Source organism: Rhipicephalus microplus, chromosome 1 (assembly GCF_043290135.1).
Source record: "Rhipicephalus microplus isolate Deutch F79 chromosome 1, USDA_Rmic, whole genome shotgun sequence".
NCBI classification, from domain to species: Eukaryota; Metazoa; Arthropoda; class Arachnida; order Ixodida; family Ixodidae; genus Rhipicephalus; species Rhipicephalus microplus.
This window is the reverse complement of record NC_134700.1, coordinates 198,179,891-198,324,069: the sequence shown is the minus strand read 5'-3', so window position 1 is coordinate 198,324,069 and position 144,179 is coordinate 198,179,891. Positions and strand designations below refer to the sequence as shown.

Genomic DNA, 144,179 nt, shown 5'->3' with positions numbered 1-144,179 from the left:
TGCCGCTCGTCAGTTGGGTTGGGGGGCCAGTAGGTGTAGTCAGGCCGTTGGCTTCGTTGTGCAAACGTCGCGGATCTCTGAGGGAATGTCGAACGTGGATTACGTCGCATTGGGCAAAATCGGGCGATATGTCCACGAACACCGCACTGGTAGCAGACGGGCCGTTCACGGGGCATAGGGAACGTCGCTGGATGTTGAGGGTACGCGGCGCTCTGTTCCCACTGAGACGCAAAAGGAGGTGGATGGCTGTTGTAGCCGTAACGACTGTGGGGAGCATGAGGCGGCTCTACATAAGAAGACGCCGGTGGTGGAGCCCTTAGCTGAGGGCCGCGGTTGGAATAGCTGCGCTCCTCGAAACTCGTAGCATTGATACTTGTGGACGGTGTATCGCACGGTGGTTCTCGGGCGTTCAAGGGCGCGTAAAGGTGACGACGAAGTTCCTCACGTACAATGAGGCGAATCGTTGACGAAAGGTCGGTAGGCACGGAGTCTTGGCACACATCGACAGTGGCGACGGTCGTAACATTGGCAAGGCGTCCGAACTTCGTAGTGATGCGGCGAGTCTTCAGGGCCTCAAACGTTCGGCAGTGCCCAATCACATCGGCCACAGACTCAAGACTCTCCTTGCCGATAAGGAAGTGGTAGACGTCTTCCGCAATTCCTTTGAGAATGTGGCCCACCTTGTCCTCTTCCGTCATGTTGGTGTCCACACATTTGCACAGTTTCAGTACCTCCTCAATGTAGGTTCTGCATGTCTCACCACAAGCTTGAGCTCTCTGCGACAACATTTGCTCTGCACGTTTCTTCTTCGTCGCAGGGTCGCCAAAGCACTTCTTGATCTCCTCCATAAACTGGTCCCATGTTGTCAAGGTGTCTTCGTGATTCTCGAACCACACTAAAGCACTGCCATCGAGAAATAGACCCACGTGGGACAACTAGCTGGCCGCATTCCACCCATTGGCTCGGCTCACCCGTTGATAGTGGCTGAGCCATTCTTCAACGTCATCGCCAGGTTTTCCTGTAAATGTGCGTGGCTCTCGGTAGTGGAAAGACGGCGCCCTCGCGACCGGCTGCTGGATGTCTCCGTCCAAGTTCATATCTTGAGGTAGTGGTGGCAAGCCCGCTAGTCGACGGCTGCGGCGAAGCTCGTGCTCTTGCGGTTCCGTCGTTAGTAGACGGCTGCTCTCCGGTCTCGCTTGACAGTAGCTGGCTTACCCAGCACCTTCCACCACAACTGTGACGAAGGAACGCGTTTATTTACAGGAAAATGGTTGAGATCGGTACAGCTCAGAGCCAGAAACCGGCGACCGAGCTGCTCGTGAGCCAGACAGCTTCTACCTCTTCCTCTTCATGCGCCCATCGAGGTGTGTCAATATATATAATGCATACGCTCACACATATATATACACATATATACACACACAGATAAAAGCAGGCGAAAAAAAAAAAGATGAAGCGTAGATCGCTAGAGAGATGAAACGAAAGTGTAGGCAACTTTAATGTGTGCTCAGGCTACGATAAAATATGATGTTCCAGCGCAGTAGCGAATGTTTTCCTGGACGCGGCTACAATTTCATGAGGTAGTTTGTTTCATTGCTTAATTGATCGCGGAAAAAATGAATATTTAAAAAGGTTAATTCCGGTAGCAAACTCGTTCACATTAAGGGGGTGATCAGTACGAGCAGATATATACGTAGGCTCCGATATGTAGTTTTCTTTGTGAATACCCGTTAAACCATGGAATATTTTGTGAAACAGAGATAAACGTAAGAATTTGCGCCTGTATTCAAGAAGAGGCCATCCTAAAGTACTCCTGATTTCGAAAGATCTTTTAGAAAAGTTGTAATCACCCGTGACGAAACGGGCCGCTCTCAGCTGCACACGTTCTAGAGCGTCGATGTTCACCGTAGTAAAAGGGTCCCACGCGCTGCACGCGTATTCCAAAAGTGGGCGTACATTCGACATATACAGGATTTCTTTCAGGCTGGCCGGTGCTTGTTTAAAGTTACGTCTTAAGAAGTTTAATGTGTTGCTGGCCTTTGTTACGATGTAATTTATGTGGGCATTCCAAGTCAAATTGCTGGAAAAAAATGACTCCTAAGTACTTATATTCTGTTACAAGGGACAGTTGTGTTGCACTCATGACATAGTTTGCCATCAGCGGGTGTCTTTTGTTTGTGAATCTTAAGAGGTTGCATTTGGACAGGCTGAGTGTCATGTTCCAAGTCGCACACCAAGACATGATTTTGTTCAGATCATTCTGTACCAGTTGACTATCTGATTCACTTGACATTTCACGGTAAATACAGTAATCATCTGCATATAACTTCACACGGCAAGACAAGTGTTCAGTAAGGTCATTGATAAATATAAGAAAAAGCAGAGGCCCTAAGACGGACCCCTGCGGCACTCCAGATAATACAGAGACATCAGAAGAGCGGACACCATGAAGTATCACGCGTTGGTTTCTATCTAACAGGTACGCTTCCAACCACTTCAGGAGGGTGTTCGGCAAGTTGAGGTAGGACAACTTTAGTAGTAACAGGGTGTGAGATACGGTATCGAAAGTTTTCCGAAAGTCTAAAAAGATGCAGTCAACTTGCAAACCTGAGTTAATAAATGCTGCGATGTCATAGCAAAATTCTACAAGCTGAGTGTCGCAAGAAAAGCCAGCCCTGAAGCCATGTTGCGTTGGAATAATGAAGCTATTTTCTTGAAGGCGTGCCAATAAATTTGTATAAATAACATGTTCTTATGTTTTACAAGCAACGCTTGTGAGTGAAATTGACCTGTAGTTGCACGCTCTTGTTTTTGAACCACTTTTGTGAATTGGAATAACATTTGCAGTTTTCCAGTCCGAAGGTAGAGCACCAACTTGAAGAGGTATCTTAAGTAACAGTATTAAAAAAGGGGTGACAAACAATGCACAGTTTTTTAGAACAAAATTTGAAATAAAGTCAGGACCGGTAGCCGAGTGGATGTTTATCTTTCGTAGTAATAATGCGATACCATCTTCAGACAGCTCAATTTCCCTCATCTGAGTAAGCTCTCTGACGTCATGTGATTTCATAAGTGCGGCTTTCGAGCATGAAAACACGGAGTAAAAATAAGCATTGAAGGCCTCTGCTTTTGCCAAAATATCTGCGCCGTAGGCTTTTTCATCTATGACGTCAGGGATAGCGTCACCAGAGTTCTTTTTGCTCTTGACATATTTCCACATTTCTTTTGGATTAGTTTTCACTTTGTGTCCTAGAGTGAAAAGAAACTTTTTATGTGCATTGCGCATTAATATCGCTATCGTTTTGCTCATTACCTTCATCTTTGCGAACAATGTAGGATTCGGCGAGTGGCAGTGCTTACGAAAGGCTCTATTTTTCCTGTTTAACATCGTTCAAATCTCTTTAGTAGTCCATGGTTTATCGTTTCGACGCTGGAAAGTAATGACATGCGAGGGAATGAAGGTTTGTGTCAAGGGCAGTATTTTAGTCTTAAAAAGATCCCACAATGCATTTATGTCTAGACACGAACATTAAGCCCTAAACTCTGGGAAAAAATTGTCTAGTTCACATGATATTGCTGCGTAATCGCCTCTTTCATAAAAATAGACCTTGCGAGGCTGCGCCGAACGACAATTCTTGGTGGCACAGGACATCTTAGCGACGACAACATCATGATCACTAATACCAGGAATCAAGGTAATCGAAGACACGAGATCAAGCACATTGCAAAAAAATAAATCAAGTACATTTGCACTACTCGCCATAATTCGCGTTGGTTTTTGCACAAACTGTAGTAACGAATGGGCATTTATCATTTCGCGGAAGGTCGTGTACAGGAGGGATGAATTGACTAACACTGGTGTAAGCTGCTGCCATATCACATCTGGTAAATTAAAATCACCTGCCAAAACAATATATGTAGTTTGTAGTGTCAGCAGCACATTGCTTAAATTGAAAAGGGGCTGAGGGGCTCTCGTGCTGGGTGACCTGTAGAAGGAAACGGATGCCACAGACGAGCCGTTGTTCAAGAGTAATTTGCAGCAAACAATTTCGGTTGAGCCAGCTTCAACATCAACGAGGAAGCTAGATATAGCATTGTGAATCAAAATGAAAACACCTCCCCCATGCGCGTTTCTGTCCTTCCTGTAGACTGTGTAGCAGGTTGGAAAGATTTCATTGTCATTTATTGTGTCGTATAACCAAGATTCAGAACCAAGTACTACATGTGGCTTTGTCGTTTCAATGAGGGCGGCGAGTTCTATAATTTTATTTTTTACGCTACGACAATTTACCACAATACACACGATGTCATCCGGGCTGGATGGTTGTCTAGAAGTTACGAGGGCCTTTTTTAGTTGCTATGTCTTGGTTTTAGTCACGCTATCTGTTTCAGCATTATAGACAAATGTTTCCTTGCCAATCTTTAGTTTGTTGTACGATAGTCTGAAGTCCCCTCCCTTACTCTTCGCAAATTGGATTAATTTCCGCCTCTCTTGTCGAACTTTGTTGCTATAGTCTTCGCTAATAGCAAAGCTTGTACCTTTCAACCTCGAAGTAGCTGATAAAACACGCTGCTTTTCCTTAAACGACAGAAACCGAACTATAATAGGCCTGTTTTTAGTTGCCGTGAAGCGACCTAACCTGTGGGCCCTCTCAACCGCATCAGCCGAAATAGCGACATTTAACTTTTCCTCGCAAAAGGTGATCACCTTAGTCTCCGAATCTTGCCAGATTTCACCAGCTACCTCCTGAAAGCCAAAAAAGATAAGGTTGTTTCTTTGAGATCTACTTTCCATATCATCTTCCAATTCTTGCAGCTTCGAAAACGTTGCAGCAAGATTGTCGGTCTCCGCAGTTAACTGCATCACCTTGTCTTTTAATGGAAGCACCGATAGCAATTTGTCCTCAAAGACGTTCAATTTGTCCTCTATCTGCGAAAACCTTTAATATGCTGTAATATTAGTTATATGATGTCACGTAAAACATGACCACATGCTACACTCATAGAGTTTTGCCAGCTCCACATATACGAAATTCGGTATTACGTTACGTGAACATGTGACGAAGGTAAATGACAATCTAGATCATCATATTTAGAACTTAATCGAGCTCACATACCGAATGTAGACTGATTGTAGCGGTGTGCCCCCCTCCTCCCCCCACCCCCTTTACAAAAAAAAAAGCTCATAAGCCACTGCTTGCGGCATTGTACTGAGTTGTATATTTGTACATACCCTCCCTGAACCCATGAGAAAAAGGCTCGATCAATGTCGGAAAGTCACTTGAAATGCCTTGCACGTTATTTGTACTGCATGCGCTAAAGGCGAAATCGGTTTCGGTAACTGAATGAAATTCTATGAGGAAAAACCAAAGAAAAAAATTGGCCTGCAGATCTCACGTACTGGGGGAATCGGTGATATCCGAAGCACGAATGAGGAAGGTCAATATTTTACTTAAAAACGAGCACAACGTTACGAGATTAACGTAAATTATGCCGTACATGACTTCCATATGCCATGATTAGAGACGTAAAAAGATAAGAGGTTGGCAGTGAGAGTCGCTGGGCATCGCTGAAGGCCCACCCTCCGTCGAATCTGATCTGTGCCAACATTGCAGGGATTGCAAGTGTTACCCATTACTTCGCGAAACAAGGGTGTTGTCCCGGCACAGAGATATTACCGCGAGAGAAGTTGCTTAGGCTTTCGATATACACAAGTACGGCGACACGTGTGTTGCAATGCCTTCGGTCACATTGCATCAACTAGAGATAGATTATCTCACTGTCAACTACTAATCTTTTACGTCATATTTTTTGCTATTTATATATGTGTATCCTTCACTAAACTTTCAGTTGCTAGTGTGCGCTTGTGTTCGTGCCTTCTTTGTTTTTGTCGCTTTTTTGTGCAGTTTTGTAGTTATGAATAACCTACTCGCCCAGTGTTCAGTATACTCTTAAGTGTATTTTGTCTGCAAATAACAAGAAAAATGGATACTTAATGTGCCATAACAGTATTCCAAAAGTGGCCAGAAACTATCCGCGCAGCCCAACTGAAGTCTCTAAACTTTTAGTTGCCAGAGGAGGTTGTAATGTAGCCAGTTTGGCGCAGGGAGTAAATCAACGGTAACCCTGTTTGTAATAGTGTAAGCAACAGTATAAGCAATGCATTTCTTTATATAACCAATGTATTTGTTGCCTCTGTGTGTATTCGTGATGGTTCGTTTTGTCCCTTACATTCGTACCCTGATATATTCTACCACCCTGCTAGAATTCCTTCGGATATTGCAGCACCTGCAAATAAATGAAACAAAGTAAAACAAATAAAACAAAGAACGCTTGATACTCATCGTTTCTATAGTCATTGTTTTAATTACAAAGATAGAAATATTATACATTGCCGAACTCGCGATAGCCAGTGTATTGTTCACTCTTTCGATGGTCTCGAATATCCTCGAGCACAGCGGCAAAATCAGACGAGCTCATAAAATCTAGAAGCGGCATCATCTTTCGATTATTTGATGTCCTGCTATTGTTTATGATTTCTCGTCCGTGACAATACCACTTTGCAACGCGCACTCTCGGATTTCCGGTACGCGGACGTGACGTTTGAAGCGCGCCCTCTCGCGGGCCTCTTCGTTGGGGAAATACGCTCACTTGTAAGTGGTGCTCAAACAAGTCGTTTCCTGTACATACATGCGGGGGGCATGAGATTCGTTGGTTTTTCCGTATGTGCAGTTATATGTGCGTACGGTGGTATGCCGTGATGACTTTGGCGCACCTCGGGCAAACCTATTTCAGATAGCGGCTCGATGTAAAAGGATGTTCTCGCCTTCCGACGTCCACGGCGCGCACACCTTGTGGCATTTCGCACAGCTATGGATTTTCGTCACCATCCGCTTCCTACCGTGTGGGCGATGACAGGGATCGTGCGTGACTTTTTTTTCTTCCGATGAATTACATTTCGCGAAACATCAAGACTGAAACAAAAGTCGAGCTATGCTTGTAACAGGACACGTACGTGAGCATGTGACTCAGTTCCGCGAGCCTTCATTTACTGGGCATACACAGGTTTCTTTCTTTCTTTCTTTCTTTCTTTCTTTCTTTCTTTCTTTCTTTCTTTCTTTCTTTCTTTCTTTCTTTCTTTCTTTCTTTCTTTCTTTCTTTCTTTCTTTCTTTCTTTCTTTCTTTCTTTCTTTCTTTCTTTCTTTTTTTCTTTGGCTATGCCCTATGGACAAAGACGGGTAGACCTCCGTGTTGAGGTTAGTGACTTTAAACACGTGCTCAGGGAGTGCCCCTCTTTACAGCACCACAAGGCGGTGGAGCAAGCATGTCACTCATTCCTCAAGAGCCACGACTGCCTCTATCAACCACGGGATGTCCAGAAGGTCCATGCATGAAGCGGCGTTTAGGCATGGTCATCCTGTCCCAATGTGAGAGCGGGCTGCTGTTTTGCCCCAATGAAATGGAGCGAAAATTTTCGCGATCCCCAATAGAGATTTATGCCTACCTATATCTACGCTACTTCGTCTATGCCAAAGCTCCTGAGGTGCTGCTAAGGTGGTCTAAAGGCGCCTAACTCATAGTAACCTCGAAGTACACAAAGGGTACCTCGAGGATACCCCAGAACGCATCGTGAAGTGATAATGAATGACAGTTTTGAATCTATGCATCAAAAGAAAAAGTGGTGTACTTCCATAATCGACACACGTGAATTCTTGCTGCACGCCGATACGACGTATAATGCGGACTTGCTATATGTATATTACAAAACATTCATCTGTAAAGATGTTCCAGGTGGCAATATGGAACTTCTAAAGCGAGGAGGGCGAATTTATACTTGCTCTTGTTCATTGTATGACTATCAAAGCCTCATTGAGACCGGGACGAACACCTCTATTCCGCATTATATCTGAGGCACTTTTCAATAAATAAAGGCTTAATCTCTAGCTCTATCCTGTAGTACATTAAAGTGAAGCATACGAAGGAACAAGCAGCGAGTCGACAGAAAACAGTACTGGTCTAAATGTTCTGTCTGGATATAGGTTCGCACTTGTATATCAATGTGCATTTGCTTTTCTCACATGTTTTTTTTTGTTTTTGTATCATCAGGTCTACGACTAGAGTGTGAAACTCAAATGTCTATTCGAGAAGGCGGCAACAGAACTTGACTGCAATAACGAGCCAATGTACGGTTTGGCTGTTGCAGTTTGTTTTATGTACGCTGGGCATCCACGAATTGTTTCACGCACATCATTTCATCGCTTCATATCCATTCGAAGCAACGTAACATGCACTTTGGCCTACAGTTTGGCCAATTCCTCCAGGAGTAATTAAAAAGCTCCTTCTCTAAAACAGTCTTGTCTTTCTATATTTATATACATTTAAACGTAGTAAGTCGTACCTAGGCCTGAACGTTTCTTGCTTTGAAAACAATTTTTTATGCAATACACGTAGCTCATCACTGCTAAACACGTTCGGATTGACGCAGTGATAACATTCGGAAATGAATTGAATTATTGGCTACATCAGGGGTTTCAAACTCGTGGCCCATGGACCTTTCTAAAGTGGGTTGGCCCACATTTGGCTGTTTTCGTCCTATACTAATTTTTCTAGTGTACAAGTCGCCTCTCCAGTCGACGATGACTGATGAGCACCTGCGATCAACCATGAGAACCGTTTAAGCACCAAAAGTTAATGCAGTCGTTTCTCCTCTTGTCGCAGCTAAACGTTTTCAGGGGCCAATTCAGCGTGGTTATAACTTTAGCAGCTATTTTGTGCTGCACAAGAAATTAGGTCTTGAGAGCCTGCCAAATTGTGCCCACATTATTTCATCCTTCCTTGCGATAGATGACGTTTCCTCAAGATATACAGCATATGTGTGACCATCTCTAACAACATTTTTTGTGAGAAATCCTACCCTGTCACCATACGTTGTAGCGTAACCATGAAACAAGTGCACAAGGTCGAGACCCTAACACGAAATCCATCGACTTTTTTTTTCACTGGATGTGTTGATTTTTATTTGTCACCCAATGAAAGCCTCCTACAACTAAGGTGGATTGCTATGCCTCCAAAATGGGAGGTATCTCACCTAATTTTGCATTGCCGTCCGTTATAGAACTACCTTTTACCAAGCTATGGTGCCATGTAATGACGTCATGACGTGACGCGATGTCACAAAACATTGTGATAACGTCATTATGACGCCACAAATTTCGACAATCTTTGACAAAATTATGACGTGCTATATATGGCGATGTCATGACACGATGATGAGTTCTTGCATCACTGCTCTCTGACGCCGCGGGATACCAACAGCCTCATTTTACATTTGATGACACTTGTAAGGCTTTCGCCTTAAAGCCATATTATCTGAATCTGTGTTCAAGGCGTTTGTAATTCAGGAGATGTGAGCGTGTTGATATATTTCTGTAATCCCAACGTGAAATAACCTTCCGAAGTGACCCATATATATGAGATATTAGAAATGCAGTCTTTCAATGGCAACATTACTTGATATCTTGCTCAAAACCTCATCCTCCCTTATCCCACGTCTGCACTCCACTGTCCCGGCCAATGCAGGAATAAATTTCTCGACTCACAAGCTATACTAATATCTGTGTAGGTTTTGTCAACATAGGGTGGTCCTAAGTTATACGCAAATTTGCGACAGAGCAAAAGGGCAAACGAGAAAATACATTAATGGAAACTGTGGGAGACCGCGTAATGCTAAGTTCGAACCCTGAATCGCAAGTCCAAGTCTTTTGGCAAGCCGAGGACGCCACCAGAGCACAAGGACTCATGGTTGCCACCTATATGGAAGGGAGTATATCCTTGCCAACCTTGCCGTTTTCAATAAAAGCTGTTTACTGATCCCAAGCTCGATCAGAGAAAATTCCCAAAGAGCTAGTCAACTTCAGAACATGCATCCCGAGCCATGTCCTTACTACAAGCCTTCTGTAGGAACAAGGAGGCGCTCAGCATAATACGTGGATTAACGTGGCAAAAGCAAAGAGGTAGCTGAAGAAGTGCCGATAGTCCGAGTCATTGTTTGCCACGTTTGAAGATATAATAAGTATTTATTTTTACTTTAATCGCACAACATATGAAGTGTGAATTTGTGGTGTTTTTTTTTTCTCTTTCGTCCGGTACATGCGTTAATATAAAATAATTTTCTATGTCGCTCATTGTGTTCACTATGAGTGTATGAAACACTCACACCAAACAATTTTTATGCCACTTATTGTTTCAACTATGTCCTCTTGTAACTTCCCACCTGCTTGGACCAAAGGGTCTGCAGTATGTAATAAATAAAAAACAATACACTAAGTGACTCGTAGGCGGTGATCGGAAATTATACACAAGGCAGCATTTCACCAGAAGCCACGTCTATTTCCTAAGTAAATACAGACTATCGAAGACACAGAACAACAAAACAATATGCATGACATTTTGCACAATATACTCGTAATACACGACAATACACATGACCTGATAAGCATATGCAATGACACATTATAAAAAGTAGCAGCATGGTCATTAAGAAACGGCATGAAAGTTAGTGAAACTAAAACAAAGGCTATTGTTCTAAATAATAAAGAATTACCCCCCCCCCCCCATGCAGATATAATTTTAAATGATCGCAGCATCGAAATCATTGATACTTCTAAGAGTATAGGAGTAATATTTCATTCAAGTATGTCCTGGGGTAATCATGCCATTGCAGTAATCAAAAGGTATGCTGGCGTAGCGGGAACAGTTGGTCCCCTGAAACACCTTCTATCTACGCGGGTGAAATTAATTATTTACAATTCACTTTCTTGCTCTCATTTGAACTACTGTTTACTTGCCTGGGGCACAACTACATTTTCTAACCTGGAAAAAAATAAATAAACTACAAAAAGTTCATTCAGTTTGCATATAATGTACCTGTTGTGTCAGCAACTTCTGACTTGTTTATTGACGCAAACATTATTGTAATTCATCATCTGTATCGTTATAGACTTACTATCCGTCTTCAATTTCAAATTAAAGAAAACTTAGAGTGCTTAAAAGAAATTGCTCGCTTGGAAAACAAAAAAAAATAAAGAAAATTATGCAACACAGAAAGGGGAGACATGGGTGGTACCGGCCGTGCGTTTAAACTCTTCAATGCAATGTTCGTGCCTTACCTTGCTTTCCCTTCCCTTCTCAATTATTACACATGACGTCGTTAGGGATTCTCACGGGATGGCTTTATGCTCTCCCATAGTAGAGGAGGAAGTACTCCAAATCGTTACCCCATTTTTCTAAACACAAACACAATTGCGGTCTGCGTTGCTGTCCTTCTGGAATGTTACGTTTGAAATTTTAAACGCTATTGGGTCTTAATAAGTATATATTTGTTCCTTTTATTTCGATTATTTTATTACCATTTTTCTTGTGCATGTTGCTTTTCGCTTGTTCAAGCCTTTGTTTCCAAATTATGTACTGTTTTTTGTACAATTACGTAACTAGTAATTCAGATTTTTTTTCAAAATTTATGTAAATGAAACTTTCGCTGTGCTGCTGTGAGCCTTCGTAAATGGGAGTGGCGGGCTCGTCAAGCTTTCTGATGAGAGATTTCATTCACCGCTCCTCTCTCTGTTTGTGAAATGGACACAAATAAAGTTGATTATTTGATTGATTGATTGATTGATTTATTATATGGTTCTAGGCTCACACGTAACCCTCAACACCCCCTACCCAAACACATTGCGGAGCTACAGCGCGTAGCGCAAGGTCTCAGTTCCAAACCAGAGTTGAAAGGTCCTCTTCAGAAGATGGAAATCCAGTGGAGAGGTGGGCAGAGAGGGACAGTATGACCAGACACTGTGACACTGCAAGTTTCTATAAAAAACAACAACGAAAGCGTATTTATTCATTCCCCAACCCCAAGCTCGATGGAGCGCAAGCGGTAGATCGGAGGCAGTTACAAACCCACACATTTTCCAATTGTAATAAAATGTGGCTTTTATTTTTTCATGCACTTACTTACCCGTTATGAGGTACCCTTTCAACGGGGTCCTTATTAAATAAAAGTGAAATGAATAAAGATAACTCCATTCATCTCAAGAGGATATACGTTGACGTCTATCGAGGAAACAACTGCAAGATATACGGCTGGACTCTCGCATTTCCTAAGCATATTCTCTGGGAGTGTGCGGTTAGAGCGAATAAAATTCCGCCTCCACAGATGAAGCTCAAACCTCCACAGTCAACTGTGCGTCATATCTAGCAAGACCTTAAGCCGACGAGAAGGGTACAGGGTCTCCAGTACACCTCGGGGCTGGCATAGGCTCCGGCCATGAATTTGCCGAAGTTCCTAATGAAGCTGTCCCCACGACAACTGCAGTCCACTAGTTACATTAAATTTGAGACCACCTGTAAATCTAATCCCAAATACTTCTTGTGGCTCTGATAAACAGCTTGCCATTTTTCTTGCTCCTACGTTACTAGCGCAAGCAAGGGGGACAACAGTTCCCACCGAAGTGAAATCTCTTTATCTTCACTTCTCAAGGCACTGCGAAATTAAGTGACCAGTGGAAAAGAACCATACTTTACTTGCTGGGAAATAACGCTTTCGATGTGACTCTCTCTGTTTGCACTGTTTCTCCAGCTCTCATCGACGACGTTGAGTGTCATGGCTAACACTTGAAGCTGCTGATGCTTCTTTGTCTCGCTTCTGACGGCGCCTCGATTGCCCATGCTGTGCGGTTATGCAAAACGATAAGGTGTCGATATGATAGGCGTGGTTTCTGGCGGATGCCAGTGCCCCGAATGATACAACCGAGGAGAATCGGTGTACCAGTGGCGTTTCTGAAGATAAAAGGCTCCATTTATTTCGCAACACCTATTCATCGTTCTCGTAACTCGGGATAAAGAGATATCCTGGTGCTACGTGTACAGTGCATTGTTAGCGATGGCGAGTCGCGAACAGGGATATCAGTGTGAAAACCGAGATATCTATAGATACACATTTTCTACTATGTAAAAAACAGAAAGAGTGCAGCAGCTTGCCGTTTCTTGCCATGCTTTTTGAAAAGCACGGAAATACTCCACACCCTTCGCGCAGACACTATCTGGCAAACCGATAACGTGACATGACAACCTGCGAAGCTAAGCCTCCGCTGTTAACTATCTTCGTATCCGCAGCTTGAGGTGAAGATTTGCCACATTTCTTTTTCTGAAAACATCTTTGTGTATATGTAAATAAAATGAAATAGTATAGAGAGTCCCAATCCCTTGAAAAGTGAAATGTGCTCGTTTTATCCGGACCAACGTGTAAACGCAATCATCTTCTCAATCATCACATGGAAAGCCTTGGTAGAAAAATAAAAAAAATAACTGCAGATTCACGAAATTAATGCTGTGGTGGAGCGAAGCTTCGTGGATGAATGGAATGGAATGAAAAAAAAAAACATTATTTCAGTCCTGCAGGACGCGCTTAGCGTGTAGCGGGCGTCTCCCGCGTAGGGACCGACAGGGAGTACCTGGCGGCCGCTTCGTGGGCCTGCTGGACGGCCCATTGCTGGTCGGCGAGAAGTGAGCTCCTGAGGGACCTCTCCCACTTGCTTGAGGTAGAGTTGGGAGGAGTTGTTCTACACTCCCGGAGCGTGTGTGCGAGTGTCGCTGTGTGTCCACATGATGGACGAAATTAAAAATAGATAAAAAAGGCTTATCTTTAAACAATATGGGCGCAATTCACGCTCTGTAGACGGTATTTCACTCTGTCTCGCACCTGCGCTTCGAGTATCGATGGTGAAGCTCGACGACAATGGTCGGAAACCGTGAGGACATCAGGAACTGCCTCTAAAATGAGGATGTAGTGTGCCAAAACTGTTATATGCTCAAGAGTCACAGTGTAGTGAAGGCCGGCCATTTTGCCTATCTGGTGTTCTTTACCGTTCACTTACATCGCACGGAATAGGAGCATCTCGCCGACCGCTTCGGCTGGTATCAAACCCACGACCTTCGGTTTTCCAGCCGAGCATCGCAATCATGACTTCCACTGGCAGACAGGCTACGACTGACCTCTGCGGCATTGAGCCTTTGAATATCGATGCTACAGAGAAGGGAAAGCGATTCTAAGAATATCCATCAGTCGCGACAAGGATGACGATGACGATGATGTTCCTCTTGCATTGGTGCCACTCGCTCACAGAGGGAGATCGGCTAAGAACCGGGCGGCAGGATCTTTGGGTTCGTTGGTTTTGTGTTTCAAAGCATCCAATGAAGTTTCAGTAAGACACAAAACAAGTCGTGAATCTTGTATGAAAATGTTGTATGAACACGAGCTAGCGGCCAGGTAATCCGATAGTCTCCGAACAAGAACTAATAGTATCAATAAACTAACAAGGTAATCTTTTTGTTTCTATTATGTACACACAAACAACAGAGGAACCTGCCTGTGGCTAAAACCTGAGGTAATCTCTCCAAAAGATAACATTACTGCCACCTTTATTTCGAATCTTAGTGTTACGGGGATTACAAATTGTCACAAAACGAGCTCGCGCGCCGCCAATATCTCGCGACGAAGCGCCGAGAGGTCAACGCTAAAAAAAGAAAACAAGCATCCAAAGACTCCCCGGGCGCGCCTCCCTCTCCCTCGGAAGCGTAGGTTCGCCGACGAAACCTCCTCGCATCAGCGGCCGAGTAAGCCCTAGAGAGTTCTCGATGGAAAGGGGCGTGGTGATGCAGGGTTGCGTCATCTTTAGCGGACGGCCCTCGTACCGTCTCACCCTTTCCCCAGCCTTCGCTGCGTATCGCGCCGACGAAATGATGAGAACTTTCTGTAATCTCACGCGGAAGGTATTTAATCGAGCAGCCGAGATGGGAGATGAGGAGAAGAAGGAAGTTAGCGCCAGAGTGCGTAGGGTATCCCGCCGCGTCTGTCGGTGAAGGTTTTGTCCATAGTGACAAAGCAGGAGAAAAAGTGTGCGCCAGAGTGCGTAGGGTGTTCCGCCTTGAGGGCGAAGCCTTTTGTCTTCCGTGACAAAGGAGGAGAAGAAGAGGATTTCCACCTGAGGGGTGAAGACTCGAGCTACAGGCAAGAGTGTGTGCCTACCGCTATCGAGCGAAGACGCGTGGCCACAGCTGCGTGTGTGAAGCCGACGTGTTTCCGGCGAAGAAGTTTGGAGCCTGGAGAGCGGCCAAGTGAAGACGCGAGGTTTCTTGGAAGAGAAACTTCGGGGGCAGCGGAACGACAACAACGCTGGACTTTGAGTGAGGGTATCATTCAGTCTTTTGTTCCAAGGATTTTGGACTCAATAAGTTTTCGAACTCTTTCGTCTTTAAGTGCCTTGGTTGTTCGATGCGTGTGACTGCATTGTAGAGTGGATTGTTGTTTGTGTCCGTTGTTTCGAGTGTGGCTGATTGTACTGTGTAGTAGGTTGTTTGATTGGTATCATATCATATTCAACGATTGTCGAGTGTGCATAATTGTGTATCGTTTTTATCTGCCATTATTGAGAATATAATTTTGTTTTGTTTATCAACTCTCGGCTCTGACTTGTTTTTTGGACCACAGCCGGCGTCCGCTGGCGCGCCAAATAGGACCACTTCTAAATTGTCCACGCTTTCGTGGTGCGGTTCGAAGGGGGCGATACTCGGGCCCTTGGAATTAGCCCGGCGATCGCCTCCCTAATTAACGGGGCCTGTGACAATTAATCTGGCGTCCGCGACAAGAACCTTTTGGTGCTCTGTGTGTCCGAAGTAGTGAGAAAGAGCCTCGAGTTGTTGATAGTGCTATCGGAACGATTTTGTGTGTTTTTCAGTGTTCTCGTCAACGAGTACAGGGGGGTGTTCCGATAGACTGATTTAGGCAGATACTTTTTACACGCGGCTAGACTTCATTTGCGAGACACAATGGATCTCGAAAAGTTAGTAGCTCTTGGTGAGAAAAAGGGTCTTTCTGGCGCCGAACTACGGAAGTGGGTAAGCCAGAAGGAGAAAGAGGCGGTGGAGAGAGAGAGGTTGGCAGCTGAGAGAGCGAAAGAAGAAAGAGAGCAGCAATTGAAGTTGGAGCTGGAGAGAGAAAAGTTGGCAGCTGAAAGGGCGAGAGAAGAAAGAGAAGCAAAGGAGCGACAGCTGAAAGAAGAAAGAGAAGCGGAGATGGTTGAATGGGAACGGCAGCGGCAGCACGAGATGGAACTCGAGTGGCTCCGTTTGCAACAGCGTAGTGAAACTCCCGTCCAAGCTAGAGTTGAAAGCAGCGAACGGGAAGATCATGGCTTCCGCTTGAACCTAAGCAAGCTGCTCGTAGCGTTTGATGAAAGGAAGGACGACCTTGACGCGTACCTTCACAGATTTGAGACGATTGCAAGGAGCCAGAATTGGCCGGAACATCACTGGGCAACTGCTTTGAGTACTTGCTTGTGTGGTGAAGCGCTTGGTGTGTACGGCAGGCTAACGCCGACCGATGCAGCCAACTATGCAAAGGTGAAAGCTGCTTTGCTGAAGCGATTTAGATTTACTGCGGAAGGATTCCAGGACAGATTTCGGACAAGAAAGCCAGCTGATGGTGAGACGGCTACGCAGTACGCCACCCGACTTAGCCATTATTTCGACAGATTGATTGAACTTTCAGGGACAGCGCAGGAGTAAGATGAGCTTAGAGAGCTCCTTATTAGAGAGCAATTTCTTACTAGTTGCCACCCAAGCCTGTCGCTGTACTTGAAGGAGAGGAAGGCTGAGTCACTTGAAGGCGTGCTTGAATTGGCCGACCAATTCTTGGAAGCGCAAGGTGGCACAAATTTGGCCAAAGTCAAGAAGGAGTGTCCCGAAGACTAAAAAAATTCGGCACCCGAACAAAAGAAGCGTGCACCGGAGAGTGTTCCGCGATGTTTTCTGTGTAACCGAGCGGGTCACCGCGCTAACAACTGTCGAACTAACTTCACGAGCCCTACGGTTGTAAAATGTTTCAAATGTGGTCAGACTGGGCACAAAGCAGACGCATGTCGTAACGGAGCGAGTCAAACTCACCAGGTGTTCTGTGTGCTAGCAGAACCGAAATGCGATGGTGATGCCGTCACCGACGGATTCGTAGAGTTGAAAAATGGGGAGAAACTTCCTATTGTGGGTGCTGTAATGTCAAAACAGACAACGGGTGTTACGAAGGGAATGCCAATGCTGCCTGGAAAAGTTGCGGGCAAGAAGATCACGGTTCTAAGAGCTACCGGCAGCTCCACTGTTATCGTGCGGAGAAATTTGGTACGGGAAAGTGAGTTGATAGGCAAAACGAAACCGGTTTGCCTAATTGACAGTATGGTTCGGATGCTCCCCGAAGCAGAGATTGAGGTTGAAACCCCGTACTTCAGCGGGAAGATTACTGCTCTATGCATGACGACCCCCCTGTACGACCTCGTCATCGGAAACATCGATGGGGCGCGAGGGCCGAATGATCCAGAACGATTTGGAGATGACCCTAAGATAGAGCCCTCGCCAACCCAGCGACCGCGAGATACAGTGGAGGAGCATCCCGTGACGGATCTCACTCGAGCCCAAGGTGAAGCCGCGATGCAAGAGACAGTGAATGATGAGATGATCGTATTGAATGAGTTCACGTGCTGGGCAGCTGGACTTACGTCGGCACGACCTCAACCGACCGACAGTCTAAAGGTGACGGAGTCGGCCAGCCAGGCCAAATGTCGTGACATGAACAAGCGGGTGAATAACCGGGCAATATCGGTTGAGCGTCATGACCCGTTAACAATGTCGGAAGTGACAACGATGGCTGAGACGCCGCCTGAGATACCGTCGTTGGAAGGGGCTCGCCGGAACAAAACGAGGAAAAACAATAAGAAGAGATCGAGAGAGCACCGCAAAAAAGGGCGTATGCGCCGCTCAAGGTACACAGGATAGGTACTGAGGTGGAATCGGAATGTGTTTGGCAGGGCTGAGTGCCATATGTTGTGTTAATGTTCTTGTTATCCTGTGTCACAAGTGTATGTCGAGTGAGTCAAAATTTTTGTTACGGTGATGTGATGTATAGTATTGTACGATTGTTGTAATGAGAGAACCTTGTGCATTTGTATTGTTTGGAATATGTGATGGAGTGTTGTACTCATGTACCTGTGGTTATATTTCATGTGTTGGAGAGATTGAATTGCAATGTACATTTGTATTGAGTGACCTATTGTGAATGTGACGTGCCATGAGCAACGGACTATGTTACAGTCTTTAAGTGTGTAATGACTGTTCGCGCTCGTTTGTGTGGTTTTGAATATTATGAGATAATATTCTTAAAGTGGGGGGCAGTGTCACAAAACGAGCGCTCAAAAATGGGCGCGCTGCCAAATTCTCGCGACGAAGTGCCGAGAGGTCAACGATAAAAAAAAAACAAGCATCCAAAGACTCCCCGGGCGCGCGTTCCTCTCCCTCCGAAGCGTAGGTTCACCGACGAAACCTCCTCGCATCGGCGGCCGAGCAAGCCCTAGAGAGTTCTCGATGGAAAGGGGCGTGGTGATGCAGGGCTGCGTCATCTTTAGCGGACAGCCCTCGTACCGTCTCACCCTTTCCCCAGCCTTCCCTGCGTATCGCGCCGACGAAATGATGAGAACTTTCTGGAATCTCGCGCGGAAGGTATTTAATCGAGCAGCCGATATGGGAGACTAGGAGAAGAAGGAAGTTAGCGCCAGAATGCGTAGGGTATCCCGCCGCGTCTGTCGGTGAAGGTTCTGTCCGTAGTGACAAAGCAGGAGAAGAAAGTATGCGCCAGAGTGCGTAGGGTGTTCCGCCCTGAGGGCGAAGCCTTTTGTCTTCCGTGACAAAGGATGAGAGGAAGAAGATTTCCACCTGTGGGGTGAAGACTCGAGCTACAGGCAAGAGTGTGTGTATACCGCTATCGAGCGAAGACGCGTGGCAACAGCTGCGTGTGTGAAGCCGACGTGTTTCCAGTAAAGAAGTTTGGAGCCTGGAGAGCGGCCAAGTGAAGACGCGAGGTTTCCTGGAAGAGAAACTTCGGGGGCAGCGGAACGACAACAATGCTGGACTTTGAGTGAGAGTATCATTCAGTCTTTTGTTCGAAGGACTTTGGACTCAATAAGTTTTCGAACTCTTTCGTCTTTGAGTGCCTTGGTTGTTCGATGCATGTGACCGCATTGTAGAGCGGATTGTTGTTTGTGTCCGTTGTTTCGAGTGTGGCTGATTGTGCTGTGTAGTAGGTTGTTTGATTGGTATCATATCATATTCAACGATTGTCGAGTGTGCATATTTGTGTATCGTTTTTATCTGCCATTATTGAGAATATAATTTTGTTTTGTTTATCAACTTTCGGCTCTGACTTGTTCTTTGGACCACAGCCGGCGTCCGCTGGCGCGCCAAATAGGACCACTTCTAAATTGTCCACGCTTTCGTGGTGCGGTTCGGGGGTGGGGCGATACTTCGGCCCTTGGAATTAGCCTGGCGATCGCCTCCCTAATTAACGGGAACTGTGATACAAATACACGGAAGAGAGAAACGAGTGCATTTGCAGTATTTACAGGTAGGTGTGACAGCACAGGGCTGCTAGGATCTCACGCACCGAATTCGCTTCTCTTCATCGATTGCGTCTACGACGGGGCGGAGCCATGCCCACTGCCTCGTAATATCACCCTGGCAGACGAAGCGCCATCACGGCGCCGCTAAGTCAATCAGGACTGGCAGTGTAGTAGCATTTTAGTCGCGACACATGAACAATATCAGTAGGTGGTGTGGCAGAAGATGAAGGTGGTTCAACGGGAGTGATGAGGTAGTCGACGTCGGTGACCTTGCAGAGAACTTTGTAGGGCCCGGTGTATCGTGGAAGGAGCTTCTCGCACAAGCCTTCACGCCGATGCGGCGTCCAAAGTAGGGCGAGAGAGTCAGCAGGGTATGTCAACGTCGCAGTGCCAGTCATCGTAGCGGACTTTTTGTGAGGCCCGAGAAGCAGCGAGCCTAGTGCACGCGATTTGGTGAGCGACGCGGGCTCGAGAAGCAACGTCGTGAGCATACACTGTTGGTTTGGCAGTATTATAAGGAAAGAGTGGGTCGAATGGTAACGCTGGGTTGCGGCCGTACAGAAGGTAGAACGGAGAATAGCCGACGGTGTCATGCCTTGATGAATTGTACGCAAACGTAACGTAGGGGAGCATTGCGTCCCAGTCACGGTGATCAGTAGAAACGTACATGGACAACTGTAAGAGTTCGGTTGAGGCGCTCTGTGAGACCGTTGATCTGGGGATGGTTGGCAGTAGTAAGGTGATGTACGGTAGGGCCGCTACGGAGGATTTCGTCGATAACTTTTGCGAGGAAGCAGCGGCCACGATCCGTCAGAACCTGGCGTGGAGCCCCATGCCCACTGCCTCGTAACACTAGATTCTCGATTGGGTCGACAAGGTATCTTTTCCTTTGATAAGAATATCGTTGACAGAACAGAAAGAAATGATCTATTGTTTCTATTTCCTAGCAAGAGAGACATAATAGAGATGCTGTGAGTGCATCTTCACATAAGTAATAATTTAGGGGGGAGGGGGATTCTACAGCGTAATCGGGTGATTGCAATTTCTAACTGCCTAGATACGCACCACTGTTTATTCCAGCAAAATCTTAGGTGTACGAAGTCTTTGACTTTATCGAATGATAATTTGTCTATTTCCTTGTGCATACAAGCATTACCGACATTATGGAATTGCACTTGCTTTCGTCTTCCCCTTCTTTCTTTTCATCGTCTTCGGCTTCGCTCCCAGAACACGAGCGTCGCTTTGTTAACGTGAGATGCATTAACTCTGATGGGCCATAGAACATTCACATAGGGAGAAGGGAAAGAGAAATAAATGCTGGCGAGAATAATAGCGTAGCTTGCACAGCGGGCGTGATTCTTGCGAGACAATGGAGCTGACAGACACCCAGGCAGCCCTGGCTGTTGCTGTTTTTCTCATTTCTGCAGTTTTTTTTTCTTCTCATGTTCCTTTCTTTTCCTCTCTTCTGTCGGTCTTTTATTGTTTGTCTAATTCTTTTCTTTCTGTCTCTCTCCATTTATTTATTTCTCTCGACCTTTCTTTCTTCCGTTCTCGTTCTTTCCTTTCTTTCTTTCTCTCTCTATTTTACGGCTTCCTCCTTATTTCTAGCTCATTCTCTCGCTCTATATGTGTTGCTTTCTCTTTTATTCTCTCTATTTTTTCTCTTTCTGCCTTTCGTTCTCTCAATTTCTAGCTTTCTCTTTTATTTTATCCTATGCACTACTTTCCCCCCAACTCCATTCCTTCCTCCTCTGCAATCTCACTTCCCTTCCTCAAACCTTTGCTATACTATACGATAGAAGGCTTTGCTATGCTCTGCCAGCGTGCCTGGTTTGGAAACTCGAACAGTGAAGAAATTTACTCCCGCTAAAAGTTCGGTCTTTCCCTATCTTTGTTTTTGTTTTTTCCTCCATCTCTCTCTTTCTCTCTGCCTGTATTTCTTGTCTCGTCCATGCAGATCATTGCGTGCTGCTCGGTAGACGTAGGCGCATGTGATCCGGGAGTGTCCCAAAAGACGAAGAGCAGGACGTGAAGAGTGCGCAAAACTTCACGATGACGTTCACTTTTTCTTCGCTGCTCAAGGACGCCGCCGCTAAAAAGAAAAAAATTCTTGGCCATGGGGGATTCGGACTCGCATACCCACGATGCGAAAGCGAGCGTCGCAACCACTGGGCTATCCGCGGGCACGCTAACAGAACATGTAGAATAGTCTTTATTAGTATAAGAGTGCATCATTAAGGACAACATAGTCGAAATCAAGAAGAAGAAGTAGTCATGGATAGGGCACGTAGGACGAAGGCTAGATAACCGCTGTTAAGGATGACAGACTGGAATCCAAGATAAGGTGAGGGGGAGACGGAAAGTTAGGTGGGCAGACGAGATTAGGAAGTTTGCGGGTATAAAGTGGCAGCAGCAAGCACAGGACCGAGTTGACTGGCGGATCATGAAAGAGGCCTTTGTCCCGATGTGGACGTAGTCAAGATGATGGTGATAGAAAAGGCATAAAAAAAGAATTGAGGTTGAGGAAGAGATACAATTTACAAAAAAAAAACAATATTTGTGCTGTACTCAACGAGAAGTTATTCTTTTCGCTTTTCGCTAATAAATATATGTATACACCTATTTATTTTTTCGTTAAGCTACCCGATTCTCGACCAATCCCACCACCTTGGGTGTGAGCCAAAAATTTAGGATCTACATCTACATCTACATATGTAAGAGTGAAGAGGAATGAAAAAAAATGAATTGAGGGAGCAAAGCATATAGTATTGCCATATATACTGTAGTATAGTACGTGGTAAGTAAAGAAACCGAGGAAAACGAAAAGAGAAAGAAGGATGGTGATGTCAACAGCTCCTCCGCTTTCTCCATCTTTGCCCGACTATAATGCGTAGCTGCCCCCCCCCCCCCCTTTTTTTTAGCCCTGTATTGACACTTTTGCCCCAAAGCTGTGAAAACTGGAAATCATGGTGGTTGCTCTCGTATCTCTTGCGTGCACTCACTTGAAAAAGCTGGTCTTGGCATCGATTTGCGTTTATTTATTTGTACGACACTGGTAGCCTTCAGAGAGGCTTTAAATGTAAAGTACGCCGATGCCCCAAGATACACACAAAAAAGTGAATTGAGGCGCCTAAGTAAAATATATATATATATATATATATATATATATATATATATATATATATATATATATATATATATATATATATATATATATATATATATATATATATATATATATATATATATATATATATATATACTGTATACCTAAAGGCTCGTTTTTACGTGTTTTGACACAATATTAATGATATATATGTGCGGGGAGGGCGTTAATTGCCTAGTTTTGCTAGGGCGAGAAAAAAGGTGGGATGCAGCAGCCGTTAGGGGGGGCGGCCTGCCCCCCCCCCCCCCCCCCCCCCCCAGTTCTAGATCTCCTGTTGTTGATGGTTCAGGAAAAAATATATTGGACTGGACGTTTTGGTTGCTTCCATGCACCAATGTTTTTAGCGTTTTTAATTCCTTTTTTTTCGTAAGTTTAGCCACCTTTTCAGGTGATATTAGTACCAGTAGGATCGCATAGGCATTCATACTTTTCTGACAAGTTGGTTAATGATCCAAAAATAATAGAACGCGTGACGTGAGTATAATTTTGATATGCCCGTGTGCTCAGATTTGGGTGCACGTTAAAGAACCCCAGGTGGTCTAAATTTCCGGAGCCCTCCACTACGGCGTCTCTCATAATCATATAGTGGTTTTGGGACGTTAAACCCCACATATCAATCAAATCGTAATTTTGATATGCTAAAAAAAGCGAGCGTCCTACAACGGGCAGTTGTAAGGATGCACGTGTCAACCATTGGTACGCCCGAATAAAAGGTGTCAATTTTTTTTTTAACGAGACGTTTCATAGAATGCCTGCGGATAAGTGGGCAAGATGAGAAGATGAAATAGTTTACTTTTGATTGTTCTTACTACGTGCAATTCACTAAATTTTCTAAACCATATTTACTGTTTATTTCAAACATTTTGTTTTCTTTTTCTTTAAATTTGTGACTGGTTGCGAAAGAAGACTTGAAACCCACAGAACCACTGGAGCTCGTACTTGTAACGTCACACCGATCGGAGAGACTGGAAAGCATTAATGCGCGCAGTAAAAAGCCGGAAACCTCCAGGGCAAGTAAACATAGAGTGGGTGAGATCACGTATTGACAAGGATACTACATCGGTACTTGCCCTTCTATCATTCACATGTTATGACGTCACTCGTGGGCGTCTGCAGAGGGAGTGGTAGTCGCGCTCCACGTCACTTCTGCTACAGCCTTACGTGTTAAACTAGTCATAACTGGTTACGCTGAAAATATTAGAGCCGTCAAATTCATCTGGTTGAAAAAAAAAGATTTGGAGCTCTGTGGATGACGCACTTTCAAAATATTAAAATCTTACACCGAACTGAATGGTACAGCTCTTTTTCTAATTATTTGCTCCACTTTCCATCATAATGTGTCTTATTATCGTATGACATTATTTCTACGTGTGTGACTGGGAGGAAACTAAACCTAGAGAAAATGTGTTTTACATTTTTTGTATATTGCAGGAATTAAACAAAATGTTCTTTATATATCTGGTCTGTTCAATTGTGTGAACTAAAACACGTGGAAATATTGTCCTACACGTGTTTTTTAAATGGTTTAACAAGGCTCCACCACCACCCTCTAGTTACATATTACCTATAAAAAATTTACAGTTAAATCCGAATTCGAGCAATCCATTTTTTTTTCTGTGTGACAACACAAGGGCGTTTCAAAGTTACAGGAAACTATCAAAGCAAAACTGGAGGCTTTCTAACCGTCGTTTGACTTTGAATGACCGAATGTACGAGTATTGTATTATAGCCAGTAGCAAAACTAGTTAACTTACCAGCATGTACATACCGAACGTGCACATCGCCTGGCTCTAAAACTGCGAAGAGCGTTGGGTATTACAGACTGACGATGTGATATAAAGCAAAAAGAGAAACGTGTCTCTGAACCACTATATAATTGCACTGTACCGTGCATTTCATTAAGCTTACAGTTTGCTTTGTCAAGGAACTTTTAAGAGAGAGGCTTGAGAACTTCGAGCACACTTTGAAAAGTGGAACAACAAAACAACTAAATATGTTTTCAACACTAAGCATTTCTTTGTAGTCCACACTCGGCAATGACTAAATCATGCCTGCTCGGTGAAATAAAAAAAGACATTTAAAAATGATACTTCAATCCTTCCTTTTGCTTACTTTGGCTTTACGATATGAGCCTTTGGTGTAATGTGCGTCGCGACCTGCGAATCCCTGTCTTTCTCCATCTTTGAAACTCTCCCGCCCTTTTCGCTTGTGTAGGGTAGCATATATATATACCAGTCTTCTTAAGACTGGCTGACGTCCTTGCCTCTCCTTTCCTTCCTGTTACTTCTTTCCTCTACGCCTTGCGTGTGGTCTTACGTCCCGAAACCGAGGATTTAAACGGCCCATTCGTGCGCTCAGTTAACGGACACGCAGACGTTAAGGGCCTGCCGAGTATCAGGTCACGTGTGGGGATCGTCACGGAAGCGTCTAGATCCGCCTGTGTGGCACGTACTATCAGCGCTGTTCCAAGTTGTGAGTATACTTGGTGCAATAATCTGCCATGTCAATTGGAAGCAATGTTCGGCACAGCCTTTGAGACTGCAATCAGAAAGCAAATGCGCCAATCACGATTTCATCGTTTCGCATATACACAGCACACACAGCACATTGCAACTCGTTTTCTGTTCGAGAAGGCCTTCCCCCTCCTTGCACATTAGGCACGGCTTGTAAGGACGAAGGCTTTAGGTTTAACGAACGAACGTGCTCATCTGATGCCTGATCCCCTTCTTGTATCGCCTTTTCATTCTTAGTTTATTAACATTGGGTCCAGAGTAAAATGTCATTATTTTAAGGGGAAGCATATGTTATGAGCCCTGCTCACTGTAAATTACGAGGAATCATTCCACGTCATTAAGAAAGTGATCACGCAGTGTGATTTTAAAATTTTAAAGCAAGCATTAACCAGAACCACTGCGCTGGCCTAGCGGCTACGGGGCTCGGCTTCTCGGAAGAACAGCGCTGCATATAAAAATTCGGTCGCGCCCGCCAAATGTAAAGCTGTGTGCTTGCGGGTTCAACTGCACGTTGAAAAATCCAGGAGGTCGAAATTTTCGCAGCCCTCCACTCTTAATGATATCGTGGTGGCGGGACAAAGACCGACAATTATGACTGAACTTTAACCATCTCCATGTACGTTAACCCATCCGTTTCCTTGGCTTCTCAGCCACGTTTCCGAGTGCCAGGTCAAGTGCTTCTCACCTTTCCACAAAGCACACACGCACGCCCCTGCCTGATAGCGACTGGGTGAGCTGTCAACGGCGACACTTATGAAGTCGACGTCACTTCGCACATCGCGGGCCACGTTTAAACGTTTCCGATTTCTTCCCGTCCGTGCTCTCATCTGTTACTTCTCTGATGTTTTATCAGCCGCGATCACCGTCCCCGGGACAACGAAACCGCTACAGTGTAAACGAGATAACCACGCGACCAGCTTGAGCGTCGAGCGTATTTAAGTGATAAAACGAAAAGAAAGACAGAAAGCCACTATCCGGTACTTGTCGGGCCGTCGCCGGCAGACAGCGTCCACTCGGTGCCGCGTGCGTCGTCTGCTCCGCGGGTCGTCTGCTCCGCGCTTCGAGCGCTTCTTCTTGGCGCCTTGCTGTGTGTGTTAACACCTGGGAAATTCGGTGCAAATCGCAGTAACGAAACGATGCGTTCAATCACCTCCAGGAACCAACTCGCGCGTGAAAGCGGCCTACTGTCGCTCCTTTTTTGCCTCCTGCTATCTGACACGGTGCATCGGTGCGACGCTCAGCAGTCGCAGACCCAGCAGGTCACCACGAACTTCGGTATCGTCACTGGAACTCTGATGCAGGCCCCTGCGCCGGGCTTGGTTACTCAAGTGCCGGTGTACGCGTTTCAGGGGATACGCTACGCAAAGCCTCCCGTCGGCTGGAGAAGGTTTGAGGTATGTATTGGGCTCACCCGACTGGCTTTCACGGGGACTTGCAAAAACCTTGAAGTGTACTACCACGCGCCGCATTAAAGCTATATAAAGCGCGAGGCAATACTTGCAGAGGCGTGGATGCTCTTCATTTGATGCAACTTACATAGTTTTCCAGTACGTTTATGAGATTTCTGTACAAAATGAGAGAACAGGGCCATCTTATGGAATGCATGCCTATTACCTGGTCGCAGTTGATATCTGTAAGGATAATTTGATTAAAGTGAAAAATTGCTATGTAGTTGACCCTTGGGCTGTCACATAGAGAATGCTTTTGGATCGCTACGATGCATCAAAGATATCAATCTAGCCTGCAAGAGTTAGGGTGCTCACTGGCACATCGAAGCTTTGAAGGTAATTTGACTAATTATCAGCTCATGTAAGATCACTTGAACGATCATATTTGTTAGTAGTTTTGTGATATTCCTTCCCAAACAAAAATGTTGCGGCTTTACACAACAAGACGCAGCCGAAACTACCAAAGGTTTCTTGTAGATTCGAGATGGACGATGGTCACCTTGGTTTTCAAAGTGTAAAGACTATATACATCTTAGTAATCAGTCAGCCAGACGTTACTGCGCAACACAGTTTCTTTCTCTCGTAGGCAATTCATATTTTCGTAAATTTGGCGAAAGGAAACAGAATGAGTATAAATATTCCCGATGAACTGTCGGGTTCTTTTACATGCAAGGTGTGACGTCTTTTATTTCACCGAATTACTAAGCCTGAGTTCGAATCGAATTACAACAGTCTTCTTGCGGTTAAAGTAAATCGATTTTCTTCATTTTAGTATAAACCTGACGCAGATAACGTTGGTCTTTTAGAAAACTGTTAGACGCAAACTTCAGGATAGGAATCTTTGTAACGTGCACGGTTCACTTCTGACGTACGGAAAGCTTAAATTCGTTGCTTGAATTGGCAGCGTGTAGCATCGTAACCTGTATGATTGGTCGTACCTCGAGGACCGGTATTCTTAGAAAAATATAAGGAAGTTGCATGACGGGACTGACTCAGCATGCGGTTGTATTTGCGATTGTTAAGTCAGCACGAATAACGCGGAATGTTAAATCGATACCAACAAGGCTTCAATTTATATATTAAGAAAAGAGAAGTCAGGTAGTGAGACTGACAATAAGGCAGTCAAAATTGTACCGGGTGTTTCAAGAAATATGTCCGGAATTCTCCAAAATCATTGAAAAGCGGTATTTGTTGAATGCCTTCACAATTAATTCTTCTGTAGCCACTCGCATCTTAAGCTGGCTGAAGACATAAGTTCGGACAGTGATTAAGAAGTCGGAGTTAATAATTTTTATTAGTGTAGTTATGCCGTTAGGCTAATAAAATAAAATTAAACTCCTCCATGTGGAGAGCACCTAGCAGCTTTCATATTTCAACAAGGTAGCCTTTCGGAATAATTGCGAACCAAATAAATTCAACCACATTCAGCGGCAAAACCGAAACGCGGAAAAGCGCTATCGCCATATTCTTTTGAGACGTCCAGATTGAGTGAGCGTCGTTAGACCAACCGACTTAGTCGTGCGAGTGTGTGGGCTTGGCTTTCAGTAATAGCTCTCATGATGCACATACGTTAACAAACACGAAATAAGTCGACCTCTTCAATCGTGGTCTTGATCAGTGACGTTATTCTGATAGCGCTCACCGGTGATTTCATTTCAGTTGCGAGTTGAATTAGGTCGAATTTCAAGGCGCCACAATAATTACTAGAGGCCGCATCTTCGACACCGCAAAGCTGCGATTGGTCATTCGCAAGAAAAACGTCCGTTCTCCTATTTGAAGTAATCACCTCTAGTCTCCTATTTCACATAAGCGCAGACAAACCTCTAGCATTTTCGCATCGATTGAAAATGTGACCACCGCGGCCGGGACTCGAATCCATGACCTTTAGGTCAGCAGTAGAGCATTGTAACCACTAGACCACTTTGGCGGGTCTTTCTCGGATACCCACCATTCCTTTGCGAAGCGCTGCAATCTGCAGACAATACACTATTCGAAACTCTTTTGCAAGTAAGTGCTGTACTTTCCAGCCTCCGTTCATGCTCCGTTTGTGACTCAGCAGACTTTGTAGTGTCCTCGATACGATAGTTTGCGTCATGTTCAACTATCATGCAGCCCCAGCGTGTTACTATGTAGCCTTGAAGTCGGGCTTGAATTGCGAACGCGAGTTTCTGGATTTCTGCCAATGCCACCAGCTGTTCACGTGCTGCTCTGCCAAAGATAGAGATGGTCCAAATCTGCTTTGTGATAGACTAATGTTGTGGAAAGAGACGCAACCTCCTACTCGCGCTAAGTGATGCTTGCTAAACTTTGCGGAAGTATAGTCTCTCCACCTGCACGCTTCATTTGCCAATCATACGTAATATATGAGCACACTAGGTATCACGTCGCGGTGTGTGCTCTGAGCATTCTAAGGAGTGAAGGATACCGTGGTTCTCGAGCATACAATAATGGGCGCTCGTTGGTTTATCAAAAAAGCAAGGAAAGAACGGTGAAAATGAGTGATTTTTTTCTCCAAAAATGTCTGGTATTTGTGACTTCGTAAGCCCGCTGCATCAGTTTTTATTTTTAGGGGGACTAAAGTTTACCACCGAATACGGAATACTATTCCGTTTGATCCGCATCGACGCTTAAATACCCTTGCAGATCAATTGAACTTTAGGGCTAGTAGTGCAGCTTTCAAGAAACAAATAGGGAACATATTCATAACCACTGGTCTACACTATCGAAACTACGTAATGGAGTCTCATGCCTCTGCAAATGCTTAAATTGTTCATAAATTTCTATGTCAATTATATGAGTGTATACAGCGCAATTTATTGTATCCGCATGCATTTTGTGTCTGTTTTTGAGTTGTTTCATTGATATGGTTTAGTTGTGAATTTTTACGAGAGTGACCTCTAATTTTTAAAATGTGTTATGTAAACTTCTTATGCTATTTATGTTTGAATTTTGTGTGTACAATTGCAGGTTGCTTGAAACCAATGTATTGAATATATATATTGTTTGTCAGTGCTGATGTCTAAGCTTTGCACTGTCACGGACTGCGGAGGGACAAGGGCCTTTGTCAGACTGTTCGCCTTTAGCCCTTTGCCCCTGCAGTGAGCTCTGTATCCGGCTTACTGTAAATAAAAGTACTACTACTACTACTACTCTTCGAGCGGCTTACGCTGGGGCCCGGACGTGTTTTAGAATTGCCAATAAAAAAAAACGCTTGTAACTGCATACATACGGTGGCGCTCACTGAAATGTCTGAAAGGCGGAATGGACAAGTCAAGAAAGACCCTAACAGACTGGTATCCTGTATATATACTATGGTATGGTACATGCCCATAGGACTGTCCTGGTTTTTGTCTCCTACTGGCAATAGAGTGGACTCCGGATTCCTCGACCTACACTTGCTATTTAGCGGCTCCACCCTATTGTTATAGTCAGTCTGACTGAACGGCCGAGTGGGAAAAAAAGATTCACATGAGGAACATAGCTGCTACAAAAGGCTTTGTTAGGATGAAATGATCATGATGACAACCGGGAACGCATGATGCCATTTTTTTTAGGATTCTGCTCGGTTGCTACGAGCTGTTATTTACTGTAGGTGCTCGTCTGACAGCTCAATGTTACCCCTGCCGTAACATGCACATTTCACAAGGCCTATACGCTCGCGACATCGACAATTTCCAGCTCCATTTAGTCAGATTACTATGATTTTTTTGGTCAATTTTTTCTTCAGGCTAATTGTAAATTTTTGCTCAGATTAGCGGTTAGTGCTTCCATTGTGGTCTTTAGGGATTGCACAATGTACGACTAATGTACAATAGGTATTCTACAAATGCAAAATCCGTCTTGAAAGCATGCTTACCCTCATTGACACAGATGCTGTGAAGAAGCCAGTTTTGACGAGCGCTTCAGCATTAAGCCGACTTTCTCATTCTGTTGAAGTCTTCAGCTTTGGTCTGGTGATGCCTTGAATTATACAGTAAACTCTAATTTTTTTCTTTTCGTGGGCTTTCATTGCAGTGCGGCTCCTCTTGGGGCCATTGAAAGGTGGTAATTGCCACTCTCAGCCTCTCCTGCCGAACGAAGGCTCTCAAAATTATCTCAATTTTACCGTATCTTGTGTGGGCTGATTGAATTTTATTTTCAAATTACTCATTTTTTTGTCACTTCATTGAATTCCCTACCTTTCTAAACTTAATTTCTAATCTCTTGGTGACCATTCTGAGGCTCTTAATGTACCACCGGTTGCGTGTACTACGCACTAGCGGCCAGTTGAAGTTCATTTTTTTGTGCTTGATGTCAAATAACATATAAGCAATCTCCGTTTATTACCCGACCCCTTCTGTTGTCATCCTACCTTTACTCTCACCATTTGCCGTACCATTTCACGCTGTGGGGTCCCCAACGTATTCTCTCATTGCTCATTTATCATCTATGTTTCAGCCCTGTGTAAAAACTGGCCATATATAGTGGTTGTATACATTTCGACAGTGGAAGATGTCCTGACACTATTTGGGAGTATCCGCCTGAATGCACTCCCGATGTTTAGAGGCTGTTTTCTCCGCACTTTGAGCTGCTGCTTCCCCGAAACGGGGTCCCTCGTAATCGGTGTAGTCCTCCAGTGCGCCGGCAGACAGGAATGACAACTTCTCTTTATTGACCAATACGTGACTGTATGATGTGTAACTGAAACAAAACGATTAGCTTGAAAGATGTTGCTTTTAGCCTCATCTTACTTGGATAGCGGTTACCGCAACCCACTCATCGAATCCAAGTGTAAGGGAGCAGAAACGGCACTCCTTGGATCGTAATCGCCTGTGATTTCGTGTGACTTGTTGATGATCCACAAGAATGTGACTGTTCTTGTTTCAAGCAACAAACTATTTTGTGCCTGCTTCTCGCCTCGGTAATACAGCCTTTGTAGCCGGCAGAGAACGCCAAGACCACTCGGCGCGTGTTTGCCATATTGTTGCACCGTGCTATAGTTTTTTCTTTCTCTGTGTTCAGCTTCGCCTAAATATTTCACTGCAGCACATGCTGCGTATGACACCGGTTAATAAGAAACGCGACCTTGAGAACTCACTAGTTCTTGCACTGCATGCGACTACACACAAACGCATTTGTCATAATGGTTAAAATGTAACCTCGGGCCCTGTAGCCTCCGCTGTTGTGCCAGCTGACTGTGGAGCACACTGGATGTCGGTCGGTTTCGAATTAGTGGCGAAGCACGATGAGAGATCCCATCAGCATCCTCTCGCATGAGGATTGCGCAGGCCACTTCACCCTGCCGTTGGGCTCAGCCACGGCTGATGGAGGCCGCATATCGGGCTGCGTCTGCGATACGCGCACACAAGCCGAGGTCAATGCTTGCGTAATAGACGACTTGCTCCATACGCAAGAACTCTTTGGAGACTGCGCGAGGAGCGGACGGACACTTTCACTTGGTTCCGTGCTTGTGCGCTCGGGGGGGGGGGGGGGGGTGCTACACCGAGATAAGCCCTGCAACTGCGGTTTGTTCTTTCTTGTTGCTGGATGATAAAATAGGGCATACCTTATCATCACTTTTTTCTGCTTACCTATTCTTAGTCTTCGTCGTCCCGCGGCTCTTATCGCGTGTGGAGACAGCGCTGCCCTGACTCCGCCAGTCCATGTCGCGTGCCAGAATGGCTCGTGCGTGGAAGCATACAACAGGTGCACGCGCGTGTGCCTTATCTCCTTCTTTGCGGAGGGGTTGTTCCCCGACACTCATCTTCACGCACCTTCGTGAGTGAGTCGGAACTAAGACTGAATAGCAAAGAACACTGCTTCGGCTTTGGTGAAAGAACACCATTTCTTCTTGCTATAATGCATAAAACAGTCTTGTAATTTCATGAACTCGTGGTTAATTTTGACACTTGCGCTTGTCAAGAACTGAAATAAATTAACTGAAGTGCGTTTACGGGTGTATGTAGTTCACCGCTTACATGTATCACTCGCATTACATGAAGCATGCATCTTTGAGGGAGGTCAGCTTAGCCATGTCCAGGAGTGACAATAAGAACGCTCGCTCGCTCGATCACTCACTCACTCCCTCATCACTCACTCACTCCTTGTTCAAGGCTCATTCTACATTTACACAGGTCAAGAACAAAATGGCGCCCTAAATGAGGGCTACTAAGGTATGCTACCCGAGACCGGGAGGTGGAAGAAGTGGGCACACTCCTCCGCCTCCGTTCCTCCACTTATATAACTGATGCCCCTCTATGAAAACGTTTGTCTAGACTCACAGGGGCAGACAGTAGTCCAGATAGAAGGTGCGTCTGTTCAGTTTCAACGTTGTTCTCAATCTCCTGTGCATGCTGCATGGTATACAATCGCGTCAGCATCATGACGCAGTGCTCAGAACTCCACTGCATCTACCAAATGACCCACTTGAGTAAGCGGCGGAATATAGCGAGCGATTTCATTGATACAAAGGGGCTATGATTTTTGTACGCTCGCAGTCTTGTGGCCAATGTTGTATACCTACACGTTGCTGTTGTTATGCATTGCAGAGAGTCCGATAGCCAGTTGCCTGACTCGTCCTTCGTTATCGTTACACTCTAACTGACCCGTACAGAGCTTGTAAAACAAGTTGCTTTGCCCCTTTTACGACAACACAAGGTCTAATGAAAGACACTCGCGGTTAGCTTCCCAAAGGCGCTGCGTCAAACGGTGGCAATTAAGGAGCAGCAAGAATGACCTCGGTGATTTGGACGGACGTCGTTGCGCAGTTTTTATTAGCACGAATAGACGCTGCTACGAACGTGCACGAAATGCCGCAAGACTCTTTGTATTTTCGACATGTTGTCGCGCCGTGGCTCTGCCATCATTCAACGACGCTGCACGCATGTGTTTTTTTTTTCTTCGCAGTATTTATTGGTGCTTGACAATTGCACCTGTAAAGGACTCAAAGAAATAAACTGAAGTGTGTTTACGGGTGTATGTAGTTCACCGCCTACATGTATAACTACCATAACATGAAGCATGCCCCGCTGAGGTGGTCTAGTGGCTAAGGTACACGGCTGCTGACCCGCAGGTCTCGGGATCGAATTCCGGCTGGGGCGGCTGCATTTTCGATGGGGGCGAAAATGCTGTAGGCCCGTGTGCTCAGATTTGGGTGCACGTTAAGGAACCCCAGGTGGTCGAAATTTCCGGGGCCCTCCACTACGGCGTCTCTCATGGCCATGTGGTGGTTTTGATACGTTCAACCCGACATATCAATCAATCATTAACACGAATCGTACCCGTTTCACGATAGCCCTAGCTTTCCTAGCCAGAGATATGATCATGAGTCGAAACGAATTTACCCGCATGCTGCGTCCGCTCACCAATACCTCAATTTCCGCTGTGCTGACCAAGTACAGAAGCTTTGCATGCCTGTACGCACGAGTGAGACAAAGATGAATTTCAGCTACAGGATAGAGAGTCTGTTAACAGGTTGCCTCTACTTGCACTGAGTAAACTGAACCATTTCGCGAGTGTCAAACATTTTGTTTTTTGTGCTTCTCGCTGTAAAATTCAATATTACGCAGGATGAACTAGCACAACCTCTACGTTGAAGTCTTTATATATAGGCAATACCCGTATGGTCAAAACTTTTAGATTCGTCCTCTCCAACAATTCTTCACATTTTTTTTCTGCTCTGCAGCGCCCCGAGCCATTGGACCAGCGATCCTCGTTCAGTGACAACCTACGAGCCAGCCCGCGTTGTCTTCAATGGACGACATTCCCGTCAGAGCGTATTGTCGGCGAGGAGGACTGCCTCTTCCTGGACATCTACGTCCCCGCCACGTATTTCGCGGCACCTGTAAGTATAGCGAGCGGTTCCCCGACTGGAACTGTCAAGATGGATAAATAATTGTTTCTGAGATTTGGTGTCACACAGTCGCTTGACGAAATAGGTGATATACTAAAGCGATGCTTTTTTTGTTTGTCTGCTTCCTCAAGTGTGTGTGAACGGGTTGATGAGCAATGCACGGGATCATTCAGTAAGCATTGAACTTGTTGACTAGACGGGCTGGTTCTGATTTTAGCCGTGGCCTCCGCGATCGGCTGCCGGCAGCAAATCGCGGAGGCCACGTTTTAGCGCTATTAGTTCCGAGAACGAACACTGGTGGTGCGGCAGTCGGGGTGAGGTGACGTCACGGCAAGGACTTACCTGCTCCGCGGCCGAGTATCGCCTTTTTCTGCGCCCGACGTGTGCCCACTCTTACGCGATGCAGTAGTGATAACTGCTGATTGTTGCGTTGCGAATCTACCAAGGTGGAAGGCGGCTGTTTGCACTGCTATCGAAAGTTGAGTGCACTGCAGAAAGCTGCGATAATCTAAAGGGCAAACTCCCGTCTGAACGAGATATTCACTGTGAAAATGGCGGGGCGTTACAGCAAGGCATTCGTCGTTGTCACTGCTTAAGCTGAAAAATTGGGGCTAAAAGTCTTTACGCTAATCATTCGAACTTCATTACAGCTTGACGTGCACTCCGGGGCTAGAAAATGTGTCCAAAGAAATTACCAATAAGCTTAAAATGTTTTCGAATTCATTCATGTATCGTGGTTTTTATGCACGTTATTGGAGTGATTTGACAAAGTTGCGCTTTTTGCTAAAAGAGACGTTAAATGATATACCATGAAATATCTTTTAATGTATCGAGAATGTATACGGTCTCACACAATACGTTCAGGGAAATGCTGAAATGTTAGTGTACTTAAATTCCGCTGTTGATATTTCTTCTAAGAATAAGTCACCGGGAATGTTGAGGCCATATATTTCTATTTGAATAAACTGCTGGTCCGATCAAACACTTCGTTACAAGCGGTAACGTTTAGTTCACGTGGAAGCACCATTGATAACAATAGTTTGCAAATCGAAGAACTGAACGTCGAAATGAGCATTGTGAGTCGTTTTGATGTTGCTATCAGCGACTTAGCCCACGCAATAATTAAACGGCCTTCGCCTCGAGGAGACGTTGTGAGGTATCCAAAGTCATATTCACATACAAGTTAATGAAGCTCGGGTGTAACAGTGCCATTGCTACCATGCTGCATGAAGTTTCCGCAATTAACCTGAACTCATTTTTTAGTAAAACAAAGCCCCGATATTACTGCGAGGAAACCGTGAAACTACATTAGGAGTGAGCGAGTAGATGAGAAAACAAATACAACCGCTGTGGGAGTATTCCCGGCTGAGTGCTTTGGAGATACTTTGCGAGCCGCCATAATGCATTGCGTTTTTGCCGCAGGGCGTAGATACTTTACGTGAAAAAAAAAAAAAAAAGCAAACGCCAGGCCTGCGCGGAAGGCGCAGCACAGTCACAGCAAAAGCTATAAAAGCGGTTTTTCAGAGCCCTTTTTAAACACTAATCGGGTAACCGGTGCAAGCACACTTGCTGAGTATCCACTACGGCATTAATAATAATAATTTCTGGGTAGTAGGCCGGCATACGCTACGCTATCCTTCGTTATTCTTTTGAGAAGCGTGGTATCCGCTAAACATCTGCAAAGGAATTACATGCCAAACGTCCATGCAGTGTCTCATGACGATGACAAGTTATGTCTGAAGTGGGTATGCGCCACAGTTAATAGGTGATCAAAAACAAAATTTTGTAATGGGTTGGAATGTTGGACGACCCACTCAATATGCTCGTCGCATTGTGTGACGCCTTGTTGTTCTTTTGCTGTTCGAAAACGCTTTGTTACTCATACTGACGCGATTCCTTTCCCGACATGAAGCCTCTATAAGGCAAGTTCGTGAACAAGTCCCAAGCACCGGCGTGGCTGAGTGGTAGAATACTGGGCTGGCACGCAGCGGACCCAAGGTCCTTGGTAGCAGGATTTCTTTTCTTATTTTGTGCGATAGCGGTTACGGACCCCGGTGACAGCGGTGGCGAAGAAATACGACACCGTGATCACAGGTTTCACTGTAAGAAAAAAATATATGAAAAAATTCGCGGCCAGACAGTCGCATGTGTCCGATACAAATAAAGCTTTCGGAAGTGAGAGCATGATTTCCTGAGAAGAACCGCTGGTAAAGAAGGCAACGTAATAATGTAAATATGCTGTCTCATGTGTAAAAACCAGGACTTGAATAAGGGACGTGCTGTATAGAATAACTTTATATCCAAGCAAAAACATTTTCCTGCTTTTCACTCACGTCGGAATTCGGCAGCCGCGACCGACAATCAAACCCATCCTCGAGTTTAACAGTGCGACAACACAAACCTGATCAATGTGTACGGTAGAGCGCGGTAACCGTTCGTGATTGTACTAAACAAATGTTTTTAGTTGTTTTACTAGGAGCATTATTTATGTTAGCTTCGTTATTAATCTGAACCTTGAGTCGAGAAAAAAGCTATCGCAAACAGCGGAACAGCGTACGATGCGAGCGCATGTTCTGTACGCGCCACGGCAGGTGTCAAAGCGTCTTTGCCGTGACGTCATCCAGGCAGCCCACAGGTGGCGCCACCTCAGCTTCTCTGTGAGAATAATACTGCTATGTTTCTGAGAAAGCCGTCGTGCAAGGCACGTGGATGGGCCATCGTGTCTATGGAAAAGCACTTCTCCCGTCAGGACAGCTGTCTTGAGTCGTCGTGTGGTGATGAGGGCACGTGCAATTATCTAAACCTTGGTTCCAGTGAAATTACCGGATCAATGGTTTCTTATCCCTCTAGGAGTCCCGTTTAGGCTCACGTGTTTTTTTTATGTTGTCTTCTTTCTAAATCTCTCTTTTCATCCTGAATCCCCTTCCCCTGTGTAGGATAGCAAACCGGACGCTCGCCTGGTTGACCTTGCTGCCTTTGCTTCCTCTACCTCTTCCTTCCAAGCATCCATGTTCCCCTTAACACTGCCTTGGAACCTTATTTGTCACCGAACGTAGCAAAACGTCACAGGAGGTTTACAGGAGACAAACTATCGCTTCTTCTTAATATAAACGTTTTAGACTAGTACCGCTGAATTAGTTGTATACACACAATTAGCAATCGTCGTTGGGCTACAGATAAAATGATTGTACACGAAGCGTTGTGAACAAATACACGTGCAAATCATAAGCAGACCTCCGAGAGCAGCTTTCCCGCAAAGGTGCTCTTTCCGTTATCATCGACGGCTCGAACTCTTTATTCGTTGTCCTTCTAGAAGATAATGCGTTCTCCATTACAGCTTTTTTCTTTCTATCTGAATATATCTGTTTACTGAGAACATCTTCTGCGGTAGTTTGCATTTCCCCAGCTTTTACTTTTGATTTTCAGACCCTCTCATGCGCAGTCCAGAAGAAAATCTTTATGCAAATATTGCTCGAACTCAAGTATGTCAGCTACGAGAGACGATCGAGTGGAACAGTGAGAGCTCTCCAAGCTTCATCTGAAGAACTTCCAGGCTCGGATCTTCACAGCCTAGGTGGCTGTCCAGAACAGTGACCGATAGGCTTAGACGAGGACGTTTCCAGCCGAGCTCAGCTTGTTGTCATATGAACGTACCAAGACTTGCGGAAAGTCACGTGCGGTCTTCTTTACAAAGGCGCGTTATGGGGTCACTAAAGAAAGTTCTATTTTACTAGCGAGCTACAGTTTCATGATATCGAAAGCGTCAACGTTACCGCAAGATGGCGATTGGTAAGCGGGAAAATGCGCAAAAAAGCCATGCAGGTGGGGACGCCACCATAGTGGTCATGTACTATAGTTTTCGTGACGTCATAGATTATGACGGTGGCTGCTATAGTGCGTACAAACGTAATCGATTATTGGTGAAGATTGTTTTCACTGTGTTCTGAGATACCCAAAGTTTTAGCATATAGTGAGTTTCTGAAAATGATATTTAAAATTTTGGATGAAATACAAAAAAAACAACTTTAATGAATATGCACTTTGGGGGAAATGGAAGCTTGAAAAAATTCACGAACACAGGGTCTCGTGGAAGCCAACAATTCGACAAGTGAATTTGTTGCAGCTTTGAAAAAAAAAGTCTGTTGAAACGTGGGCTCTAGCGACAACTTGTGTTTCAACAATTTTTGTTCGCAAAAAGAACGAAATCTGTGATGATACAGACTCTGAATTTTGTTATTCTCTTCTAACAATTATGCTATGATTGTGAGAATAAACACAACAGAGTTCTGATAGCATATTTGATATGATAATGATAAACTGATATATATTTCCACATTATTGTCTCTTTGAAGGCGTTCCGACGAATTGCGGCCGTTATGAGAATGCCTTCTGTGGTTTTAGCTGGTGGAAACCGGGGAGCAAATCAAAATTCTTGATTCATGCCACGGCACCGTGAAATTTAGCGAAGACCTTTTGACCCACAGACTACATGCTTCGAAAGGAGAGATGATAACTAAAGGCTTTTGTTTCTCGTAAAACGTGTATTTATAAAGGTACTGTTGTTAGCTCTTTGAACAAAATTTAAAGCAATAGCTAGAACAAATTTCGGATGTTGAAGCTAAAATTATTTCAGGTGTTAACCTGCTGCGATAGCTGTCACAGTTTTTATTAGAAGAAAAAAAGATATAAAGGACGTATTACTCTGTCCTCTATATACAGGACATTTAACCCTTCTTTTGACTCTTTCTAGAAGTGAAAGCTATACACTCGAGAAAGCCGCCGACCTTTGGAAGAATCATGCAGTTATAGCTGTTTACCCATGGACGATAAGGTCACTAAGTAATTTACACCGCACTTTGCGCACAATGTGGGCTTTCGTGCGATTACGGAGAGCGATTTTTAGATGTCCTCCGATATATTCAGGGACGTGTAGAGATGCAAAACGTGATAGTAGCTGAGATGGAAATTGTGCACAGTGCCGTATACATCGATATGGTACGCCATGTACCATAGCAACAAAATGGTAAATGATACACTGTCCATGCAGTGTACTGAAAAACATTTCATACTCTTCACTGAGTCCAGTTTGATGCATTAGCGGGTCAATGAATCTTTAAAAGCGGGCTCAGAGTCGAAGGAGCTCTAAACTTCCACTTACTGTAGTGCAGGTTTTTCTGTGCAGCAAGTCTTGTCGTCATGAGAAAACTCAGGACGGGAAAAGAAACGAGTTAGAGGCAGTCTTTGTTTTTTGTTGAAATCAAAGAAGCTTTAATGCGGACACAGCTCTGAAGGTAGTGCATTGCAAGTCGTTTCGGTTGATGCAAATCAACGATATTCTGAGGACGCCCATCAGCAGCTACCTGTATGGTTTGCCGTTTTCGGTTGTCTGATGTAGCCCTAAGTTTAGTCTTTACTCGGCGTTGATAGCCGCAACGCTCCTGATCACTTGCGTGCGACATGAAGAAATATAAGAAGGCCCACTTGAATGTTGCATCAAACATTCTTGAGCATATCGGCGAGTTCTAACTTTGCATGAGTTAGGTATAATCTGGTACCTCCACTTGGAACAGTACTGCACAAAATGCATCAATTGTAATCACAATTTTATGGAAATTCAATTTAAAAAACTTTCTATCGTATAAGAGAATTTTGTTGTTGCGATAGTTTACCTTGATATTCGAGAACCAATGACAAGTGTAAAACTCAAGTTTTATGATTATTAATAATCTTGTTTTTGATGGTACGAGCAGGATAAGGCGAGATTTCGCATTGTTCATGTGACCGTTATTGCCAATGATTCCTTTTACTACCAAATTTTACTAAACGTCTTTTTTGAATTTTTTCGTCGTAGTTCCTTGTCAGACAGTAAACTTCGTACCAAGTACGGTGCGCATTTTAGATCTGCCCCTAAGCTCACGCCAATTTCTTTGTGAGACAGTAAACTTCGTACCACGAGGTTGGACAGCAAGGTGCTGAAGAAAACCCGTATTTGCATTGATTTGATTGATTGATACGTGGGGTTTACCATCCCAATACCACCATATAATTATGAGAGACGCCGTAGTGGAGGGCTCCGCAAATTTCGACCGCCTGGGGTTCTTTAACGTGCACCCAAATCTGAGCACACGGGCCTACAACATTTCCGCCTCACGGAAAAGCAGCCGCCTAAGAAGGGATTCGAACCCGAGACCTGCTGGTCAGCAGCCGAGTGCCTTAGCCACTAGACCACCACGGCGCGGCAAATCTGTATTTGAAGGACCTTTAACAATCCAGTAACCTACACATGATCAAAGCGACTTTGCCAGCGGTAGACAACAAAGCAATTTTGTATCTCTCTCGGCTTTGTGAATTTCAGGCCACAAAGCTTCCGGTTGTAGTCTTTATTCCGGGGGCCGACTTCAAAAGTGGCGGCAAAGATGAAATCAAACCAGGATACGACTTTGGATCGAGAAACATCTTCGTGGTTGTCAACTACAGGCTCGGCGTTCTCGGTAAGTTCGCAAATGGCAGCACAGTGTTTCCGCTTGCAGAATATGCCATGATTGCTTTAACATTGTCAAGCCTTTGCTGCTTTAATTAGTGTGTGCTTTCTAATCGCTTTTTTTTCGCTGTCGTCACCGGGCTGTTTGAACACGCAATTCTTTATGCTGGGGTTCATCAAGACTTCAGTGAAGCATTTCCGTCATCGAAATGACGTCGGAATAATACGCATGATCAGAAGACAAAAAACGTTCCATGAGCGGAAGTCCAACCTATGACCTCTGGGTGCATGACAACAGATCCCAAGCATAGTATACACTGCGCCACGGTCGCATAAAATGTTTTATGGCCTGGAACGTCATGGTCACATATTTTGTACGCTTTAAAAAGTGCTCATTTCAGATATACTCCTAACCTCGCCCCGATTTTTTGGTAAAATGCAGTAATACATCATAACCATGACATCAGCAATTAGTTACTTCAACGCGTCATTTCTAAGCGTCCGTGCTATTCGGTGTGTTTCCAATAGAAGTGCAATTTATTCCACGCCTTCAACATCCCCAAGCGGCTTCTAACCCCATGCGTCGCCACCACTCATATAGCATTCATTTATGTAAAAAAAAAAAAGTTCTCAGCATATCTACTTAGTGAATGATGAGGAGTACAGCGAAGCTTCCTTCCATCCATGCATCAATACGTGCATTCATCTGTGCATGCGTCCGTCTATGCGTTCATCCGTGCATCTATCCGTCCGTGCGTCCACCCACGTGTCCTTGCTTCCGTCCGTCCGTCCGTCTGTCTGTCTGTCTGTCTGTCTGTCTGTCTGTCTGTCTGTCTGTCTGTCTGTCTGTCTGTCTGTCTGTCTGTCTGTCTGTCTGTCTGTCTGTCTGTCTGTCTGTCCGTCCTTCCTTCAGCGCCTGCCACTCCGATTTGTCCATGCCCCACCAACGATCCGACACGTACGGCGACGATCCAGGAGGCTGAGAAAGGCACTCATTCCTCGCGCACCCAGGCTGCCGGCGAAAGGGAAGACACGATGCGTGTTGCATTTTCCTCTTGTCGGCCAGTGGTGTTCAATATCCTTGCATGCTGCGAGATCTTAGTCCAAGTTCAGTGTCGAGTCAGTCACACCCTCTGGCTGTCACATCGCTTTCTCTGGTTCCGCCCTCACCGTTGACTACTACGGCTACCGCAAGCCTCTTGACAACAAGGGTTTGTTTAATGAACAATGATGGACGTCAGTCGCCGGGATGGAGACGTATGAATAATCGTCAACAGTTATGAATTCACGCAAAGTTGTGTTGTAGCTGTGAAACACCAACAGACATTGCGCATGCTCTTATATCAAGAGGCCGGGCCGTAAACAGTCAACTACTTCTGTAAGGACACGTTTTATTTTCATGTTCTACCAATTCCTATGACCGATGGATCAACCATGTCCCCCCTCTCTTTCCCAACAACTGCACGATAACATTCGCAATTGCTGTATAAGAGGGAGGAAGCTTATTTACGAAGGCAAACCCGAGGAACACTTTTAAACCGTACCATTTTGCGGCAAGGGAAATTGAGGGTTAACAATAGTTTCTACCTTTTTGTACTGCTCTTACATATGTGTTATGTGGGTTACTTGGCAAGGACTGTCAACAAGGTGGGGAGTTGGAGCTATCAACAGCCGTCGAGTACGGTATGTTTCTTCTTCGAATGACATCCCATGCTAGGCCGCTGTTAATCGATTATTAGCTTTACAATAGAATGCTGGTAACTCATGCTGCATTATTGGTCGAAGATTAGTTCCGTAAACCTGCCCACCATTATTTGCCACTCCGCAAGGTTTTCTGAGCACGGAAGACGAGAACGGCAAGGGCAACATGGGACTCTGGGATCAACAGATGGCGCTTCGTTTCGTCAAGTCAAACATCGCGGCCTTCGGAGGGATCCCGGAGAAAATCACTCTCATGGGCTTTGGAGCCGGAGCGATGTCCGTGTCGTTCCACATACTCAATGCTGCATCTTCCGGTAAGTTGTCAGCGTGAGAAACACACAGAATAGAACATGATGAGCCAGTTAACGAGTGACATCTGAGAGCTCGGAGACATTTCAGTGCAGCGAAGATATCAAGTATGCAAATGACCAGATCCAAATTAATACTGTAGGAGTAATATAGCATAACTCAGGAAATAGGTTTAAGACGCGGCAATCAGGCGTGAGCTGGCAGAATGTGTAATGTCTGTCATCCATTCAATGTGACATCTTTATCTGGAGCTGATAATGAGGTGGCATTCAAACTGGCAAGCATTTACGAAGTACGCAGGAATGGAGAACAAGGTGGCAACTTTAACAATATGGTATGTCCAATTTTGCCTTCCATGTTGATTTTCAAGCGAGTGACACATTAGAAGCTTGGGATTGTCCTCATTCTGTGAGGGGGAGAAGAAAGGAAAAAAGGGGGAAGGGGGGAGGGCATCACTGCATCGCAAATGCTTTCCTTTCCCGCGATGCAGACCGAGCTGGTTGCATGTTTGGAACACCAGCGTTGCTGAAGGGCAGGCGAACCACTGCTCTGCACTTGCTAGAGCGTTGACGTTGAGTACAAGGGCATACTTTTGTTTACGATGGCAGTGACAAAATTTACTAAAGAAAATGGGTCATATTCACAGTCATTATTTTTAACACGAAACGAAACCACAAGAAATATGACAGTGTGAAGCGCCACTCTCAACTGACATCGTTTATGGCGTGATTTTTAAATATACGAATCAGAACCAGGGCGACATGCGTGGTGTATGCCCAGCGCTGCAACCATCCGTAACTTGGAACATCGTAGTGCACTCATGAGAGTGCTGGGATGACCAAGTTGCGGTTGTTGCTGCGCGTGGTGTACACTACGCACGTCTTCCTGGTTCTGGTCCGTAGAAATTTATTACAACCTGTGAGGTTTAACGTCTCAAAACTACTACATGATTATGCGGGACTTCACAGTGGAGGGTTTCGGAAATATCGACCATCTGGTGTTCGTCAACGTGCCCTGACATTGTACAGCACACGGGCCTCTACGATTACACCGCCTGATTGAAATACGATCGCTGTGCCTGAGATCAAACCCACGAACTTCGCACGACCTTCGAGTCTGCGACCAAGCACCTTAGCCTGTACAACACCATGGCGTGATGCGGTAAATTATATCAGTGAAGAGTGTGCTATTGCACTTTGTCCTGTCATCGTTGGTTTGTTTTTAGTTTCGCGCTAAAAGAAATAATCACTATGGATATTCCCCTTAACGCTTTATGTTGAACAAATCGTATATATAGGCTGTCACGTGGACCATAGAATATAGTTAGGTGTTCGACCGCATTTAAACACATTTTGAAGATAACTTTGAAGAACGCCTTTTGAAGACAGCATGCAGGCTGCTTTCGAAATGTGCTTTACTTAGTTCTCGACTTCTTTAATGATTACACACCGAAGCATTAAACTTACGGGAAAAGATACATTGAGTAGTATATTGAGTTCTTGCTAATTTTTTTTTTTGAAATTTTAAACGACGTTCTTTTTCTCGGCGTCTTACTTTTACAGCACTTTTTTCTCGAGCCATAATGTCGGGCGGTTCGGCTACCAGTCCCGAGGCCACGATAACCAATGCCTGGCGGAACGCTCGCCAACTGGGACGAGCCGTCGGCTGTGGCCAGGAGGACGGGGCGTCGCTCATGGCCTGCCTCCGCACCATCGACGGCGTGAAACTCACAGAGAAGGCGCATTACAATAAGGTGCACATCACTGTATGCCGAGCCTTCTTTGTTTATACCTATTTCACCTGTAATCGTACAGTAATTGAGAATATTAGACAGAGCCCAGAGAGGCCTGCTCTTGGTACACAGGACAAGAAAGGAGCACGCGTGACTTACGATCACAATTGCAGACTTGCTTGCCAAGGTTGAGGAGGTGATGAAATTTTTTTTCAAAGCAGGAATTGTAATAGCCGTGCTGCATTTCAACTCGGTGCACAGATAAATGACCATATTCTGGTGACAAGGACAGCAGAAGATAACAATATATATCACGGTGTTACTCACTGCGTCTAAGCGAAAGAAGTGAAGACTGTACTTGTATTCTATAGGTCGGAATTGTGGATGCTTGAACTGTGGTCAATATTTTTCAGCTCTAAAAATAATTTTTATCTTCAGTCTCAGCATAAAACGGAAAGATTTCTGGGATGGCGTTGTTGCATGGTTTCTCTATGTTTTTTACTGCTTGTTTAATTTTCATGAAGCTGACCTGAAGTGGTTTGTTATAAGGAACTATTTGTAATATATAAGTCTACTATGTGTTCTGTCATGAGGCGAGAAAGAAACAAAGATGTACAAGTGAGACCCATCGCATTCGCGCGGAAAGCTCTCTCCACGACTACTAAAACTTGAAATTTGTTCACCACATCAAATCACCCTTTTTCAATTTTTTTCTTTTCAGATAAGATTTTTACCTATTGTGGACGCTAACATTACCACGAATGCGTTTCTGACAAATTACCCGAGGCTGATGTTTTGCCAAGGTCGATTCACACCGAAGCCAACGATATACGGATACACCAAGAACGCTGGATCCCTTCGCTACTTTGGTGAGATAAACGTTCGCATTGCTTGGCTCAGGCCCTAATTGAAATTGTACGTTAAACCATATTTACGCTTATGATATGCATAATTTTAGTGTTCGTGTTTTCACGGGACTGCGGACCCCTATCACATCCAGTTTATTATTAGCTGTGCCTGCGTCTGTAATGAGGTCGTAATTCACACGTTATGTTACAGAGAGGATAAACCAGTTGGAGAACCCCAAAAGCGTCGACAGTATAGTGCAGACTTATCTGAACGAGTTCTTTGAGGACGAAGACTCACGTGTTGGTGTCACGGCGGCCGTGAGATTCCAGTATTACAGGCCACGGAGCAGTCTTTCGAACGCCACAAGGAATGCAGTCAACACGATAAACGTGCGTACGGTTTTGTCCTGTTTTGTCATGGCAAAGGTTAGACGGCAGTTCGGGGGAGGGGACATTTGCAGGAAAAGAGATGAAGTTAGGCGGATTGGCAATATACAAAACTGGCTATGTTTAGGCTAAATTCTGGCTGAGCGTGAAAATAAGGGACAATGTTAATGGCAGGCGATCTTTCTTTGCTCCTGCTTAACCCAATATGGATTCGAAACTGCCTCACGGACCTTCAGACAGGAAGTGACTAGGAGAGAAAGAAGTAGTTCTGACATTGTGGCGGGGACCTGCGCAGGTTCCCGATGGGCTCTAGTCATAGACCATCACATTAAGTTAAGACATATACACTCAAATTTATTGTGTGAGCACGAACGTAATTGCATTAGATCTAAAAGCCATTATTCGGACTTTTTCGTTGCTTGAACCAAAAAGCATGCAAGATCTCTAGCTCAGACTGTACAGACGAGTCCACAGTTAAAAGGAACACTTACGGGCAGACCACGTCGCTCTCTTGCAAAAGCACGGGGGCTTAGATTTTCATAACACTTCTGTTGATTGACAGTTCAGTCCATTTTTGAGAGGCTTCCTCGAGCGATGTTTCTACATTCAGTTGCAGCAACGGGGCCAGCGTTGGGAAAGCTCATTAGAGTGTTCCGTATAACAATGGACCGTACTGTACATAGAATAAGTGATACCTGCGTGTACATAAGAAAGATTTCCCGCATACGCGATTTTTCTCGTGTGTCCTGCCTGTTTTGACAAGTTTGCTCTGATGACTTGAAAAATATTACCATAAGACAAACTTCCGTGCCTTTTGGAAGCTGTGAACTCGCCTTGCTGTGCTCGTTATTATTTAACGCTGTTCTGGCAATTTGTTCGGGCAGCTTATCTACCTGAACAAAGGCTCGAGCGCTTGTTCTGATCTCTTTCTGCCCCGTGTTTTGTGAAGAGTTCATCTAATTCATACTAGAAAATTATTGCTCCTTTTGCAACAGTACTACTCCACTAATGATTCCTTGCACCACCCCTTGTTCTCTCGACAGATGTTAACGGACTTTCTTGTGGGCGCTCCCGTTGAAATGGCTCTGTCTGGCCACCTGCGGCTTCTACAAAGTACCTCGTATACGACTCCCAACCCGGCTTTTTTCTACATATTCGGAATACCTAATGCCCCAAGGACTTTTGCAGACCTTCAGAAGGGCTCTAGGGAGCTTTACGGTGAGGCCCAACACACGCATATATCCCCCAGTTTCTTTCTCACGCTTGTACTACTCTGCATTACTGGCGGACAGTGCAGCTAGTGCTTGTGAATGACATTGGGTACGTGCGGGTTATTTTATCCAGGAGCTACGTACATGGACGACATGCTCTATTCAGTCAACACTGAAGGTCTGGTGCAGACGACTGACCCAGTTCGGGACCCTCTCATAGTTGGCTACATGACCACTTTCTTCACGGCCTTCATCAACGGACTGTGAGTCGTTTCATTGGCATTTTTGGTGTATATAGGAATATGGGATGATGCGTGTCATTTCATTTCATAAATACAAGTTGAGCAGAGCAGCGTTGCGCGTAAGACGGAATGCGTGAAATGATATGATGTCACACACATTAAGCAATGATTCGTTTTTAACGCATTATTCGAGATGTGACCATAGCTATATTTTTACGAGCAAAGAAATACTACTTCACTGCTTGGTTCTTTCTCGTTACGGTAGTTTTACTTCTGAAGTAATGTATCTTTAGCACTAGTATTTAGATGATGCATTAAACACGTCAGTTAATGTATGATTACACTTGCATTATTAATTAATAGTAAAGTGATAGTTTGGCCAGGGCAAAGATAAAAACCATTATTGGTCACACGTCATAATCGGATAAAAATAAAACTCTTTCATGTTAAAGGCCTTACCGGTCCTCTTGAGCTTCTCGCATATACAGGGTGTGCCACATGAATTTAGCCCGAGTTTTGAAATATGCTGGAACACGTAATTACGACGCGACCAGATGCATGTTGTTCACCGTTGCCTGGAGTCAGTCAGACTATTTTTTGTGTTTGCAAATATTGTTTAGTTAGATATGTTTAATTAACCAACTTTTCAAGAAACGAATATAGATAAAAAAATTTCAATGAGAATGTTGTAGATTGGTTTGCAAAACGTCCCAATAGATAGTCTTAAACTTTATATCTGTTAAATATTAGTGTTTTCTGCCAATCACAAATGCCCACGAAATATAAAAAATGCCACGTGACAAACACGCTCGCACGTCAGTGCGCACGACGACTCTAGGGCTCCCTAACGTTCGGCGTACGAACGACACACTTCCATCGCACCGGTTCATGACAGCGATAAGCAGTCACAGTGGTTATCTTTTTTGTGGCCGATAGCAAAACGTGTTGATCGTAAAGCCACCACCACCGTTGCGGCCCTACCGAGACAGCACAATGAGGCAAAGGCTATGGTCCTTCGTACGCGGAACGTTAGAGAGCACTAGAATCATTGCGCGCCCTGGCGCTCGAGTAGGTTTATCACGTGGTATCTTTTGGTATTTTGCCGGCCTTTGTAATTAGCAGAAAAACACTAATACCTAACAGGTGTATAAAGTTTAAAACTTTCTAATCGGACGTTTTGCTAACCGAACTACAACATTCTCAATGAATTTTTTTATCTATCTTCGTTTCTTGAAAAGTTGGTTATTTAAGCATATCTGACTAAAAAATATTTGCAAACACAAAAAAATAGCCTGACTAACACCAGGCAACGGTGAGCAACATGCATCTGGTCGCGTCGCAATGACGTGTTCTAGCATACCTTTGAACTCTGGCTTAAGTTACGTGGGACATCCTGTATAGTCGCGCAAACTTTACAATAGTCACGAGACAGCTCGTAATACCAAACTTGTGTACCTCAATGTGATGCAAACGCAACGTGGTGATGCTTCCAACTAGGCACGCTCGCTGAAAATGGCCTTGTTTTCGTCGTATGTGGTAGCGAACGAAAGTTGTACGTTTCTACATTTCATTTGAAAACTTTGTAGACAGTTGAATGCACTTGCTCAGATGTCTTGTTTCGTTGGTTTTCATTGCATATAAGACGAGGCAGCGCTCGCTTTGCCAAGTAAAGACCCATATTTCTAAGGCTCAACTTCAAGTACAATGTCAATGGGCTGTCTCGGCTCCAGCCTTTCGCTAAAGCTATGGTCATGAATTGCACGCATTATGCCGGCGTCTACATGATGAGCTATCGTGAAATGGGCAGCTAGCATTGAGAGTTAGGAGGTCAATGAGTCAGAGAAAACTTTTTCCCATCTATTTCAAATTATTTTGCTGGCCAGCACCGTGCATCTTATGAGCACGTTTGAGAACAGAACGTAAATCTTCAATCAGCACTTGCCTACTGAAGAAGCGGGAAGATTCAAGTTTTTCTCATCTCATGGTGCATAAACTTTTGTCGCTGACTGTGCACTTTGAAGACTTCACATGCGCATCGTTAACGAGTCATGAACGCAACACGTGCAGGAATCCCGGAGGCATTCTGCAGCCCATCAACCCAGCGCTGCGTCAGTACACCAACATGTCCCTGACGTATCCGGCCGGCGTGTCCGACAGCGTGCCGTACCGTCCTCAGGAGATGGACTTCTGGAACTACTTCGTACCCGACCTGCACCTGGAGCTGAACCGCACCAGTTGGGCGTCGTACCACAACGCGCGAGAGGCGACCCACTTCAAGGCGGCCACATGGGGAACCACGACGCTCGTCGTCTTGCTGGTCCTCATCATCGTGGGGCTGCTGGCAGCCTTCTTCGTCTACCGCAGACAGAAGCAACGGTCGCGAAAGCTTAGTTCTCGAGAAGGCGTCGAGTTCCGACCGGTCAATCAGGATGTCAAGTTGTAGAGCTGCGTTAACCACTCTTCTCCGGCAGGGCTACTTAAAAGCCCCATGAAGCATTCGGCGGGAGGGCTACGTGCGTAAGGTCTGCCTCGGTAGATCAAGGGCTAGGTTGCTCCGCTGCTGACCCCAAGTTGGCGGGTTCAATCTTGACAGTGGCAATCGCATTTAAATTAAGGCAAAATGGTAGAGGCCCGTGTTCTGTGTGATGTCTGTGCACGTTAAAGAACGCCGGATGGTCAAAATTTCAGGGGCCCTTCACCACGTCAATTGTCATAGTCATAATATAGTTTTGGGACGTAAGACTTCACATAATAATATTATTATATTGTCATTATATTATTACATGTGAAATGAAACATTGCTAAGGAGAAACAGTGTGCTAACTTATTCACCCAACTGCCTCGATGAGCATGATGTGTCAATACCGGACTATAATATGCTCTCACCGTCGCACTAATCTCTTCGCTTCTCCACCTACGTTGAAGTTGTTTGTATTTCATGATTCATTTTGTGCAGAAGTTTTCCTTTAACGGTAACATCGTCACCTTGGCTGATCAGTAGCCGACGCATTTACCGGCTTAGGTTTTTTTTTCTATTTTCATCGTTGTACTTTATGCTCTATTATCCTACCGTTGAGATGTAATAATCAGACAAATATTCTACATTTGTAGGGCTTTTTCCGCTGCCAACAGGTTCATTTGCTCTTTGCCATCTTCTAACAGTATATATCAGGCTTGCGCACTACTTCGGTGCATGGTGTGACCAACTGAATGAGCTTAACTCACATGATCAATCGACAGAGCGTTAAGCGGGTTGGTATGCATCTATGGCCGCAAAGTATTGACGACCGGACAAAAAAGGGATACCTTAGCGCAAGAAAACCACAGCTGGTCACCTGTACAGTGCTGGCTCCGATATTCATGTTGTCGGATGATGCACGCTGCTTATTTGCATTTTGCTAAGTTGTAATGCGTCCGCACAGCGCATGCTTCTCAGAGGGATACTTTAGTTCCATAATCTGTGCCATGGTGAAGATCGTTCGAATGACGAACGAAATGGAGAAGATGACACAAAAGAAAAAAAGATATTTTGATTTTCAGATCATCATTCTCCTCATGCTGCCGGTTCAGGCTAGTTTGAGAGTATAGCATCAAAATAAAAGTCGCGAAGAAAGAACGATTGACCACGCTGTTACTTGCTCAGTCTTGATTTGTACAGCGACGAGATCCGTTTTTCTTGAAGATTGTCTCGGCAAAACAACAGTGTTTCGTTGTCAAGCTCGTAAAATATTCTGGTCTAAATCTATGGCACTCGGCCTGCCAGATTTTTTTTGAAAGCCTGCCGTTACGCACAGTACTACACGGTGTCATAAATATACACACAGATATGTTTCATGTACGAAGTCTAATAGTGTGCTGTGAAACATTACGCTTATCCTGCGGTCAAGGTGGGTTGCTTGGTCAGGGCTGAGTTCTGTGCTATAGAGGGGTGAAATACTACTTAATTGTAAGCCTGTTACAAGCTTATAGCAAGTCTGTAGCAGTCACTCAGTGGATCGGGGTGTTACAGAATGGTCGCGATGTACAGTCGAGCAGGGCTTGAAGGTTATCTCTAAAGCGTTGACCAAGTACTGCTGCAGTGCCTCGTCCCAGACAACTTTTTCGAGGAGAGGCTGATATCAGGCATGCTTCACTCACTCTTTTTGCGGTTCCTTAAGCTGCGATCTCTCCCGTCTGAGGAATCTGTTTAAACGAAACAGCGTCAAGCAGCTGCTTTAGCACACTTTTCTCAGCAATCTTGTAATCGCCCGTGGTGATAAGAGCACATGAAAACTGAATACACTTGACCGCAGCAAATGGAAAGCTCAAAGTATAGAGTAAGGTTATTGAGTTCGTCCTATAGGGGCGATTTCTGTTGCGTGGAACAGCCAACAAGGGAGGAGAAAATGAGCAATCTCGATTCCTACTGTTACAAAACGTGCCGCTAGGCTTCTGGGAGGTAAGGCTGGTGAACGCCCACGCGATAACCCCAATATCGCACGTGTCTGTACCATATGAGCCACGATAATATTGCGCCCTGAATGTGGTCACAGACGACCGCCAGAATCGGAATGTACATGCGCGAGTCTCTGGGCGATTGCCGTTCTTGAATATCGTGAAATAGGGTGTGTCATTAGCAGTAAGTTGCACCTAAATATGTTAGACTGAGTATGATATATATAAAATCAAAATGCATTTGTTCTTTTACGCAAATGCGTCAGCTTTGCTAGCGAACCTTTAACATTTATGAAATAAGTCGGTGAGTGCCATCTACGTCGGTGTATTTTTTGTAGCTATTCAATGTTTTAGTTGATCACCGAATCGAGAAGACCAATATGAACTCATACGAGAGGTCGTGATTTGTCGGTAGGTTGTGTTGGTGTTTTGAGGCGAACAGCAGTATTTTTCGCCTGGTCACGATTATATGGAATGATAAAGTTCTCTAGATGGGATGCTGGAGGCTATCGCTGTTTTTGCTGCAAATACCGAAGTACATTGATGAGGCTTAAATTTCAAGTTGATTTTCATAGTCTATGACGATGACTTTGGATGCGATCGCAAATGCAGCTGCCTGAAAGCGCAACTATCAACCTATTGCTGACAAATTGCAGTGTGGTTAAAGTATGCCATCATATTTTTGTTTTTTTTCTCTGCATCATGTGTGTTTCTTTCAAAAATTACATTTCTTTTTTTTACCATTAAGGATAAAAGGTTTGTTCAAGTGTTATAAATATGCTTAGTCGTGGTGATTATTATACTGTTCTCTTCACATTAAAAGTTTCGATGTACGCAGTGTTTATACATTGTAACCTGCATATAAAATGTCGCACCGACAATTGCGGTACCAAAACAACCACTAAATAGACTTTACACTTGCTCTAAAAGGAACCTGCCACACATAGCATCCTTTCAGTAAAAGTGCAAGTAAATAAGTCACTTCGCCTACATTATGCTCCCTGATGACGCTTCACAAGTTCTATATTGTAGGAGCAAATGCCTTCATTATGCCTTAGTAATTTTGCTCATTGTCACAGAGAGGCCCGGAATACACATGGTGATTAATTTTTCATGCTGCAATATCTAACATTTATTATGTTGTTAAAATCATGGTCAAGTTCGCTCATTTTGTTATGACCATTACCGTAGCGATTCTTACTGTCTCATCTGTGCTGGTGTACGTGCTCATATACAGCGATTTCTAACCATCGCAAATGTTTTGTCACCTTCTGTATATTTTTATGTTTGGGGGATGTTCACCAATGTTTCCATTCGTGTCTCTTTTGCTCCACAATGATGCGTCTGCTTCAATTCCCGTTGAAAGGAAACGGGACAAAGGCGGCTGGACCGCACGCATCGTCTCGGAAATCACGTGTACTTCTTTAAGAAGACGTTTTTTTTTCCTTCATTGAAAAATAAAGCTGTGTCAAAAACGCCGCGTCAGACCACCATTGTTCTTCAAAGGGGCCCTGAAATGGTTATGACGATTTCTTACAAACACATTGGACCGGTAGAAAAAGTCCCAAGGGTCATTTACAAACCGATTTGAGCTCTCTGCACAAACTGTGATTTATTACAACACTTTAAAGCTCCGAACCCCAGCGGATCGCTGCAGATCGTTGCGGCTCGGCCAAATGCGTTTTCAACCACCGATTCACAGAGCGACATGCTCCACCCACTTGACGTCACCATGGCGGCTGCTTCGATTGGCTGTGGAACACGCGGCACGGGCCCCGTGAAGGCAGAGATAAGCCCCAAGCGCTTGAAGGAAAAGTTAGAGGTAGTTGACAATGCAATACGGAGCCATGGAGAAGGGTAGAAGGGTACCCATTTATTACTCGTAGCTCCGTTAATAAGAAGAGTTTCGATAGAATTACGGTGCCGATGATTTGCTCCAGTAGTAGCCTAATCAAAAAGGAATCGTGAGAGAACCATTTCAAGGACCCCTTAATTGCACTGCTCTTACAGACAACTATTTAAACTGCCTAAAATGTATTGTAAAAGGAAGAGCATGTAAGTATGCACACAAAAAGAGTCAAGACACCACAAATGCCAACTAACCTCTGGTGCGAGTGTCGCTGCTTTTGCAGCACGTGACGATTGCACTTGCAGCATATCATACGCTTGCGGCGCACGATTGACTTGTTTAAGCAGCCAGAGTCCGAGCCGAACGATTTTGATGTAGTTGCCAATTTGCCGACGTGTGGCTTTATGAGAAAAAGCTTTTCGCTCTTTATGGAGCCCGCGCATGCTTTCAAATGTGCCAATCGTTTCAAAAGCTTGTTTAGCTCTAACTCAAGGCTAATGAAAGAACACTTTATTAACAAATTCAGTTAGCGAAACTAAAACGTGTTCTTCGGCTAGTTGGAACATGCTTACTAAAATACAGAAAATCTGATTCTATCAAGGAAGGATTGAAGACAGAGCGTAAAAAGGGTGCCCTTTGCTGTTTTATTTTGCATGCTTCTTTGATAGTATGATCTTGTATTTCAGTAGGGAAAAATGCTTCAGGGGTTTCTTGAAACTCAAAGTGAGGTGCACTGTGGACAATTTGCAAACATTGCAGAGCCATTGTTTATAACCATGAATGAACCGGTTGCCATGAATTAATTGGAACATGCTAGATGGGGCTACTAAAAATTATTTTGGTGCAGGAGCTGTCAGGATGATCGGCGTGCTCAGATAGTCTCTTCTTACAAGGTATAAACTGAGACAAAATGCGTATTACCTGTAAGTCAACGCACCTTCCTGTCTGTTGTTCCTCCCTGTTGCTTTGGGCTCTCTGCTATATTCAGCGTCAATCAACTTGCCCAAATTAAGTTGTTGTTGGAAGTTTTGTTATCGCAAACGTCTCTATAAGTTGTTAAGCTTCAAGCTCAGATCATTTTGACTGGCTTAGCCAACGCCCCCTCAATTCTCTCAGATAGGAGAAAAATAACGATTCATGGCTAAGTCACTGGTCCCTGTAGCACACTTTTTAAAGTGCGATTATCACGACAGACGTTGAAGCTTATATTGTTCTTGTTCTTGTTGCCCTTTACTTGTGGCTCATCCTACTTCAATCCTACAAAAGCCCCCTCGTTTTCGTTCAACATTCGATCGCCTTTATATTCTATTTTCGTGCATATTTGGTTATTGCTGAAATGAATAAAATATCAGAAAGATGTAAACATAACAAACATGACATGTTATTTTTTTAAATCAAACTACTACCTATGTTAACCACTTTATTCCTTACCCGCCAGACATTTCAGGGTATGATAATCCCAAATATCATCATAATCTTTGTCACCATCGCCGCTATAAGATTAGAATGAAGAAGAAGAAGAAAAAGAAGAAGAAGAAGAACACGAGCGTCGGTGGTATCTCGGAGTGCTCTATCTGTGGTCTTCATTGGTTTTAAAGTGCCAGAAGCAAGTCCACTGTCAAGAGCAACAATGCCCTGGAAAGCTCTCTTCATGCCGGCGAGGCACATGTCGAGGGACATGTTTACCTGTGAGTACTTCGACTGCAATGATGCCTTCGGACATGGTGCCTTCCAGAAGCGGCTGATGATGCTGTGTGCCCTCAGTGCCTTCTTGGCGAACATCCACGCCTTGGCTTTCCCGCTGATCTCAAAAAGCGTGCAATACAGGTGCAAGCAGCCGTACGCCAACGATTCGAAAGCCTTCGGGAAGAACGGGGCAGCTCGCGACGATAGCAGACAGATCGGAGAGTGCCTTGTCTACGAGGACCCCGCCGACCCTAACGACACGCAGACCGTGCCGTGTGTCGAGTGGGAGTACGACGAAGACCGGGCGAAGAGTACGGCCGTGAGTACCTGGAACATGGTATGCGGAAGAAAGCCACTCATCGTCGTCATGTACGCAATTCAAAACACCGGTCCCGCCGTGTTCGTCTTGACAGCCGGGTATTTCGCGGACAACTACGGCCGAGTGCCTGTGCTGTTGACAGCGATTGCGGTGCTAACAATCTCGACGGTAGCGGTTTGCGTGTTTCGTGACTACGCAGTGCACGCGGTGTTCAAGTTCTTCAGCTCGGGCAGCTCCATACTGACCATGACCTCCTCCGCCATCTCTCTCTTCGAGGTGACTACCCACGACAACAGGCCGCTCAGCATAGCTGTGAGCATCACCATTGGCCTGTTGGTCGCCGATTCATGGTTCTTCCTCCTGGTGCCTTGGAGTCTGTGCTGGGAACGAAAGTTAAGCGTTTTCCTTCTGCCAGCCCTGGTCCTGCTGCCAACATTCCTGTTGGTCCACGAGTCACCACGCTGGCTTATTGCTACCGGGAGGTTCAACCGAGCAGAGGAGGTCGTAATTGCAGCCGCCGACAAGAACCACTTCCCGCTGGCTAACGCGGCGTGCCTCATCGATTCACTGAAAGAGGACACGACCAACAGGTTGAACAGGCGAAAGTCCACGTGCGCCGAAGAACTGCTCAGTCTGTTCTCCATGCGGCGTCGCGCCCTGGTCTTGTGCGGCTGCTTCTTTTCAAACTCGTTTGCCCTGTACGCCATCACCTTCTCCAAGGGTCAGCTCTACACGCCGTGGCTCCCGTTCATCGCGTTCTTCTTCAACTCCTCGGTCTACGGGCTGGCGCACTGGCTCATGAGAAGGTTTGCCATGCTCACGGTGATCACCATACTGTTCGCGGCGCTGTGCAGCGTGCAGTGCTTTCTCTGCCTCACCGTGTTCGGCGAGTACGACGTCGCCACGGAGGCCCTGTTGCAGGCGGACATAGCGCTGTACTACTCTGGCGCCGTCGTGTGCTTCGTCTACGTCCTGGAACTGTTCCCGACAGCGTTGCGCGCGACCGCCGTAGGTTGGACTGTCGCTTGTGGTCGTCTCGGAGTAGGATGCGCCCTGTTCTTGTCCATGCTCATAAACAGTGGACTCGAGTACGTGCCACCGGCTGTCGCCGGCCTCCTGCTTTTTCTGTCACTGCTTACGCTGCGCATATTGCCACCCGCCACGACAATCGAGTGCACCAAGATCGCGTGCCAAGAAACAACGTACAGGGACACGCAGAACATCGAGCTCATGAAGGCCACGCTCGATACCCGGCTGAGCGAGCGCAAGAAGGCGAAGACCCCTTCTGAGAGCACGAACAGGTCCACTACAAGCCGCAGCCGCCGTTTCAAGGGAAAGGAATGACGTGCAAAACTGTGGGCAAAGGATGCCCCTTTCCCGCAGACAGTATTTCAATGCACTACGCGAGGCCACATAGTTTTCGTCCCCTAATATTTGATATAGCACTATATAGCACTTTTTTAATTTTTCGTGTCTTAGCCATTTCTAAAGTATTTAGTTATCACCAATATATTACTTTTCTATAAAGGCACATGCCATTGCATTATTGTATTTGAAAGACGCAATCTGAGAATATAACCAATAGGTTGATGTTATCACTCATATTGTTGTTTTATTTCAACCTAATTCGCTGCTCCGGACCGCTCGTTTGCTTGGCGCTCCTGTGTAACCATGTTGGCCGTGTTGCACAGTTTAAACAATATATAATTATAGTGGAAGAATTCCAGGTATACATTTATTTCTCTACAGTGAAATCACCTACACTATACAATTTTGCATTCTTGCAGTTTCAATGCTTCATTTTATTTTACTGTAGCAACTTCTTTCTTGTGTCGGGTCGCCCCTTTTAAGGAAGATATCTGGTTAGTATTCATAAGGTCGTGGCCATCCATGTTTTGTATAAAATTAGAAAAACAAAATTGGGAATAGGAATGCCGTAGTTACAGTGAAACAAACCATGAGCCATTTTCCCCCAATATAAATTACCACCTGCATACACGCAAACTAAAGAATATCTTGCAATTGACTGAGTGAATGACTCGAGGAGCTGGGCCACAGTTTGAAAAGTTTCTGAGATTGCCGTCCGCACTGTCAATTTTTCTGTACCAATTAAATTTGTATATTTCTTTAAATAAGCATCAAAATAGGTTCGGTAGTGTGTCCGACTTCCTGCAGCAATTGTAGGAGAAAATCTCTAACACGCTTGGCAGAGCATTGCGTCATAAAATCTTTATACATACCTGTTTAAATACGTGATGTGCCCGACTGTGAAAGACGCCCTTTAAATTACCTTCACGTTATTATTCGGCTGTCCCCAAAATATCGACCAAAAGCGAAAGGCTAACGACAATAGAAACTATGAAAGTCCATGTCAGGGCTAAACGTGTCACTGGTCGTTCATTCTGATGTTGGTCCCAATGGCATTTTTTAGGGGGCGAAGCTCCTTATGGCATGAGTCTGTCACTCCTCCTCCTCCTCCTCCTCCTCCTATGTATGTATGTATGTATGTATGTATGTATGTATGTATGTATGTATGTATGTATGTATGTATGTATGTATGTATGTATGTATGTATGTATGTATGTATGTATGTAGGTAGGTAGGTAGGTAGGTAGGTAGGTAGGTAGGTAGGTAGGTAGGTAGGTAGGTAGGTAGGTAGGTGGGTGGGTAGGTGGGTAGGTGGGTAGGTAGGTAGGTAGGTAGGTAGGTAGGCAGGTAGCGGTGGGACATACCCGCTATAGAGTGCGTATGTGCCGCTGGGGTTGCGAAATGGGAGATGGCGGTACTTGAATAGTGTTGACTAGATGGACGCACGAACGGACGCATAGACGTACGAACAGACAGACTAGCAGACGTACGGACGGATAGACAGATGGATGAGCGGACTCACGGACGGACGCACGGACAGACGGACGGACGCATTGATAGACGCTCGGATGGTCGCGCAGACGGATGGAAGCAAGAACGAACGGAAGCATGGACGGGCTGACGCACGCTTCGTCCCACTCATCAGCCTTCACTCCATGGATGTGCTGTGATTTTTTTCATTCAACAGAAGTGACTGTGGATGTCATTTCAACTACAGTGTGCCCATGGCGACGGCTATTCTGTTACACCTGTATTTTTGCACCTGTGGCGTACCCTTTGATCCGCAGTTACGCAACCACTTTCTCTCTGACCAGTCCACGCTTCACGCTGACGGCTACGTTAAGGAAAAGAACGTTCACTCAGAAAGAATCACAAAACGCTTTATTTGGTAGCTTATATGCCTCAGTCGGTTGCGGACAACGCCCGACTTCGTGCATTGCAGAAGCCGTGCTCGCATTTCAACCTCAGCCGGCTGTCCCGCCTCGTACATGAAATAAAACCAGTTAGTGGTAAAAATTGTTATGGCAGAGCCAGATCACAGCTAAGCACACCTCGGGATCTGAAAGAAGCAAGCCGCTCTTTTCAAATCTGATCATCATCAGCTAACCGCAACTGCGTAAACTTCGTGAAAACACCTGCTTAGACCTGCTCCGACTTCAAAAAAAAAAAAAATAACATGGCTTTGCGCTTGAGCAGACAAGTATTTTGAATTGTAAGAAGACAACACAAGTAGAGGCATACCCTTGAGAAAAAAAACTGCGAGGTTAATAAAAGACTAGCAATACACATGAAAATAAAACAGAACTCTCGCTTCACAGTTCGGAGCTTCATCACTCTTTGCTACGACGGCGACGTGAGCCTGCAGGCACACGATTCAGAAGATAAAAATATTGCCTTGTCACATGTTTACGTAATGTTTGTTTTAAACTTTGGCGCGTCACTAAGTTGGTCAGTCTTCACTCTATAAATTTTGGTCATGCTCTCTGGTGCATCCTTAAAAAAGCTTAATTTTCTAATAATATATATCTTACCTTTTCACCCTGAAAGTCTGACTGAAGCTTGTCTCGAAAAAGTCCATTTTCACATGACTTTTTTTTTTTTGGACTGCACAATCGAATCCACAAAATTCAAGTCTGGATTGAAAATGAGTATCAAAACGAGGTTACGTGCCGCGAAATGTAGATGGCTATAGTTTTTTAGATTGACCTTCTCAAAACAAAAAAGACGAACAAAACTATGCATAACACAACCATTACATTCCCGTAACAAACATTCATGATGACACCGTTTCCAGTAGCATCTTGTGCGCATCTAGTTTGGCTATTACGTTACATTTTATGAAGGAGCAGAATGACACTGTCTTTGAAAAGGAACTGCCAGACAATCCTACAAAATTTTCGAACTGCACTCTGACAAAAGCAAAGTTATCGTAACATATTTCAAGGCGATGTTTGTGTTTTATATATCAGTTACTGTAATGTAGCTAAGTTACTGTGAAGTTCGCGCTTCAGCTAAGTTACTGGGACACAGTACTAACTTACTGTGAAGTGCTTATAATGCTTGACCACAAGAATAAGCAGAATTGAAGAGTTGCCTAAATATTTTCCTCAACATTTACCGCTCTCTCCACCGTAAAATCAACACAAAAACTCTTGCACGTGTACCTTGCCAGCCTAAAAGACTTGATATTCCTCATGCATAGTCGACTTGCAAGGCGCCTTTAGAGCCCTCTCAAGTGACGGCAAACCACCGGCAATAATGGCAATTCCAGTTTCAGCCGACATTTTCGAGCAAGTTACAGTGTGCCGCCCTGGGAATATGTGTCTCAGGCTGCCTTCGGCAGGTCTGTGGTGGCAATGGCTCGCCCTAAGAGTGGTGCGTACTCTTCGTGCAAGAGCGCATCCAGTTCTCTGGCAACGTTGGTGCGCACGTGGTACTTGAAACCCCTGTCGCGGTCCTCGTTCAGGCTCAGGTTGGCTCCGTGTGCGACGTCCAGGTTGACGTAGTCGATGAGGAAGGTGCGCAGAATGGCCTCCTTGCCCGGCGCAGCCGTGGCCTCGATTCGGGCTGCTCCGGTACGCACCACAACATTCACGGGGACGGCCTTGATGGTGCCAGCTAGGTCGTCTCCTTTGGTCTGGAAAGGCCACGGCGACAATCAGACGTGGTCAAAATAAAATTACTTTCCAGATCTAACAATGCATACCGGAAGGACGGATGAATGGACGGATGGATGGATGAACAGACGGACGGACGGACAGACAGACAGACAGACAGACAGACAGACAGACAGACAGACAGACAGACAGAGAGACAGATAGATAGATAGATAGATAGATAGATAGATAGATAGATAGATAGATAGATAGATAGATAGATAGATAGATAGATAGATAGATTAGAATAGTGAAAAAAGGCAAGAAAACTTGCTCACACAGCTTTCTGTGTGAGGTAAGGAGTGTTAGCGAAATGCTTGAAACGCTAAACTCTCGCATGCTTAACGACTCCTGCCGCAGAATTAAATATATTTCAAAAAGATAATTTGTCTCGCAAGACACATTAGTGCCTTGAAAGAATTGTGAGCCGACTGGTGGGGAGGGTCGTTTTAACAAGAGTGTTCGCAAAAAAAAAAAAAAAAAACCTTAAGCAAATGATAATTGATCGCTACTCTAGACTAAGCATAATCATTAACTAGTTTCAGTTTAGATATATATTGAAGTTAGGGCCAATCCTGTAATGGGGTGCTAAATTATTGTTCCATTTACTGATCGTTAAAAGCTTAGCGACATCATCTGATTGACCTATAAACACCCACCGATTTTCCTTCACTCAGATGACTATACTTCTGTCGTGCAAGTACGGGGCTATACTGCTTCCTCACCACAGCGACGAAGCTGGCCGTGATGCCGCTGAAGTCCAGTGTGCAGCTGACGCTAGTGTTGCGGCCCACGTGCGATGGTTTGTCGCAGTCCCCAAGACGGCGGATTCCCGTGTCGAAACCGCGGAATATGCCCGCTGTCATGTTTACCTTCAAGTCCCGGTTCGTGAAGCCCGTCTTCAACACCTGGAATCCGGAACGTATAGGTGAGACGCCAGGCGACGTTTGCAGTTAGGCTCGTATAACGCGCTTTTGCGTTTCTATAGTGACTGCTGGGCTTTCACGCCCCAAAAACAGGATACGATTATGAGGGGCGCTATAGTACAGGGCTCCGGAAACTTGAACCACCCGGAGTGCTATAACGTGCACCTAAATCTAAGTTCACGGGCCTCTATTACTTGGCCCCTTGTGGAATGCGGCAGCCACGGCCAGGATTTCATCCCGCCACTTCACGGTAAACAACTGAGCATCATAACCACATGACTACAGCGAAAGGGTGACTTTTACACTCAACATCATTGACTCTTGTTATGCCCATTTTCACAAAAAAGCTTGTTACATTATATCGGCATCAGTTAGATATTAGTCTCCATGGTTATAGCTGCTTACCTGATCCATTACCGGGGCTCGAAGACGTATGAAAGCATGTAAGTTGGTTTACCGACCTTGCGAACGTAATCAGTTAATCTAATCTCCATTGCCGTGGCTTCGTCTGTAGCAGTTTGTTCGCGTGTACCTATTCATACCTTGATAAGAGAAGCGATGGGCATTGCAGCTTTCGATTGCGCTTGTGGTCATGCCTTTACATTAGGTAGGACAACGTGTTTTTAATTGCAATCATCCTTTTCTTCAGAGGTCACATTATTGTCAGAGACACTAATTTAAAGAACCATGAAAATAATTCGGGTATTCAAGTTTTTTTTTATTTCGCGTTACATAAATATTAGCAGTCGGTTCTAGTTTTCAATTAAAGCGCCTTTATTGATATTTTCGGCTTAATCAGTGATCTTCACAATTCATTCGATAGATCATTGTCCGTATTTCTGTAGTGCTAGAAATGAATATACGTCATAGTCTCAACAAAATATTGTCAAGGAAGTTGCTCTTTCACTTTTTTTGTGAGTGTGTATTTAGCTACTACTTTGAAGGAGACATATTCCGAGCCTTTAAACCCAAACAATTATTATTATAATTATTATTGAAAGAGAAATATGTAGTGGGAGTCATCAGAAAAAGACTAAAATTGTCGTAAAAGCACGCAATGAGAAGCAATCAAAGGCAGTGACTATTTCTGTCGAGAAGCGGCACTGCCACTTACTCGGTGGAAGAAATTGACACCGAGAAGTGAACGCGTTATGAGCGCCCAACCTAATTGTACCTTAAACTTGAAGAATGGAATCACTGCAGATGGGTACAGCCTCGGAGATGCTTTCAGAAGGCGCGGCATCTTCTGCTGAATTATGCTGTCCATATATGCGTTGGCATCCCTAATGGTGCCCCCTGGTAACGCCGGTGATGATACTGCGGAGAAAACAAAATGTAAATGTGAGTTTCGTGCGAAAGACTTCTGCAGTTCAAGGGTTATCAGCATGCAGACGAAATGTATATGACGTTCAGAGACAGTCACTGGCATACGTTCTAGAGTACCGTGACAACAGACCAATGTCTGTTGAATCTATTCTTGAATGTCATCCTCAGAAGGCATGGCAGCTGAATGCGACCAGGTAATTCCTGAAGTTTCTAAGAAAAGCTAACTTGCACGAGCGGCTGGGACTGCGATATCTCGTACCATGCGAGCGTGATGAACGTGTAAGATGTTTGAGCACGCAAGTGAGATGGACATGTAAACTTGAAAGAATGTTTGTGTGTGTGCTGTTATGTGCTTTTTCTCATCGTATCACTCTTTCCTCTCGCTCTTTCAATCTGCCTTTTTCCGTCCCCACGTGTAGTGTAGGAAACTGGCTTTTCTAGACTGGTTAACTTCGCTGCCTTTAATGGTCTACCAATTCTTCTTAAAAGTAGAAAATCATTACAATGATGTGTGCGGGTGTGGGAGAAGGGGGAAGGAGGGATTCCGAGTCGTTCTTCATGGTGCGCTGCACGCTAAGTATAGGTTATGTTTAGCAGAGTTAATGATTATACGTATAGTTGCTATGTAAGTAATTATCACTAGGAATAAGTAAACAGTTTGTTAGCTCTAAGTAGAGCGTCAGGAAGTATTAAGCGAAAGGTCATCACGCGCTACCTGCACAGCTTCCTGTGACCGTCTTCATCGACATGACCGGACCTTGGCAGCTAATGCTATGCTTAAATACTCCGAAATCTACTGAATGTATTTGCTCGCTTTCGTTTGCTTTGTCAATCCTACCAGCGTTGTGAAAGGCAGCGGTCGGTCTCACCGAGTGAGGTTTGTTTGTATTTGCATGTGCGAGAAATGACTTATGTGCTAATAAATAAATTGAAAAAGATTGAGGGACCCTTAAGCTTCACCTTTAAGAGGTGAACGTGATAGCGATAACCTGTTCCTAGTGCGTACTTTATTCCTTTAGCATATACTTTTTTATTGTATGACGTAACTAAAGAAGTTTAAATAGTGAATTACTACAATGCAATCAATAAAGTAGAAAGTGACCTGTGTCAGTAAAGCTTTCGCATAGGGCTGAGTTATGTGTACTGAGTAGCATGCTCTAAAACACGAAAGCATTTTCAACTTGGTAGATGAATTGCTGTCGATATTGGTGTCTTTCGGACAAAACTGTCACGTATGGTAATCTGTTTAGTTCTGCGGGTATGTAGGATATTTGTGTCTCTCAGTAAAAAAAAAAGTGAATTAGCGCTCTTTTCACACCTGTTATCTGCTTCGTCCTATAGTTAATCAGCTGAGGCTGGAATATCCGTGCCGGGAATGAGTTTCAACTATAGCCGAGCTTTCATTTTTTTTGCCAGTTGTCAAAGCTTGTGACGGTTAATAGATAAGGATAAAAGGGCTTACCGCTTAAAATTGGCCTGATTGGCCTGACTGGCCTAAAAATGCGTCGTGGCGGAACTGGAGGCGGCACTCGAGGCACTGCGAAAAAGAGTAACCGGACAAATGCGCAAGAATAAAGGTGGCTGGTTTGATAACAATAAGAAAACAAACAAACTACCAAATAATGAAGATAAGACAGCATACAACTACTCTTAAGTCTCGAGCAATGTTTTGTTATCATGATTGTTGGGGAGCATCCGAAAGTCACCATATGATTATAAGAGACGGCGTAGTGGAGCACTCCGGAGATTTCGACCACCTGGGGTTCTTCAACATGCACCTGAATCTAAGCACATGTGCTTCAACTATTTTTGGCTTTATCGAAAATGCGGGCGCCATGGCCGGGATTCGATCCCGCAACCTGCGGGTCAGAAGACGGGTGTCTTAGGCACTACACCACCGTGGCAGGCAGCAATGTGTTATTGAATCTGCATGCCGCTTCGATTACGGGAAAGAAAATAAGGCATGTACAACGGCAAATCTTGCATGGAGTCTTCATGTAGCGCCACTCTCCTGCCGGTGGTTTTTTACACTGATTCAACCTGCACGTCTACACTTCATAGTAAAATTCACGCGTAGTCTTAACCCTATCTTTACCGTTAATTGACGAGCATACTTATCATGAGATTCTGTACCAAAATGACTGACTGGTCCCCACGAAATAAATGGCGATTCGACTCGTCATAACAAAGTGTTTCTTGACTCTAGATGGCCACACTTGTCTGTCTTGAGTCATTTGTGTCTCGGTATTGGTTTTATAGCCACATTTTATTGTATTGCCGTACGCTGATGCTATCTTTGAGTTTTCATTTGTTACGCAGTTAGTGAAATAAAGGAACTCATTTATATTGGAACAATGATGGAGTTCTAATGAAAACAAACAAACAAAAGACACTGAAGATTGAGCGAAAATATCTTTCGTTAAATTTTGTATAATATTCTTTTATTTTATGATACGAAAAGTTTTAAATGATTGCACAAGATATTCTGCAATACTATGCAAATATTGGCATCACTTGATTCAGCAACAACTACTTGCCCCATGTTTATGAATTATTACCTGTACTGAATATACTGAGGATTGAGTAGTGAGGCGTTATTTTATGTAAAACGTCTGCTTTAGAGCATATTTTTGCCCATACGATGAGGAGACTCACCACTAGGCCTGTAGGTGCTTCTTGGTCCTGTGAACACGGGCGCCCCTGGCACACCTGCATAACGGATGTTGCATGTTGACTCAAGTGTACTCTAAAGCAATGAAGTAACGATAAGACACCCTGAATTAAAATTGTGACTGTAAGAGCACAATCAGTACGAACGTGATGGGTCGTCATCTTCGAGAAGGTCAAGGAACTTGTAGAGAGTGTCCTCGTAGCGCTCTGTGGTAGTTTGTGATCCTGGTAGAGTGATGCGTAGGGCGAGGGGGAAAAATAAAGGTAAAAGAAAAAAAAAGAAAGTATTATAGATCATATAACAAGCGCCATAAATTGAACCAAGGTTATCTCATTTGTTTCGATGTCATCATAACGTTACATCTTTAGCGTAATCTTCAATGCCGTTCATCACAAACAGCATTAATAGATAAAGGTAAACTAAAGTGAAATAAGTTTAAACTGATAATCGACCCCTTGTGAGCCCTGCTGTTTCACCATCACGTGTTTTCTAATAGAAGAGAAAAGGCAGGCTAAAATTTCCTTTTTAAATTTCGCGCCATTACTTCCGCAGACGACGTCATGAACCACAACCTTTTTTTTTATTTTGGCGACATTATCCCCAATATGTTTGATAAAACTTGGTGTGGTAATTGTATGGTGGCGTCTGACAACAATGTACAGTTATTTTTGCTGATAGGGAACCGTATGGGCACCTTCGACAAGTTATCGGTGCAGGAACTTGAAGGTAGCGCCATCTCCCACATTTTTTTGCGCGTTCTCCCGTTTACCGAACTGCATCTAGGAAGCGGGTTGACATTGGTATTTTATTGAGCAATTCACTAATGTTGGCATATTGTTTGTCTAGTTAGTTATCTTTTAGAACACCCTTCACTTTCTGGCTGGTCCAGATTGCACGTCGACACACGGGGAGGCGATCTTACGAAATCTGCACTACTGAAAACAAGTACGTTCGATGACATTGACTTAGCTACATGCAACCGGACACCGTCCCTATGAAACGGTGTCACTAATTTTTTAATCATTTCCAATGGCCTTAAAACGTATTTGATGGTAAGGAATTATGAGGGTCCCAATGGTAGTCTTCAGGTGTTGGTACGGCATAGTTGAAAAAAACAAACAGCGCGAAAAACGAGAAACCAGACGAAGAAGTACACATACAGATAGCTGTATGTGTAGAAGTACATACAAAACTTTAGATTATTCCGCATTTCACTGCTTTCGCACGTGGAAATTGGCAGCATGTTAGACTATCTGTAACACTTGAAGGCGAAAGCCTGCTGCAAACTACCTATTGCGTTAAGTTATCAAATATGGGACAAGACTTCTTGTAAAACGTAACGAGCCACAATGCGGATGACACGCATCAAGTTATCTTGACGTTTTCAGTCGATCCCAAAGCTTTCATGTTGCGTGGTGTTGCACGTGATGCTGTGTGATGACGACATAGCGTAACAGGACGATGAAACCGAGATGATGTGACCAGTTTCTGTGAACAGTCATTTTATGACGTCAAATTGTGACCTCACAATATGACGTCGTCAATGAAGTAGGTCACGTGCGTTTTTGTACTTCATCGCCTGCTGTGTTTCGCTCAAAGGGCTGCTGATAACGAGACACTTAAGGTTTTCTTATTAATATATGAATGAATGAAATATGTCTCGACCATGCTAATGTGCAGCCTCTTCACACAAAGGCCAGAGCTTATAAGCGCACTGAGGAAATCATTGACGTTGACTTCCACTACAGGAAGCCACTAATACTAATGGCTCTTGAGTAGAAAATCCGTCTTGCCCTTGTAACGGTTTCCTTGCAACTAAGTGAAGGTTACTACGGACAACAGAGGGTGTAGAGATCAGGAGATAGTGAGAGCTCTTCAATAGCTTATTGTTACAGGAATCCAGGAACACCTGTTACGATTTCCTTGTCGGCATCACGAAACGGCCGTCGAGTTTGTGTACACGAATGCCGATTGGAATGAGTAAACGTCAGGGTAAGTTTGCTCAACTGAGCCGAAGCAAGGATGAGGTGACCCAATCATCCCAAGAGGTAGAAACAAAAACACGCATAAATACGTCCATGTCTTGTGTCCAGTCAACCTCTTAACGATCCGCTTCCGCGTTGCGTTCATGTGAACGAAACAAATAAAATGACAGAATATCGCTTGTAATAGATGGCTATTCTGGAACACGGGGTTTTTCTGAAGCCAACATTTCTACAAGTGGCATTATCTCCTTCAAGACAACAACGAAGTTGCTATCCTTAGAAAGACGAAGTGACTTGTCGAAAGGTTGGCTCCAAGAACACACCGTGTTCAAGAATTTCCCATCTCTTCAAGCCTTCATCTTCTTCTGAACTTCTGCCTTGTTTGGAGTATCAATTAAGAACACGCTTGCGTCTGACCTACGCCACGGTGTTAGAATCTGAGAAAAGGTTTGAAATGTAGCTTGAATGTGTTAAAATGTTTTCAGTTTCAGTTTTCAGGTTATTCGCTTTCATATAAAACATACATGCTTACATCAGCACACAGAAGGAGGCCTCAGAGAATTTGGCCGAAGGGGGACCTACTGGCAGAAAATGAGTTAAATATGTACAAGTAAAATGCAACTCTGTCAACAACGTGAAATAAATTATACACTTAAATAAATACAAACTAAACGCAGTCAAAGTTTACCAGCTATAACTAAAGCAGAAATGTTGCTTATTATATTTAAAGATAGAGAAAAAACACGAAAAATATGACTAATTGATTGGATGAACGAAGTAACGATCAAAGCTAGAGGTTGAATCATGCTCTATTTTGAATGCACGCCTTGCATAATAGTATTTTATATTAACATTATCATACTTGTTTAGCAGCGGGTGCAACTCTCTCATTGAAATTTTATAGTAATAGAATTGTTTTATATAAAACCATTGGTGCTTGAGGGCTTGAACTACGTTGTTGATCCGAGTCCGAAGAGAGAAAGATTTCACTTTCAACTGTCCTTCTAGGCACATTTTGTTTACGCGTTTAAAAACGTGGCGCATCATATACTTTGCTTTGAATGAATTGTAAGAATGAGTTGAGAAACAAAAGTATGCGTTAGTCGAGAAAATTAAATGTGTGCAGGTTACGACTTGACTAATTCGAAAAAGGTGGGTTTTGCAGCATATTTTATAATTTACCAATAGAAATGTGATCGTGACACACAAGTGAGCTACTCCATGATCACAGGGAAGATGGCAAATTTCTTCGCTGAAAGGAGAGAAAATTAATTAAAGAAGAATTAAAAGAGTGCTTACTTTGGCTGCTGGCGGTGACCACTGCGAGGCCGATGATTAATAACCGAAGCATCGTGGGATTGTTTATGCTCTGAAAGAAGAACGGTAAGACAACAGATTAAACTTGTAATCTTTATATAATACAAGGAGAATAGAATATTTAAAAAGCAAATAAATACCAATAAACGTTCGTTCATGTAGGTTCTGTATGCCATTTGGTGTAAAATGCGGTAGCGTAAACATTGATACTGCTATAGAAACGCATCCCACAACGGTGCATGAGATTTGTTTCACATATTTGATAACTTGATAAGATAGGCATGCTTGAAGTTTACGTATTGCACGACAAATTTTGGGAAAGTGCTCCCAGAGATAGCTGCCCTCGACAATCGCTCAAGGTTGGTTCACGGTAGCGGCATGGCAGCTCGCCGTTCACCGTTCTCGGGCTGCCATGAGCGGGTGGTTTCGTTCGCGCGTCTGCTGCTATTTGCCGTTCGGAGAAGAGGTCCGAGACCCATTTTCGTGCCGTTTTCCGTTCGCTAAGTAGAAACATAGCTAATCAGCGTTAGTTGAGCTACATTGGTGAGCCACGTCGTCTGCTTTCGGCTTTCCGCGTCGCCTACGTTTGCCGCGAGGCGCTTCGAGTTGCTTGCTTCTTCCTCCACGAATTTCTGTGGATGTCGTCCATGTTGTTGCCAGGCTTGGTTCCAGCAGTTAATAGAGTGTTTTGTCTGTCCGATATCCAAAAATACGCAGCATGAATCCAAATAAAGTGTACCAAAGCTGGCACCCGCACAAGTGGCTCTAGCTCTTAGGGATTAGAAACAACTAGCAAACGTGTGATGTATACGGCCACGCCCCACCGCGGTGGTCTAGTGGCTAAGGTACTCGGCTGCTGACCCGCAGGACGCGGGATCGAATCCCGGCTGCGGCAGCTGCATTTCCGATGGAGGCGGAAATGTTGTAGGCCCGTGTGCTCAGATATGGGTGCACGTTAAGGAAGCCCAGGTGGTCGAAATTTCCGGAGCCCTCCACTACGGCGTCTCTCATAATCATATAGTGGTTTTGGGACGTTAAACCCCACAAATCAATTATACGGCCTCCGAGATTTCGTAAGTGCCCATCACCATTCGCTGAGCTTACAAAATTTGAGTACGGCTCTCAAAAAGAGCGACAAATCGATTAGATTACTGTATTGTCGAAGCATAGGCTCATGGGTCTAAAGCGTCTGTTAGGAGCATACAGGCTACAGAGCGCACGGTGGCGGCATGATAAATTTGAGGTAGTCGACAACTGCATCCGAAAAACCAGCCATGTTTTTCGAAGGCTGAAATGCTCGGCTGGTCAAATGCCGTGCATTTTGAGCAGCTCTTTTGAGGACAGCGGTGGGCGACAGTCTACGGCACCACGCCGTTACGATAAACTTGCCGCTAGCATGAGCGATCCATAACTCTTTTTTCCATAATAAATGTGCCTTTATGCCGGAGCATGTTGAGGGTTCGCGGCTTTATGTGGCGAGGCGAATGCTGGTTTCAACTTCTGAGCGATGACCTAAGAAAATAATGTGTTCTAGAAAATAATCTTGCTGATAAGGGACGGTGACTTTGCAGTGTGGCTCAAGTCTCGTTTCACCCGTTATCTTTCGAGAACAGAGCGGAGCCTGAGCCCTACCGCTCGCTTCGTGGCTTGTCCAGTTTCCACGGAAAGGCCACCTCCGTAAACCAAGTCTTCCCTCAAGGGCCGCCATTTCCCTTGTGTTTCCAGTGAATGCACATAACGTTACTGAGGCTCGACAACAGACACCCATTTTCATGGATATCTTCGACAGTGACTGTGTAGTTGACGTGACACATTGGTTCGTTGCTCCAGATAAAATGTAAGTACTTTCGAAGGTCATTAGGCCTCGTGCAAATAATGCTAGAAGCGCACACCTTCACGCTGTGTTAAACCAGAGGATGGCCGGGCTGTTTACTGCTTGAGAGTTTACTACTACTGAATGAAATCAGAACTAGTGCATTCTTCTCGTTTGCCAGTCAATTTGAAACAGCGGCTTGTCTTGTTTATGGTTAAGTAACGTAGCTCAGCATGGTCACTATTTCAGTGCATATGCTTTATCTTATCGCCTGCGGGTGCTCTTGATTTCTAACTTTCCTTAAATATCCTCCTGCCGCGCCGGAGTTGGAACATACACACGTCATCTGTACTTTCTGATAGTCTGTAACAAAAAAACTGTTATTGTTATCGTCACTACTTTTATCTGTCATTCACCGCGAGCCGTTCAGCTTCATGGTGGCCCCATTTTCTGCCTTAGAATCGATAGTGTGCAATTCGTGTGTGTGAATTCACATGACACTGCCCTGCTCTGTTGGATTGCTTACCCAACGGCGTAAGTGTTGGACGTATGGTACTCGGCATGTAAATCGAGCATCCTTTCTTTTACTCTGCTTCGAATCATGTATACGTCATCGCGCTTGCGGTGAGGGCAGAAAAGAGACTCCAGTTTCACTAATTGGCGGTAGTACACCAAGCTCACCCTAACAGAAGTACAGACTGATCTATTGTTAAAAGGAACACTGGAACACGTGACTTCTACTCGGCGCCAACACCTGCCAGCAGATGCAACCATGCAGTTTTGCGAAGGCGCGGTGAGCATTCTGGTTTGCGCTGTAGTGGTTTGGCCCAGCTGCTTTCGCGCGCTTGGAATCTAGGAGAAGCGGGGTATTCACGCGAAAAAGGCATAGTTTTCTACAACGTTTACTAGATTATGTGGTGACACTGCAATCGTTGAGACATCATCATCATCATCATCATGACTACGTGCACTGCAGGACAAAGGCCTCTCCCAAGTTCCGCCAGTCAACTTGGTCCTGTGCTTGCTTCTGCCATATTACACCCGCAAACTTCTTAATCTCATCTGCCCACCTAACCTTCTGTCTCCCCCTAACCCGCTTCCCTTCTCTGGGAATCCAGTTAGTTACCCTTAATGACCAGCGGTTATCCTGTCTACGCGCTACACGCCGACAACATGGGAATGTTTAAACGTGAATTTGTCAGCGGCGGCTGCGTTTACGATGGAGGCGGAAGGGCTGTAGGCCCGTGTGCTCAGATTTGGGTGCACGTGAAAGAACCCCGGGTGGTCGAAATTTCCGGAGCCCTCCACTACGGCGTTTCTCATAATCATATGGTGGTATCGGGACGTTAAACCCCACACATCAATCAATCAAACGTGAATTTGTCTAATATTTATGATTGAGGCTTCGAACCCTTTTGCGGCTTTTATTGTCGTGTTTTGGTTTTTGTTTCGAAAAATAAATAATTGCTCACTGCGACCCTTGTGAGCAGATTTGAATCAGCGAGCTTAAAAGGCTCAACGTGGGGAAGTTGTACTGCCGAACGTTTGCTGAACTTCGTAAACCTCATCCTTTGACAAAGCGTTTGCAGGCAACAGTGAGTCGGAATAATGAAGCCTAGTCAATCCGTGAACTCCACCCATCATTTCCATGTTGGTTGAAGTGAGATGAGTTACAGATCCCATAGACATGATACTCGGTGACAACTTTCTGTGGCAATGAAGGGAAAGATATATACGAGGGCGGAGTGACTGCACATGTGCTCCTCCGCAAAGTAGTCCGGCTAGACCCGCTTTTCGTAGGATGGTCGTGTTCGAATAATACCACAGCCCAGAACATGCTACGTCTTATTACGCAACCATTTCTAAATGAAATTCGCCACAAGCTCCTCGGGCGAGTCGGTTGAATAGCTGGTGGGCAACGCACGCTCACCTACAGGCGAAGACGCCATTTTGACTGTGAGGTGAACCTAAACCCTAATGTTTTCAGGCGTGCAAAACGTAAAATCACGCTTCATAGAGTCAAAACAAATGTTTATATCTCATTGGTTCGTTCAGTGCCTCTTTATAGAGCGTTCCATCGGGCCAGGGGGACCGACCTGGCAACCAGCGCTTTCTTCCTTTCGGGAGCGAGCCGAGGGCGCGGAGTGTATGAGCTGGTGCTTGTATAATTGGCTTTGTCGAACAGTTTAGCATGTTTAATTCGAACTGCAGCTTTTCTTCTCTTGTATGGCGATATGTCTGTCAGAGGAAGGCCAACGGGAAGCCCCTGTGCTATGTTTGGTTGTTCTAAAAGCTACAATTAAAAAAAAAGAGCCATCTGATTAGGTATGTGGCAAGCACCACCAAACGCGCAGCATTTGGGGATGATTCATAATACATTGTTTGTATTACGTGTGACACGCTCTATATTGGCAAGTACAATAATTCCCGGAATACCCAGTGTTCAATTTGCTCAAATAACAGTCAGTTATGATTAGATTGACGAACAAATATAAGGAGTCAAGTGCGGCCCTGTTCATTAAAGTAGAAAATATCTGAGCACCACTCGAGTAGCCTCCTGTGTCGTTTTAACTTTGTTTTATTATTATATTTTAATATCATGACTTTGGTCAAAACACTTAGCTTCATAACTCGGCTCAACACGGGGATCTATATAGTTGATGTGGCTGTATCAACACAGACGGGAAACCCCTCACTTCGTAGCGGGGAAACCGGAATGATTCATTTATTTTTGGGCTGCGCACCGGTCATGTGAACCCCGAATATTCACTGAGTTCTACATGAAAATGACGTGGCGGAATCTTTGTCCTGATTGTGCAACTTTCGTAAAACGGTGGAGTGTATCACGCCCGATGTGCGATGTGAAAGCCGAATAGTGAAAAAAAAAAAAAAAGAGAAGAGAGTTTTCTAACTTCGTATTAGGAATGACTATCTCAGGAAGATCTCATACGGGGGCATTAAATGTCGAGCAAAAGAAAGGCAGCAATTCATGGACAACAAATGCCGTCATCACCAAGATATCGCAAACTGCGTGTTGCCGCACGATCACATGTACGGGTTAGTCGCTCTTTGTGACAGTATATACGAACCACGAGCGAGAAAAGAAACTCCACTATTACTGCCCAGCAAAAAAATATATATATATATATATACTATATCCTCGATGCCAGCAATTGCTAGCCCTGCTGAAGCGTGTTGAAATATTCTTACGTTTTTCCAACAGAAAGGGTGCCGAAAACGTACGTCACCGACCACTTGCGACAGGTTCGTGCCGTCACATATCCTATTTGACACCCGAAGGAATGAGAACGTTTCAGAACGTCTCACAGACTCAATTCCTACCTATGCTGCATCATTTGACAAAAATTCAGTGTGCCAGAGCGAAAAAAAAAAAAAAACTAGCTGTACCTGTAACCGTACGAATACTTTCCATATAGAAACGTGGAGCTTATTATTTATTTATTTATTTATTTATTTATTTATTTAAGACATACTGCAGTCCGAAGACCAAGCAGGTGGGCAGGGATTAGAAAACACAATTCTGAAAACAGTGCAACAAGTGTGAAGAAACAAAAAAAGAAAAAAAAGATAGCAGTACACAAAAAAACATAGCGGTACAGTAAATGTTCAAAATATTGCAGAAAGTACACGCTTTTCAAAATCCGACACATCACGCGCCGAAAACACATCAACCGGCAATCTATTCCACTGCTCGATTGTGCGGGGAAAGAAGGAGTGCTTAAAAAGATTAGTGCGTGCAAAAATTGGAGTTAGATTGTGCTCATGGGTGCTTCGAGTTGAACGAGATAAGCGGGACTGAATATAAAGTCCTGGATTAATATTGAATTGTTGGGAATTAAGCAAAAACAGAAATCTTAGACGCGCAACCTGCCTCCTGTGTTCCAGGGTCATTATATTGTTGTTTTACATGAGAAGCGATGGAGAAGCTCGGCTATGATAGCTGTTAAAGATGAACCGGACTGCCTTCCTTTGCACCATTTCTAATTTGTGAATGTCTTTTTTAAGGAATGGGTCCCATGCTGCGCTTGCGTACTCAAGTTGCGGCCTAACAACGGAATTATAAGCTAGCAATTTAACATGTGGAGGAGCGGCTTTTAGTTTGTGTCTGAGGAACCCGAGTTTTCTGGAGGCCGATGTGCAAATTTTGTTAATGTGACTGGACCAAGTTAGTTGGCTTGTTATAATAACTCCTAAATATTTATATTCGTCTACTTGTTTCAGCGTGTGGTTATTGAGCCTGTAGGAGGACGTGAATGCATTTTTTTTGTTAGTTACCTGGAGCAATACAGATTTGTCACAGTTCAGTTCCGTGGACCATTTTTCACACCATTCAGAGACAGCATCAAGGTTACATTGCAAGTTACTTTGGTCACTTGAGGATGAAATTCGTTTAAAGAGTACACAGTCGTCCGCAAACAACTTTAAACCAATCGACGATGCGTCGATAACGTCAGACATATCATTGATATAAATTAAAAATTCATTGATATATCCCCTAGGCAATCTGGCGGAACCCACGTTAAAGAGCTCTATAAACAGCATCCTGTAGAAAATAAAGCAATGTTTTGTTTTTCAAGCGGAAGACATATATACGCATTTGTGGGACTCCATTCTTCAGCCGTGGCACACGCCTGCTTTTGTTCCGTAGTCTTCTCTTCGTTGCCACCAAAAGTTGTCCCCGAGTATCGCGCCAAATTTTCCTCGATTGTGTATTATTACGAAACTGCGGAGGAAAAATCACCATGCACGGCGCTTACTGCGGCTGCGCGAAACCCACCGGCGGTTGCGCGGAAATAATCCGCCGTGGTTCGGGAAAACGGCGTCATAGTGAGTCAGCATTTATGTGACATACGGCGTCGTTTCTAATAAGCGATAAGTTGATGGTCCACGCTCATAATTATTTAGCTGGAATCACTGTTGGTACAGCTGCACTACGGCAGCGCATGAGCACAGTCGCGTGGTTTTATTTCATATGCGTTTTAGTTACAGCGCGAAATCGACTAAGATTGCGAATAACTAGGGAAGTGATAGAGGCTTTCCATGTTAAAAGAATGGATGAAGCATGCGTAAGTGAGGCATCGACACATCCTACGGAAGGAGAGTTTGCATGTCTCAGCACATGTGCTGCCAAGTGATATACGCTATGCAAATTTTTATATTCCCTTTTTAATACGTATTCGCAGTGCCGATGCGCTTTTTTTTCAATTTTTTTTCACGTTTTTGTGTTCTTCAAATAAAAGTTACAGTTTTGAGTCAGTGCTCATCTGTGTCCCTTCCGTCTTGTCGATTTAACGATGTAAGGAAAAATACATCCGTACCAACTATCCGAACTTTCTGTACTATTGCAATTTATGTCATATTTCCCGGGAGTTTAGAGGCGAGGTTCCTTAGAGCATCACCTGGTCGGTCGTCGATCGGCGTCGCTCAATCTGGCGTACCACCCCACAGTGTCTCCCTTAATATTCAGTAGATGGGTCTTTCCCGTAGAGATGCATGAAAACTGCTGTTGGGTGACGATATACTAGATGGCGCTTTACGCATCATATGTCGTCATCGCCATTTATTCGCTTGCTACCTAGATGGTGCTGTCCCATAAAGAAACATGCAATATGGCGGTTGGGTGAATGTACATTAGGTGGCGTTGGAGGTGCAGCTGCTCTCCGATTGGCTGCTGCGTGGGGTGCGAGCGTCATAAAAGGGCGCATCACCAGTTATCCCCGATTCTCCTGTATCGTCACCGTGCGTAGAGGAGTGCGCTTGCAGGATCATGCTTGGTTGAACGCATGGATGGACGCACGAATAGAAGCACGTATGGACGGACGAACACACGGACGAACGGATGGACGGTCAGAAGCACGGACGTTACGGACGCTTCCCCACACTCATCGTGATTTACTCCGTGGATATCCTGTGATTTTTTTCTTAACGGCGTGAAAAGATCACTACCCAGTACGTGCGCTTCCTCCAGAAATCATATCTGTCATTTTGGAATGCCCTTTTCAAATTAACGAAAATCATGTCGCACAAACGTTTATAATGAACATTTTGCGCAACCAAACCTGGATAACTAACTAATTACGTCCAATATAAAGATACCATATAGTGAGCGCCACACGACGGGAAATCATGACGTTGGTTCCATTGAGTTGCGGTTAACTGCGTTTTCAAACTGTTTATTCCTAGCTGCCGGAAACACCCTGAACAAAGCAAACACATGCATGTGGATGCACTTTTCAGTGTCGTGTAAACAACACGGCAACAGCAGGTCGATAATTGATAGTGAGGAAGGCGCTGCTTGATAGGCCTTGCTGGTGACTACGAGCAAAACAGCTTCGAATTCTCTCTGTACACTCGTATAACGAATAGTGTATCAATATGTAGCATTCGCGTGAAATGAACTATTTTTGTCAATTACTGTTTTACAGTGGTAGTGTGCTATCCCTTTCGGCTAATTTGCTTGAGCTTGCTAAGATAAGGTGGCCGACCAGTTATTACGATAGGAGTTTGCAATCTTGCGAGGACCACTGCATTCTCAATGACACATCGTCAATGCTTAAAAATTTGCTTCAAAATTTGCTAGTTTCGCCTATGCGTAAACATGAATTCAAGTTCACAGTAACGACAACATATCTTATGCAACTTTCGCTTCAGCAGACGCGTCCTGGATATGCGAGTCAACAGTTTTCGATTTGTTTCAGGTTACGTTACAATGAAGGGCGTGTCTGGCGTCATAAGCGTGTTTCCGCATACTATGGTTGGTGTGATGAAATAAAAAAACAACGATCGTTCAAGTGCTACGTTGCCGCACTATAGAATAATTAAGAAGGGATCCGGTTTCCTCATCTCCCTTCTATGACATAATCGAATAACATTACCAACGATAGGAGACTGGCCCGAACGCCTGTATATGTGGTATTAGCAATATCCATACAAAACGCATACTTGTGGTTTGAAAAATGTACGTCTCTTCCAAGAAACGCTGGCAATGCGCTACCTTTGAAAACCTTGGAACGCAGGCGTGACATGGGTAGACAAAATGGGCTTTTATCTTTCTTGCCACCGACGTGGGCAATTCCCCTCTGTAGCGTACGGGCAAAACGAGAACTCGTGCAACCTATAGATATTCATGAACTTACAGTATCGCTTCGAGGCATCGACGGGCGAAGCAGGGTTCCCTTTTCGCTCGCTGTGTTTACTCCTCGCTGGAGAGTCCTTGGCACTGCGGCTCACGTGTCGATCGGATGCCGGCTGCGGATGTTGGCTGCCATTCGGGCCAGCGCTACACGGCGACGGTTCTGCCCGCTCGGTGGCGGTGTCGACAGCGTTCAGGACGTCGGCGCACTTGTCGCCGTACGGAGGCGGCCTCAAGAAAAACCGGTTGCGTCGCAGAAATACGCCTCCCCCGCGCAGAACGAGCGCCAAAAATCATCCGCCCTCCTCCGATGTCCTTGGCTGCGCGACGAAACGAAAGCGACCGACGCGATGAGTCGCGCGCACGTGGTTTCGCGTGCCGCACGCGGACATGTTATCGCTCACGATCGGCAGTATTGGGTCGCCCTTCTGGGTCTATTGGATATGCGACTGGAGCAATGGTTCGTGTGAAAACAGCGGACGTGTTTTTGCGTATGTCGAAGGCTCTCGGCTTGGCTGTTCCCGCTACACTTCGAGTTCGATACCATCGATGTGGGAGGTGGACGTTGAGCAACGCCATCGCTACACCCTTACATTTTCAGTAAATTTCTAGCGTCTTACTTCCAAACGTCTTCACTGTACCTCTTTATTATATTATTGAGTGGTGCTTTAAGGGTCTTCAGTGTTAAAGACACTTTATGAAACTGAAGAGTGGTCGCGCACGCTTGAGTTTTCGAGCAGTGTTTTTCCCAGCAGTGTAAATGAGCAGATTGTGTCAAAATGATATGTGATTACAGTAGGGCAGAGATCATTCATTGTGCATCGGGTACAGGGTCGTTTACATCTATGGCGAACACCTCTTTCGTATTCACGACCTCACAGGAGCTGATGTTTAACACATAATTCAGAAATATGTTATCGAGTTTATCGAAACCGCAAATAGACGTCACAAAAAGGACAATTCCTTCCATGAATGTAATATAAGCGTTCAAGCTTGACTGGATGGAATGCTTATGAGATTTCGAGTGTAAATATGGTCGCCGCTGTACATCGTTTCCTATGGGACCAATAACGCAGGTGGGTCGTTTTCAAATTTTCTCAAACAGACTATGGTTATTAATCGTGGGCTCTCGCTTTTTTTTCACCTGAGCATTCTGTTCAGATCAGTGGGAAAGCGTCAGTCAATCATAGCGTGGCAGCCGATCATATCTCTTCCAAGGCTTTTTTTTTTCCTCTCAAGGAAGTTATGTGCACTAGTAACACGTGTGGAGTGGCGCGGTACTGGTGAATTTTCTGATACTCTTTAAAATGTTTTGTAATTGAGATCACGAATTGCACGAACAGACGCTAACTAACACCACAAGCATACATCGCAAATAATAAGCGGGTAGAGCAACAGCATGGCGTTGCTATTAAAAGGCAAAACGTAAGACACCCTGCAAATGACGCGGAATGGTAAAAACTGCAAATTATGCGATTTAATAAAAACACGTTTCTTTTTATGTGGGTCAGTCAAGGCAGTAAATTGGGCTAGTTGGTTGTGGTATCTAGCATTCATTTCTTGTAGCGCAAAAAAGAATCGCACCGACGCAAGGGAGGAGACGGAAACAGGACGAGAGCTAGATATCACATAAACTGGGTTAATGTCTGGTGCCCATCCTGCCTTCCTATATCCTCTCTCGTGTTTGAGTTTTTACCTTTTTCGCTAAGGAAGTGCATGGTAGCTTTCACATGAATGCTTAGGTTAATTCATGGCCTCTTCTATATGGGTGAAAAAAATTGCGATAAGGACTTCAGGAAACAACCCTAAAGGGGCCATTATTCCATTTTCGCAACGTTCAACTTACAGTTTCGCTTGCTTTGCTGTCATTTAGACGAAGGACAAAATAGCTAGATGGCGTGGAATCTGACAAAAGACCACACGTCTGTTTACTTTCGGCGCGAATGTACGCGTGCACCTCAATTATACGTGGATGTGTTCATAACTGTTACATGTTTAGACGCCTATTTTACGGTATACGTTTTAAATACTCATCGCCATCATAATTCACACTGAGGAGTACGTGCCTATGCTGAGCTTCAAGGGCAACTTGTACGTCGGCTTAAAACGGGGTTTGAGTGTTGTATTCTTTTATTTAAATGTCATGAGAGGAATATAGTCTATCGTGCTTTATTTATGACAAACATGTTCACATTTCATGCTTGCTAGGGTTGTAGTTTCGGTGAGGTGGTTCGTGCTCATAAGAGAGAAAACCACGCAAAGTTAATACAGACACAAGATGAAGAAGGCACGACAACAGCCCTGATTCACAAATTATTTTTTTGACGCTGGGCACATATGTACTTGAAGATAAAAATAATAGGAAGAACAAACATGATATTGCCGCGTGCATAGCTGCATTTAGCGGCGAGATAGCGACGACAACGAAGAACGCGGTTTTGCTCGAGAGGTGCAGCGCGTGTGTATCTCGCCAGTTAGAGGTCACTTATACCAGATTGCGCTGTGCAGTTCCACAACTAAATTATTACCTTAATAAAGCTCAGCTCAAGGCGTCACCGCTATGCATTTGGTGCAACGAAATTGAAACAATTGAACATTTCTTTTTATTCTGTCATCGTTATTCTTATCAGAGAAAAAAGATTTTTAGTAACCCCATTACAAAAGCTCGGAATACAAGTAAATTTACCAGTAATTTTATCATTTGGCGGAACTTCATTTGGTTACTGCCACAGGGATGTATGCTCCGCTGTGTTTGATTACATCAACGCAACTAAACGATTACCATGCTAGTGAACCACTACCTTTTCAGATCTTTAGTTTATGATTCGTAGTTATGTCTTTCAAAAACAAAAGATGGTTTGACCGCTTGCTCAGCACACATTTTTGTTTTTTGGTAGTATTATTTTAAGCTACTTTTTCAGATTGGCTTCATTTTCAGTTTAGTTTCATTTAAGTATCCTGCCGCCCGGTTCTTGGCCCATCCCCCTTTGTGGGTAAGCGCCATCCATCCAAGGTCATCAGCATCAGCATCAGGTGCAGCGCAGCAGAGTGAAGAAGACCATAATCTTAGCGGCCTTCTCTGAGAGCGTCTCTACAAGTCCCACTTTCCTTGTTTTTAAATAACCCCTTTGTAATATATAACCCGCGACACTGGTGGAGGAGCTGGGTACTACCACCTCATGATCAGCACCCCTGTGAGAAGCTTCGAGTCCAGCCCTACGAGACAGCCACGCGTGGAGACGCCTGTGCACCGCTCAAGCCGTCGCCTTCAAGGTCTTGAACCAGAATTTGGCCTTTTAAAGGGAGCAACACTTCCGACAACCACCCCTACTCAAGAAATGGCAAGGAGTCCTGCACAGGTGACGGTCCAGAATATGCGCATTCCTGAACCATTTCATAACCGGCCGAACGAAGATGCGCAAGACTGGCTTGAGCAGTTCGAACGGGTAGCTAAATCGAACTACTGGAGTCTCGATGGAAAGCTCTTCCACGTATACTTCGCCTTTGAAGACGGCGCGAAGACGTGGTTTATAAACCGGGAGGCAACCTTGACGACATGGGAGGAGTTTTGTCGTCGGTTTCTCGACACCTTCGGTAACGCGGACCGACGCGAAAACGCACAACGCCTTCTTGAAGGACGCACCCAACAGCTGCATGAAAGCGTCGCCATGTTTGCTGAGGATATAGCGCGCTTGTGCCACCGCACGGACCCCAACATGCCCGAGGCTCGAAAGCTAAGCCATCTCATGAGGGGCGTCAAAGAGCAGCTATTTGTTGGTCTTGTGCGCAATCCGCCGACAACAGTGGACGAGTTCACCAGGGAGGCCACCGCAATAGAGCGTGCGGTACAGCAACGGTACCGACAGTCTGATCGCCCGGCCACCGGCGCAGCTGCAGGCGCCACCGCACTTACCGAAAACGACGAGTTTCTTCTACGCCACCTGATTGGACAGATCGTGCGTGAGGAGATCGCGAAGGAGAACGCAAAATATACATTGCAGTCACAGGCGCCCCACAGCAGGAGTCCACGGTAGCCTCCGTCGCTGAAATCGTTCGCCATGAACTTCGACAAGCGTTTGCCTCTCCTCAGCAATATTCCACTCCACCGCACCGTCCAAACTCGTGTACCTATGCAGACGCTGTGCGTCGTCCATTGGCTTCAGAAGTATCGTACCAGCCGAACGGATACAGCTATGCAGACGCTGTTTGTCGACCCACGCCCATGCCAGCGCCGCAGTACCTCGAACCGTATCCTGTGGCAGCCTGGGCTCAGCAGAATTCTGTCAGGCGACCCTTTATGCGGAAGACCGACATATGGCGCACTGCGGATCGTCGCCCACTCTGCTACAACTGTGGAGAGCCAGGGCACATTTGCCGTTTTTGCCCACATCGCCGAGCTGAATACCGCGGTAGTGCACCTACAGCTACGCGCCGACAGTTCGACGAAAGCCGTGCCCCCATCGACGACGACCAGGCTGGCAGGCGGGAAGGCTCTTCTACCTTCCGGACGTGGTCACCATGACCGGCTCGCTTTGGTTCACCAAGCCGCCGTAGTTTTGCTGACGCCGTCAGAGGTCGGTCTCCCAGCCCACGGCAGGGAAAATGAAAGCAGCGACCTCTGGGGGGATGGTTGCAAGCCGTCGAATTGCCGAAAAATCCCCACTGCTGCCGAAACACGTGAGAGACGACGATGAAGACTTCGCCGAGAAAACTGTGACTGCCGACCTCGCTGTGACGATTGACGGCGTTGAAGTGACGGCCTTAGTCGATACGGGTGCAGACTTCTACATAATGTGTGAACGATTGGCAGACTAACTCAAGAAAGTCAGGATGGAATGGACGGGCCCTTATATCCGAAGTGCTGGAGGCCAGATAATGACTCCCACGGGAAAATGTACAGCAAGACTCACTATTGAGAATGTGGCTTTTGTAGCCACCTTTCTGATCCTACCGGAGTGCTGCAAACCTATGATTCTGGGAATGGACTTCTTAAGAGAGTACGGTGCTGTGGTCAACATACGCGACGGTGTGATCACATTCGCCGCTGACAAGTCTGTGACCACTGATCCAGACCAAGAACCCAGAGTGTTACGTGTAATCGACGACGACGTCTGCGTGCCACCACTGTCATGTAGTCTTGTTTCCGTGTGTTGCGCCGTGCACTGTAATGAAGACGCCATAGCCGAACGCATCACTGACCTTCTTTTTCACCAAGGCATCGCCATCGCTCGCGGTGTCGTCAGCTTAGTGGATGGGCGCGCAGACGTGCTTCTGACCAACTTCACGAATGAGCGCCGGCACATCGGTAAAGGCACAGCTGTGGCGTACCTCGAAGAGCTCGACTACTCTCACGACTGTCTTCTAATGCAAGGGGAAGCCACAGCTCAATCACCTCCACATACACCACCAGTTGATATCGGTCCGAGTCTAACACCGACTGAAAGATGCCGTCTTATGGAGCTGCTCGACAAGTTCAAGGACTGCTTCTCATCGACATCATGAGTGGGTCTAACGCCTCTGACTAAGCATCGCATAATTACGGAAGACACAGCAAGACCGATCCGACAGAACCCATATCGCGTCGCTCAGAAAGAACGTGAGGTAATCCAGCAGCAAGTCAAGAAGATGCTAGAGGATGACGTTATCCAACCATCAAAGAGTCCTTGGGCATCGCTAGTGGTACTCGTGAAAAAGAAAGACGGCAGCTTGCGTTTCTGCATCGATTATCGTAAGCTAAACCATGTTACAAAAAGACGTTTATCCATTACCACGGATCGATGACTCTTTGGACAGGCTACGGCATGCGCGCTACTTGTCGTCAATGGACCTTAAAAGTGGATACTGGCAAATAGCAGTAGATGAGCGCGACCGAGAAAAGACCGCCTTCGTGACGCCAGACGGGCTTTATGAATTCAAAGTCCTCCCTTTCGGTCTATGCTCAGCCCCAGCCCCGTTTCAGAGACTAATGGATACCATTCTGTCCAGCCTGAAATGGAAAACATGCCTTGTGTACCTCGACGACGTGATCGTTTTTTCGGCCACGTTTGAAGAAAATCTAAAGCGGCTACTGTCAGTCCTTCAAGCCATACGGTCCGCTGGACTCACACTCAAACCGGAAAAATACCACTTCGGCTTCGAAGAACTCCAGTTCCTGGGACACGTGATCAGTCGCGAAGGTGTGAAGCCTGACCCAGATAAAACAGCAGCCGTCGCAAAGTTCGCAAGGCCTGTTGATAAGAAAGCAGTCAGGCGTTTTTTGGGTCTCTGCGCCTACTACCGGCGATTTATAGCAGGCTTTGCACACATCGCCTCTCCACTCACCCGCCTTACAAGGGAAGACATCGCATTTGTATGGGGTGAAGAGCAAAAAGCTTCATTCAACGAGCAGCGACAGCGTCTACAAACTCCATCTGTCCTCGCTCACTTCGACGAGAATGCACCAACAGCCATCCATACAGACGCCAGCAATGTGGGCCTAGGTGCTGTTCTTGTCCAATGCCTAGATGGTGTGGAGAGAGTGGTTGCCTACGCTTGCAGAACGTTGACACGCGCCGAGTCCAACTACTCAACAACGGAGAAGGAGTGTCTGGCCGTCGTTTAGGCAGTTGCGAAGTTCCGCCCATACTTATATGGCCGCGCTTTCTAAGTCGTAAGCGACCATCACTCTCTTTGTTGGTTGACGAACATGAAATACCCATCTGGACGTTTAGCACGATGGAGCTTACGGCTCCAAGAGTACGACATGACCATAGTTTACAAGTCCGGAAGGCAACACTTAGACGCCGACTGTTTGTAAAGGTCACCGATTGAATCACCGGCTATAGAGGATGATGATTTCCCAGGTTTTTTAGGAGTTGTTGATGCAGCTATCATTTCTCGGCAACAACAAGATGATCCGGAGCTCAACTCGCTTATAGAATTCTTGAACGGACGAGCCGCCAATGCACCAAGAGTGTTTTCGAAGAACTTATTGTCATTCTGTTTACGGGACGAAATTCTGTACAAAAAGAACTTTCCATCAACAGGTAGAAGCTATCTGCTGGTAGTTCCTGGAGCTCTCCGCAGCGAAATTTCACAAGCCTGCCATGACGAAGCTACTGCGGGCCACCTCGGTTTCACAAGAACACTGACACGCATCAAAGAAAAATATTACTGGCCAAGAATCGCAGCAGAGGTTAAACATTACGTCCGAACATGCATTGTCTGTCAGCGGCGCAAGGTACCACCTGTCAAACCCGCTGGACTATTACATCCTGTGCCCGTGCCAGAAACCCCGTTTTCTCAAATCGGAATGGATCTGCTGGGGCCATTCCCAACATCGGACAGTGGCAACAAATGGGTTATAGTGGCGACGGACTACCTCACCCGATACGCGGAGACCAAGGCAATCGCGAGTGGCACTGCAGCTGAAGCGGCCCAGTTCTTCATTGAGAACATTGTTCTGAGACATGGTGCTCCAGCTGTCGTCATAACAGACAAAGGTACCGCGTTTACAGCCGAGCTTTTGCGCACTGTGCTTACGCTCAGTGGCACAGCGCATAGGAAGACGACAGCTTACCACCCACAAACGAATGAGCTTACAGAAAGACTTAACAAGACAATCGCTGACATGCTTTGCATGTACGTCGACGTAGAACACAAGAATTGGGACCGAATATTGCCGTACATCACATTCGCGTATAATACGGCGCGCCAGGAAACAACAAAAATGACGTCGTTCACACTAATTCATGGCAGAGAAGTTACGACAATGCTTGATGCCATGCTGCCTTACGATTGCAATGATTCAGAGACAGACGCCGCAGACTTCACTGAGCGCGCCGAAGAAGCAAGGCAGTTTGCCCGCGTCAGAATAATGAAGCAGCAGCAACTTGACGCCCAACGGTACACACTTCGCCATCGATTCGTCATTTATCAACCAGGAGATAGAGTCTGGGTTTGGTTTCCTGTACGACGACGAGGTCTCTCAGAGAAACTTCTACGCCGATACTTCGGACCCTACAAGGTTCTGTGCCGTCTTAGCGAAGTGACGTACGAAGTCGTGCCCGACGCCTCCTCCTGTTCGAAACGTCGCCAGCATCTGCCTGAGACAGTGCACGTGGTCCGCATGAAACTTTACCACTATCAGTGATGTAAACACTAGATGGCCGCATCTCTACCTGTTGAGCGTCGGGACGACGCTCACTCTGGCGGGAGGGTAATGACACGTGCATAGCTGCATTTAGCGGCGAGATAGCGACGACAACGAAGAACGCGGATTTGCTCGAGAGGCGCAGCGCAGCAGAGTGAAGAAGACGATAATCTTAGCGGCCTTCTCTGAGAGCGTCTCTACAAGCCCCACTGTCCGTGTTTTTAAATAAACCCCCTGTAATTTATAACCCGTGACAATATGATGGTGCTACCTCTCGTCTATATTCATCACTGCCAGGAGAGACCCTGACGTCGCACCCTGACGTCACAACGAGTGACGTCAGGGCCTCTCCTAAGTTGTTTTCTTCCTCCATGCATTCGAGCAGCTAGCTCGCTGAGCCACCATCTTGTTTGGACAGCAAAGTAGCCTGCATCGTTTTAAAGACGATAGTCTTTCTTTGGGACCTTCGACGCAAAAATTTTGGTCTGTTTGTCTGTCTGTACATTTGTCTGTTTGTCCACTCTTACCCGCATCGGGTACTTGAAACGGTCGACCCCATCTGCAGCGACCACCAATGTTGCTCAAGGTTGAGCGTTCATGCTTGTGCAATTGTTAATTAAAAAACAAATATTGCACATGTTTGGGGCACCATAATAACACGCATATTTTCTGCATATGCATCTCTTACTAGAAAACGCATACATAAGTAATTTTAAGGACCGTAGCGCTTATCACGCTGCGCTTACCATGCAACGCTTGCACGAAACAGGGCGTGTTTCCAACGCATTGCTAAGACGAGATGGTGGTGGCACGTACCCGTCACCTCGCGTTCTACAGCTTATCACCTCTGAGACGGGCGCGCATTGCCACACGCTTTGTGTTTCAAAAGAAACTGCCAGATGAGGCTCATGTCTCATGTGTGACGTGACTTGATGCGCTCGTTCGCCTCCGCTGCACGCTCGAGGCAATCTAGCAGCGCCTCCGGAATACCACTCACCGATTTTCTTGCGCAGAACATCAAATAATTGTTTTGTTCACTCTCTCCACACGCAAGCCTATCGTCTTTCGACGACATTTGCTGATTACATGCAGATACGGGGCCAATTTTTGTTGATGCTGCTTTGTCTAGGCTGTCTAATTTGTCGGCTACGTGAGAATTGAAATGGGACTTAAAATGGCCGCCGTCCACTTAGTTGTCTATTTAGCCATCTACGGTGAGTATTGGAGCATACCATAGAGTTTCATATAATAAAACCTAGAGGGGAATCTCGCGCTATTGTGTCTACGAGGGCTCTTTCACTAGCGTGTGTACCCCCACGGGAATTATGGGAAGTACAGGCTTTGGAACGGCTTTGAATGGATTGCGTTTTTGAGATTCACGATGCTTCTTTGCCGAATGTAAAACAAAGTGCTTTGGAGTTATATTTAATAAAAAATCGCTTCACTCTTTTGTATGTACATCTTGTTGTTAAACGTTTTTGTGACCAGGAGGCAGAAGGGAAACCTGGGCAAGTTTAATCACCAGGGTATGCATTGCTTTACCATTGCGTTCCAGATTTAGCCTCAAGGTATAATGAATTATTTTTTACAACACTTAAAAAACAAACATACTTGTCTTTCCCTCGAAAGAACAATTATCTATTTATAGAAGTAACAGTACAGTATTAAGTGACAAACACTTAACGTTTCGTCTGCTGCCATACCAGGTGCGTCTGTCCAAGGGGTCGGCACCAAAACTCGGCCCCAAATGTACCTCTCGTTTTGTTGTGAAGTCAATTCAAAGGAGCGTAACGGTGCGTCTACTTTGTTTCACCGTCGTTTTCAGTCGTTTCCAATGAGTTTAGGCACGACGCGCTCGCGAAAAAAAAAACACGAACTCGATGAAATATCCTGCACTGGCATGAGACTCTACATCTATGCATGTGGGGAGTGGACGACACTTCGTTTAAACTGTCAAATACGAATAGTAAAACTCTAACGTCACAAAAAATCAGGAGATCTAGTGGTCTTCAGCCTCTTCAAACAACAAAGGCACTGCTTCAGGCCTTCTCAGCGCACCCCACTACCAGCGCTGCATGAAGAACGAAATTGAAACTGTAGAAAAAGATCTGTAAGCAGTTCGCTAACTAACAATAATTCCAATCCGAAGCATGTACTTCCCATAATTACCATGGGGGTACACGCTCGCAGCGCCAGATTCCTCTCTAGGTCTTATTGTATAAAACTCTATGGAACATACCCTTTGTGTGTCTTCACGCTGCCGAAGCGGATCTCAGAGGCAACGTAAACAGAAGCGCGTGGTTGACGTATGCTCCGCCAGGTGCTACAGTCTTTCGCAAGCTGCTCACAATCTCTCAGTGAACTTGATGAGCATTCCCACTCAGATTTGGAACCAGTAATGTTTATCCTGCCTACCTCTCTTTTCGACGAACTGAATAAGTAAATTTTTATTTCTAATGAAGGCAGTTCTATGGTATTTATCTGAAGTTATGCTTCAATATGACGTGCATGCAATAGCATTCTTGGTGTAGAACCGACGATTTACCTTTTAAATGCGAAGCATTTCTTACGAACTTCGGCGAATTGAAGCGTATCTATCTATCTATCTATCTATCTATCTATCTATCTATCTATCTATCTATCTATCTATCTATCTATCTATCTATCTATCTATCTATCTATCTATCTATCTATCTATCTATCTATCTATCTATCTATCTATCTATCTATCTATCTATCTATCTATCTATCTATCTATCTATCTATCTATCTATCTATCTATCTATCTATCTATCTATCTATCTATCTATCTATCTATCTATCTATCTATCTATCTATCTATCCGCCTACGACATTCAGCTCTCCTGGCCGTTTCGATAATGGTATCGATACCAAAATTGGTATGGTATTTCATGTTTTTTTACGAGCATAAGTAACATTTATAACACGAAAATCTTGGCATGTATTTCATGAATGTGATGATTTAGATTTCATGGTCTTGCTGCTCTTGCGGTGGTTTCGTTCACATGACATGTTGCAAAACTGGTAAATGGTATGACATGTTTGCATGGCGAATACACTTGGCAGACCATAATATGAAAATAATCACATGCGTGTCATGAAACAAAACATGATTACATGCAGCCTCTTGATCGATGTGCTCGCAGCCCTTTCGCTAGCTTCGCATATATCAAATTTGGTATTACAGGACGTGAATGAATGACGAAGGTATGCGACGGGTGCAAACATGATAATCATGAGATGCATGTCGTGTAAGAACATGACTACATGCTACGCTCATGACGCACTCACGGCCATTTTGATAGCTTCATCATCATCATCATCATAATCATCATCATCATCATCATCATCATCATCATAAGCCTGACTACGTCCACTGCAGGACAAATGCCTCTCCCATGTTCCGCTGGTCAACTCGATCTTGTGCTTGCTGCTGCCAATATATACCCGCAAACTTCTTAATCTCATCTGCCCACTTAACCTTCCGTCTCCTCCTAACCCGCTTGCCTCCTCTCAGAATCCAGTTAGTACCCTTAATGACCAGTGGTTATCCTTTCTACGTGCTACATGCCCGGCCCATGTCTATTTCCTCTTCTTGATTTTGACTATGATATCTTTGACCCCGGTTTGTTCCCTAATCCACACTGCTGTATTCTTGTCTCTTAAGGTTACACCTACCATTTCCTTTCCGTGCCTCGCGGCGTCGTCCACAATTTAAGCTGGACCCTCTTTGTAAGTCTCCAGGTTTTTGCTCCGTAGCTAAGTGCCAGCAAGATGCAGCTGTTATGTACTTTCTTCTTGAGGGAAAGTGGTAATGTACCTGTCATGATTTGAGAGTGATTGCCAAATGTACTCCACCCCATTCTAATTCCTATAGTTACTTCCATCTCGTGGTACGGCTCCGCGGTTATTACCTGCCCTAAGTAAGCCTATTCTTTTACAACTCTAAGTGCACTATTACCTATCTCGAACCACCGCTCTCTTCCGAGGTTGTACATTACTTTTGTTTTCTACTGATTAATTTCAAGACTTACCTTTCTGCTCTCATTGTCTAACTCCGTAATCATAAGTTGCAATTCATCCCGTAAGTTACTCAGCAATGCAATGTCATCGGCGAAGCGCAGGTTACTAAGGTACTCTCCATTGACTCTTATGCCTAACTGTTCCCATTCCAGGCCTCTGAAGACCTCCTGTAAGCAAGCGGGTAATAGCATTGGGGAGATTGTGTCCCTCTGCCTTACAACCTTCTTGATTGGTATTCTATTGCTTTCTTTATGAAGCACTAAATAGCAGTTGACCCCTGTAGATTTATTCCAGGATGTCTACATATGCTTCGTCGACGCCCTAATTCCACAGTGCCTGCATGACTGCTGATATTTCTACCTAATCAAACGCCTTCTCGTAATATATGAAGACTATGTATAGTGGTTAGCTATATTCTGAGCATTTCTCTTTTACCTGATTGATAGTATAAATGCGGTCGATAATTGTGTAGCATGTGCGAAATCCTGCTTGTTCCTTTGGTTCATTGAATTCTAATGTTGTCCTAATTCGGTTAGCAATTACCTTTGTAAATAGCTTGTATACTATGAAGAGCAAGCTGGTCGTCCTCAATTCTTCAAGTCCTTGTCATCTCCTTTCTTATCTATTAAGATGATGTTAGCATTCTTCTAAGATTCTGGTACTCTTCCCGCCAGGAGACACCTCGTAAAGAGGGTCACTAGTTTTTCTAACACAATCTGTTCTCCATCTTTCAGCAGATCTGATGTTACCCGATCCTCACCAGCAGCTTTGCTTCTTTGCATGCTCTCCAAGGCTTGTCTGACTCCTTCTATCATTACTGGTGGGGTGTCATCTGGATTACTGCTAGTTCTTATATTAAGGTCTTGGTTGTGCTGGCTACTGTACAGATATCTGTAAAACTCCTCCGGTAATATTACTATTCTATCCATATAGGTGGTTACTTTGCCTTCCTTGTCACTTAGTGCATAGATCTTGCTTTTGCCTATCCCAAGTTTTCTCTTCACTTCTTTCACGCTTCCTCCTTTATTCAGAGCATATTCAATTCTCTCTATGTAATACCTTCTGATATAGGATACCTTATGCTTATTAATCAGCTTCGAAAGCTCTACCAACTCCATTTTGTCTGTTGTATTTGAGGCTTCAATGCTTTGACGCTTTTGAATGAGATTCTTTGTTTCCTGGGGCACCTTGCCAGATTCTTGTCACACTACAGTACCTCCAACTTCCTCTGCACAATCCGTAATGATACTCGTCAGATTATCATTCATTGTATCTACGCTAAGGCTGTTTTCCTCGATAAGAGCTGAGTACCTGTTCTAAAGCGAGACTCTGAATTCCTGTACTTTTCCTCTCAGTGCTAGCTTATTTATTGGCTTCTTGCGTATCAGTTTCTGTCATTCCTTCTTCAAGTCTAGGCGAATTCGAGACCGTACCATTCTATGGTCACTGCATCGTACCTTGCCAAGCACTTCCACATCCTGCACGATGCTTGGGTGGGCACTCAGTATAAAGTCCGTTTCGTTCTTAGTTTCGCCATTAGTGCTCTTCCATGTCACATTACGGTTCCGTCGCTTGCAGTAGAAGGTATTCAAAATCCGTAAATTATTGCGTTCTGCGAGTTCTATTAGTAACTACCCTATGGTATTTCTACTACCGATGCCACAATCTCCTACTGGCTGGTCTTCAGCCTGCTTCTTCCCTACGTTGGAATTGAAGTCTCCTATCAGTATAGTATACTGTGTTTTACCTTACTAATTCCACGTCTTCATAGAAGCTTTCAACTGACGCGTCATCATAGCTGGACGTAGGCGCATAAGCCTGTGCCATCTTCATCTTGTATCTCCTAATGAGTTTAATTACGATAACTACCACTCTTTCATTCTTACTACAGTATTCCTTTATGTTGCCAGCTATGTTTCTGTGGATAAGGAGTCCCACTCCCAGTTCTGATCTGTCAGCCAAGCCCCGATAGCAAAAGACGTGCCCGTTCTGTAGCACTGTATAGGCCTCATCTGTCCTTCTCACCTCACTGAGCCCTATTACACCCCATTTAAGGCCCTCTAGCTGCTCGAACAGTACAGCTAGACTTGCCTCACTAGATAAGGTTCTAGCGTTAAACGTTGCCAAGTTCAGGTTCCCATGGTGGCCTGTCCGGATTCAGAGATTATTAGCACCCTCTGCTGCGTTGCAGATCTGACATCTGCCATGGTCAGTTGCTTCGCAGCCGCTGGGGACTGAGGACCGTGAGTTAATTGACGTATGCATATGGGAGGTACTGGCCAGATACTGCACCAGGGCGGCCAATTGTTCTCTCGCTAGCTTCACCTGTACCGTGTTCAGTATTACGTGACACGAACGGACGCTTAGGTAAATGACACGTCCAAACATGATAATCATGTCATGCGCGTCATGTAACAACATGACTATATGCCACACTCGTGATGCGCTTGCGGCCGTTTCCGTAGCTTCACATAAGCAGGTGAACAGATGAGGAAGGTATGTGACTGGCGCAAACATGATAATCATGAGATGCGTGTCATGTAAGAAGTTGACCACATGCCACATTCAAGGCGCCAATTCACGTCGGCGTGACCCGGCACGCGTGCGCGCCGGCGTTCGTTTTGTGGCGTCACGCCGGCGATGCTATACGCCAGGTGCCGATCTGCCTGCCATATACTTGCAGGCACGCGCCGCGCTGCGTTGCTTTGACGCATGCGCGTTTGAGCACGCCCTGCGTCAGTGCGTCATGAAAAGAGGCAGATGCAGTGCTGTCTGGCTAACGTCGTCGGCGTGAAATGCGGCATGTCATATTTCGCGCCGGTTGCCACTGGGCCGCGCCGACGCACGCTGGTCGCGCTGGTCGCGCCTGGTGTCAGACTGTATAGAGTGCTCACGTTTTGCTAGCGTAACGTCGCTGCGCCCTGCGTGCGCATGCGTCAATGTTACGGCGGAGTATATTGGGCCCTTCATGATGCGCTCACCGCAATTTCGCTAGCTTCACACATATTAAAGTTCGCAATACGGGATGTGAATGGATGACGAAGGTATGTGGCTCGTGCAAAAATGATAATCATGAGATGCGTGTCATGTCACAACAAGACTACATGCCACGCTCATGGTGCGCTCACGGCCGTTTCGCTATCTCCACAAGCACCAAATTTGCTATCAAGTCACGTTAATAGACGACGAAGGTAAATGACACGTCCAAACATGATATAATATGCGTTTCATGTAAAGCATGACTACGTGCTACGCTCATAACGTGCTCGTGGCTTTTTCACTAGTTCAGCGTAAAGCAGATTTGGTATTACGTTACGTGAATGGACTATGAAAGTAAATGACAGGTATAAACATGGTAATCATGATATACGTGTCATGTAAAACATGACTACAAGCAACACTCATAGCGCGCTCGCGGCCGTTTTGCTAACTCTACATGTACCAAATTCGGTATCACGTGATGCGAATAGATGACGAAGGCGGATTAAACGTACAAACATGATAATAATGACATGGAAGTCATGTACGGCATAACTTACCTCCGCCTCGTAACGTTGCGCTGGTTTTAAAGTGACATATCAACCTTCTTCATTCGTGCTTCACATATCATTAATTCCCATTGTGCGTGGGATCTGCCAATTTTTAAGAAGACTATTGTAATGATTATTCCCTAAAGCGAAATTACGTGACTGACCAGATGCGCTTGGAATTGAAACAAGGGTGCCACTCGGTGGTCGTGCCACTGAGAAGTCGACACTGCTTTAGACGAAGCGTACTTGTGCTGTCCTTGCGGCCTCACGCCTCCCTTGAGTGAGTCAGCGACACGTCCTCGAATGCACAAAAACAAATCAAAACAAAACAAGTTGACGTTCGCGTACCGTCCTTGCGTCTCTTCGCTTCTTGTGTCCTCGTGAACCGTTTATAACAGTGGTGCTTCACGAAGAGCCCACGTTCACCCTCCTCACCCTATAAAAGCGGCGGGGTGGTCCGGCAATTAGTTGTGAACATGTGTCACTCGGCGAGTCAACGCCTTGAGTCGGACCTGCAGACAAAGAGTGGCGGTGCGTGAATATAATACAAAGATACGATGGCGAAATCGGCAGCTGTTGGATCGGTGAGTCTACAAACGTGTTTGTCGGGCGTGAGCAAGAAGGCAATAAATAAGTAGGGTGGCGTTGCACTCGTAATGTGTTGGATGACACGAGTAAACGCAAGCACCGTCGACGACATTCTTCAACACCATTTCTGAAGAAATAAATTCGGCATATTCAACCTACCATGGGAATCGATGTCACGTGGAGCATGCGGTGGGAAGGTGACCATGGTAGCATAGCATAGTACTGGATAGTATAGTTTCGCAAGCAAGTAGTCGATTAAATTGAAGATGAATATGAGAGGAAGGATGAGGAGGGAGTTTAAATCATACCGTATCAAAACTAGAAAAAGAAATAGAGATAGAAATGCTTAAGAAGACAGAGACAGTCGGAGAAAGTTGAAAATGAAATAGAGGGAGAGAAGGATAGAAAAAATGAAGAAGCAAGCCAGAAGTAGAGAGAGAGTGAGACAAAAGTAGACTAGTAAGAGATATAGAAAGAAGACAGAAAAAAAGAAGTAAAGAGAAAAAAAACTACGATAAATAACAGCCAACAGAGAAAAAACGCAAAGAGCGCAAAAGAGAAAACTAAAGAGGAACAAAAAAGAAGGCAGCTCCACTTTATGAATAAATATAGAGAACTGGAGAAATAGGTTGCACAGTGAGAGGTGATAAGACCACGCTTCGCTTTCCAATGGGCTTTGCACGACACCCAATTTTTTTTTTTTCCGAGTACTAACGTTTACGCCATTGTAGAACTCTTTTGTCATATCGAGCTGAAATGTCAGATTCTGATAAGTTAGTGTGGTGCCACAAATTTCTCCGTATATATAGCCTTACTTGTGCACTCACCACTAAATGAACAATTTGAAAAATTTTCAAGTTCACTTTTAGTTCACATAAAGAAAAAAGAAAGCAAAATCAATTATTAGAGTAGCAGATACTGCGTCATCACACGTTACTGAACTTTATGAGCTTAGCTTAATATCTATAAATTTGGATGCAATGTAGTCCTTGCTTCAAATAATAGTTTCAAGTCGATATCGCTGAGATGACTTGCATACGTCAAGGACAGCTGGTTACGGTACATCAACGTTGGGGAGCCATCTCTAGTGTGGTTTTGCACATTGCCTGGTCGCTCAACCTTCCAATCGAATTAAGAGAGTGGTGATAACGCGCACAAGAAGCGCCTCTTTAGGAATTACTAGTCAAGTTATATTTGTTCTTAAATTTGCTTTGAAACATTTCTTCAATTCCTTGTGTTTGACATTATGGTGGTATGTATATGGCGATTTAGTTCTGGTAACGCGAAATGTGCGCGCTAACATAGCCTGGAGGATACCGACGAGGCATTCGACCAGCTTGGAAGCCATTATGTCGCTTACTGCGCTGGCGCTTTATTGGAGTCTCAGCTTATTGTTTTGTGATGTCTCAATTACTAGAAAGAGACCAATTCAACTGTTTTATATGCGAAGCATTTCTTAGCGAACTTCGGCGACTTTGAGCGCATCTATCTATCTATCTATCTATCTATCTATCTATCTATCTATCTATCTATCTATCTATCTATCTATCTATCTATCTATCTATCTATCTATCTATCTATCTATCTATCTATCTATCTATCTATCTATCTATCTATCTATCTATCTATCTATCTATCTATCTATCTATCTATCTATCTATCTATCTATCTATCTATCTATCTATCTATCTATCTATCTATCTATCTATCTATCTGTCTGTCTGTCTGTCTGTCTGTCTGTCTGTCTGTCTGTCTGTCTGTCTGTCTGTCTGTCTGTCTGTCTGTCTGTCTGTCTGTCTGTCTGTCTGTCTGTCTGTCTGTCTGTCTATCTATCTATCTATCTATCTATCTATCTATCTATCTATCTATCTATCTATCTATCTATCTATCTATCTATCTATCTATCTATCTATCTATCTATCTATCTATCTATCTATCTATCTATCTATCTATCACTTATACCTCTCCTGGTCGTTTCGATTATGGTATCGATACAAAAATTAGAATTGCATTTCATGATTGAATGACGAGCATAAGTGACTGTCATAACATGAAAATCACGACTTGTATGTCATGAATGTCATAATTTACAGTTCATGGTCCTGCAGCTCTCGCGGTGGTTTCGTTCACATGGCATGTTGCAAAACTGGTGTGGTATGGCATGACTGCATGACGAACACAAGTGACATACCCTAACATGAAAATCATGACATGCGTGTCATGTAACAAAATGACAACATGCCAAGCCAATGATGCGCTCACGGCGGTTTCGCTAGTGCCACATATACCAAATTTGGTATTACATGCATACGTGAATGGATGACGAAGGTTGTGACTGGTGCGAGCATGATAATCATGAGATGCGTGTGATGTAACAACATGGCTACATGCCGCGCTCATGATGCGCTGGCGGCCGTTTCACGAGCTTCACTTATTCCAAATTTGGTATTAAGGGACGTGAATAGATGACGAAGATATGATACTGGTGCAAACATGATGAAGATAAGATGCGTTTCATGTAACAACATGACTACATGCTACGCTCATCATGCGCTGGCGGCCGTTTCACTAACTTCACTTATACCAAAATTGGTATTACGTGATGCGAACGGACGACAGAGGTAAATGACACATCCAAACATCATAATCATGACATGCGAGTCATGTAACAACATGACTACATGCCACACTGATGATGCGCACGCAGTCGTTTCGCTAGCGTCACATATGCCAAATTTGGTATTACGTAATGCCAATGGATGACGAAGGTATATGACTGGTGCAAATATGATAATCATGAGCTGCGTGTCATGTGAGAGCATGATTTCATGCCACAGTCAAGGCGCCAATACATTTCGACGTGACGCGGCGCGCGTGCTTGCCGGCGTTCATTTCGTCGCGTCACGCTGGCGTTGCCACGCTTGGCGCCGGTCCTGCTATATACTCGCAGGCGCGCGCCGACCTGCATTGCTTTAACGCATGCGTGTTTCTCCGTCCTTCCGTCACGAAAAGAGGGAGACGCAGTGTTGTCTGCATAACGCATCGGTGCGAAATGCAGCATGTCGTATTTCGCGTCGCTTGCCGTCAGGCCGCATCGACGGACGCTGGTCGCACCTTGCGTCAGGCTATAGAGAGCTCGCGTTCCGCTAACGTATACATAGCATCGCTGCGCCCAGTGTGCACGCGCGTCAACGCTTACATTGAAATATATCGGGGCCCCTTACGATGCGCTCGCGGCCATTTTGCTAGCTTCACATGTACCAAATTTGGTGTTACGTGACGTCTATTGGATGACGAAATATATGACTGGTGCAAACATGATGATCCTGACACGTCCGTCATATAAGAACATGACAACATATCACGCTCATATCGCGCTCGCGGCGGTTTCGCTAGCTTCAAATAAATTAAGTTTGGTAGCACGTGACGTGAATAGATGAGGAATGTCACTGACACATCGAAACATGATAACCATGACATGGAAGTCATGTACGGCATCATTTACCTCCACCGCATAACGTTGTGCTGATAATAAAGTGATATATCAACATTTCTCATTTGTGTTTCGCATATCATCTATTCCCGCTGTACGTGGGATCTGCCAATTTTTTATTATCAAAATGGCACTCCTACCTAAGATAAAAAAATGCTTTGATAGAATTGTTCCTTAGAGAAACTTTCAAGCGATTGTCTTCTGTTATCATCGGGTACAAATCTTCAGCTGGAGTGAGCAGTCACCCCTGCAAAAGCTCATTTACGAATGCCAAGTTTTATGAACGGCACACAAGGTCCAGGAGAGCTATTATAACTGTTTTGCACCTTGCGGACATGCCCACTTCAGGGAGCGCATTCAGTTAGGCTACATTCACACTTGAAAATTGAAGGGAGAACGAAATCTTCAGGATGGCCGCAAAACCACGATCGCACGCGTCGGAACAGCTCACATTCGTACTGCCTCTGGGGGATACCACTGCCGCTGCCTTCGATAGTTTGAGAGTTAATTCGAGTTCGCCTGCTTTCTGAGCACTAAATTTCATACCTAGTTGTAGGTATTAACGCAAAGCTCTCAAAAGAAACAGCTCCCACCTTTTTGGGGCAAAGCTTTTTATGGCGGCACCCATTTGTCCCTCGTAGTCGTAGTAGTCGTAGTGTGTAACCAGTCTTACGTTTTGACCTCCAAGGTGGTGCCGCTGGGAGATTTCTTCTGTGCGTTGTGGAACAATAAAAAATTCACAGGGTGCGCGTTAACTAAAAGGCTAATTCGCCTGTCTCTCTTCCGCCCTTTGCAGCCATTGGCATGTACATTGAGCACTATCTGACAAGAAAGGGTTGCTACGTTATACTCGCTGGGCGTAACCTCCTTGGTTTTAGAAAGGTTTAGCGAGCGTTGGGCTGCAGTGCCATGAATTCAGTGAACTAGCATATACCGTGAACTCGAGGTGGTTAAAGGTGGGAAGTAGACACGAAGCGCAAGCCGTAAGAAAGTGTGCGTGTGTTATGTACAAGGTTACCTTCCGGTGAGTTACTTATGTAACCCCATGTGGTATGGTGTGCATTAATGTCACATACTATAATAAGATGGGGGGACCGCGGTTGAGCAAGAATTTCGGGTATGCCGGTTCCCTTATCTTTAGTGGTGCTGTATATGTTAATTACCAAGAGTTATTTACCCGATGCGTGATTTGACGGGATTACTTCAAGAGCAGTGTGCTCGGTTCCTTTCTCTTAGGCGCTTCTCGCAAGAGTCCGATCTATGAATGGAAGGGTTTTATGAATAAGGATAACGGTATGCGATGTTACGGATGCCACCTGACATCCTTGCAGAGAGATAGGCACAGACTCCGTCTCCAGCAGAGCCACGATATGAGGTGGTTCAGAGGAGTGTTCAATGTAGGCGCCAATTGAGAGTGTTTCTTTCTGATGCTTCTACAATTCCACTGCCATATGTTGATATCAAATGAAGTTTAATTTCCGAATGAAGAAGGAAAACCTGCTATTCCAGAATTTTGTTGATTGCTAGAATTCGCCAGGTTGGGTCGTTGTGGGAGTGAAAACTCCTGATTGTGGGCTGTTCAACTTCTCCGTGTGCTGAGAGGAAGCGCCGGCCAATTTGCGTAATTGATGCGTACAGGTTGGTGATGATTGAGCTTTCATATTGTACAGGTGATTAAGTGTAGCCTCAATTTTCTTCATGCGGTGACTAAATGTGGTCTTCATTCTCTGGAGGGCCTGTTCTTGTTTGTTAATCAGTTGTGTTTTAACAACCTTGAGGCTATCACTTACGAACTTAAGCTGCGACTGTGAAGCTAGATCTAGGCGACCTCCTGCAGACAAGCCAGATGCACCCGGGGCCACTGCTCTGGCCTTCAAGCCAGGTGCATGGATGAGCTCTCGTTGCGGGAGTGCTGACCACGTATTGTAGCTTTTCGCACTGCACTGCGAAGAACAAAGAAGGTGGTGGGTGGTTCCTGGATGGATGCCAGGAGCCTGGATGGGTGGAGGTGCTTGGGGTTAAATAGGTTGCGAGGTCTGCTTTTCATGCTTCAGAGTTTTTGAGCACTTGGATCGGGCACTCCTACCCTGGCCTTCGCTGCCGGCATGTTGAAGACTACTGCGAGGTTGGTTGTTTGGTGGCAACTGTTCAGAAAGTTGTCTCAGTGGAAGGTCATTGAGCATTTCTAGGAGCTGGCATTTATCTCTCAGGACACGGGGACCAGGCCTCCTCTGTCGGGCTGAGCACCCCAGGTCGATGGTGGGGTGTTCATCGGAGCCACATGTTAGACAGCGCGTGACTCAACCATCATGGTGTTCGCCTGGTTTGAGAATGGCGCAATTTCCACACCGGCGTTCTTGTGGATATGGACAGATGTCGTGTCGGTGGCCTGTTCTGAGGCAGCAGTGGCACACGTGGGTGACTGGTTGGAAAGGTCTGCATCGTAATTCCACGCCCTGTAAGTAGACGTATCGGGGAACAGGCTTTTCCTCGAAAGTGTAGAGGCATGCTCCATTCGTGCCGAATGGTTGGGCTTGGATAATATTGATACCTTGAGGATAAGTGAAGGTATCGTTCATGAGGGCGTCTTCTGTGGGTATAGGGAAAGCTCCTGTAATGAATCCCTTGCAGCAATTATCTGTGTAAGCCTTGTAAGCGGAGACTTATTACGATCCGCTGCCGAGCTTGATTGTCTGCACATAGCACAACTGTACCGTGAGGTCTGGGTCTGGGGTGCTGATTAGGGTGATGTTCTGCTCTTTGCGTACTCGTACCTGCGCACTCAGAGGCATGGGGGCTCGGGTTGCGGTTTGTATAGCAGCGTGCAAGAGTAAGACCGCTTCTTGTTGCAGAAATGTGTCTCTTCTTATACGAAAGATCACCTGGCAGGCGGGGCCAGCAAGTTTCATGTCTGTGCTCAATGTGGTGGAATGTAGCTGGTGGCATCGCGGAGGCCTTCTCGGCGACAACCTTCTTTCGGCGAGCGTCGATCACCCGAAACCATGTAGTGCGAGGTACGGGCGGCCGTAGATATATATTGTCGCTGGGCCCGACGTTGTCCAGGGCTTGAAGTCGTTAGCATCCATGCAGTCCAGTTGGTCTGGTGAGTCAGAATCGATGGTGGTCGTCTCCGCGAATTAGCCCCTGCCTAGTTCGCTGCGTTGCGAGGCGCGTTCCACCAAAACGAATGTCTCTGACGCACCACAAGAGCACTCATACTACCATGCGGTTCTGATCTCCATGGTGGGCTTACACGCTTAGCCGAGGTAGCGCTTCGGAGACTTCGAGTGGGAGTTGCTCTTACGCCGGCAGTTACCGCCCACTGGCCGCAACAGTACCGCGCAGCGTATGGAACCACCTGCCCCTTTTGTGACGCTCCCATAACTGCCGTAGACCCGACACACTTGCTCTGGTCGGGCTCGGGCCTACAACAAGCGTGCCTTCATCATCTTAGAACTACGGGTCACCGTCCCGGTCACCCTCCAGACTTACAAGAGGGGATAAGAGGACCTTTTCACCAACCTTTCTGGAACTTCATGCATAAGTGTAACTTGTTTATTTATGTGTTAAGTCTAGACTACAGACCTTTGTCTGAACAATCAGTGCTTGAAAGGCGACATGATTTGTGTGCTCACAGAAAATCAGTGAAGGCTTTACTGAACTTTCTGCGTGGCAGTGGCCTATTGTATAGACTATAGCACCCCAGCCCCCCCCCCCCCCCCCCTTTTTTTGCGCGCGTCTATTTCCCTCTTCACTTTCTTTCCCATCTTTCTTCCCCGTTCCCCCTTGCCCTAGTGCAGGGTAGCAAACCAGATGCTCCATTTTCTGGTTCACCTCCCGGCCTTTCCCTCATTTTATTCTCTCTCTCTCTCTATGTGTTATGAGCCCGTGTTGTTTTCATGTATGCTTGTTGTACCAAAGGGCAGTCTTTTGAATTAAAAAAAGGAGCAACGCCGTGGGAGCTATGCAAGAAGTTTGGTCAGCAATATGTGTGGCTACGTGTGTCTCGCTCTTGGCTTTCATTGTTGTAAACACTCGTGAGAAGCGAGCACGAACGCGCACGCACAGCATCGCGAAAGGAATTAAATAAAACATCAAGAAATGAGAACACAGAGAAGCTAACTGATCAAGACAAAAAATAGACTGCCGGATAACGGGGTGTCTTTATCGCTGGGCATTTTCATGTTATACGATGCCCAAAAAGAAAAAAAAATGTCTGATCCAACGTACAGTGGGAATCGATGATATGCGAAGCACCAATGAGAAATGTTGATACATTACTTTAAAATTAGTACAATGTTACTAGGTGGAGGTAAAGGATGCCAACCATGACTTCCGTGTGATGATTATCATGTTTAGACGTGTCGTTTACCTTCGTCACCTATTCGCGTCGCGTGATACCAATTTAGCGTATGTGAAGCTAGCGAAACAGCCACGGACACGCTATGAGCGTGGTATGTTGTCATGTTCTTACATGACAGGCGTGTCAGTCAAACATTTCGTCATCCATGGACGTCACGTAACACCAACTTTGGTATATGCGGAGCTAGCAAAACGACCAAGACCCCATCATGAAGGGCAATATACTCCAATGTAGCGTTGACGCGCGCGCACACTGGGCACAGCGACGCTACGTTAGCAAAACGCGAGCACTCTATAGTCTGACGCCTGGTGCGACCAGCATCCGTCGGCGCGGCCCGACGACAACCGGCGCGAAATGCGACATGTTGCGTTTCGCGCGAAAGCGTTACCGAGACAACACTGCGCCTCCCTCTTTTCGTGACGGAGGGACGCCGGACGCGCTGAAACGCGCATGCGTAAAAGCAACGCAGCGCGGCACGCGCCTTCGAGTATATGGCAGGACCGGCGCCTGGCATGGCAATGCCGGCGTGACGCGACGAAATGAACGCCAGCGAGCACGCGCGCCACGTCACCTCGAAATGTATTGGTGCCTAGACTGTGGCATGTAGTCATGTTCTCACATGGCACGCAGCTCATGATTATCATATTTGCACCAGTCACATACCTTCATCATCCATTGACGTCACGTAATACCAAATTTCGCATATGTTAAGCTAGCGAATTGGCCGCGAGCGCATCATGAGTGTGGCTTATAGTCATGTTGTAACATGACGTACATGTCATCATTATCATGTTTGGATGTGTCATTTACCTATGTCGTCCGTTCGCGTCGCGTAATACGAAGTTTGGTATAAGGGAAGCTAGCGAAACGGCTGCCGGCGCATCATGAGCGTGGCATGTAGTCATGTTGTTACATGACACGCATGTCATAATTTTAATGTTAGGGTCTGTCGCTTGTGTTCACCATGCAATGATGTCATACCATACCAGTTTTGCAACATGCCATGTGAACGAAACCAACGCAATAGCTGCAGGACCATGACATGTAAATCATGATATTCATGACATACATGTGATGATTTTCATGTTGTGACTAGTCAAATATGTTCTTCATACAGTCATGTTATGCCATACCAAGTTTGGTATTGATACCATTATTGAAACCGCCAGGAGAGCTAAACGTCGTAGGCGGCTAGATAGATAGATAGATAGATAGATAGATAGATAGATAGATAGATAGATAGATAGATAGATAGATAGATAGATAGATAGATAGATGGATAGATGGATAGATACGCTCAAAGTCGCTGAAGTTCGCTAAGAAATGCTTCGCATTTAAAAGAAATGTTGTCACAGATGGAAAATTATTGTACTATTTCTTAGTGCGAATGCGTCGACTGCAAGTAGTCTCGCGAGCTTCCGCAGTGTTGAACCTGATGTATGAAAGGGAATATAAGCATTCCAAAACCATCTTATGTCCGTACAATCCGCAGTGTAAATCCTGTCCCCAGACGAGCACTTTATTTGATATGGTCTGGGTGTGCATAAATAATCCCAGTATATCGGCCAATCATAATCCTACAATAGTCGAGTGGAAGGCGACCCCGTTGAGCTCTGACCTAGTGCAGCAAAACACCCTGGTAGATCAAGCGCAGATGGCGGAGAGCGCCAATGGTCTTCCGGACTAGGAGGTCTAACCACTACAGCTGCTTATTTATTATCAACAAATGTTTCATTCTCTCTCGCCTCGCAAGGCTGAAGCAGGCAGAGTCTGCTAATAAAAACCAACTGCTCGAGCGGCACAACCGTTCATTGGCCACCCCATATATGTAGGCAATGGAACGCGCATCAGCGTCCGACCACTCACTGAACGCAATGCTTCTCCTTCATTCAATAAATAAGATTGAAAAAGACGAAATAACAATAGGGTGATTCCACGAGAGACGGACACGGGTCCAAAACTTGATATTTTGGATTTCATTGAGTATTTTATATTTCGTGCACCTCTCACCAGGTAGCCCGAAAGTCAACCTCGTTTTATGATTAACGACATAACTTACGAGAAAAAAAAATATCAAACTTCACCAACACGGAGGCACCAATTTCGTCACCTGTCATTTTCGAAAATTGCAGATGCTATAAAAAGACAAATGTTTTTGTTTCAAGGAAGATATTTTTTACCTAAAATGCATGTCTAATGAATGAATTCATACGGTTTTAAGTTTGTAGACCTTGAGAAAATAGCTTTTAAAAATGTCTAATTTTGCGACAGTTTGAAATAAGCTACGTATTCCCCATTTTTTTTTCTCCGAAAGTAATGCAAGCAGCGTTTTCAATCTTGACACGTTTTAAGGACATAGTGTGTTCATTAGGTACATAAATTATTGCTGCCGTAGGGCAAATGTAAATTTTTATATATTGCCTCAAAGTTCTCATGTTGGCAAAAGTGTACTCCACTGAAATTTGAATAATAAAAAAACCCCATCTTCGATTTTTCTTAAAATCTCGTAAATAGACAACCGAAGGCCATCATACAGTAATATAAAAAAATATGTTGCATTATTTTGTTTTTAGCGACAATATTCGTGGTACAAATGAGAGCTTTTCGAGAATGCACTGATAAGTTGAGAAATTTAGAGATCGGAATGGAAAAGTGGCAATGAGCTTCAAACGCGAGTAAATGTTACCGCATTTGGTGAAGAAAGGTTGTTTTAGCACTGTGATAAATACGTACCCATGAAGGCGCATTTATGCTTCTGATAATACAGCTCTAATGGAGGAAATCTTCGACACTGTAACTCTGTTGCAAAACATCTGTCTATATTTGCAGATAAACTCAAACATGAAAATGTTCCAACGCAAGTGTTGGGTCTCGCTAGAAAAAGCATATGCGCTTGAAGTACCCTCACTGCTATTTTGGTGGTGACTGCGTGAAACAAGAGATGCGCTCAAAATGGCTGCATCTTTTGCAGATCACATTTAGCAGTACGTGACGCTAACAAAACACGACCACGATCAGTGCCCTCAGATGTGCTTAGCCAAACATGCCAAGAACGTATGCCTGGAACACGTGGCAACAATTTCCACTGGCTCTTCTTAAACTGAAGGAATGTTTCTAGCTCGTCTGCATGTGCACACAGCAGCTTGACATTCTTGAGCTTCGCGCTCATTTGCACCACCATTTGGGATGCTGACATAATCACAGCTGAGCTTGCCGCTCTGAGCTTGTAGAGCGTAGCCTGATGCTTTAGTAGGCCACCAACGCCGTCACAAGAGTTCTTGCCATGTCCTGTGGCCGAAAAAATCCACTTTGTTGATATATGATCTTTCTGACATAACTCGAACAACTGGTACTTGTTTTTGAAGTGACTGCATGCACCATCAGAAACATAAGTAACATGCGTGTCAGGCTTAAATTGTTCCTTCATATTGTTGTGGATTATTTGTAGAGCAAAACAGGCATGTGCAGCATCATGGCATGTGTCATCACTGATGACGGCAAAACTTTGAATTGATTGCTTCCTTTCATTGCTTCCTCATTTTGCTTCCTCATTCGGTAAAATGGCTGTCCAATTTTCGGCGAAATCAAAGTGAAAAATGCAAGATTATTTTTCTTGGTTCTCTTTCGCCTGGCGTATTGCTGATTCTTGAATGTATCTTATGTAATCATGGGTAATCCACTTCACGAACCATAGACTTAGCTCTCGCAGAAAACCACTTGCCTGGGCTGTTTTTTTTTTACTAGATCGCCATTTTCCCATACTGCATAGGCTACCTCAATATTTTCAGGGATTCCTAAACATGTGGCTGTCAGAGCGTCCTCCTTAGCACAATATTCACAATGGCCTAAAACAATCACTTGTAGGGGAGCTGCAAAGACATAGTTCTTTCAAGAAGTCCGCCGTGTAGGCACCATCGGTGACGTCTTGTAGGGCAGAAACACACTCCGTGGCATTAGCACAGTATATACAAAGGCACACTTCTTGGTGTGGTGCAAGAAGAACCCACTTCGGCCTCAGTGAATAAAACTTTGAGAGCCCAATAGACGTGTTCGGATTAGCTTCTCTAAAGAGACGGTAAGCCTCTCGCACCGAACGGGTCATAAACCTTTTCGAAACAAGCTCCTTTTTTCCGTCAATGATAACAGATTCTACATCTTTTTTGTTGGGACTCTGCCGAGAGCAGCTATACTCATCTTTGGAGTAGTAAGCCATAGCTGCCTGGACGTCCATTGGGTTCAGCCGTGTCCTTTTTACCGCATTTGGTGCCATATCGCGTGTTTCGCGTGCCAGCGTCAGGATCTGTATATCATGTAAGCTGACAAGTTTGGTATAAGCGCTTGGAGTTTTCGGCGCTCTATATCGCTCGGCAACAGTGTCAACAAACGCATGCGCTCTTGATACGAAGAACACGCTTCATAGGCTTGCTTGAAGTTCTTGAACCACTGGGCACACACACTGCATTTTAGATCTGGTGGTTGAAAGTGGCGGTTACGCACGTTACGGTGGCATTTCACGGTTACTGTAGAATTGCTGCTAAGTTGTCTTGGCTCTGCATGAACTTTGCTATTTTGCGCATGCAGCTTCTCCAGTCGCATATGTGACAATGCTTCAGGCGTGTTTACGCACCGCTCTTGACTTCTGCCTTTTACTTCTTCTGGCAAAAACTCATCAGCTGTTTCAGCTGAGAAGCCATTAGACGAAGACAGCATATCTCTGAGGCGTCTGAAGCAGTTCTGGCAGACGTGGTCGTTGTTATGTGCATGGCGGGCAGCTTTCGGCAGAAGCTTCTGGAGGGCAAACAAGCCGATGTCTTCGACCTTGCGGAAGTTTCTTTGCTAAGGTATTTTCTTTTTATGTAACATGAGGTAATCTGAACAAAAAACTCTATCCCGGCTGAAGTGGCCAGCCATCGCCACGCTCCTTGAGGCTCAAATTACTGGCAATGCAACTATGCGTGAAACCAGCAGCACGAAAGTGATCTATCTGTCGTCTGTTCCTATGTCTCTCACCTTTAATGAGAGCAGACGTAAAACAGCGTGCGCAAGTATGCACAGTGCGAATCCAAAACTGAAGTATAGTACGTTAAAATGAATTTCACAATGTTTTTGTCGATAAAATTACGGGATGCGTTATCTTTGTCCCTACTTTGAACCATACGATCTAAAGCATTGCCTCCGAGATGCGGCGCACAGCACTTCATCTGTAGAGCAGACGACGGATGACAACTTGCCCTAAAGCGTGTTCTTCAGTCTAATGCGGCACTCTTCGTGCCCCAAATGATAAAAATTTGTTATGAATCGTTTATGAACTCACTCAACATTCAATTCTCTTACCCAACGTGTTGCAAACACATGGCCGTCACAGCAGCTCCATCCGTGTGTCAGTAAGGGGAAGGCACCACATATTAGAAGTCTCAGTGCTCTACGTATAAGAGTGAATTCAGATACTGTAGAATATCGTGTTCAAAATAGTTACTCCTATCTGCTAAAACAGCCTTTCTTCACCAAATGCGGTCACGTTTACTCGCGTTTGAAGCTCATTGCCGCTTTTCCGTTCCGATTTCTAGATTTCTCAACTTATTAGCGCATTCTCGAAAAGCTCTGATTTGTACCACGAATATTGTCGCTAAAAACAAAATAATGCAACATGTTTTTCTATATTACTGTATGATGGCCTTCGCTTGTCTATTTACGCGATTTTAAGAAAAATCAAAGATGGGGTTTTATTATTATTCAAATTTCAGTGGAGTACATTTTTGCCAATATGAGAATTTTGAGGCATTATATAAAAATTTACATTTGCCCTACGGCAGCAATAATTTATGTACCTAATGAACAAACTATATCCTTAAAACTTGTCAAGTTTGAAAACGCTAGTTTCATTACTTTCGGAGAAAAAAAATGGGGAATACGTAACTTATTTTAAACTGTCACAAAATTAGACATGTTTAAAAGCTATTTTCTTAAGGTCTACAAACTTGAAACCGTATGAATTCATTCTTCATTAGACATGCATTTCAGGTAAAAAATATCTTCCTTAAAACAAAAATATTTGTCTTTTTATGGCATCTGCAATTTTCGAAAATGGCAGGTGACGAAATTGGTGCCTCCGTGTTGGTGAAGTTTCATATTTTTTTCTCGGAAGGTATGCCGTTAATCATGAAACGAAGTTGACTTTCGGGCTACCTGGTGAGAGGTGCACGAAATATAAAATACTCAATGAAATCCAAAATATCAACTTTTGGACCCGTGTCCATCTCTCGTGGAATCACCCAATCGTTATTTCGTCTTTTTCAATCTTATTTATGCCCCGCCACGGTGGTCTAGTGGTTAAGGTACTCGGCTGCTGACCCGCAGGTCGCGGGATCAAATCCCGGCTGTGGCGGCTGCATTTCCGACGGAGGCGGAAATGTTGTAGACCCGTGTACTCAGATTTGGGTGCACGTTAAAGAACCCCAGGTGGTCGAAATTTCCGGAGCCCTCCACTACGGCGTCTCTCATAATCATATGGTGGTTTTGGGACGTTAAACCCCACAAATCAATCAATCAATCTTATTTATTGAATGAAGGAGAAGCATTGCGTTCATGTGGTGGGACGCTGATGCGCGTTCCATTGCCTGCATATATGGGGTGGCCAATGAACGGTTGTGCCGCTCGAGCAGTTGGTTTTTAATAGCAGACTCTGCCTGCTTCAGCCTTGCGAGGTGAGAGAGAATGAAACATTTGTTGATGCTTCGCACAAAATGCTTCGCACTGAAAAAAAAAAAAGCCCCCACCTTCTCAAAATGAATCGTGAGGAAATGCGATTGCATTACGTAGTGTCCATAGCGGCGTCTCGCACGTGAGAACCTAGCGTTAGGAGAATATTGTTTTATTTTTTTTCTTACACTGTGCAGCCAACAGCGCCGTTCGCCGCACGTGGCATTTTTCTGTCGCGAGAAACGCGGTATGCGTTTTTAAATGCGAAGCAATTCTTAGCGAACTTCGGCAACTTTGAGCATATCTATCTATCTATCTATCTATCTATCTATCTATCTATCTATCTATCTATCTATCTATCTATCTATCTATCTATCTATCTATCTATCTATCTATCTATCTATCTATCTATCTATCTATCTATCTATCTATCTATCTATCTATCTATCTATCTATCTATCTATCTATCTATCTATCTATCTATCTATCTATCTATCTATCTATCTATCTATCTATCTATCTATCTATCTATCAAGCCGATTACGTTCGTGTGATCTCTTGGTCACCCCCTCAACTTGGCGTGAACCAAAATTAGCATGGGAGGGTAAGATGGTTTGACGAATATGGCGCACTAGTCAAGACATGAATAATATCACAAACCCATCCCGTACGTCGTCGAACACTTCCTGCCAGACAGTGGCACATACCCAGAGGCGGGTATTTGCCGCTGGTATGCGGGTATGTGCCACAGGTAATTGACACTTCCATGAGCGACGAGAACACACATGGGCAATTTTAACGTGTGAGCGTCAAGAAATACCTGACATCGGTAGCGTCGACTCGACGAATGCAAAGAATAAATGTTAGGGTCCCAGCTGGAATTGAACTCAAGCATTCTGCTTGACAATGAAGCATTTTACCACAGGGCTACGTCAGGTAACGGAACTACTTTTCAAATATATAGACACCAATCGTCGTGAAACGTCAATAGTCGTTGCAGTGCTGTCTACTCAATTTTATAAACATCACATATGTACTCCTCTGATACAGCCGTCACGTCGGGTTAACGTCAATTGTGGTTAGTTGCCATGCACTGAAGTTCATTTATGTAGCAGTGTCCAGGACCAGCATCCTCGCGAGCATCAGTGCTTCATATCAGCTTCTGGTGTTCCATTAGTAATACGCATGTTCCAGTTGGCATCGTTGCGCAAATGCAAACAACTGATTATGTAAACATCTGCAACTCTTCAACTTATGTCTGTGCGTGCAACTTTTGTACATATATTTAGCGTCGTTTCATGACGTGAAAAAATTGCAACATGGTCACCTTCTCTCCGGATGCTTCGCATGACGTTGATTCCCCGGTGCGTGGGATCGCCGAATTTTTAGCTTTAGTGGGGAGCATGCACGGTTAAAAAAATGCTACTCAAACGCTGGGAACACAAGCGCTACAATGGCGTTTCAAACGCACTGCAATGAGGCGGTCGCAAGCATTCGTGGTGGCAAGTCAGTTTCAAGTCAAAGAAGAAGAGGATCCGGTTGTTATAGAGTTTCCTAAAATTAATGTATTAGGAAACTCTATGCTGGTTGCTAGGGGCCAACATAATCGTGCGCCCCCGCAGCTGTTGCTGACAGCTGCCGACGTCGAAGTGTGACATCGTGGGGGCTCCGGTTGCTAGCGACCCGCACCCACAGCTGTTGCTATGGGAGAAGGTGGTGAATGGATCCCGATAGACGACGGACATAGGCCGACTAAGAAATGCATTCTCATTCAAGAAAAAAAAAAGTGCAGTGGTGCATGTTGCAATCTTGCCGCTCCAGCAACTGGTCACTTGTGCCAATCTTTTCTCGTTGAAACTGTAGAACCCTGCAAATTCTATGAAATTTCATACACGTCTAATAAAAATTCTACTGCATACATCAATAATGAAGTGTTTCAATTATAAATAATTTGGTAAGTATTGTATTTGATAAGCACCAACAGTTCATGGTATTTCAGGTCAAACTGAAAGGAGATACCACGATTACATTTGTCGGACATTTATGCTGCATGATGCAGTGCTGCTATGATGTCCTACTGTTTCTTAAAAGCATGCAAGTAGTTCAGAAAAGTCATTTGTCTTTTCTGACGTGAGCTTTCGTACACGTTATCGTTTTACGTTCAGATAGAAATAAATATTCCGCACATTGAAATACTCCGTTCCAGAATCGAGTACAAACTGTTGGGCTCGTACACTAGGAATCAATATTCATGTGTTCAAAAAAGGGTTAACGATTTAGAGTACTTAGTACTCCACTATGGGAGGGCATAAAACCGCTACGTGGGCCTCACACTAGATGAGTTGAGATTAGCAAAAGTTGCTAACGATTTAGAGTATGAGGTACTCTACTATGGGAGAGCATGAAGCCGTCCCGCGGGCCTCACACTTGGTGAGGCTGTGTGTTTAGAAAAAGTGGGTAACGATTTAGAGTACTAGTTACTCTACTATGGGAAAGCTTAAAGCCGCCCCGTGGCTATAGCTCCAACCTCTTCTCTCCGAAATGTGTGTTTAGAAAAAGTGGTTAAATATTTAAAGTACTTTGAACTATACTATGGGACGGCTTTAGTTTCTCTATTATGGGAGAGCTTAAAGCCGTTCCGTGGCTAGCGCCAACCTCTTCTCTCCGAAATGTGTGTTTAGAAAAAGTGGTTAACGATTTAGAGTACTAGTTACTCTACTATGGGAAAGCTTAAAGCTGCCCCGTGGCTAGCGCCAACCTCTTCTCTCCGAAATGTGTGTTTAGAAAAAGTGGTTAAATACTTAAAGTACTTTGAACTATACTATGGGACGGCTTTAGTTTCTCTATTATGGGAGAGCTTAAAGCCGTTCCGTGGCTAGCGCCAACCTCTTCTCTCCGAAATGTGTGTTTAAAAAAAGTGGTTAACGATTTAGAGCACTGGGTACTCTACTATGGGAGAGCGCTGAAAGCCATCCCTAAGGCGTCGTCGTCGGCACTCACCTTGCGACAGATTTCGGTAGCCGCGATGTTTTTTTTTTTGGGGGGGGGGGGGGGGTTAGAAAAAAGTGGCTAACGATTTAGAGTACAGGGTACTCTATTATGGGAGAGCCTAAAGCAGTCCCGTGGGCCTCACATTTGATGAGTGTGAAACGGCAGAGGTGTGAGGGAGGGATTAGAAAAAGTAGTTAACGATTTAGAGTACTTGGTACTCTACTATGGGAAAGCTTAAAGCTGTCCCATGGGCCTCCCACAAAGTCGGCTGTCCTCTGCGGTGACAAACCAGAGTATAGTGTAAATACAAGTGTTGAAGATGGCTTAAACACTAGTGTAAGTACTAGTACAGGGCGCAGGAGGTAACCTGGTTTTGACGAGCATATTGCTAACGACAGGTTAGATATTTGGCCTTTCAGTTTGTACTATTTTTTAATTTACTGACGTGCACTCGTAAGAAGCAAGAAAGTGAATATTGAAAAGCCGAGTGGGTTATTATCCAACGCTTCAATTGGGTTTTGTTATGAGAATGCGTTTAGTTGTCGGTGCCTCAGTTGGGTTGTCTTCCTAGTCTTTATTGTCAGGTCCTTAGGGCATGTAGTATAAGTGACTTTCTAAATTGAAAATGAAGAAATAAGCGCAGTTCCGTTACTGCCTCTCTCTCAATAAAAGGCACCTCCACAGCTCTGCGCAGGGGATGGGGGTAAGGAGGAATTAAAAAGAATAGGGAGGAGTTAAAGGTATAGAGATAGAGAGAGGGGCAGGGACAGCTACATACAGAAGTAAGGATAAGATAGGAAAGGTGGACATAGTCGCAGGGGCCCGAGGATGGGGCACCACTCGGCGAGAGCTCTTGTCGGCGTCAGATGGCGTAGGGCGAGCCAGTCGGCCAGAGCTGCGTTGGCGTCGGAGATCGCGGGGGCGCAACCGGTCGGCGCGAAATCCAGCGAGCGAGTCCCGGGCATGTAGTAGGACGCTATAGTAGCATTGTTTGAGAAAATACATTGTACAGCTCAGCTTTCGAGTATCAGCGGAGTCCCGTGATGTGCCCGCGGGTTGCAGCCGAGTTCAATAAGGTCCCGAAATAGAAGTGTGGCAGCTTGGGCTAGTTGGTATGACATGACGTTTGTTATAGCGCGAGAACAGAACGACGACACAGAGACAAAGTCCTTCGTGTCCTTCTTGTCTCTGTGTCGTCGATCTGTTCTCGCGCTATAACTATCGTCCGGAATAGAGACTCATCCGATCCTCTCGCTAGCAGCAACTTCAGTAGACGATACAACCACCACAATGTATGCTTCATTTTTATTCACACTACTATTTGCGCATTTATTTATTTATTCATTCGCACCTACTTTTTCCACGACCATATTTCCCTCTCTTCAAAGATAAGTAGTCTAATTTTATCGATCAAAAAAAGAAAAAGGTCACGCGGGAAAAGGCATCTTTGAGCCGTTCTTCGTAGTAAGAGTCGAGTTTTTCTTCCTGTTGTGTCCCTATGTAGTGACGGATGTGGGTCTTGAAAATGCTCATTCGGAGTGGGTTCAAGTCGAGATTTTCTCCGACCGTCACTTCGATGTAGTCGCCCTTCACAACAAAACTGCGAAGGAAGGCTGGTTTGTTCATTGCGCAAGTGACTTCAAGCTTACCGACCATAGGGTACAGAAATGCGTTGACCCGAACAAGCTTCGCATCACCCAGCAAGCTGTCTCCTTTAGTCTGAAATTAAATAAAAAAGAAAACGTGGTGGTAGAACGCCATCACGTGAGGTCATAGGGACGTCATGCATGGTTACGTCCCAAGTTTAGGAGATCTGTGACGTCATCAAGCCGTCGTCTTTGAACACATTACTTTTTTGCATTCGAGCTCATGCCGCCATCAATGGACACTTTTCTCGTTTGGTAGGACATCCCAGGCTTTCGCTTTATTATACAACTTTAACGTTGCAGACTGACGAAACGTAAGCCACCTCGAAAGATTGGCGCAGTTGAGATTCGCTCCACCAGGTGCCGCAACAGTTAAACTGCTCACAATCTTTCAACGAACTCAATTGAAACTTATTATATTATTCTAAGAGTTAGGTGATCCTTGTCTTAGATAAAGTTATTTGCCAATATGACATCTATCCACCACTGCTCAGCTCTTGGTCCGAAACCGTTCATTTCTAGGTTTAAGAAGACTGTTCAGAATATTTGTAAAATTGGAAGTGCTCAATGAATATGCTTGGAAGATAAAAGAGTGTGTTAATTACGGCATACTCGTTTCACTAATAAGCTTAGAAATATAAAGCACGATGAAAAGAAAACAATTACTGAAAGAAAAAGACAAAGTTTATTTTCCTGTTTATTGCAAAACAAATATTGCACCTATAATTTTGATGAATGCCATGCTAAAAGCTTAATATCTTGTTGGCGTGTAAATTAAGTGGAATTAAACGACACACCATCTCGGTTGGTTTCCGATATCATTGTCACCGCCGCCGCCACTGCCTTCATTCCCTTATATGTATATGTATGTATATATGCAGGGTCTCCCACGTAATTTTAGCCAGAGTTATAAAATATGCCAGAACACGTAACTACGACATGGTCAAATGCATGTTACTCAAAGTTGCCTAGAGTTAGGCGAAAATTTGTGTTCTCAAACATTGTTTAATTAGATCTGTTCAGTTAAGTAACTTTCGAAGTAATAAAGATGGATAACAAATTTGAATGTGAAAGTTGGCGATCGGTTTGCAAAACGCCCAAATCGATAGTTTTGAACCTTATGTCTGATAAGTACTATTGTTTTTTGCTAATTGCAGATGCTTGTGAAAGAACCAAAAAAATACCACGTGACAAACCCGCTCGCGCGTCAGTGCACACGATGATTATATAGTGCTCCCAAATGTTCTGCGTACGAACGACACGCTTCCCTCACGCCTGTTCATGACAGCGATAAGCAGTCACAGCGGTTATCGTTTTTGCGGCTGATAGAAAACGTGTTCATCGTAAAGCAATCACCATCGTTGCGGCCATGCCGAGACAGCGTAATGCGGCAAAGCTATGGTCGTTCGATCGCGGGACGTTAGGGAGCACTAGAATCAATGTGCGTACTAGCGCATGAGCAGGTTTGTCACGTGTTATTTTTAGTATTTCGCGGGCATTTGTATCAGCAGACAAGCCCTGATACCTAACAGATATAAAGTTCAAAACTGTCTAATCGGACGTTTTGCAAATCGATCTACAACTTTCTCTTCAGAACTTTTTTTATCTATCTTCGTTTCTTAAAAAGTTAGATAATTAAACATACCTAATGAAACAATATTTGAGAACACAAAAAATAGTCAAACTCCAGTCGACGGTGAGAACACGCATTCGGTCACGTCGTAATTGCGTGTACTGCCATATTTTAAACTCTGTCGAAAGTTACGTGGGACACTCTGTATGCGGGACTGAGGAAGCGCTAGCCTTCTCTTTCTATAGAGCAAACATTACTTTTCCGGGCGGGGTTGAACAAGAGAGGGGGGGGGGGGCGCTTATAGTTGTAGCGCTATCACGGCAACAATCAACGTATGACTTGTGCCCCTGCAGCAGGCGGGAGTTTCTACGGGCTGCACTCTCAACACACACAAGAGAAATGGTGCCAAAATGGTACCTGGAGCGGCCGTTTTTTTTTCACACCAGCGTTTTGTAGTTCCATGAGATTGAATCTGAATGAGTTGACTGCTAGCCCCACTTTTTATAAAATTGCAATTTGTTGCTATCACATTCATTGCTTCACCTTTTCGGTGAAACTGGTTTTGTACAATCATCCCTGCCACAATTGTGAACTGCCCTTACAGCATGCGCACGAGTATATACAATGCCACCGAGAATGCTTTTTTAATCACGGCCAGGCATTCAGTGTATATGCACGATTTGGAGGTTCTGTATCGTTTGCCATAAGTTGTTTCGGAAACTCGCTGCTTAGGACATTTCATCGACACGGTGGCCATCGAATTTATCTTCGCGATATATTGTGCGCAGACGCACAAGATATGTTCCGTTGTTTCAAGGATATCACAGGCCTCACAATTGAGGCTGTATGCATGCGGGCTCACAAAGGTCACTGCACGCTCTGCAAAGTCTCCGTTTGCGAAAAGGGTGCACTTTTAGGACACGGCGAAGTAACAACTGAGATACTTATTTGTGTTGATCTGTGCCTGTGAGTACGCCTCATGCGTCAATTGTGCGTAAGCAACGCGGGGCACCTTTCGATCTGCTTGCCATACTTCGCGTGACATTCTAATTTGTTGCTATCGCATTCATTGCTTCGCTTTTGTGGCAAAGCTGTGACTTTTTATTCGTGGTTTGAATCTTGTAATTTCATGAAAACATTCAAAGCTGTGCGACGGAAATGAGACATTGAAAGTGACAGCATTTCTAGGCGTCGACGTCAGTCGGCGCCACAATAACAACACTCGGATCGTATATGTCATCGCTATTCCAGCGCATCGTCACTGACGATGGTATGGGTGGAATGTATCGCACCGAACACGTAGCACCTGTGTTGAAGTCACAACCAGTAAATTTCCAGTTCGTTTTCGTACGTTGTTTGTCGTCAAATTAAAATATCTTTCACGCGATAAACACGATTCGAACATGGCTAAGAATACCTCTGTATACCGATCAATGGAACGAAGGGCACATCGTGGTTTCGAAATTTATCGTCATTGCTTGTTTAAGTGTATGGCACTTCCATCTTTTTAGAAGTCCTCTTCTAGTATCCAGTGAAGGGTGGGATTCACTGCGACTGGAGGTGTATCGGCGTCGAGCTGAATTGGCGTTCCGGTGTTCGAGCACGTTCATGAACCACTGTTCAGTGTCGGTTATGGTGGTTTCAGCATCAACATCGTCGCCAAAGAATTTCCATTCCGTGAATTGTACTTTTCTGATGTGCATCTGTTTGCGAGTTCACGCTACGTCAAGCTGGATCACATGGTGAGCGCTACGTAAAGTTTCTGTTAGCACACTCCGTTCTACCCAGGTGAAGTTCCTCATCACATAGAAAAAAGAAGAAAGAAAACTTAAAGGCTTCCTTATGCATTAGCCTAAGAAGACTAAAAGGTGAGAGCCACAATTATCTCATTTTTATTCTCAGTCAATGTTCTTCCTCGGCCCCGCCATTCTTCGACAGCTCTCTTCACCTAACGTGGGTTTGCACTAGCTCCGAAATTGAAGTCATTGCAAGCATTTTGCTCCAAACCTGGATTTGCGCTGCCTTCGCGATAGGCTCACCTTTGACCAAAAGAAGTTTATTAGGATGACGTGACCACATGACGTCGCAACATCTGGCTTAATATGGACGTCACAAATTTCGGCAATACGTGACGTTACGATGGCGTCACATGGTGATGATTTTGTTCGTGTTTATGCTGAGGCTAAAGTTTCGCGTTTGGTGAGGCCTTTGAGGCTTTCACCTGAACTTTTTGTCATTTTCTCAATTGAAAAATTCTACGGTCGTGCAGGTATAGCCACAGAAACTGCCAATGGTCTCATAAAAAAAGTTGGTTTAAGCATTTTGGGTCCCGTAACCTTACCTCAGCCAGAAGCATGGCTTCAATGCCACCAATGTTCAGATCACAGCTGACGCTCACGTTTCCATTCTTCATTGACGGCACGCAGGCGTTGATTTTGCTCACGACTCTGCTAAAATCCTTGAATCTGGTCAAGGTTATTTTAACCTTCAAGTCTCGGTTCGTCCAGGCGTTCCTGTCGACCTGAGAAAGGCAGGAGGGAGAGGAAAAAATATCACCATCGCATCCATAAAATGAATGGTGTTAGAGGAGTAAGCTAAATTTAGCGCGAGGAATCACGAAGTCATCGCCCACAAGGACAGAACACGAAAAGACGAGGGCGAGCACGTCGGACCAACCAGCCATAGGAAACGAGACACCATGATCACAGGTTTAGCATCGCGCGTTTAAAGAACACGTGTGGCCACATCCCAGATAATGTGCCACAATCTATAGAATGATTCACGACATGATACTGGAAAAAGTCATTTGATATACATTTCATGATAAATATGTTATGGGAGCTCCTTCGTGTGACTTCATGACTGATCGTGTGGCCGGTAAATAACGTAAAGCAGTAAACAGACACATAAAGCTTCACACAAATCACCCGTTTGTTTTCTATTCCTCCTAAAGCCAGTTCTTGGCAATGGGGTCAGTCATAAGGCAACGTAAGGTCATTGAACTGCGAATGCTCAAACTTACAAGTCTACCTCTTTCATATAATTGATTATAAGAAGGAATACCAAGATATTTGGAGAACAAACCAATGCAACTGGAAAACATGGATAAATTTGGAGCACAAAACTCAGTTTCGCCACATGGGCGAACCAATGAATGATACACCAACAAGTTCGAATGGTATACAAATTTAGACAAGATGCTAACTTTTATGTATCCAATATCTCGCGCAATTCTAGGAAGTACCAAAGCCAGGGAATATTGAAGCTCCTGGGAACGAAGCTATTTTCATGCTGGGTGTCGTCTCAACGTGAAGTAGAAGCTGTGAGAGCAGAGCACGTACACGGTTTTCAAGGTTTTATAAGCCATGTACTACGAACTTCATTCATAAGGGCATGGTAGCGCGTATACACCGGTGCTGTAGACGACTCACAAAAGGTTGCACAAGCCGTGTAAAGCACACTGCAATCATGAGGGCGCGGTTGCGCATGCGGCAGCGTTCGCGACTGCACCCTTGTGATCAAAGTTCGCAATTACATGCTCGAGCAGCGCAGCTCTCCCGCCGCTCATACGTATGACATATCCGGCCTCCCTCCCTCTCAATCATGTGTACATATATTGACACAATGTGACTTCAAGTTTTGTGCGCTAGCCGATACTTATGCCCTCCGGGTGGTTTGCGGCGCACGAGCCTGTGAGGCCCCGCTGCGCGCCACCCGTGTTTGAAAAAAGAACGTGGAGACAGAAGCAAAAGTGAATCCTCGGGACTGCTAGGAAATTCCGTTCTAGCTGCGTTATTATTCTCGGGCACAATATCGCCCTGCCTGCGGTAGTCTATTAGAAGTGTTCATTGAAGTGTGCGTTACAAATTTGGTGGAAGTGTTGGGTGCGATGCCAAGCTCCTCTCGACTGACGGAGCACAGTCCAAAACCACATCGATTGGGACCCAATAAGCTGACGCCTGTTCATCAGCACTGCAGTCAACGCCTACGTGGTGAGGGTCATGAATTTTCACATTTATCGGCTTCCCTTAGAACCTCAACGGCTGTGAACGGTTACGCAACCCACATGACAGCTCACGTCACTCCAGCCAGCATTGTAGTGAACCAGCCCAATGCTACCAAAGCCTTTCCACGGTGAAAGCTACGAGGACGCGGAGGACTGGCTTGAACACTTTGAACGCGTCGCAAATGCTAACGGCTATGGAGAAGAGCGCAAATTTGGAAGTGTTTGCTTTGCACTGGAAGATAGCACAAGAACGTGGTATGAAAACCACGAAGCTGCCCTCCGGTCGTGGGAAGACTTTCGACGGGAGCTGGTCGCCATTTTCCCGAACACAGACCGCAAAGAGAGAACTGAAGCTGCGCTCCAGACAAGAAACCAGCGAAATAATGAAAGTGTAGCCAAGTATGTGGAAGATATGTCGCGCCTATTCCGCCGAGCGGATCCAAATATGAGCGAAGAAGAGTAGCTGCGTCATCTGATGCGAGGCGTGAAGCAAGAACTTTTTGCCATACTCATTCGGAGCCCGCCGCGCACCGTCGCCGAGTTTCGTTCCGAGGCGACAATGATGGAAAGGACGCTACAGCAGCGAGCAAGGTTACACAACCACGATGCGATCATCACTTCCTTGGACATGTTGCCTTCAGTATTCGGTAACAACATGGAAGCACTACGCGAGCAAGTGCGGTCTGTTGTGCGAGAAGAGCTCCAGAAGCAGCGGCTTGACCAGATTGCCCCAATGCTTTCGTCTCTGGTCGACGTGATCCGTGAGGAGGTCATGCAGGTGGTACGCGAACCTTTGGGCAACGCACAGCCAGAACCACCACTACAACAGCAGACAAGAATGACGTGTGCTGATGTGCTACTGCGAGGATCTCCAGGACGTGCGGACACCGCGGCGATTACATCTATGCAGTACCCGATGCCGCCGAGCACCCTACAGCCACTGCCCGAGAGGATACTCAGGAAGAGCGATGTCCGGAGCACTCCCGACAGGGTACTGCTTTGTTACCACTGTGCGGAGGCTGGTCACCTTTACCGAACGTGCCACTACCGCCAGACAGGACTACGTAGTTTTCCTGTCAATGCACCTCGAATATGAAATGGCGAGCGCCCCTTCGATATTGAAGAATACCTGTCAAGTCGTTAAAGTTCAAGTGGCTTCCAATGACACCAACCTCGAGCAACGACCACGGGGAGGTATAGGTCGCCTAGCACCCGACCTTCAGCAAGCTTCCCAAGGTCCCGTTCCCAGAGCCCGCGTCGGGAAAACTAGCGTCAGCGACCTGTGGAGGCAAGGCTGCTCTTACCGCTATTGCAGAAAAACCTCCGTCGCTGACTCTTAACGACGACCGACACAGAAACCAGTGCTTCAATAGGGACGTTGCTTCCGATTTACGTGTGTTCGTTGACGGCTACGAAGTCAACGCACTGGTCGATACAGGCGCAGATTATGCAGTGATAAGTAGCCGACTTTTTAAAATACTGAAGATAGTGCTGACCTCTTGGAAGGGACCACAAGTTCACACAGCAGGAGGGCACCTCATCGACCCAACTAGAATATGCAGAGCAAGAATCAGAATACCGGGTTTCATGTATGTCACCAGTTTTATTGTGCTGCCGGAATGCTTAAGAGACTTGATTATCGGCATAGAATTCTTACGAGCTAAGGGCACAGTAAAAAACTTGCGAGAATCTTCCGTCTAATTCTCGACTAGGCACGCGATTGCTACCTTTAAAACTGAAGGAAACGTATATGACCTTTGTATTGCAGATGATGGCGTCATGATGCCGCCAAGATCGAGCATATCTGTCACAGTAACCAACAAAGCATTCAGTGAATTTGAAGGATTTGCTGACAACCACACTGCTTTAATATTCCAAAAGGGATCTGCATGACGCGAGGCCTTGTTAAGCTACGTGAAGGATGTACGAATGTTCCACTGACAAACTTTGGGAATGGAGTGCAGCACGTTGCAAAGAGAAACGTCATCGCCAGACTGGATGACTTCGTCCAGGTTACGGAGCTGCACACATTCAAAATCAATGAGTCTGATTTGCAAGACGTGGAGTCTGTCCTTGCATCCATCTACATAGAAACAGGGCTACTGCCAAGCCAAAAAGAGCAAATAGAGGGTCTCGTAAGGGAATTCGCCGAATGTTTCTCATCTAAAGTTCGATGCACTCCTATCGCCAAACATTATATTATTGTCGACGAGTCAGTGAGGCCAATATACCAGCACCCCTACCGAGTGTCACCAAGAGAAAGAGGAGCTATTGGTAATCAGGTTAAAGAACTGCTCAATGGCGACGCAATCCAGCCTGCATCAAGTTTATGGGCGTCCCCTGTTCTTGTGAAGAAAAAAGATCAAACTTTACGTTTCTGCATTGATTACCGGAAGCTCCACACCGTCACCAAATGGAATGCTTATCCTCTTCTAAGAATTGATGACACTCTGGATAGGCGGCGAAATGCCAGGTATTTTCCCTCACTGGATCTTAAAAGTGGATATTGAAAGATAGAAGTGGACGAAAGAGATCGCGAAAAAACAGCGTTTGTAACACCTCACAGTTTATATGTGTTCAAGATACCTCCTTTGACCTTTGTTCAGCGCCGACACATTCCAACGGATGATGGACAAAGTGCTTTGCGGTCTGAAATGGTAGTCGTGCCTGGTTTATCTTGACGATGTTGTAGTCTTCTCTGCTACCTTGCAGCAACATTTGGAGAGGCTCCGGGCTGTGCTCATTGCTATCAAGTCACTGAACTTGAATATAAAACCACAGAAATGTCATTTCGGCTTCCGTGAGCTTCTTTTTCTCAGCCATGTGATCAGTGCAAAAGGCGTCGGCCCAGACCCTGCAAAAACTGAGGCCATCAAGAAATTTCCGAAGCCAACAGACAAGAAGGCTGTTAGGCGATTTTGGGTCTCTGCACCTATTATCGATGGTTCGTTAAACTTTTTCACAAATCGCTGAACCACTGACGTGGCTGATGAAAGAGTAAATGCCTTTCGTATGACTTGCGGAACAATAGAATGCCTTTAATGAACTACGGAAGTGTATTCAAAGGCATACTGTTCTGGCGCATTATGACGAGGAAGCGGAAACCAACACCCACACGTATGCAAGCAATTTAGGTCTTGGGGCCGCGCTCATCCAATGGCAAAACGTACAAGAATGAGTCATTGCGTATGTCAGTCGCACTCTTTCAAAAGCTGAGGTGAACTACTCAGCGACCGAGAAAGAATGTCTTGCCATGGTATGGGCTATCAGCAAGTTTCAACCATATCTATAGGCCTTTTTGAGCTATAAGCGACCATCATTCGCTATGCTAGCTGGCCAATCTCAAGGACCCATGATGACGGCTTGCATGATGGAGCCTATGATTACAGGAGTACGGTATCGCACTTGTGTATAAGTCAGGTCTCAAGCACAGTGATGCGGATTGCTTGTCACGTGCTCTGATTCAACCTGCTGCTTCTGCTTCCACCTAGGATGGTGAAGATTTTGTTTTCTTGGGAGCAGTGAGACCGTCAGAGATGGCACATCATCAGTGATCCGACCCTGAGCAACTCCTCTTGATCAAGTACCTACAAGGACAGTCTGTCGATTTTGATGTCCGGCATTCGTCCTACGAAACAACGTCCTGTATAGAAGAAACTTTGACAACAATACAGCGACATTCCTGCCTGTCGTCCCTTTACTTCTGCGACCAGAGATTTGGGAGGCTTGCCACGATGATCCATCAGCTGGACATTTTGGAGGGAACAGAACGTTGGCCCGAATCCGCACTAAATACTACTCGCCGAAGTTGCTTAGCTCTTTACGACACTATGTCAGAACTTTCCGGGACTGCCAAAGACGTGAAACCCCACCGCTAAAACCAGCAGGTATCTTCCAGCCAATATAACCACCAGGGGTCCCGTTCACACAAGCGGGAATGGGCTTACTGAGCCCATTTCCTACGTCGTCATCGGGAAAACGGTAGGTAATAGTTGCGACCAACTATCTAACCCATTATGTCGAGACAGCGACTCTTGTTAAAGGATCAGCCGTTGAAGTAGCCGAATTCTTCGTTTCCAACATCGTACTGCGGCACAGAGCTCCAATAGCATTGATCACGGACCACGGAACTGCATTTACGGCCGACCTGATGAAATGTATTATGAAATGGACACCCACCAGTCATAGGAAGACGATGGCATATCATCCTCAAGCGAATGGTCTTGCCAAACGATTGAACAGAAGGCTGGCTGATATGTTGTCAATGTACGTTGGTGTAGATCACCGTACTAGGGATAAAATATTACCCTATTCAACATTCGCCTATAACGCCACGATGCAAGAGACAACACGGATGACGCCATTCCAACTTGTTTTGGCCTGATGGTAACGACACCTTTAGATGCAACGTTACCTATTGACGAGACGTCCTAGAATGAGTATGACGTTCACGACTTACATATAAAGAGCAGAAGAAGCCAGACAGCTGGCACGACATCGCATTCTCCAACAGCAGAAAACCGACACGCACCGATACAATCTGCGACGAAGGGACGTCCAGTACGCACCAGGAGACAGAGTATGGGTGTGGATTCCTGTACGAATACGTGGCCTATCGGAAAAATGTCTTCGCCTATTTTTGGGTCCGTACAGAGTGCTCTGCCACGTCGGCTCGCTCAACTACGAAGTTATGCCAGAGGGAGAGGATATTTCATCCCGATGGCGGCATTGCACGGAAACTGTACATGCCGCCAGGATGAAACCGTATCACGACAGGCAATGAAACGTCGAGGACACAACGTTGGTCGTTGTTAACTGCATCCGCGACGAGGTGTTATGAATGACCGCCATGCAACCAGTTCGGCACAAGCAGCGGGACGATGCACTCTGGAAAGGGGGGCAATGACACAATGTGACTTCAAGTTACGCGCGCTAGCCGATACTTATGCCCTCCTGATGGTTTGCGGTGCACGAGCCTGTGGGGCCCAGCTGCGCGCGACCTGTGTTAAAAGAAAGAAGAACGTGAAGAAAGAAGCAAAAGTGAATCCTCGGGGCTGCTAGGAGATTCCGTTGTAGCTGTGTTGTTATTCTCGAGCACAAGTTCGCCCTGCCAACGTTAGTCTATTAAAAGGGTTCATTGAAGTGTGCGTTACAATATGGTCGCATATGTGGAGATGTTCGCCGGTATAAACGCCATGACGTGTGACGCGCTTGGAAACATACAAGGAAGGAGCGACCACTACATCACTGAATGTGCTAACAGCGCAACTATTCAGTAATGACCTAACAACTTGACAAAGTTTTCACGCTTCAAGATCACTACATATTTGAATTACAATTTTACATTGTTGCAGCAGCGCACAGACATTATTAACCGACATGAACCGGGATAAGCTATCTCATGACCAACAATAGTTCACTTTAGATAAGAGATAACCAAGGTAAGCAGCCCTGTTAAACATATTGCTTCTAGTACTAGAAGAAATACGGTAGTTGAAAATAGCCAGAAGTTGTCGTTAACATTGTCGGACCTGATTACATAAAACGGGCAGAAGAATCCGAGAAAGGCACTGTTTTAAGCGCAGCTGCTTAACGCACTAGGGTTTAAAGACATCATTAAGCTGTATATCAAATCACCAGAGGAAGATATCCAGTAGTTATATGACTTACCTTGAAGTTGTAGGACGGCAGCGATAAGCGATGCGATTCCCTGCTGAGAGTCGGTATTCCTTGCTGAAGCACAGCGTCAACAAACTCGCATGCTTGACTTACTCGGTCATTGGCTCCTGTAGAAAATTTCAACCTCAAGCGTCCACAGTAATGGGTCACTCATGTTGTATTCCATTGTCAGAGTCACAGCAACCGATTTACTCTGTGAGAGAGCACTCGACTGCGGCATAGGGCACCGCCTCTTAATTTGCGATAACAACACAATCCGTGCCGCCGGAGGAAAAATGGGAGCAAGGAGGAAGTGAAAGTGCTTCAGTGTCCCCGAATGCCTTGCGTGTAGTTATTTTATTTTGCTAATACTGCTGTCGTATTCTGTTTGATTCCCGCACGTACACAGCAGTTTCAGACTGGAGCATTAGTACTCGGAGCTATCGCTGTCGAGCAATGGAAGTAATGTGCGCGTTAAAGAGCTCAAGCTTGCTCTATAGCCGGTGGAGTGGGCTGTCGTAATCGTAACGGTTAAAAAGCGACCGATGGTGTGTCATTATGGAGTGCGCTGCACGTGCTAGAGTCCTGAGAAGGTGCATGAGGGCCTGCATGACGGCTTGCTCTTGCTACGGCTTTCGATAGAATGACGTGTTTCCAGGTCTCGGCTCTAATGACGTGCGTTCTATTTACCCACTCATTCCTACCACCGAAGCAACATAACATTCGCCATATAATTATTTTGTGCATAACTGCCAGATAGCGCTTATGTCTCACGTGTAAGGAAGTACGTCGCGCCGATTCCCGGCCCACTCCACCGGTTTTGGGGAAGCAGCGTTTCATGCTCAGAGTGACTCCCGCTCTGAAGCCGCAGCGCTCTCTCATATGTGAGGAAGCGGGTGAGCTCATGCTTGCGTTCCGTTTTGCGGCAGCGCTTCAGCCTAACTGCGAAAGCACATCGATCTCCTCAAGGCATAGGCAATGAAGCCTCTTTCGAATGGCCATTCACCGCGCGGCCGGCACGCGCTACACCCCCATTTGCCCGGCTCGCAAAAACTGGTTACTCTCCTTCAGCGAGGAAAACAACCTCTTTGAGGATAGGGAAACCGGGAGGTTAGAGAAAATGAGCGGCCGACAGGGAGAAGCTTACCGATTCCCCTGCAAGCCAAGGCTATCGGCGACTAAAGGAGTAAGCCTACCCTACCGTTATTGCTAACGTACAGCAATAAAGTATTGTTTCTGTTGACCTAGTCTGTGGCCTTATTAGCCTGCAGCCATCGTAGCTATACGACTCGAGCTACGGGAAGGCGACGTTAATCGCGCATGGTTCGACTGTGTGCGACTGGAACATTAGCTATTTTCTGCACCAGCCGTGCATAGGGCAGAGCCCCTCAACATTGGAACACGTGGCTTCCACCCTCAATCTGTCATTGAAACACACTTGCTTCAAAAGAAGCAGAAAAACATGCTACGACTATACCAATAAAATTCAACATCAGGGAATGAAAAAAAGGATTTATCAAAGAACATGTAGCCTGGAAACGGTGGCTATGGTAGAGCTATCGCGTTGTACGCATGCTCAGAATCAACAACCCTGATGAAGATGTAAATTGGAAAGAACGTAAGCTTGGCCATGTTGGTAATAAATCTTATCCTTGGTGAGCCATGGTTAATATGGTAACAATGATTAACGCGTAAACTGTGAAACAAAGATGCAACAATGGCTAGAGGCCAAAGGATTACTAACGATCACTTTATAGAGTACTGCAATATGTGAAGACCATTCTTTTAATATAAAAAATAAAAACGCTACCACTTTTGAAGCAAACGGCTATAGCGTTAATGTAAATAATCATATTATTGAGCAAAATAAATTCCTTGAGCAGTGAAAAGTGCATAGTTACGCTTGATAAACATACTTTAGCCCACATGTGAGGTCAAGCACATTCATTAGGCTGCGTTGATTTTTAGGTTCAACACACTCCCAGAATGGTCTTCATCTTCATCATTTCGAGCACTGGTTATACATAGCAATGTGCCAATTGCGCGATCAATACTGTGTGATTACTGCGTCAAAATATTTCTATATGAAGTTAACAGCAGTTAGAAGTTACGGCATCCAAGTACCTGGAACCTGAAGGTGGCTATCTACTTACATCGAAATGCATCACGGCGTATTAAATAAATAAGCATCGTCTATACCCACCTCTAACGAATGGGCTAGGCTATAGGCTAATGAGTGCATTTGCTGCTAATTTTTTCTCTAGTACTTTATTGTGCCGGGTGGTACTGAAACATTGCGATGCCAAATACAGTGCTGTGGGTGGGTAGTTCACGCCTACCACATCGTTTGGGCATACCTGCTCAACATATATTTTTCCTATAACCCTAACCCAACCCACGAAGAGTGGGGGTAGCCCTGCTTGGTTTCTCGGACCTTAATTCAGGCCCAGATGGCTTTGGTCTAAAGGGCTAAGCTAATGGCTCATGCCATTAGAGTCCAGGAACGGACTCCAATCAGTGCATCTCTCTTTGCTTCTCAATAAAAGTTTTCAATCAATCAATCAATCAATCAATATTTAGTTATGGGTACTTTAAGCTGCTTCGAGCTCATGTAAATACATACACTACATCGGTGTTTAGCTGATGGAGGTCAATTCAAGGGGAGTATGCTTCATTTTGTGTTAAACGTCAAAGGACTGAAGAACTTACAATACCAATTGTTTGAAGGGCGTCGACGTGAGAAATCAGCGTATACGCATATCTTAGGCTTACTTTTGCGTGTCCACAATCTTCGGGCAGTCGGTAGGCCATCCCACTGCTGGCGGGTGTGGTTGCATTTCAGGTCTCCGTAGCAAGTGACGTAGGGAAGGCCATTTCTGCATTCCACATACGGCCACCACATGAGGGCACGTGAGGACAATGGTCGACTATTAAGTGCTGCGAGACAGGGAAACAGTACTATGGTATAATACCAAGCAGTTGTGCATTCGACAATTCGACATTTACATATACATGAAATTGAGGGCTCCACTCAGCTGTTTGGAGAGGGTTGAGGAATGTCAATATCGATCATAGAAATGAAACCTTATTGGGAAACATATTTTTCGAGAACAATTTCCGGGCAATGTTTTCATATTATAGCTGAAATGCCTCGCTTGTCATACATTAAAGCGGCTCTGCCACGCTTTTTAAGCTAACCATCGAATTGGTTTATTAGAGCAGTTTATTACATCATAACCCAACCACCGGGAAAAAAATGTTAGAATCCGTCAAGTGTGAGTGCAGTTAGGGAGTTCTGGCAAGCTATAATTGCTTTCTCTCTTATCTCGTGCCGACGAGTGCTCTGGAAGCTAAGCAAAGAAGAATGGGACAGGAGATGGAAGTTACGTCACGTGCGCGTCAGAATATATATATATATATATATATATATATATATATATATATATATATATATATATATATATATATATATATATATATATATATAGGTAAACTATCGATGGCTACACTACTTCGGAAGCAGGGCGTACGTCAACACTGGCGGGATAACCGTCTGCTCTATATAAACCAATACGCCAGGAGACGAAATCCTATCTTTTCGGATTGCTCAGTCATCTCATTTCACTGTAAATGGTGTTCACTCTGCGTTCACTTTTGGCGTAATGCTGCACCACAAGTATATTTGAAATAAATGCCGACTTCCAAAGATGGTTGCGAGAATTCGATTCAACCCCTTGTACACACTTCCAAGTGCGTCTAAAGCCATCTCGTGGGGTCATGATGTAACGCAATCACTTCCGACTGTCATTGCTGGCAAATACTGACGGGAACATGTCTAATATGAGTATTATCCATAGAGGGCGTCCCAGGAGGTACGGATTCATCACCGTCGGCAGCCTGACTACGCCCATTGCAGGGCGAACGCCTCTCCCATGATCCAGCAATCAACCTGGTCTTTTGCTTTCTACTGCCACGTTATACCTGTGAATGTTTTAATCTTATCAGCCCACCTGGCGTTCTCTCTCACCATCGTGCGTTTGCCTTCTCTGAAAATTACGTCAGTTACCCTTAAAGATTACCCGTAACTTGCCTACGTGCTACGTGCCCGGCGCATGTCTATTTCTTCTTGATTTCACCCATGATATCCTTAACCCCGGTTTGTTCCCTGACCCACTCTGCTCTCTTCCCCTCTCTTAAGGTTACACTGATCATTTCCTTGTTCTTAAATACGAATTATTCTGGTTCAACTGTATGTAAGATCGAAATTTTCCTGGCCGGTAGATTTGCTTTCAGTGTTTATTTAGGCAAATTGCTCGGTAGAAAGCACCTGGTATTTGCACTTCATTTTTTTGTATTCTTTCATTTTGTATCATGGAGCTTCATGCATTATTTTTCAAGGACGCAGCATACTAAACAAGGGTCGCGCTCAGAACAGATTCATGCCTTGTTCCGTACGACCTTCACGTTTAGCTGCGTTTTAAACAGCGTAGTCTGCCATGTGTGTGTATCTATGTAGAGGCAGATGTGAAATGTCGCACCTTTCGCATACAGTAATTTGTTGAGGACAGCTTGAATAGAGAACCTATTATTCTCAGTGCCAGGGATGCTTACATTTCACGCGCCTGTAAGTTTGTATTCCGGGCTACTTTCTCGGAAGAACGGTCATGTGTTTTCATGCACTGCTTATAAAGACTGCTAATTGAGGCTCATTTACCTCCATCATCATCACGCATCCGCCACTTCCCGCACTGCGCCAGGTGTCATGAAAGCGCTGTCAACATTTATTATCAGAAGCGATCACGTCAGTGAAAATTTATCATGTATGTATTGTAAAGGCTGATAAAGCACCTCTCTGATGTTCCTCTGTGCAGCCGTAGTCGTAGCCGTCGTTGTTGTCGTACTCGTTGTCATAGTCTTCGGCGTTACCTAAAACATGATTTGGCAGTAAGAATCACCTGTTTAGCAAAAAAAAAAACAACTAAAAATGAGCTGTTCAAGCAAATACATGTAAATACATTCAATCAAGAAAATATGAACAGTACAGGCTACCTCATATTTATAACATTAATAATAAACGTTACTTATGCACAGACACCAAGGAAGCTTATAAGGTCAATTTCGGTTTCAGGGATGGCTCCGTTTTCACAAGTGAAGAATGAACATTACACATGTACTCCTACGACGCAACATGCTCTATTTAAGCACTGCTGGAGCGCAGCGAAATGCATATAGACGAATGTAGTATTCGTCAATGAATTTCACTGTGCTCCATATGATAGTCGCATCATCGCACGATAAATGTGAATCACACTGTAGCATGCGTTTCATTTCAATACAACAGACGCCTGTGCATAATTTGTTCTAGCATGAGTGCCGACGTCATGTCAAGCCGTACGTTAATGGTGAACGTCAGTGTAAATGGCGTGCTCTTAACGCTTGACTTGAAGCAAAAAAAAAAAAGCCGCATATACAGCTATTTGCTGGCTGTTTTCCGTAAAACTGATTGGAAATTTCTCATTTTTATCAACGTTCAAGTCCTTTGCTTGCCGACAGCTCTACATCGCCGTGTTTGTGATCATCTTTATCGTCATTGACCATAATTACTAATGCGTTTATGGTTACCTTCAATGTGGTGCATTTCCGATGGAGGCGGAAATGTTGTAGCCCCGTGTGCCCAGATTTGGATGCACGTTAAGGTGAACAAAATTTCTGGAGCCCTCCACTAAAGCGTCTCTCACATTCATGGTGGTTTTGGGACGTTAACCCCACATATCAATAATTACCTTCCATGTGAACATTTTCATAATCAGCAACATCATGCATTCTTCATGAGGCCTTTGTTTGTTTATAGCTCTGCTTCAACGCGCTATACTAATCGTGCTCTCCAAATACGAACAATCACTTTCGCTGGTCAACTAAATGTTATGTCTATTATTCATCCCTTCATCAATGTCCCAAATAAAGCAAATACTACTAAAGATGACTTTTCAGAGACGTAGTTATCTACATGACAGATAATGTTTTGTGCAGAAGCGCATGGCAACAAAGCTTGTCCTACTACCAACCGCCGTTCTATCAGCTTGTTACACGAACTCGGTATGCCTGGCGTCTACAAACGTGAACGCCGTTGTGACTAATCAACTTGCAACACTTTGTTCACACACACACACACACACACACACACACACACACACACACACACACACACACACACACACACACACACACACACACACACACACACACACACACACACACACACACACACACACACACACACGCGCGCGCGCGCGCGCGCGCGCGCGCGCGCAAGGTTGCAAGTTTTGTTCTTGCCGGTGGTAAACTATCCTTTCGCCCACTTTTCTTTGTTGACATGTACATTACAGTTACTTGTAACAACAACCTGTAAACATTTCTTGGTATCATTGTGCGCTAGTTCTCACTAATATTTTGCCTAACGAAGCAAACGAACTCGAAAATTTGCACTTCTTTCTTTCCTACCGTACAGTGAACATACCGAAGAACTTCGAAAATTGAAAAATGAGTCTTCCCCACAAGCTGTATCAGTCTAGGACTGTGTGTCAGCAACTCAGCAGCTTTGTCGAGGGACTCCTACAAACTAGTGCTGTCACCAGCCATTGGCCTTACTGACAGACACTACGAGAAAAAAAGACATCAATGCAACATATCTCCACATGTTGGTCTCAGCGGCAAGAAAAAGCAGATGCCCTTGTATTTCTTGCGTTTTCTTGTACCATTGCATTCTTGGTTCCTCTGTCATTGCCCCTACAGGGTGGATGGTGCTTCATCGAGCTGTAGTGCCCACAGCGTTATTGCACTCTCCCCTTTTCATCATCGTATCTCTTCGCGAAAAATAAACACCGACCAACTGACAATAATCCTGCATCTACCTTTGCATGCTGGCAAGCACTTTCGTAACACTGATTTTTGTCAGGCGGGCGAAAATTGGGGTGTGAGGAAGAGAAAAGGGGTTCCGTCTCCTCCGAAATTTCTCAATTAAAAACACACCATCAAACATACGGAAAATAAATTATTTTTCAATTCCCCCCCCCCCTCACTCCGAAAAGAAATTACTGGTGTTGTGGAGAACCCCCGACGACAACGAAGCAGTCAGAAAAGCAAACGACAGCGTTTGGGGTAAACACGTGATCCGTGCTTGTGCGTGCTTGAAATTTGGCCTCCTGACGTTTCTCGTTCTTCGACTACGTTCAAACGTGAATAATTCACCTGACATTTGGTCTACGGGCTGGGTAGTTCGACTTGCGTGCAGCGGTTGCCTCCAGTGCTGCAGCGATCAGTTTTCCTCTTGTGCAGTTGGTCGGTGACGCATAGGTGTCAGGTAGCGTCATCGGGGTTTGACTGGCTATGCTTCTGAGGAAAAGCTACGTTTGTATTTTTTCTAGATAACCCCCCATAGCACCACCTGTGACATCAATCGTCGGTTAAAAACTCTGCCGGCGCAGTGGTGGGCCCTGTGGCCCCTTGACGTCGCCCTCGTTGATGCTGACTGGTAATTTGTCTTGAAAAACGCGGCGTTGTTTTCAGAAATTCATTTGTACCCGTTTCATACTTTACAAAACTCCAGATTTCTAAGCCCTTCACTAAGCTCGGCATGCCGCATTGCCGTTGTTGCCATTAGCCTGGCCGTATTTTAGCAGAACATGCCCTGCCCCCATAAAGAAATACGAACAGTACTTACCTAAGTACGCAAGGATAAATGTCACCAGAACGAAAATCCTCAATAATTCTGCCATCATTGCCTGTACATAAAAATAACAATGAGAAATAGGCCTCTTACTTTAAAAAAATGCGTTCAGTAGTCCTGATATTTGCATGTTTGCTACGAGCACAGAGCTGAAGTAGTAAATAATATAGGTGGTTTTCTATCTTTTGAAATCTCACAAGTAGAAAAAAAAAGCTAAAATGCATGCCCTTTAACATTTATTGGAGTAGTGAGCCTGTGGGTCCACGAAACTTTAGACACACAGGCCTGTAACCAACAAGTTTGTTTTTTGCACACGGGGGAGGGGGGGGGCACCAACAGAGGAGGAAGGGGTAGCAAGGAGGAAGCAAGCGGAAGGATAGGGAGCGGGGCAAGTTTTTCGACCGGGTGGCTATTCTTTCCGATCATATTTTGCTCCCTTCACCAACAGTGGGATATTATGTATGCTAATTTAGAAAGAAACATGCAGAAGTGGCAACAATGGTACCCAAAAGAGACAGTAAAGTTGTTTGTTTTATATCACAGCATACGCTATCGCTGCTTCTCGGCGCTCTTTGGGCAATCATGGCCCTTGTGCTACTAAAACCCACATGTAATCTTTCGCTGCTTCTCGAGTGTGAGTGTGATTATTTATTTTTGAACATGCGAACATGAATAAGTGCACAACTGTGAAGAAAAGAAAAAGCCGCTGAAGTGCGGCTTGACAGTGCTCCTTTTTGTGGTACAACGAAAGGATACGAATTATTAGCCCGTTTTTTTTTTTTTTGTAGACACAACCTACTTGAAACGATTGACAATGAAGCCAAGGTAGGTCTTAGTTGTGGTTTGCAGCTGTAGCGTAGGAATGATGACGTAAATGCAGAAGTGTTAAAGAAGGAAAGTAGGAAACTCTGATTGCCCCAGGAAAGCACCGAACATCCTTTACAACCCTTCGGATAGTGCGTCCAATGCTCTGCCAGTCGGGCTACAAGAGTTTCCCATCGAAATTGTTTGGTTCTTCTGTGCATGTAATCCGGAAGTGTTAGTTAGCGCTGTTCGTAGCCGTGACGACAAATATAAAACACACTTAATTTTGCCATTTGTCGTCGCGTGCCATGTGATGTTCTAACAAACTGACCATTGCTAAAGTCTGGCGTGACACAGACAGCCCTTGTCTGTGTCCCCTTGCTTCGTCCTTCGTCTTGGTCCCCTTGCTTCGTCCTTCGTCCTTTGTCTCTTACTTCGTCCTTCGTCTTTTTTCGCGCAGTTAATGTCTTGTGAAATGAAAAGCATTCGTTGTTTGTTGCGAAAGCCCCACAGAAAGAATGCATACGCCCAGTTTGATGAAAACATTAAAAAACACAGATAAACTTACTCACTGTGTGGTCCAGTGGTCCATCAGCTCCTGTCGTTGGTCGTCGACACACTGCTGGAGTGAGACTTAACCTGAAACACATGTATAGCGGCAGACGCTTTAGTCTGCTTTCTCTGGTCTCAGCCGTGCCTGTAATCACAAGCGTGAACTTCCCTGTTCGTGGAAAGGCTTCCTTTACAAAGATCAGCGAATAACGCTGAAGGTGGCAGCCTCCGAAACACAAGGTGCTGTCACTTACACCCCGACCGTTATCTAACACTAAGCACAGATACGTTTTGTTCCGCCTTCTCAGTAACTCTGCTAGTCTTCGAGAACTCGTAACAGATAATGCGCTTGCTTGCGCTGCGTGTCTGAGAACACACCGTCGGCTCCTGTTAATCTGTCGTCGTCGCTGTCCTGTGTGCTGCGTCTTGCTTTTTGCTTGTCCGTCGTCGTCATCTGCTATTCACCTCTCGATCGTTATTGTGTAGCGTGCCACACGTATGCGTGGAGAGTCTATGAACCTTTTGGTTTGGAATTAGGCTAATTTCGACCTGTCTTGGCAGTAGTGTTTTCCTTTTTGCCCGTATTTAGATAGAAAGTCTTGAAGGTCTATTGTCTAGCTCCAGATTTACCACTTGCACAACCACAACTGAAAGCTCCATTCATGTTTATAGTGCACGAATAAATTAAGTATTTTTGCTTCTATTTTTTCTTAAATAATGTCTGATTCAAGAAGAGCGAAAAATTTACGGAAAGCGAGAAAAGTTAGGAGTATTGCGACTCCTATTGTCATGATGCTGACGAATCTTTCTCGCTCTTTGATGCCCTTTGATACATAAGAACACTGATGAGGAACCAGAAGTCCTGCATGGAAATAATTAAAATGTCAAATAAAATTTTCATAAATGTGCAAGTAGGCTTATTATACAATACATCAAGCTTCACTCGACAACAGCTTACGACAGCCTGGGCATTAAAAGTGATCCCCCCTTTAAAACTTGATTTTGTACTAACAGCTGTTTCTTTTATGTTGCTGCGATTTGTTTCCGAAAGAGGCTATAATTTTGCGTGACGTCACTGCTAAGAGGGAGGCAGTTAGCAGGTAGCGAATAATAAAAATATGAACTTAGCTTCTGAAATCATACACCCTTTGAGCAGCACCTTTGACGACAATAGACCGTTGGCAAAAAAAGAAGGGGGCTCATCTATTTATTTTTCAATGTAGAGCCCATCAATCTGAAATGCCAATAATACAGATTTGGCATTACGTGACAATAGTACAGTATGGCTGAGGCTAATTTTTCTAACGATGCATCTCTTGAAAGCAGCTTCGATGCTTTTTCTTTAACAGCTCCTGTCGCCTAACGAGCATGGGTAGTGAAAACGACGACGGTGAGCACTGTACGTAAGTACTAGGCAAGTGTCGCCGATCGTAAATAATGTTGTTTGACACTTAAGCTCCGCGTACTTTTAGAGGCCTGTCACTTAGCCTCTCTACCAGTGGTCCGACCATGCACATCTTACTGCAAAACAGTGACCGCACATGGTGAGTCGATCCCAACTTCGTTCTCTCCTGCTGCTAGACCTGTGACTCCGCCACGGTGCCTCGCTCAACCGATGATTAATAATAACGTACCTGGCGTCCAGAAAAAGGCCAATTTGTCGTCACCGGCTCTTAAACAGCTCACACTACTTCTCTTGTATGAGAAATATCAAGCCTCCACACATATCTACACTGACGGATCGGTTCAGCCGGACAGCTCTACAGGAGCAGTAGTGATACCAAGGTTGGCCATGACAATTAAATTCAAGACGTCTCACGCAACAACATCAACGGCAGCAGAATCGGCAGCACTTCGTGCCACGCTGCAATTTGTAGTTGATCAACCTACACGCAAGTGGACTATTTTCTGAGACTCGAAGGCGGCACTGCAGTCCCTACTATCAGCCTTACGCCGTGGACCACACGAGCAGCTGGTACTAGAGATAGCAGAAGTTATACACCACCTGACTGAGAAAGGGCACCAAATTACATTTCAGTGGTTGGCCAGTCACTGCGGAATCATCGGCAATGAACGGGCCGATCAAGCTGCCCGCTCAGCCGACGCCGAAGATCATAAAATGCGACTACCACTTTCTAGGACAGATGCTGCACGAAAGCTCCGAAGACTTGCTCGCCAGTAAACCGCATCGCAATGGAATCAGCCACACTTCAAGCATGCCCGACTGTACTCGCTTGACCCTACGCTAAGTCTTCAAGTCCTGTCGAGGCTTTGCCGAGCAGACCAGACCCTGTTATGTAGGCTGTGGTTGGGCGTTGCATTTACCAACGCCTACGCTTTCTGCATTGGGATGGCCGACACCGCAGCCTGTGGCCACTGTGGCGAAGAGGAAACAATCCAACATATTCTTTGTGACTGCCTAGCGTATAGTAAACAACGGCTATGCCTTCGCAAGGAACTCAACAAATTAGATGATCAACCTCTGTCGGAGCAGGGAATTCTGCAGTATCGCCAGGATGCGACTTCACAGAAGAGGGCCCTGAAAGCGCTACTACACTTTTTGCGATTGACCGGCCTTACTGAACAATTGTAGCTAGGACGCCCTTCCTGTGTGTGTTTTCGTTTTTTTTTTATGAGTGCGCGTGCGTTTTTTTTCTCTATCTAACCCCTCTTTCTTGACCCTACTTCCCCGCCCCCAGCGCTGGGTAATAAACCAGATGCCAATATCTGGTTAACCTCCCGGCCTTTCCTTTCTCACTCTCTCTCTCTCTCTCTCTAGAGGCCTGTTGAACCAGCACTGTTGAACGACTCAACATACACAAGGTTGTTCAACGTCAGCTGTCAATTTTATGAAAAGATGACTAAGTCTGCTTCTTGTGTGTATTGTTCAACTCTGTGATAGGCAGTGCCGATTGTTCAGATGTACAGTGCTACATTCAGAGTTGCCAAATACAATGTAAGCTTGTCGACTAAGTGGACGCGTTTTGAAGACATATACGAAGAAGTGATGGGACACACACAGTGCTACTTTCAACTTGTTTATTATACGAGAAGAGGAGAGAGAAAGGGAAAGAAATTTCGGGGTGCACGAGCACCTGGCAGTGACTTGCGAGATAACCATGGCAACCATTCCTGATATTACTACGATGTTCTCGTGGGCGCTCGTCGGGGCATCACGCAGTTTGCCTTATGCATACCTTTCGCAATAACGCCGAAGCTAAAAAAGCGCCCTCACTTGTAAAGCGCAAGCCCTGTGCAACGTGCATCAGCGTATATAAGTGACACTCCCGTTAAACAAGTTGCAAATTTCACTGTGTGTGTCTCCTCTCTTCCTTGTGTACGTCTTCAAAGCGTGCCCACTTTGTCGATGTGCAGAACTAACTGACCTAAATAAGTGCGCTGACAATGTAATCTGGCTTGCTTCTGTGAAGATGCGTTCTGGCTGACCAAGTTTTCAGGTGATGGAGCCGACTAATTAGAGGCGAAACACGAGAAGCATCAAATCGAAGTTTTTTTATTTGATTGTTTGTTTGTTTGAAGCCTGGAGACTGTCTCACATGCCCACTTTTGGGGATTAGCCAAGAAATTATACAGTAGCCTATGGATGGTAACTGGTAACTGCATTATTGCTTACGAACGAAAATAGTGTCAAAAAAAGGAAGTCTACAAAAATAAAAAGTAAGAAAGTGAAAAAGAAAAGAAGAAAGGAAACAAGTGCCGTTACAATAAAAATTTGATTTTTGATGCTGTTATGATATAACCGTCGTCATTTTTTTTTCTTTCAAGCAGTATCAGAACTACTCCTTATTTGCAGCACACCTGCCATATTTTTCCCCAGCTGAAGCCTCTTCGTCTGCTGGCGTCATAACGAAAGTATATTCAGTAATGTTCGGCTGCCGGTTGCGTGAACACTACTACCAGACAGTCATAAATAAACTGGCCGCCCCAGCGTAATTATGACTACTGCTTTTGACATTTGAATTTTATTTGGTGTTTTCTACAGTAAATGTATTTACACTTTTAGGGACACAGCGAATTTGTTAAAGGGTGCCTAATTAGCAGCACCATTTCTCGATTGCCTGTATACTTTAGTTCACAACGCCACTGCTACCTGTCGCACTGTCAATAGTACAGTTTACTTTCTCTATGTTTTGTGTACATGTTCTGTAGTGCAGACATATTCGACATGAGCTCGTGCTAAATCGCTAGCGTTGATTCGCACCAACTTCCGGTGAAGGGGGTATTCGTAAAATTGATGGATGTGTCGCTAGCTTTCTTGTACGGCGTTTCCGTCACTAACTTGCGTGTTGCGGAAGTCATTAAAGAACGCAGAGCTCCGGCTTTTCCCTCTTATGGCGATTCATAACGCAACACTTGGCTCCAATGCTTTCAGCCATGCTGTCATTCCGGAATTAACTGTCGCTTCGATAACACGCAAGGCATTTTCTTTCTACGTGAACGTGCTGAAAGCCTCACCCTCACAGACCGCATAACACTTAACCATTAATAGAATATTGCAGCTTTATGCGCTGATGATCTGACACCATGCTTTGGCATGTAAACTGTTTTTCACAGACGCCGTGTGTCACTTTCACGGAAACGTTTTGTTGGGCATTCAGTTTTGTTTTTAATACACAGTTCATGTAATAACAACAACTAAAAGACAATGATGACAAGGAAAGTATTGTGGATGTTACTGTAAGATACATATTTAGGTAAATGTGAAGAAAGAAAGTTGACGCAAAGACAACTTGCCGCCGGCAGGAACCGAACCCGCGACCTTATAATAACGCGTTCGACGCTCTAACGTGCGTTTGGAAATAATGTTTAACGATTTCGAGTACTTCGTACTCAACGTGCACTGAGCTACGGCGGCGGTCATACCTGCGTTCACTTAGCTTATATAGTCCCTTTCACTGTTTACAAATACAGCCCCTTAAAGACATCTGGTTTCGTCTACTGATGTGCCAAAATAGCATCGGTGGGCAAGAAAAGCTTTAGAAAATAGCCCGCTGATGTCCTACACTTCTTCACCTTATTTGGCAAATTATATTTCGAAAAATTCGGCAGATCCCACATACCCGAGAATCGACGTTATGCGAAGCATGCGGAGGGAAGGTGACCGTCTTCCATTTTTTTTTATTAAGCAGCACGCCACGAAAGGACACTAAATATATGTGCAAATGTTGCACGCACAGACATATGTTGAAGAGTTGCAGATGTTCATATAACCAGTTGTTTGCAATTGCACAACGATGCCAACTGGAACATGCGTATTAGATGCTCCAGAAGCTGATATGAAGCACTGGTGCTCGCGAGGATGCTGGCCCTAGACACTGCTACATAAATCAACTTCAGCGCATGGTAACTAAATAAAATTGACGTAAAACCCGACGTGACGGCTGTGTCAAAGGAGTACATGTGTAATGTTTATAAAATTGGGTAGGCAGCACTGAAACCACTATTGACGTTTCACGAAGATTAGCGTCTATTCGAAAAGTAATTCAAAGACCTGGCCTAGTTCTGTGGTAAAATACTTCATTGTCACGCAGAATACTTCGGTTCGATTTCAGCTGGGACCGTGACATTTATTCTTTGCTTTCGTTGGGTCGACGCTATCGATGTCGAGTATTGCTTAACGCTCACGCGATAAAATTGCCCATGTGTGTGCTCGTCATTTCTGGGTAGATACTAAATGTCAATCACCTGGCCCACATACGCGCATACCAGCGGCACATACCCGCTCTTGGGTATGATGTCACATTCTGGTGAGAAGTGTTTGACGACATGCGTGACGGGATTGTGAAGTTATTAATGCGTTTTCAGGTTTTGACGCAAATTATTATTACCAAAATTACATGCCATTATTGAGTACAACACATTCCCTATGTTATTAAATGTGGACAATATTCTACTCAGTGATTTTATATTCGTGCAGCTCAAATCTATATTTCACCTGCTAAGGTATGGTGTAGTGGCTAAGGCTCCAGGCTACGTGTTTGAATCCCGTTCTCTGTGGTTCAAATGTTTGTAAAAAATCGTGTTCCTGGATTTCCCCAAAAACTAACTGCTTCAGACTGAAATGCGGGTTACTGACTAAATTGTACAAATGACCAGATCTTTCAAACTATTCCGGAATCCCTGAATGTATGGCGTGCCTCAAAATCCTGTTGTGGTTTGCGCAGTTAAACCACAAAATCAAAAAGATGTTCATTTTTCATGTCTTGCAATATTATTTAAATTAATATACCAGAGGGCAGGTTTGTTTTCACGTGAATACGCTTGCGTGCACTGAAGGGCTTTCAATGGACGTGTTTTGTTGTTAGACAGAACCAAAAGTGTTCAACAGGCCCTGAGAACAGGGAGATCGCATTGGAGTATTCAACTGTAGTTACGAGAATCATTATTACGTGAAGTGAATCAAATAAAAGGAGAGAAAAAAAAGGTTGAGTAAAGCATCATTTGAGTAAGTAGGCCCGGAGGACAAACATAGACATCGGAAACGATAAAAGAAGAGCAAAGCAGGGACGTACAGTAGGGTTGAATGAAGTAGGAATGACGCGGCATCAACTGGTTGTCCTAAGGGAGGCAGTGTCAGATGCAGTAATAGGTTTAGTGGTGACTATAGGTGACTATAGGTGGTGACTAAAGGTGAGTGGTGACTATAGGTGACTATGGTGAGATTGCTTTCGTCTTATTACCCTTTATGGGAGGACGACGATGAAGTGTCTATTTCATAGAACGCTTGTACCCTTGTCTTAAATTTTCTATTTGTTTTACGGCAAATTCTGGGAGCTGCCGCTCCCTCCTTGCGAGAATAGATGAAGAAGCCTCTCAGGATTTTCGAGGTGGACAACCGCTACGTCTGGCAGCGGCTAGGAAACGTGGGACCACCTCAAGTGGCACAGACAGCGAGGCAACGGAGCTCTATTCCGACGGTTTCGAGTCATCGGATGACGACTACACAGTCGTCATGAGCCGCAATGCAAAAAGAAGACTGCTACGAACATCGTCGATGACGAGTATATCCACCGTGCAGGCTACCGCGCAGCGTTGGCCACACACTATACTCTTCATGGCTGTGGACCCTTCAGCGAACCTGAGGTGGCTTAACAGGCAAGTCCTCTCTGCATACCTCGAAGGACTCGCTCCAAATGAGATTAAAGACGTCAGGATCAACTCACGGAAGAATGTTCTGGCAGTTGATGTTCTACACCATAGTGCACTGCAAAGCCTTTAGAACATCTCGGAAATCGACAGAGTCACAGTTAAATCAGTGATCCCCACTGACTGTAAGGGCAGTGTTGGCGTCATTTATGACGCGGACATTTCCATTCCCGCTGACGATTTCCCAATCTTGATAAAGCCAACCACAGATGACGTCCTCATCAAGCACATCGCAAGGCTTGGTCAGTCACGATGCCTGAAGATTGTTTTTGAGGGAGACAGTCTTCCCCCACACGTCAAAGTTGGCCACGTTCGCCGCCAGGTCCGTCCATACATACCGAAGCCCCTACAATGCTTCAGATGCTTCAATATGGGACGTGTCAAAGGAGTATGTACCAGCAATGTTGTGTGCCCGCGGTGTGCCGAACATCATTCAGAAGACACCTGCCACGCAACTGCGTTCAAATGCTCCAATTGCCACGGCGCTCATAAAGCGTCGTCTAAAGATTGCCCACGAGTGAGAAATGAACGCACGGTGCTGAAACGCATGGTGCGCGACAATTCAACGCACAGGGAAGCCGCTGCTACTGTCAGGCGACGTCGGCGTCACCACAGAAGATCATCACGCAACGTGACATCTGCCGACATAGACCCGTCATCTCAAGCAAGAAGAACTGGCGCCCCATCGTCAAGCTCTGCGAAGATGGATACACCGAAAACAGAATCAGGGTCAAGACTCCCACCTCGTGAAGAGTTGCCGTCACTTCCACGAACACAGCCTGTTTCAGAGGTGCATCGATCCCCGCCAACCTCGATGCCATCACGAATTATTGATGAAAAGACAACTGAGGATCGCCAGGTCATCAATATGTTGCAGACCCTTATGAGCGCAATGTGCATGCTCCTAAGCAACATGAACACCCCATCAGCGCAGAGCGCACTCCAAGTGCTGGACACTTTGAGTCCGGTGCTTGCAGCTCTAAGGTAAAACGATGGCCCGCAACATGTTATCCTTTCGAGAGGAGGTCAAGAACGCATCTGTCTTTCAGTGGAATGCCAGAGGACTTAGGGCGCGTATGTCCGAGTTCCGGCAATATGTATTCACGAACCAGTTCTCCATAATTGTGATTTGTGAACGAAACCTGTCAGCTCAGATGAGACTGTCTGGATGGGTATGAGTGCTTTATGTCTTCTACCCACGGAGAGCGCAGCAAGGTTGTTGTGTTCATACGGCGCGACTTAACTTATGTTCATCACCCTGTACCCCCTGACGAAGAAAACCAGTACGTTTGCCTAACAGTAAAAAACAAGAAGACCACATTCACCATCATCGGAGCCTACTTACATCCATCAAGTCGTCTAGACCGTGAGCGCTTGCGCGGAATTTTGAATTCAACTCTCCAGCCATGGGTGATAACTGGCGACTTCAATGCCCACCACTACTTATGGGGAAGCTCCAGAGTCAACACTAGAGGTAGACAGTTAGTGTCTTTCGCTTCTGAATGTGAACTTATCCTCGTGAATGACGGCAGCCCTACTTATCTGCGCGGATCGGCCTATAGCAGTTGCCTGGACCTCACTTTCGTCTCACGCTCGTTCACACGCAGAGTGCACTGGTTTTCGGATTTGGAATCAAGGGGTAGTGACCACATCCCAACATACCTGAAGATTGACGGCTTTCCAAGTCTCAAGTCCTCCAGAGCCATCCAGTGCAAAAATACAAGTTAATCATGGAAGACTATGTTGGCGCCTCACCTTTTAATCTAGAGGACGCAATAAAGAGTGCCCTACAGTCAACGACGCGTTCGCTTCCAGTGAGCTCATCTCGCACTGATATGGACATTGATCTCGAGAAACTCCGAGCGATTCGTCGTCGTGCAGAACGACGTTATAGACGCACGAGGTCACTTGATGATCTGAGAGTGGCCAGACGCACACAAAAGAAAATACAGCGTCACATGGGCAAGTTGGACAAGCAACGATGGGTATCTTTTTGCGAGTCTTTGGATTCCAGAAAGCCTCTGTCACTAATCTAGAGAACTGTCCGGGGTCTTCGTACAACCATTACTCAGCGCTACCCATTAAAGTCTCTGGCACTTTACTTACGACGATTCTTTCTGTCGAAGGACTGCCAGCGGCTCAAATTCAACTGGGACAAAGACGCCCGACTTTTCTGTATCCTCACGTGATCCCCGAATGGAGATTTCGTTTTCAATGGACGAACCAAAGGCTGCGCTTGCTTTGTGTAGACGTTCTTCAGTGCCAGGACCTGACGGCATCACTTACCGCGCTCTGTGTTACCTAGGAGATCAAGCTCGCAAGGCACTCTTGCAGCTGTACAACGACTCCTGGCAAACTGGCATGGTTCCACAGGAATGGAAGTCAAGTCGCCTCATTCCACTTCTCAAAACCGGCAAGTCACCCTTGGACATTTTCTCTTACCGCCCGATTGCCCTCGCAAGCTGTGTGGGAAAAGTTATGGTAAGGGTGATTTTAACGCGTCTGGAATGGTACTTAGAGTTCTACAAAATATATCCAGATGTCATGTCCAGGTTCAGACGAGGCCGATCGACAATTGACAATGTAGTTGACTTGGTGACATATGTAGAACACCAGAAGGCCTGCAAACGGTTATCTGCTGCTCTGTTTCTTGACGTTAGAGGGGCATACGACAATTTCACCCACGAAGCCATTCTCAGCGCACAAGACGGAGTGGGACTCGGTGGCAGGATATATACGTGGGTTCAGAGCTACCTACAGAATAGATCATTTCACGTGCGGATAGAAAATGGCCCGACACCTGAATATTACTGCAGCCGAGGAGTCCCGCAAGGCGGAGTGCTAAGCCCGACGCTGTTCAACCTAACACTCATTGAACTAGTTGGCAAGCAACCAAGCAGTGTACGACTTTCCATTTATGCTGATGACATCTGTGTGTGGACATCAGGTGTGACTCGACTTCAAGTTCGCGCTCGACTTCAGAAGGCAGCATCAGTGACATCGTACCACTTACGCAAACAAGGACTCGAAATAGCAAGGGAGAAGTGTGCAGTCGTGGCTTTCTCTAGAAAACCAATGTCCGCTTACGGCATATCAATTAACAAGCAGTTGGTGTCATGCAGCCGGAGTCACAGGTTCTTGGGAGTCGTAATCGACCGAAACCTGTCTTGGACACCCCACGTAAACTACGTGAAAAAGCGGCTGACTGCCATTTGTCACTTATTGAGGTTTTTTGCTGGGAAAAGTTGGGGAATGTCTGTCGAGTCTATGTTACAGCTGTACAAGGTATGATTTACTGGATTCCTGCGGTATAGCCTACCTGTTGTATCTAACACGTGCAAAA

General features: G+C 45.0%; 4 protein-coding genes across 7 annotated transcripts; 2 read left to right on the top strand and 2 right to left on the bottom strand.

Annotated features, from left to right (window-relative positions):
• The first annotated feature begins 25,955 nt into the window (after positions 1–25,955).
• On the top strand, positions 25,956–53,276 carry LOC119159690 (juvenile hormone esterase). Its single transcript, XM_037412518.2, has 10 exons — positions 25,956–26,566; positions 34,284–34,442; positions 40,807–40,942; positions 42,762–42,947; positions 44,505–44,695; positions 45,396–45,543; positions 45,734–45,912; positions 46,953–47,127; positions 47,254–47,383; positions 49,430–53,276. The coding sequence occupies exons 1-10, from the start codon at positions 26,309–26,311 to the stop codon at positions 49,803–49,805; spliced, it is 1,938 nt and encodes a 645-aa protein (XP_037268415.2). The 5' UTR covers positions 25,956–26,308; the 3' UTR covers positions 49,806–53,276.
• A 1,912-nt stretch (positions 53,277–55,188) lies between these two features.
• Positions 55,189–57,044, top strand: LOC119167094 (solute carrier family 22 member 7-like). The gene has a single exon (XM_037418518.2). The coding sequence runs from the start codon at positions 55,276–55,278 to the stop codon at positions 56,992–56,994; it is 1,719 nt and encodes a 572-aa protein (XP_037274415.2). The 5' UTR covers positions 55,189–55,275; the 3' UTR covers positions 56,995–57,044.
• Positions 57,045–59,753: 2,709 nt separating this feature from the next.
• On the bottom strand, positions 59,754–78,036 carry LOC119159689 (salivary anticoagulant protein P23). The gene is made up of 8 exons (XM_037412517.2): positions 77,870–78,036; positions 68,882–68,951; positions 65,744–65,821; positions 65,582–65,635; positions 64,389–64,463; positions 62,775–62,917; positions 61,400–61,582; positions 59,754–60,655 (listed from the first exon to the last, which is right to left on the bottom strand). The coding sequence occupies exons 1-8, from the start codon at positions 77,885–77,887 to the stop codon at positions 60,344–60,346; spliced, it is 933 nt and encodes a 310-aa protein (XP_037268414.2). The 5' UTR covers positions 77,888–78,036; the 3' UTR covers positions 59,754–60,343.
• A 34,952-nt stretch (positions 78,037–112,988) lies between these two features.
• On the bottom strand, positions 112,989–133,951 carry LOC119167085 (uncharacterized). 4 transcript variants are annotated; one of them, XM_075889670.1, is made up of 7 exons: positions 133,690–133,951; positions 132,308–132,368; positions 129,436–129,513; positions 127,360–127,524; positions 124,600–124,715; positions 117,265–117,444; positions 112,989–113,423 (listed from the first exon to the last, which is right to left on the bottom strand). In XM_075889670.1, exons 1-7 carry the CDS (start codon positions 133,765–133,767, stop codon positions 113,115–113,117), a joined length of 987 nt encoding a protein of 328 aa, XP_075745785.1. In that variant the 5' UTR covers positions 133,768–133,951; the 3' UTR covers positions 112,989–113,114. The 4 variants fall into 4 exon arrangements, with proteins under 4 accessions (XP_075745785.1, XP_075745799.1, XP_075745793.1 ...); XM_075889684.1 differs by having other exon boundaries at positions 133,686–133,950; XM_075889678.1 differs by lacking the exon at positions 133,690–133,951 and adding an exon at positions 133,449–133,584.
• Between the last annotated feature and the right edge of the window lie 10,228 nt (positions 133,952–144,179).

Excerpts from the sequence above, each read along its gene's own strand:
- LOC119159690 (XM_037412518.2), top strand. The coding sequence starts at position 26,309 with ATGCGTTCAATCACCTCCAGGAACCAACTCGCGCGTGAAAGCGGCCTA. Across the intron at positions 26,567-34,283 it reads TCGGCTGGAGAAGGTTTGAG|CGCCCCGAGCCATTGGACCA; the intron begins GTATGTATTGGG and ends TCTGCTCTGCAG. Across the intron at positions 47,128-47,253 it reads GGGCTCTAGGGAGCTTTACG|GAGCTACGTACATGGACGAC; the intron begins GTGAGGCCCAAC and ends TATTTTATCCAG.
- LOC119167094 (XM_037418518.2), top strand. The coding sequence starts at position 55,276 with ATGCCCTGGAAAGCTCTCTTCATGCCGGCGAGGCACATGTCGAGGGAC.
- LOC119159689 (XM_037412517.2), bottom strand. Across the intron at positions 61,583-62,774 it reads TTCCATTCTTCAAGTTTAAG|GTGTTGAAGACGGGCTTCAC; the intron begins GTACAATTAGGT and ends TCCGGATTCCAG. Across the intron at positions 60,656-61,399 it reads CGGCCAGCTTCGTCGCTGTG|ACCAAAGGAGACGACCTAGC; the intron begins GTGAGGAAGCAG and ends TGGCCTTTCCAG.
- LOC119167085 (XM_075889670.1), bottom strand. The coding sequence starts at position 133,767 with ATGTGTTTCAGGTTAAGTCTCACTCCAGCAGTGTGTCGACGACCAACG. Across the intron at positions 132,369-133,689 it reads ATGGACCACTGGACCACACA|GCAATGATGGCAGAATTATT; the intron begins GTGAGTAAGTTT and ends TTTTATGTACAG. Across the intron at positions 127,525-129,435 it reads CACAGAGGAACATCAGAGAG|CACTTAATAGTCGACCATTG; the intron begins GTGCTTTATCAG and ends CCTGTCTCGCAG.